Source organism: Cupressus sempervirens, chromosome 7, assembly GCF_028749045.1.
Source record: "Cupressus sempervirens isolate cs-2001-9-10 chromosome 7, ASM2874904v1, whole genome shotgun sequence".
In the NCBI taxonomy this organism is placed as follows: domain Eukaryota; kingdom Viridiplantae; phylum Streptophyta; class Pinopsida; order Cupressales; family Cupressaceae; genus Cupressus; species Cupressus sempervirens.
The window spans coordinates 611,413,987-611,558,165 of record NC_143124.1 but is presented as its reverse complement, the minus strand read 5'-3'; the positions used below and the strand labels follow the sequence as shown (position 1 = coordinate 611,558,165).

Here is a 144,179-nt window from a genome sequence, read left to right as displayed (position 1 = left end):
GGTTTTCTTTTAATTTAATGGGGACTTATTTTATTTAATTAAAAGGGAGTTTTTCTTTTAATTAAATAAGACTTAGGATAAAATGATCAACCTTAGAAAAATAAATAATCAAATTTGATCAAGGAAATTGATTTGAATTGATTTAATAAAATATTGCAAACCATTGATTCAAAAAATTGATAAATTGAATAATGGGGGCCCATAGTCTAGGTGACCATTTTTGGGGTGCATACAATTTCTAGCCCTACCATTTGTATTCATTGGCTTGAAGGGTTAGTGTGTGACCAATTTCAATGTTTGATGTTAATAGAGTAGGTGGGAATGGTAATTGAGATTCCAAAAGGTTATCTCCAATCTATTTAATGTCATGTCATTAGTTGTCTCAATGATTCACCTATCCCGAACTTCTTCTACTCATTAATTGGATCATTTAAATAGTTGATATCAAAGTCGTAGTTACAGGTGAGTAATTGTGGGCTTTGAGAATCCTTTATAAGGTTCTTCATATATCCATATGCTTAGGATGGTGTAGAGATCAAAGATTGGAAAAAATGGGGTTCGATGTCATAGGAAAATGCAACTTAAATGTGCAGGAGGGGAAAATTATGGTTGCAGATTTGGATAATGTCATGCTTTGATTGAGAAGATATTTCCCTTACTTAATTCTTGTAGCTATGGAGGGTAGGAGGTTGTTTCACTGCTTGGTTCTTTTTGCTTTCATGTCTTTGATTTGGTTTGTCTATGTGTTGGTCTTTGAGGGGGTTGGGATTCAAATGTTGATTTTCATTTCATTTAAATTTGTGTGTAGAGCTTTTTTGCCTGAATTTTATGCATAGGGTGTGCATCCAGAGTCCTAGAAGGTGTTTAGCTCATTTTTGAAAATACATATAGTAACTACAGGTCCAAGGATCATGGTGAAGCCCTTTGTGAAGAATTAGTTGGGGGTGAACAAGGTTCTTGGGACAGAGCTTGAGGTTTCCAAGTCAGGGTAGGCGACCAAATTTATGAAGAAGCTTGAGGTTTTGGTAGGGGAGTAGAAGAAAGAGATTGTGGAGGCTTAATTTGGCCTAGAGGCTAGGTCAGCTCTTGGCATTGGCGATTAGGAGATAGGTCATCATTTCATGTCTTTGTAAGGTGAAAACTTTAAAAAAATTTGTTTCTTTCAACATTCCTTATTATTGGACTTTAAAGCCTTTGATTTCTTTCACGTTGCCATGTTCCATGGCCTGTAAAGAAATTTAAAGATTCTCATTTCTTTCATCCTATCTTATCCATGGACCTATGAAGAACTCTAAAGTTTTTTCATTTCTTTCACTCTACCCTATTTTTGGACATGTGAAAAAATTTAAATCTTTTCATTTATTTCTATTAGGAAAGCTACATGTAGAAATGCCTTCCTAATACCAATTTATAGGGAAAATATACAAGGTTTCAAATCTACTTTAAAATATTGAGATGCACAAGAAAAAAAAAGAACCAAAGAAAAAATCAATATGCACACAAGATAAACACAAGAGACCATTTTGAATGTGGGAAACCCTTTTGAGAAAAACCCACCACCCAAAAACCCCCAAGAAACTTTGTATTACAATAACAATTTACATACAATAAATTATAGTTTCTAGCATAGGCTCACAGGCTTAGATTACCCTTACAATCAACCTAACTTTCACACTTTCATCTCATTCCATTCCTAACAAATCCTATAGACATTTATACACTTTGCAATTCGTTATGGAATCTAGTACATTAACTATCATAGAACAATTTGCTTGTTTGTAGCATTGGAAATCATCCATCCAATGGTCAATTATCTATCTGATGATCACTTCTTTAAGTATCAGATGTCTCTAGTCACTCGGATGCCTCTAATCACTTGGATGCTCTCAGTCATGTGAATGGCTCTAGCAATACAGACAGCTTCGGCGATGCGGACGACTCCAATGACACTGATGCCTTCGATGGTGCAGATGGCTCTGGAAACATGGATGCCTCTAGCAATGCAAATAGCTTTAGCAATGTGGATACCTTTGGGAAATGCAGCTGCCTTTGATCACTCTATATGCCTTAGAGATATTCCTTTCACCTCAAGAATCTTTATTCACCACAAGAAATTCCCTTCGCTTGAGGAATCTTAATTTTCCACAAGAACCTTTCTTCTCTACTGAACCATTCCGTTTTCCTTGGCATATTGACTTTAGCGCACCACTTCAACATCATAATATCTTCACCATTGAGTGACTCACTGAGGTGTCTCAGTGTAATGTGCACACATTGTACAGTGATCTCTCTGTACAATGAGCACTGTATGTGCTTTGTCAAACCACAATATCGCACCTGACAAAGTATGTACTTGTATCCACAAAGTTACTTAACAAGGCCATGCACCATTCAAACTCAATTGTTCTCACTTTGATACCTCCAAGGTATACATCATGAATTTAAAATCAATGACATATTCTACTTGTTGCTACAGTCTCAAGCCTCAAAGCCAATCTCCCCCATATACACTAAGAAGCTCCCACTACATAGGAAATGTCAGTTTGATATGGATCCATTATAAACATCACCATAGTCTCTAATTATTTATGAGTAATTGTAACTAATCAATCTATACTAGCTCCAAATGCAATATTTCAATATCATGAAGTATCCAACAAATGATCAATGTACTCAAAAAAAAGAAACTAAACCAAGATCAACATGTCAAAGTTCCAACCATGGTCTTTGGAACATAATCATGACAACATTATTTAAACAATCTCAACTAGAGAGATAATATAAACTACACCTTTATCAAAGACTCTATTGAACCCTCAAGATGTCAACATCTTCAGTTACATGAAGATTAACATCTCCAAATGATACTTTGGGAAATGTGAAAAGATCCTTCTACAAAATCAAAATCTCATGCCTTCAACATCTGCAATTCCAGTGAAGATTATTCACTATGTCACTGCCAACAACTGCCACTAAAGTATGGCATTGAGTTACACATGAAATCTACATCACTACCAATCACTCCCACTATATAGTGGTGTCAAGTTACACATGGCACCATGACAAACATCTTCCACACAAAGATTGAATTATTCAAAACAATAATCGTCAAATGACCAATTAGCCAAAGTAGCACTGCTAGAAACTTCATCATCACTCTAAGAAGACTTAGAATCAGAAGAACTCTTCATTTTCTTCTTCTTCTCCTCCTCTTTACAATCCTTTTGGATATGACTGGTTTGCCCACAATTTCACTTTAGACTTCTTTCCAAAAAATTTAGGCTTCATGTCCTTTCTTTTTTTCTCTTGAATGCTAAGAGCCTCTTTAGCCATCTCTAAAGAGTTGTGTTATGAGAATCCTTGGAACTAATACATCCAATAGTTAATCATCTATCTTACATCACTCTTTCAAGTATCGAATGACTCTAGTCACGCAAACACCTCTAATCACTCAGACGCATTTGGTCTCATAGATGCATTTGGTCATGCAGATGGCTCCAACGACACGGATGCCTTCAGCAACATGGATAGCTCCAACACATAGACACCTTCAGTTATGTAAATGGCTCCAATGACATGGAAAACTTTAATAAAATGGATTCCTCCAATCACTCTATCTACCTAAGAGACATTCCCTTCACCCCAGGAATCTTTATTCACTGCAAGAAATTCCCTTTGCCTCAAGAATCTTAATTTTCCATGGGAATCTTTCTTCACCATGGAAACATTCCCTTTTCCTTGGCATACTAACTCCATTGTACCACTTCAATATTATACTATCTTCACCACCAGTTGAATCACCATGATGTCCCAGTATATAATGGACACACTATATGGCAATCTCTCCATATGGTGAGCACCATATGTGCTTCAACAAACCAACAATTTCTTCCTACTCTATCTGTGAATCCATATGAAGAACTTTGAATCATTTCTCTGGCCCTATGAAGAACATTAAATAATTTTGAATCTTTCATTCTATACATATTTTAGCTCTCTTTCCTCTCCAATGATAGATTATGTAGTGTGTTCTACAATGTTGATAAAAAATTTACCTAGTCTAATAATATGGATCATGAGTTTTAACCACTGAAAGTTCACCATCCTTTGGAAATTTGAATTAGGCTCAAAGGGCTTCAATTTGCATTTGGTTTTATGCTAATTATTTTTCCATTTTGTGAGAAAATTCATCACCTAGGCAACTGCAATAGTGAATTTTGTGTGTTTGACACTAAAGACAAAGGTTTTGTTTCTTACTAGCATCTGTATGGGGATGTGGATTGAATCTAAGGATCAAATAAAATTAATGATGTGTATGGAACTCCCAAAATGTGTATGGAAGGTATGTTCATGAAAGGTTGAAGTTATTTGCAAAAAATTTTGATGTATGAAGTAGGTGACATAGAAGACAGTCACAATAATGGCAAGTCTGGACCATTTAATAAAGGGTGGATTCAATGCCAACAATAAAATTATGAAGGATGAAATAACCTTTAATCAAGATATGAGTTGGTATGTATTGTTGTGAAGTTTGTTTGGTTTGGTATGCTATGGTTATGAAGATTGAAGCAATCTATGGACAATGAATAAGAGTTACATTTGTTTATGTTTTAGCCTCTAGAGTAATGTTGTTACACATGTTAGAAGGATTTGGAAGATGACAGGACTAATAAGGACCATGACAATGTTCTTTGAATGAATAAAAGAGTTTCACTACTACGAAGACTCATTGAGATTGTTAACTATTGTTGACCACAAGTTGGAAGTTGTCATTATGATGAATATTACAAGTTCTTGAGGGATGGATGAATGGAGTAAGTGGAATACATTGAAAACATAGACAAAGTACATGAATTGTTTGAGAATATAAATATTTTTGCCACATAGTGTAGCTGTTATTACCTTGGTGATACTTGAAAGAGATATTATCTCACAAAACACCATGATTACAAGATGTCCAAAATATGGAAGCATACACAAGGCACATGAACTTTATAATATAGTATATTGTGGGAAAGGTGTCCTCAAGAAATATCTTGATTGTGATAAACTTGCAAACTGGATTTTTGAAAAGACTTTAGAAACTTTCAAGTAAATGTAGATGGTAGGTGTAAAACTAAACTTCATAATTGTTTCCAATATCCTCCATTCCTCTCCAAAAATGGGACCTCTAGAAAAAAGAATAGACATCCATCAAATGATAAAAGATATACAAATTATTTTGGATGGTGTAGTTGCAACTACCTTGATAGACATTTATACAAAAATGTGGAAGCTAAGAACATGCATGTGAATTGCTTGATGAAATGCCTCCCATAAATGTGGCCTCATGGAATGTTATGATTGCATAATGTGTTCAATATGGATTTGTTGACAAGGCTTTAGGATATTTAGAGCAAGTGAAAATTGATAGTTATTTAACCAATGTCCTCCTTGCCTATGACAAAATGGGAAAGGTAAGGAGCCATTTTCCGATCATTGACTAACTCAAGGTAATGATTACCAACCCATATCACATCTATCTTAACATAAATGTTATGCATATTGGCTTGTGATATATTCACTTTATAAAAATACCTCAATCGCAGGAGGAACCAAAAAAACTCTAAAGTTCAATGACAAATCCCACAATGTGGAGGGTTTATGGGGATTTGGGAGAACATTAAAATGTATTTTTAAGGTTTTCTTCTAAAATTTAGCCTATTAGTCAAATACACACAACTGCATCAGATATTCAAAGACCAAATGTCATGATTTTTGTCAAGAATTGAATCAAAAGCTCATTTGACTGATTTTTCATCTAGGATAGTTTGATTAGGAATGTTGGAGTTTTATCTGGTGAGAATCATGTTTGATTACAACTATAGGAGTTTTCTCCAATGAGAAATAGTTTATCTATAGCTCTAGAGATGCATTTCGTGTAGATGTAGAGTGGGGAAAAAGCTATACAATTATGGAAATGCCTTATTTTCTACATGTATCCATTGTCTTCATGTTTGACTACTCCCCCATGGTTTTATAATTCTACTTTTTACTGCTACGGTTTATGCCTTATAAAAGGAAATTGGTTCAGATTGGTGGAGGAGTAGAATATTTTTTTAATGTTTTGAGGGAATAAAGTTTAATCATTCTATTAGATGTTTATAAAAGGAATTTAGTCCGCTATGGTTTATATATTATAAAAGGAATTTGGTTCAATTTGGTGGAGTAGACTATTTTTCTTATGTTTTGAGAGAATAAAGTTTAAACATTTTATTAGATGTTTATAAAAGGAATTTGATTTAGTTTGGTGGAGGAGTAGAATATTTTCCTTATGTTTTGAGAGAATAAAGCTTAAACATTCTATTAGATGTATGATAATAACCTTCATGTTAACAGATTGGGTCAACTATTTTGTAAAATTCCTTTTTTTTCATAAAGCCACATCCCATTAGGGATTTTTGCATATTTTTCATAAAGGCACACCCATTAGGGATTTCTTCAATTTTTAAAAACTAATTGGGAATGCCAAATATTTATTTTCAATTTTAGTTTTAAGATGTGGTAAAAGCCACTTTTCATTTATCATTTATATGGACTTCTGATGGGCATGTCATATCTATATTTTGAATTTTAGATTTACCAAGTTCGGAAAGCCACCTCTCATTTAATTTATATTATCTATTTTAGATTTACCAAGGTCTGAAAGCCACCTCTCATTTAGAGGGACTTATTATTGTTATGATTTGTATGAGACAATTCTTAGATATTATCAAGAAATATTTTGTAGAACAATGGGAATCGTCCACGTTACACCACAATCTATCCTATATAAAGGATCAAAGGTACAAGCATATGAACTCTTTTAGGATCTTTATTTCCATCTTACTATTTTTTTTGGATGAAATTGTATTACTTCCAACTCTATCAGAGATATCAAATACGTTTTCTAGGAAGAAATGCCTTATAAAGTGATGCAAATCCCATAGCCCTCTAAATTGTTGAAAAACCAATCATTATTACAACTCAAAAAATTCATTATTCATGCTTGCATTGGAGAGCCAACCACTATTACAACTCAAAAAATATGTTGTTCTTTATTGCATTAAAAGTATGAGTATGCTTTGATTTTTATATATGTGAATAATTCTATAAACACTACTCATTTAATTTAGTTACATAAAAGTTGTTGTTCTTTCTTGTGTTAAAAGTATGAGTATGCTCTATTATTATTTTATGTTAATAATTTTATAAAAACTACTCAATTAATTCAATTGCATGTTGACTTGGTTTATCAATATTTATGGGTAACTATGATATGCTTATTCTTCACTCTATGCAAGAAATTCAATATCAGTTGTTTACTAATTCTAAATCCAAAAACCAAATTTTTAATAGCAAGAATGTGAACATGGTCTTGCCTATTCGAACAAATATTTCTAAGATGTAAAAATAAAATATAAAATGTTCAGTCTATCAGATTATTGTAGTGGTTGTAAAAAAATATTTTAATCAACGCTGAATTTTTTTATGACTGATACTTATGTATTTTTGTTTACTAATTATAAATCCAAAAATTATTTGTAACAAAATATTTAAACAATACTAACTATATGTGTTGTATTTTCATCTTGTCTGGAATTGGGTCTCTTTTTCTCAAAAATGATAATAATCTGATATATTATTTATTTTCTGGTAATGTCTTGTGAGTTATGACTGATACATATGTATTTCTACTTACTAATTCTTAATCCAAAAATTAGTTTTTCAATAGCAAGAACATGAACATGGTCTTGCCCATTCAAACAACTATTTCTAAGGTGTAATTTTTTTTAAAAAAATTGTTGAGTCTATCAAATTATTGTGTTGATTGTAACAACATATTTTAAACAACACTAACTATATGTGTTGTATTTTCATCTTGTCTGGAATTGGGTCTCTTTTTCTTAAAGATGATAATAATTTGATATATTATTTATTTTTTCTAGTAATTTCATGTGAGTTATGATTGATACATATGTATTTATGTTTACTAAGTCTAAATCTAAAAATCATTTGTAACAAAATATTTTAAACAACACTAACTATATGTGTTGTATTTTCATCTTGTCTGGAATTTGGTCTCTTTTTCTCAAAGATGATAATAATTTGAGATGTTATTTATTTTCCAATAATGTCTTCTAAGTTATGAGTGATACATTTGTATTTTTGTTTACTAATTCTAAATCCAAAAATCAAATTTTCAATAGCAAGAACATGAACATGGTCTTGCCTATTTGAACAACTATTTCTAAGGTATACAAAATAAAATAAAAAATGTTGAGTCTATTAGATTAGTGTGTTGGCTCTAATAAAATATTTTAAACAAAATTGACTATATGTGTTGTATTTTCATCTTGTCTAGAATTGAGTCTCTTTTTCTCAAAGATGATATTAATCTGAGATATTATTTATTTTCCAATAATGTCATGTGAGTTATGACTAATACATATGTATTTCTATTTACTAATTTTAAATCCAAAAATTATTTGTAACAAAATATTTTAAACAACACTAATTATATGTGTTGTATTTTCATCTTGTCTGGAATTGAATCTCTTTTTGTCAAAGATGATAATAATTTGAGATGTTATTTATTTTCCATTAATGTCTTTTGAGTTATGATTGTTACATATGTTTTTTTGTTTACTAATTCTAAATCCAAAAATCAAATTTTCAATAGCAAGAACATGAACATGGTCTTGCCTATTTGAGCAACTATTTCTAAGGTATAAAAAATAAAATAAAAATAGTTGAGTCTATTAGATTAGTGTGTTGGTTGTAACAAAATGTTTCAAATAAAACTAACCATTTGTGTTGTATTTTCATCTTGTTTAGAATTGAGTCTCTTTTTCTCAAAGATGATATTAATCTGAGATATTATTTATTTTCCAATAATGCCATGTGAGTTATGACTGATACATATGTATCTCTATTTACTAATTCTAAATTCAAAAATCATTTGTAAAAAATATTTTAAACAACACTAATTATATGTTTTGTATTTTCATCTTGTCTAGAATTGGGTCTCTTTTTCTCAAAGATGATAAAAATTTGAGATATTATTTATTTTCTAGTAATGTCCTATGAGTATGACTAATACATATGTATTTCTATTTACTGATTCTAAATCCGAAAATAATTTTTTCAATAGCAAGAATATGAACATGGTCTTGCCTTTTTGAACAACTTTTCTAAGGTATAAAAAATAAAATAAAAGATGTTTAGTGTATCAAATTACTGTAACAAAATATTTTAAACAACATTGACTATATGGGTTGTATTTTTTGCCTTGTCTAGAATTGGATCTCTTTTTCTCAAAGATGATAATAATTTGAGATGTTATTTATTTTCCAAAAATGTCCTATGAGATATGATTGATACATTATGACTAATACATATGTATTTATCATTATATTATAGTCCAATAAGACCTGTATAGGCTATTCCTAGAGATATATATAGATAATATTTTGAGAAGGGAAAACATAGTATCTCTATGCCAAATTTTTGAGAAGTGGAAACATGGTATTCTATACACTAAGAAAGTGCCCCACTCCAAACCCTTCTATCCAAGGGATTCCATTAAGTTTAGAATTCTTGGATGCTGGTTTGGAGCTCCTTGTCTACAAAGTGCAAGAGAGTGTGTTTCAAGTACAAGAGCTCTCAGCTGAGCCTTAGGAGTACTCTTCTTGCTAGTAAATCATGCAATAGGAGGTTTTAAAGATGAGATGCAAGAGTGCAAATGTCCACAAGGAGTTCCTCAATAATGCAATGCAAGATGGAGCTAAGCTAGAAATGAGAATGCAAACTGCAGCTATTCTAAGCAATATGCAAGTGTTACAAATCCAACTAATTACTATGTGAGCTAAACTATTGTAAAAAAATTACATTAACATACAACTATACTAAAATGATATATGCTAAAAATTCCATGGATGAGAGAATGTAGACAAGAAATAGAAATTTTCCATAAAGAGCTCTCAAGAATTTAGATGGTAAACCTACAGCATAACAATACTCAAGAGTGTGGATCCTTTAAGGGGGAAAGCTCTCTCCCTTTTAAAGTCATACGGATTGTGAAAATTAAGATGAAGATGGTGGATGATCAATGACAAAATTTGAAAAGAGGAGTGATCCATGTGCACACACAAGTCAACCAATAGAATATAAGTTGACTTGTCATATAAGACAAAAGTCACAAAGCCTTTTCTTTTAATTTGAAAATTAGAAAAGGACTTTATGTGTGCACTTTAAGGGGGTTGGAAGAATGGGGTCTTTTATTTAATTAAAATGGAACATGTTCTTTTAATCAAATAATAAACTTAGGATAGCATAGTCAAACTATAGGTTATAATCAAATTAATTAATTATTAGCAATTTGGTCTAGGTAAATGATTAATAAATTTAGCCAAAATGTTGAGAAGGGGGCTGATAGTCTAGACTACCATTTTCAGGTGATTACATTTGCCCTTCTTTGAATAATGTGTGATGCAGGAGCATCCTAAGTTGCACTGCTATCCTGCATGTTTTTAGTTTTTATCTTGCTACTAGAACTATGTTCTTTTGAAACTGTGTTTTCTGGTTTCTAGGTGCCTATTGCAGACTATGTAAATAATTTTCTATAATGAATACAGGGATGAAAAATTAAAGGATTAAAGAGGGAATAGATTAATATATATGGTCCAAGGAAAAATTTCTAACTTCTTATGAGTTGGGAGATATGGTAATTCTCCCAAAACATTGATTTTATGGTAGTTCTACACGACATTTTTTTGTGCTCAACGTTTGGAAAGGATGCACACTTTTCCTTGATGAATTAGAATTTTTGCACTTAAGAGGTTTTATAGGACCTAAATATCTACCCATAGTTCAAAGTGCAAGTTATAACTTAATCGGAGCTAGGAGATATCACAATTTTTCTCAAACATCAATTTCTAGATAGCTAATTACTGATGCAAACCAACTTGTGTATTTAATGTTAGGTATATTTTCATTTAATATTTGTTGAGAGCTGAATTGTGGCTTCTCTATGTTCTAGAATGATCTATAAGCTATTTTGGCTAGTATAAATAGAGTGTTTAGGCTTAGAGCTAGGCAGTTAGAAGTTTTAGGAAATGATTTGAGAGAAGAACTGGAAAGTGTGAATTTGTTGTTGGATCTTGGATTTGAATGTATTTTTATTTGGCCATAACCCAGAAGGCTTTATAGCTAGGAATGTATGTTGAATATTTGAATAATCAATTAAATTATTTTACTCTTCTTCCTCCTTTGGTTGTTGTTCTTTGTGTTAACTCTTGTAGGGTGGTTTGGAGAGTTGGGTGTGCCCTTGGCCCTAGTTTTCCCTATCCCTCCTTGTGTCAAGTGGTATTAGAGCTTGAGGTTCATTCTTGTGGAGATTGGATCATGTAGAACCTTGATTTGGATTTGGTTGTAGGGTTGTAGATCTACGAATTTGGCCTATAACTTGTAAAGGGTTATGATCTTGCAGGAACCTAATTTGTATAAATGGTTTGTGGTAGAGGAAATGTTGATAATGCTATATTGGATTAGTTGAGACAAATTGTAGCCAGATCAGATGTTGTGGAGACAATCTAGAGGAGAGGAAAATATCTTAATGATCTAAGTGATGATGAAGCAGCAACACCAAACCTGAATCCAGAACTTGAAGAAGGTCAAGATGAGGAAAGATTGTTGAGAGTATTATCTAGGGAAAATTCAAATCCCACTATGAAGTTGTTCCTTATGATGAAAAATTAGATACCAATGTTGTGTTAGATTGGATCTCAGATATGGATAAGTTATTTGTGTATAAAAACACACCTAATAATAATAAGGTGAAGATTGTAGTTACTAGGTTGAAAGGTCATGCATCACTATGCTGGGAGCATTTTCAAATGGATAGACAAAGGAGAGGAAAGGAGAAGATAAGCACTTGGCCAAAGATGGTGAACAATGTAAAGAACAAATTCCTTCTTGCTAATTACCAAGTTAGCTTGTTGAGAAAGATGCAAAATTTAAAACAAAAGGACATGACTATGAAAGAGCATACCGAGGAATTCTATAAATTGGACATCAGATCTGGACTTGTGGATGATGATGTTGAGAAAATTGCAAGGTACATAAATGGATTGAGATCTGAAATCCAAGATGAAATAAGTTTCATGAAGTTGGATAGTGTGGAAGAAGCATATCAATATGCCTTGAAAGTTGAGGAGATCTTGACAAAGAAGCATGAACAAAGACAAAGAGGTAGAGGTGGTAGATTCTAGAGAGGCAGAGGTAGATCTTATGGTGAAGGTGACAGATCTAATAATTTTGTGCAAGATAAAGGCAAATCTAAATGGAAGAATGATGACAAAGACAAGACCGAGTGGAAAGGTGGTAGTTCATGCTGAGGAGGTACTAGATCTTACCGAGGAAGAGGTAACTCTTATCCTAGAGGTGGTTTCTGTGGTAATTGTTTCAAATGTGGTAAAGAAGGGCATAGACCTTTTGAATGTAGATCTTTTGAAAGTGGGCAGAATAATAAAAAATTTGTTGGATTGTGGTGACTGATCAGACAAGTATTGTATATACTTCATAAATTCTTTGGGGTAAAAATACTTGTATAAAAGAGCTTAGAGTTAGGAATTGTTTAAAAAGTTGTGATGCAAAATTGGTTCTTGTGGCAGTATTGAGCTATAAGGGATTATAGATTGTAATCAAGTTGTAATCATTGGATCATAATAATATCAGTCTTGTTGTTTGGTGGATGTAGCCCATGGATTGTGTGAACCATGTTAAATCTTGGTGTCTTGTGTTCTTTTCTATGTGATCTATTATTTTCTGATATTGATTACATTTGCATGTAATTGTTAATTATGTTCATGGTTTAATCCTAATAAGTGGTATCAAAGAAAATTTATTTTTTAATTATCCTCTACAGGAAATTCTCACGATGGAGTGGGAGTCTCATAGTTGAGTGGGAGCAATGGCAGACGAGGGTAAGCTAAGGGTTGATAGGTTTAATGGGCAAAACTTTCAATTATGGAAGATGCAAATGGAAGACTATCTTTATTAGAAGGATTTATGGAAGCCATTCGAAGGAAAATCCAAGAATCAAGAATCTATGTCAAATAACAAATGGGATCTTTTAGACAGAAAGGCACTTGGAAGCATTCGATTATGCCAAGCACCATCTGTGGCATTTAATATTACAAAAGTGAAGACAACAAAAGAGTTGATGAAAACCCTAGCAACATTGTATGAAAAGCCCTTTGCTTCAAACAAGGTATTTCTCATGAAGCATTTATTTAATATGAAAATGGCAGAAGGTGGATCTTTTGCAGATCATTTAAATGAGTTTAATACTGTTACTAGTAAGTTATCTTCTATGGGTATCAATTTTGATTAAGAAATTAGGGCTCTCTTGATTTTGTGTTCTTTGCTTGAAAGTTGGAATGGCTTGGTAATGGTTGTGAGTAATTTTGTTTTTGGATCTAGTCCCCTAAAATATGATGATGTGAACAGTGTTATTTTGAGTGAGGAAACTCATAGGAAATCCTCAAGTGGATCTACATCAGGAAGTGCTTTGAATGCACAAAGTCAAGGTAGAATGACTGAGAGAGGAAATAATTCATGAGATCATGGGAAATCGTAGAAAATTTGTTGGATATTGCATTAATGAATTTGGTTATAGGCTTTGGATTTTGAAAATCATAAAATTGTAAGAAGTAGGGATGTCATATTCAATGAGAAAGTGTTGTACAAAGATCTATTGCAGAAACATGAGAAGAAAGAAGATGATTATGTAGTACTAGATGATACTCCAAAAGATGATGTTCTAGGCATTCTTCATGGTGTGCAACAATCGCAACAACAAATACCACACACACCGGTGCATGTTAGATGGTCAACAAGGCAAATTAGACCTCAAGAAAGATTTTCTCCCTCTTTGTATTCTATTTTATTAACAAATTTTGGTGAACCTGAATGTTATGATGAAGTTGTGCAGGTGGATACTAAGATTCAGTGGGAGTCTACAATGCAAGACGAAATGGACTCTTTGCTAAAGAATAAGACATGAGATTTATGCAAGTTTCTTGCAAGTAAAAAGGCTTTACATAATAAGTGGGTTTAAAGCCTAGTTAGTTGGAAAAGGATTTGTACAGAAAAAAGGATTCAATTTTGATGAGATATTTTCTCCTATTGTTTAAATGACTTCTATCTGTACTATTTTAAGTATTGTGGCTAATATAGATTTGCATTTAGAGTAGCTTGATGTTAAAACAACCTTTCTTCATGGTGATTTGGATGAAAAGATATATATGGCTGAGCCATGGGGATTTGAGGTTAAAGGTAAGGAGAACTTAGTGTGCAAATTGAAGAAAAGTTTATATGCCTTGAAGCAAGCACCTTGGAAATGGTATCTAAAATTTGATAGTTTTATGCATGAGCATGGATAGAATAGGTGTCATTCAGATCACTATGTTTACTTTAAGAAGTCAGATGATGATAGCTACATTATTTTATGTTTATATGTTGATGATATGCTTGTAGTTGGGTCTAACATGGATCATATTAAGGGGTTGAATCATGAATTAGCACGTGCATTTTCTATGAAGGATTTGGGGGCAGAAAAACAAATCCTTGGTATGAAGATTTGTAGAGATAGGAAGAACAAGAAATTGATGTTATCTCAAGTTGATTATGTTGAGAAGGTGTTGCAACATTTCTCTATGGAGAATGATAAAGCTATTAGCACACCTGTACATGTTCATTTGAAGTTGACCAAGGAGATGTGTCCCAAGACACACGAAGAGGAGGCTAAGATGTCCAAGGTACCCTATGCTTCATCTATAGGAAGCTTGATGTATGTTATGGTATGTACTAGGCCAGATATTGCACATGCAGTGAGAGTCGTTAGCAGGTATATGAGTCATCCAAGAATTGAACATTGGAATGTAGTCAAATGGATTCTCAAATATTTGAGAGGAACATCCAATAAGTGTTTACACTTTGGGGATTCTACTACTAATTTATAGAGCTATGTTGACTTAGATTTGGTAGGGGATATTGATACCAGGTGGAGTATTATAGGTTATGTCTTTACTATTGGTGGGGTAGCCGTGAACTGGGTTTCTAGGAGACAGAAGGTTAATGCTTTATCCACTATAGAGGCAAAGTATGTAGATGCTATAGAGGTAGCCAAGGAGATGATATGGATTGAATTCTTCTTGGACAAACTGACACATCCTCAAAAGGATCATTATTTTTTTATAGATAGTTAGAGTGCCATTCATCTTTCAAGAATTCAGCTCTACATTCAAAGACCAAACACATATAGTTGTGGTACCATTTCATTCGGTCAGTTTTGGAGGATGGACAGTTAAAGTTGGACAAGATACATACAGATGAAAATCTAGTACATATGTTTACAAAGGTAGTAACAAGGGATAAGTTGACCTCCTCTTCAGCTTTGATCGATCTTCTAGACTAAACATAAATAAAAGAACAACAGAGTCTAGGGTGGTTTGATCAAGTGGGAACCTCATGGCATAACGGCATAGCTACAAGATCAGTCTCCAAGTGGAAGATTGATGTTTAGAGTGAAGCTTGATCAGTCCCCAAGTGGGAGATTGTTAGATTGTGGTGATTGATCAGAAAAGTACTGTATATACTTCATAAATTCTATAAATTCTATGGGGCTCCCAAAATAATTTTGTGGCTCGGGCATCACCCCAAAAAAAAAAATTGAGCCCTATTTTATTGATATTTTGGGTTGACATGTAATTATTAATTATAACCCTAAAGTGGTAAAAATACTTGTATAAAAGATCTTAGGGTTAGGGATTGTTTAAAAATTCGTGATGCAAAATTGGTTCTTGCAGCAATATTGAGTTGTAAGGGATTATAGATTGTAATCAAGTTGTAATCACTAGATCATAATAATATCGAACTTGTTGTTTGGTGGACGTAGCCTAGAGAATGGGTGAACCATGTTAAATCTTGATGTCTTGCTTTCTTTTCTGTGTGATCTATTATTTTCTGATATTGTTTACATTTGCATGTAATTGTTAATTCAATCGGTGGTTTAATCCTAACAAATGTTGTGATTCAAGGAGACATTGAGAGTTCACCAAGTGGACCTGAGGCTAGAGAAAACTTAATGGTGAGAAGAACCTTATGTGATGAGGGAAGCAATGAGGAACCTCTCCTTAGAAGAAGTCTTTTCAAGACCAGATGTAAGATGGTTGGAAAATGCTGCAAGGTGATCATTGATAGTGTAAGTTGTCAAAATTTGGCATCAAAAGAGTTGGTTATAGAGTTGTAGTTGCAGAGGTTAAAACATCCCAAACCTTATCATGTTTCATGGATCAAAGATGAGCATAAGATACTGGTAAGTGAGCAATGTATTATGAAGTTCAAGATTGGATGTTACTTTGATGAAGTTTTGTGTGATATTATGCCCATAGATTATTGTCATATTTTGTTGGGTAGACCTTGGCAATATGATAGATATGTTGTGCATGATGGAAGATTGAATCAATATACTCTCTGGGTAAATGGGAAGAAACAAACATTGCTATTTTTTATTGAAATTCTAGATGAGGTTAGTTGTACTGCAATAAAAATTTGCATGGTTAATGGAAAGCAATTTGAAAAGGAAGTAAAGGAGAATCAAGTTTGTTTTGCTATAGTTCCTAGAGGACTAAGTGTTGGTAGTAATGACCAAGCATCAAAAGTTGGTATGACAGCAAAAATTGTATAATTTTTGAATGAGTATAAAGGTATTGTTGCTAATGATAGTCCTGATGGTTTACCTCCAGTAAGAAGTATAAGTCATTTTATAGATCTAATTCCTGGAGCTAGTTTTCCAAAAAAAGCACCATATAGATTGACAGCTATAGAGAATGAAGATCTTAACAGATAAGTGCATGAGTAGTTGTAGAAAGGTTTGATCAAAGAAATTTTGAGTCCATGTGATGTACCTACTATATTGGCACCTAAAAAGAATGGAGAATGGAGAATGTGTACTAATTCTAGAGCTATTAACAAAATCACAATGAAATATAGGTTTCCTATGCCAAGGATGGATGATATAATGGATTGTTCGAGTAGAGCAAAGTATTTTACCAAGATTGATTTGAAGAGTCACTATCATCAGATCAAAATTAGAGAAGGTGATGAATGGAATATTGCTTTCAACATAAAAGGTGGTTTGTATGAATGTTTGGTTATGCCTTTTGGTTTGACTAATGCACCTCGTACTTTCATGAGGCTAATGAATGAAGTTCTAAAAATATTCTTGGGTAAGTTCATGATTTTTTATTTGGATGATATTATAATATTCAGTAAGACTAAGGAAGAACATATTGAGCATATTAGACAAGTATTGTAGAGGTTGAAAGAGTAAAAGTTGTTGATTAATCTTAAAAAGTGTTCTTTTATGCAAGAGGAGATTTTGTATTTGGGACTTGTAATTCAAGATGATGGTTTGTAGATGGACCCTGAGAAGGTTAAAGAAATTTTGGAATGGCCTACACCTGAGAATGTGGGTGAGGCAAGATCATTTTATTGTTTGGCTAGTTTTTACAAAAAGTTTATTTTTTAAAAAAATTAGTTATGTTTGTAATGTTATGACTGAGACAATGAGGGGAGATAAAAAAGAATTGAAGTGGACACATGGAGCTGATAAGAGTTTTGAGACTTTGAAACAAAAGGTTGTTGAATTACCTATATTAGCTTTGCCTAATTTCAACAAAGTATTTCAAGTTGAATGTGATGCAAGTGATAATGCAATCGAAGTTGTATTAAGTCAAGAAGGTAAACCCATTGATTTTTTTAGTGAGAAGTTGAATGATGCTAAAAGGAAATATTTTGTGTATGATCAATAATTTTATGTTATTGTTCAAGGTTTGAAGAAGTGGAGACACTATTTGATTCCTAAGGAGTTTTTGTTGTATACTAATCATAAAGCTTTACAATACTCGGGAAGTCATAATAAATTGGACATATGAAGTGGGTTGAGTATTTGTAGAATTTTACATTTGTAATTAATCACAAAAGCAGAGTTACTGATGCATTGAGTAGAAGATGTTCCTTCTTGACTGAAATGAAGGTTGAATTTCTTGGTTTTGATGAAATTTAAGAGTTGTATGATGTTGATCTTGATTTTTCTGAGGTATGGAGAGAGTCCAGAGCACCAAATCTGACCAATCACATAAGTAAGCATGATGAGTATTTCATTCAAGAAGGTATGTTGTTCAAAGATATTCAGTTGTGTATTCCTCGAAGTTTTATGAGGTTGAATCTAATTAAGGAAAAGCATAGTGATGGATTGGTTGGACATTTTGGAATTGATAAGGCATTGAGTTTACTGAAAGAGAAGTATTATTGGCCACAAATGTATAAGGATGTTCATAAATTTGTAAAGAGTTGTGGAGTTTGTCAAATTACAAAAGAAGTGAGTCAAAATTCTGGTTTGTATACACCTATTACAATTCCTAAGAAACGTTGGAGTGACATTAGTATGGATTTTGTTCTTGGATTGCCTAAGACAGTGAAGGGGTATGATTTTGTATAGTTGTAGTGGATAGATTTTCTAAAATAGCTCATTTCATACCATGTAAGAAGACATCAGATGTTGAGTATGTTGCTAAACTTTTCTTCAAAGAGATTGTAAGATTGCATGGATTACCAAGTATTAGGGTGACACTCTGCCAAATACTTATGAGATTTCCACAAGAGGAGAGAATATTTTGATATAGGGAGGAAAGTTAGCTCCAAGGCCCCCAATGTCTTTCTTCTCTAACATGCCTAATCATCAACCTACTATGTCCCCTATTCATGTCTCCTCTATAATTCATCCTCTTGCTATGATCCCAATAGCCCCCACATCCTCTGATGGAGTTGATAGGATTGAGGCCATGATGCAAACATTGATACAGAATATGGATAGGATGATGTAAGACCAAGAAAAGAAGAAGTAAGACAATAGTACAGTAGTGAAAAAGATGGGGAATGAGCTAGTGACTATGAAAAGGTGGCAAGCTCAAAATAATAAGCCTCTCCAACTCTAGATTTAAGGTTCCATTCATTGTAGACCTCTGAATCAGAGTCATCTCCCCTACAATCAAAATAGACCTATTGACCACCCTCACAATTAGAATAGACCTATTGATTACCCTCAGTATTCAAACACCAACCTAAATAGGGTCTTGATCCCTCAAAACAATCTTGCCCAAGATCAAGATTTATGTCCTTCTTTTAACTACTCCTATAGATATTACATGTGTTAGAAATCAAAATCTTACTTGGCTTTAACTATACCAGAATGGGTAGTTTCCCAAAAACACAATGGCAATCAACCTATTGATACCTTTCAACAAGATGGTTTCTCTTTCATGAACCACCTAGTGGAAGAACATGGTAATGTAAACCAACATTCCTGTGCTTACAATACCAGGAGAAAGAGAAGAGTTATGGAAGAGATTGCTTCTCAACCTCCTAATTTAACTTCCAAATCAAGAGTAGTGCCTCATATACAAGTAGTTTCCCAGAAACACAATACAAATCAACCTACCAATGCTCCTCAATAGCAAATTCAGGGTTAAAGAAGAGATAATGTAATTAACACGTAGATTTTCCCACCTCAAGCTTCTACTTCTAAGGCTTCCTCCAGAACATCTAATGCTCCTTTTAGTGTGGTAGAGTAGATGAAGAAGATGAATGTGAACCTTTCTATGTGGTATGTTGTAACTACTATGCCATCACAAAGGAGGTTACTACAGTAGGAGTTGGAAAGCACTGAACTTAGAGATTAGCCATCTAGCATGGAGAATGTCATGAGTTTGATACAACCATCAAAGGAGGTAAAAATAAGAAAAAATGTTAGACCTCATCCATTTTATGTTTCTCTGATTATAGGAGATAACCTAGTCCACAATTACAATGATTGATTTAGGGGCTAGTAGTTCAATAATGCCCAAATGTGTTGTTGATATTTTAGAAGTGAAATATGAACCCATTGTTAAGGATGTGTTGTAGTTAGATGGTAGTACTTAGAAATGTTGCAATGGCCTTACATGTATGCTCGGGTTGTACTATAGTTCAAGATATATCAATTGTTGAAGTTAAGCCACACTTTTCCATTTGTATTTCAAGAGATTTTACCACTCAAATAGGTGGTTACATATCTTCTGATTGGTCATATATGTTTTTTAGAACTAGATATGGAACCAAAGCTTCAATTAGAGAAGAACCATTATCCCTCCATCCTATTGAGCCCTACACTCCCAATCTCATTAATATGAATTATATCATCCTAGAAATAGATGAAAATGATATAATAAATGAGTCTGCCACTTCTTTAGCTGAAATACCTAGTTTCCTCTTGGATGAGTGGGCCAATACATATCAGTTTGATCCTATATCAAAAACCTTAGAGACAAGCGTTGGCACCTATTGTATATTAGAAAAGGATGCTCTAGTCCCAAACATAATAAAAACTAAAGAAGATATAAGTGGGATATGGAGCACGTACTTTGATGGATCAAGAAATAAAAATGGATCAGGGGTTGGTGTGATGTTGATTTCTCCTACACTAGAAAGGTGCTACTTCTCATTTAGGCTTCAATTTAGTTGTACTAATAATGTGGCCGAGTATGAGGCATTGATTCAAGGTCTCTTACTAGCTCAAAAAAGAGGTATTCAAGCATTAAGTGTATATGATTATAGTGAGTTGGTGGTAAATCAAGTGAGGGATCAAAATGTTACTAAAAATAGTTTGTTCAAATCTTACAAACATAGGGTATGGGATTTTCTTAAAGGTTTCAATGCATTTACTATTCAAAGCATTCCTAGAAAAGAAAATAGACACACTAACAAACTTGCGACAGTGGGTGCATCCTATGATGTCCCAAGGAACCTCAAAGATGATAAGAGGCAAAAGATTAAAATGGTGGTCAGGCTTTTTTTTTTGAATAATGATATCAATTGGTAGCTCTTTGAATATGATGCACAAATTGTGAGTTTCTTATAGAATCAAGTAGAGTTCTCAGATAGAAATTAGTCAAGATTGCATGGCCGATATGGTGATCAAATCATCAACCTTGGCTCCAACAAGTTACCTAAGGGTCTCATTACCTTAGAGAGTGTCTTCAATCCAAATGACCAAGTAAGGGAAAGAGGCATGAATCTTGTTGTAAACAAAGGAGACCATGTGCCAATTACAGTTGTTGATGGAAGGACGCTAAACATGGGAAAGGTATGTTTTGAAACTGAGCAAGAAAGTTTTGTCCATCTGTGTCAAGAATTTAATGATATAATTTCTTAAAAATATGATGATTTAAGGGGGTTTTACCTTAGCCTATTTCAACATACTATAGATCTAGTGGATAATATCAAGCTTGTTAGTCAAAAATAGAGACTAGTAAATCCCAATATTGAGCCACTAATGAGAAATAAGTTGTTCAAATTAATTGAGGCCAATATCATTTTCCCTATTAATGCAGAGGGATTTTAAAACCTTTAGAAAATCAAATATACAACTTCAATCTTTACATGCATGAATGCTTATTTTAGAAAATGCATAGAAATTTAATGAAATGAGGGTCAACACATAAAGATGTTGCCCATTCAAATTTGCATTACAATTGAGTTTTCCTGTAAAATGATATGAGATAACAATACAACAAAAAATAAATGCATGAAACTAAAGAGGATCCTCCAATGGCTAACAAAGACCATTGGAGGATCTTTAGAAAACCTCCATTCAAAGGCCACTCTCAAAACAACAAAGAGATCTGGTTGATAGGAAATGAAAAGTAAGAAAATTCTAAACTATTAAGATCTAATTTTCATATTTCTTCCAAAATGAAGATGTAAATACAAATAGGAAAATATATGTAGAATATTACACAATCACATTCATACAACACTATAAACTCAATAAAATTATAGAAAAACTCAAGGACTTCATTCTATTCACTTTCTCCCAAAAATCTCTTTACAATATGCACCCTTTCTATTTTTGAAAAACCTTCTATTGTAACTCCCAAGAAACCATCAAGGCTTTCTTGTGGAAGTTACATTTTGAATGCCTACATGATGCTTTAGGAATATTCATCATTTTCTTCCTTTTGATTTTTCTCGTAAATATTTTTGAGAATTGAAAACTTTTAACACACCCGAAACAAACTTTAAAAAACTCATACTAAGTCCCAAGTGGATAATGTTGGGTAGGCTTATAAGAATTCCACCTAAACATTTCCACCACATAAAAAAGGAAAATTTATTTTAAAACATAAAACTCTAAACTCACACACACAAACATTTCAAATTTCATATTTTAAACTCAAAACTTTCTAATATTTGCTTTGTACCCCTACATTTTTGTAACATTGTAGGTTGTCTTCTTATCGCCACCAGGGTTCCTATCATAATATAATTCTACATTAATAATGTTGCATGCTAACTTTCTATCACATATGTGCTCCTACACCATACTCCCAAATTTCAAAAGTTTCCAAGTCCCTTTGAAACAACTACAAAACAAAGCATTAGAAAAACATATGAATCCCTTCAGCTTGACTTTTGGTTTGTACTTATCCTCCATCAGAAAACTTGGCCTTACTTGAACTTGTATTTTTTGAATTTTCTCTTTCTCCTCTATCTTTACCTTTGATTTTTCATCCATTGGTAAAATAAAAACAATTTGGTGCTCACTATGCATCCACTTCATTATATTCTAAATTTGTATGGATGCTACATACACGTGTAACTTCATCACATTCTAAATTTTTATTATTGCAGCATACACTTGAATTTGTATTCCAAATTGTATGTCTCAGAATAATTTGTTACCTTGTCATAAACATATTCAACCTCCTCTTCTTTTTCCATAACATCATTTGATATCTCTTCTTTGGAAACTTACTCATGTTGAGTCTCCATACTACCACCATGCCTTTGCCATTCTCCTATGATGGCTGCAAACTCTTCCCATAAATCATATTCGTCTTCATGACCTGTTGTTGCACATTATTTGTATTCGTCCTCATGCCATTCCTCTTGGCATTTCACTTCACCATGCATATTTAAGGCTTCATCATTTTCCTTCAAACTATTGCTCATAGGAGTACCTTCTTGCATTGTACTCGTCTTTATTTTCAAAGGACACATTATTCTTCCAACCATAACTTTATCACACTCAAATCCCGTAGGACTTACCTCTTTACTCCTCTCATCAACATTTACTGGTTGCACTTCTTCTTGCTGCAATTTATGTTCTTCTTGCATTTTGTATTCTTGCCCTTCCAAAGGACAACTTACATCTGTCATTATTGATATTTTTGTCCTAACTTCACATACATCTATACTTTGTATGGTTTCCTTCTCCACAATTTTATTATCCTCTACCAAAACTTCTTTCACTTCCTCTTTAACTTCATAATGTATTGGAAATGCTATCCTATCAATAAGGCCTAGACTTCTTAATTCCTTCCATGTTTCATCATCTTTCAATGGAAACAACACCATCTTCTTTCCACCCTTGTTGATGGTATATGTGTTCTCTCTATTATCATATATGGTTGACCTATCATATTGCCATGCTCTTCTCAAAATCAAGTTAAAATCTTTTAAATGCATAATATCACATTCAATGGTATCAAAATATGATCCAATATTAAAAGAAACATACAATTTTTCAAACACATCAATCCACTATTCATCTCCTAACCCATATACTCTGTAAGGTAAATCATAAGGTACTCTTGGAAGATTCAGTTTCTCAACCATTTCTACTGAGATTATATTTTCAAAGGAACCACTGTCAACTACAACTTTGCATACCTCATTTTTGCACTTACACTTTGTTCAGAATATAGAATGTCTTTGGTTGTAGCTTTGTCTTTCTACTTCTTCTTCTTCCATTATGATGCAGAGTTGCACTCTGGAAACCTTTCATGGATATACTCAACTCGAAGGGTTGCTTCAAAGGCTCACACTCATCAATCTGGAAATTTTCACAATTCTGCACATTGTATTCTACTACAATAACATAATCTACTACATGAACATATGACATAAACATACTCTGATATAATTTTCACTTCAAACTCTTCTGTAGGAGGAATAAATGATTCACAAATAGAAAACCAATCTTCTTCTCACAAACTGCAACCTTCTCAATCTTTCATTTTCTATCAACAATCAAACCAATGTTAATTTACTTCCCATTCTACTACTGAAATATGGCACACCATGTACAAAGGAAAATCTCTTCTTTTATTTCTACAATCAAAAATACTTTAAGTTTCTATCTTCTTTCTGCTACATGAACATAAAATGCTTCAGTAATATAGGACATTTTTTATAAAAGAAAAAATTTCCACAAAAATTTCAGTCTTGTTCTTTCACTCATTGCCTTCAAGTAGTGGTAATTGTGTCTTCACCTTGACAAGAATTTTGTCAAACACTTATCCCCTCAACTAAATAAAATTAACCATACATTACCCATGACCAAAACAAATTGTCCAACTCGATGCTATTGATTTTAGAGCTAGGGATTTATTTCCAAATGGTAAAATTGAATGTGTTTCAACCACATTCCTTCCTAATTCCATGAAAATCAAGGAAGAAAAGACTTTCCAAACTATTGCCTTCATGTAGCAACAGTGAGAGTAAGCATGATAGTTTTTAGAAATGGGTTTGTTTGACCCCTCAAATCACAAAATATTTTTTTCTGGAAAGAATGAAAGTTTTTCCAAACATTATGAACTATCATCCCATCAATTTTTAGGTCTCTATGAAACCATACATGACTGTTACAAATTTTTCTTTGGATTGTAAATCTAAAATCTGAACAGACTAGCTTCACAGAATTGTGCATAACTTGCTCATTTCTAATGAAAATGAATCAAAATTAAACCAAATGAGAGAATATTCAATAATATTTCTAAAAATATCTCACGCATGACAAGTAAATACTTCATGAAAAAACAAGGAAAGGCTTTCCACTGCACTACATAAAATCAAGAAGCTTCAGAGTTAAGGAATGTTGATATGCATGCAATAGTTTCGACTTTAGATATTTCTATTTCAAATGATAGTGATTTACTTCCTTTGATTCATCTAAGTAATTTAGTAACAAATCAATCCAAAACTCATTTTGATCCCTTCTCCTTCAGCATTCACAAACAAATATGTGATTTGATTCTTTTGTACATGGAACCCCATATAACTTCAAAATCAAATACCAACTCACCTTTCTCTTCCCAAATATTTTGCTAGGCTTTGATACCAAAAATGATACAGAGGGATTTTAAAACCTTTAGAAAATAAAATATACAACTTTAGGCTTTACATGCATGAATGCATATTTCAGCAAATGCATAGAAATTTAATGAAATGAGGGTCAACACATAAAGATGTTGCCCATTCAAATCTGCATTACAACTGAGTTTTCCTGTAAAATGATATGAGATAACAATACAACAAAAAATAAATGCATGAAACTAAGGAGGATCCTCCAATGGCTGACAAAGACCATTGAATGATCTTTAGAAAACCTCCATGCAAAGGCCACTCTCAAAACAACAAAGAGATCTGATTGATAGGAAATGAAAAGTAAGAAAATTCTAAACTATTAAGATCTGATTTTCAAATTTCTTCCAAAATGAAAATCTAAATAAAAGAGAGTTATATCTAGAATACTACACAGTCACATTCATACAACATGCGAAACTCAATAAAATTATAGAAAAATTCACAGACTTCATTCTATTCACTTTCTCCCAAAAATCTCTCCCCAAAAAATCCTTTTATAATATGCACCCTTTCTCTTTTTGAAAAATCTTCTATTGCAACTCTCTAGAAACCATCATAGCTTTCTTGTGGAAGTTACATTTTGAATGCCTACACATGGTGCTTTAGGAATATTCATCATTTTCTTCCTTTTGATTTTTCCCATAAACATTTTTGAAATTTGGAAACTTTTAACACACCCAAAAAAAACTAAAATAAACTCATACTAAGCCCCAAGTGGATAATGTTGGGTAGGCTTATAAGAATGCCACCTAAACATTTCTACCACATGAAAAAAGGACATTTATTTTAAAACATAAAACTCTAAACTCACATGCACAAACATTTCATATTTCATATTTTAAACTCAAATTTTTTTTATATTTGCTTTGTGCCCCTGCATTTATGTAATATTGCAGGTTTTCTTCCTATCACCACCAAAGTTCTTGCCATAATATAATTTTGCATTAATAATTGCATGCTAACTTCCTATCATATATGTGCTCCTGCACCACCTATCAAGCACTCCTCTTCGGTGGCAAACCTTGTCCCCGTTAGGAAAAAGAATGGAGAAATTAGACTCTGTGTAGATTTTAGGGATATTAACCAAGCCTCCCTCAAAGATCATCATCCTCTCCCTTCTATGGAGAAAATATTTTCCAAGGTTAGTGGTTCAGAGAGGTTCTCCTTCTTGGATGGATTCTTGGGTTATAATCAAGTGTTGGTCAAAAAAGCCAACAGATACAAAACTACTTTCACTACCAAATAGGGCACTTGTGCCTATAGTAAAATACATTTTGGACTAACAAATTTAGGTGCCACATTTCAAAAGACAATGGAGATGGCCTTCAAAAATATGAGTGAAAGGTTTGTGTTGGTATACCTTGATGATATCATAGTATATTCAAAGTATGTTGCAGAACATTTTGGTCATCTCAAACAAGTGTTTATAAGATGTAGAGAATATGGGATGTCTCAAAATCCAAGAAAGTGTGTCTTCTCCACTAACCAAGGCAAGTTATTAGGACATATTGTATCTAAAGAGGGTCTAACCATTGATTCAGAAAGAACTAAGGAAATACTTGCCCTCTCTCTTCCTAGTGACAAAAAGGGTTTGCAAAGTTTCCTTGGATAAATTTTGTAAGAAGATTTATTCCTAACCTAGCTACCATAGTGAAACCTCTTACAGCTATGCTCAAAAATAATATGTCCTTCTCATGGACCAAGGAAGAAAAATAATTTTTTGAGGAGATCAAAGCAGCCATAGCTTCAGCTCTTACTCTCATTAATCCAAATTTTGATAAAGATTTAATTATTTACACCTTAGGAGGAAAGTTGAGTATTTCTGCTATTTTGACTCAATTAAATGATAAAAATGAAGAGAAGCCTATTGCTTTCTTTGGTGAAGGACTGAAAGAGTATGAAAATAAGTATAGCTATGTGGAAAAGAATGCCCTTGTGGTCATAAGAGCCTTGAAGAAATTCAAACACGTGCTATCTCATAACAAAATCCATTCATTGGTCCCTCATCCAAGTGTTAAATATTTCTTATTTAGCAGAGATATTAATGAGAAAAGGGGTGGCTGGATCACTAAGGTGATGGAATATGATGTAGACATTCAAATTACCAAATTGATAAGGGGGAAGGGAATGTGCAAAAAGATGATCTCATCTAATGAGCCTGATGAAGAAGTTGTCTTGGTGTTGGTAGAACAGCAGGAAGCAAGAAATGACAATCCAAGGAGTTGGATAGATGACATAAAGACCTTCTTAGTTGGGAATGGATATCCTCAAGGATTAGATAAAGCCAAAGAAGATAGTTTAGGTTGTAGTCCATCCCCTATGTTGTAGTTGATGGTGTTCTATTTAGGAAAGACTTCAATGGAGCCTTGTTAAAATCTATTGATGCAAATCAAGCAGAAAGATGGTTAAAGAGCTTTGTGATGGTCCCAGTGGTGGTCACTTTTCAGCAAGAACCACTACAATGAAGATTATGAGAGTTGATTACTATTGGCCATCCTTATCCCATGATTGCCATAAACATGTAAGAAATTGTGAAAAGTGTGCTTTCTTCTCAGGTAAGTAGAGACTTGCAGCTCTTCTACTCCACCCTATCCAAGCTAATCAACATTTTGCTCAATGGGGATTAGATTTCATTGGTCCCATTAATCCACCTTCTAATTCTGGTCACACATGGATTTTGGTTGCGACAGATTATTTTACAAGGTGGACGAAGGTAGTAGGTTTGAAGGATTCTACAGAGGCTTTGATCATAGAATTCCATTATGGAATTATTACTAGATTTGGTGCTTCTTCTACTATAATATCAGACAATGCTAAATCATTCATAGGAGCTTAGATTTGTGCATGGGCACTTGATCATGGTATTCACTTGAGCACATCCTCTAATTATTACCCTTGGGGTAATGGCTTGGCCGAGTCATCCAATAAGAATTTGATCAGGATCATCAAGAGGACTATTCAAGATAGTCAGAGGTGTTGGCACCAAAAATTGAAAACTACCATATGGGATGATAGAATAATGCCCAAGAGAGCCATAGGAAATTCTCCTTTCATGTTAGTATATGCTAGGGAAGCTAGGCTTCCTATCTCATTGGAGTTCCCTACTCTTGAGTTGGCTCATTAGTTGGAATTAATTCAAAATGATGCTATGTCTGTAAGAATGGTAGATTTGATGGAGCTAGAGGAGAAAAGAGGTCAAGTAATATAGACCTTGGAAATACATCAGCAACAAATGAAGAAGAGCTTTGATAAGAAGGCTAAGGTCAAAAATTTCAAGGAAGGTGATCTTGTGTTGAAATGGGATTCAGAAAAAGAAAAAGTAGGGAGGCACTCAAAATTTGATATCGTATGGAGTGGTTCCTATGAGATCATCAGTTGTCAGCAATCCAATGCTTTTCAGTTGAGTAGGCCTAATGGAAAAATCTTGTCTATTCGAGTTAATGGAATATATCTTAAGCCATATTTTTGATGGAAATTAATGTTCATGTACATAGTCAAAGTATTTTTTCTTTTACGTTCTTTCCTATTTTCCAAGAAGTGCATGGGCACATGTTTTGTTTTGTAGTAGAGAGTTTGGTTCTAAGTTTTTCGCAAGTTGCAGAGGAAGAAGGCATGTTATGGCTCAGAATTGACAAAAATGATAAATTTGATAAGTTTTGTGGTTGTAGAGACTCCATAGCCCAATGGATATTTTGATGTTCATTGGTCATATACTAAGCAGGCTTGCATCCCCTTTGAGTTTCCAAAAATGTAATCAAAATGCCCTCCCACTAGAAAATCAAATTCAAATGATAATTTTCTCAATGGTCACCTAAGGTTTTAATTTAGTATTGGCTATATTTCATATTATGTCTTAGAATGTTTTAAGTGACGACCATGTGATTCGCACACTTGTGGTTTGTTGAGCACTAACTAGGGTCAAGATGATGAAGGTGCAACTATTTTGTTTTCACCTAATCACATGGTTATGTTAACATGCAATGGTTTAAGTTGTGGTGATGTGGAAAGGGTAGAACTTCAATGCTTCAAAGATGTATCTTGCACCATTAGATCATCCAAATCTACAGCCGACACATGATCACCACAAGTCAAGAAATGGTTAAGGTTTGAGTTGTGAAATAGTGGTTCCCCTTGTTTGTCTTAGTTGCAAAGGTTAGAAAGGAACCTTGGGTTAAAGTGGTGATAGTGTAGATATGGTCTGACCTCAATCTTCACAAGGTCATGGTGGTCAATAAAGAATGCTAAGAGCAAGTTGTGAGGTAGAAATGACTACTGGATCACTATTTTGCAAGTAGTAATTGTTATTAAAGGAAGGTGGTGATGAGGTTGCAACCATGGACGATCAAATGTAGGGCATAAAGATTGAATTGCTAACAGAGTGGCATAATGTTAAGAAATTTTTGGTCCATGTGGCAAGACTTGATGGTTAAATCCTAGATTGACCAAAAATCATGGTCTATTTGGCAAGTTGATGGCAGTGGAAGCAGTTCCTTGAATGATAAATTTGATCCTTATGATCTCCTCCAACCACTTTTATCATTCCCTAGGCCTGATAAATGCAAATAGATACTCCATCATTGCCTATTAATCCATTCATTCAGTCAGAAGATTAAATAACCATTGTTCTTGACCTCTCATATATTTTTTTAAGTGAAGAAGTGATCTTCTTATGTATGGATTTGCATTGTAATTAGATCTTTTCAGTTTTGCAACGATTATTCTTTGTAGATTTGATTGTAGTGGTTGATTTCTATCTTATGGGGGAAGTTATCCAAGTTGTGTTGGCACTATAAAGGAAAGTATTGTATTCTTTCTAAGGGTTGGATCTTCTTTGTTTCTCTAGTATTGCCTTGGCATGCTACTATAAATTCCTTCTTTTCCTTTGAATTATATGACTTTCTGCCTTATCTCTTTCAACCATCATTGTACAGTGCAAGTTTTTCTACCTCTCTTTGATGTACTATGTATATCTATAATCATTTTTGTATCTCTTTGGCCCATGAATGATAAGAAGTGAAGCATTTTTTTTGTGTGTCACTCATGTGGTTGTCTAATCTTTATGTAGTTTACAGATTAAAGAAAGTTTGAATTTGTATATCTTTGGGCTGTCATAATAATGGTATTGTGCATGTATGGGAAGAGATTGGTCTAAACACTCTATTTTGGTGCATCACCTCTTAGAATAGACTAGGTAGTTACTTTCATGTATTCTTTCTCCCTTTTCTCTTCAAGAATAGTTTAAGTGCATCCTAATAGTAGAGGAAGTCAGCCTTCTTTGGAGACTTAACCTCATAGTTCAAGTCCCACAGCTTGGAGGTTGTTTCCATATTTCATCAGGTTGTCCTTAGGTACTTTGGACAAGGGTGCAAGCTTTTGTGAAAACAACAACCTCATAGGATTCTACCATTGGTGTATAGACATGCTTTGGTTTAGGTGATTTATTAATTTTATCAAAGATTTGAAACTTTGCAGTCTCTTGTTGTTTGAAAGCATAAATAGAATTAGAGAGGTTGAAGGTTGATTCCTTGGTTTGAGGAGCATCCACTACTCCATGATTGACAACATATTTTTCCTTATTCCAAGGTTTATTCTAGTCTTTGCCATTCTCATTGCCATTTTTTTCTTTGTTTAGCACAATGTCACCTCTCTTGACAACAACATCCTCAAAATAGTAAGCACTTTTGATCATGTTATTGAAGGATGTGAACAATTGTTTCCTAAGTTCATAGTAGAGTTCAGGTTCAAGTGTATTAATTAAAATTTCAATCTTCTTGGTCTCAAGAATCTATTGAGGGTACCTAGAGTTTAAATATCTCCAACTTTGGAGGTACGTAGCAAAAGGTTCACCTTACTTTTTCTTGATGTTGCACAAGTCTAGCATAGTGATAGCATGTTTAATGTTATAAGAATATTTATGAATGAAGCATTGTGCAATTTCATCAATGACTTGAGGAGAGGTGACAACTTTGTGAACCATTCTATAGCTTGGCCCCTCAAGATCCTAGGAAAGATGGTGTATGAGGTGAGTATGGATTCCTGCATGGTAAGGTTATGGTTTAGTGATTTTTTCTCCAAAGGGGAATTATAAGTTTGCATAAGAGTTGATGATATATTGTGAAGGGAGAGGGGCTTATTTATAGGCCAAGGATGTGAGGATGGAGGGCCAAGATGCAAGGATGGATGAGGGATGAGGGAAGGCTAGGATTAAAGGAGAGGGAACCACATGGATTGTGCTTTCTCAAATCCATAGCCTTGTGACAAGTGTCACAAGGAGATTGGATATGAGAGGATGGTCAAAATGGATGGTTAAAGGAGTTATGAGGGAGATGGAGTGTGGAAGAGGGATGTAAGAGGCTTTAATACATTTGGAAGAGCCTTTAAGGCATTTTGATAGGAATGTAAGAGGGATGGGATGGGAGTTTGACTTTTCTTTGGCTTAGGACTTCTTAACCCTTTCTTAAAGTTGTGCACATGTTTAGGGAAAGGATAAGGCTTATCTTAGAAGGGAATTTAGGAGGCCAGTGACATGTTAGAGGGATGCAAGTGGGCTAGCCACTTGAGTGGGTTTAATTAGTTGGCTAAGAGAGGTTAGCATGGGTGAATGGGTTGGATTTAGCTAATGATAGGGATTTAGAAATAGTTAAAGGTTGGGGATTGATTTATTAAATGACTTATTTAGTAAAAGGGGATGTGGAATTAAATTAAATAGGCATAGTGAAATTATTTAATTTAATAGAAGAATAGGGATTTGATTGGCTTAGGAGGGGATTTAGGAGGCAAGTGACATGTTAGAGGGATGCAAGTGGGCTATCCACTTGAGTGGGTTTAATTAGTTGGCTAAGAGAGGTTAGCATGGGTGAATGGGTTGGATTTAGCTAATGATAAGGATTTAGAAATAGGTAGAGGTTGGGGATTGATTTATTAAAGTAAAAGGAGATGTGGGATTAAATTAAATAGCATAGTGCAATTATTTACTTTAATAGGAGAATAGGGATTTGATTGATAATTAGACTTTTGATTGTCATTTAAATTTATCAATTGGACTATAGTCAATTAAATGAATTAGTTAACTATGGGATGACAATGAACTAATTAAATATTTAATATTTAATCAATGATGTCTTAGGAGATGACAAAATAGGATTACTTAAATGATGTAATCAGATTTAGGTGTGTACATTTTTCCACTCTTTGATATAGTGTTGGAACAATACTATTTCAAAGAAATTTAAAGATAGACGACATGAAGAAGACTTCTAAAGCAACAAAGTTTCCCCATTCTTGAAAACAAAGAGAAGATACTAGATTGTGTGATGCCCCTTGAGAAAGTGGTGGGGTGAGAAGATGAGGTCCGATGGCTTCTTGAAATGTACAAGAATCTGGGGAATGAGGGAGGACTCAGTTTTGGTGAAGAGAGGATTAACAGGGACTCAAAATCTCACTATGGGAGAATGAGACAAAGGAAAACCATGTACACAAGAATAACCACAATCTAAGGATTGGGTGGGGATGAGGGGGGGAGGGATTGGCTAAGAATGAACCCAGGGGGGTGGTGATGGTGAGATGAAGGGAGTTTGGAAACTTTGGATATTTTAAGGGTTGGTAGACCGGCTAGATCATGACTGGAGGACTGATTGGATGAGATTCTTGGATAGGATTTTCTCTTGGATATGGTAGGATGCAGAAAAGTAGCTTGTGTTTTGGTGGAATGAAATCCATTAAAGCTTGAGCATGGGGTACTCTAAAGGAGAGCACCTCCATGTAGTTGAGTAGTGAGTTTGATATAGGAATACTAGAGACATGTCAAGGTTACAAAGACCATCAAGGAATTTTCACCAATATTACATAGGATTGACTCAAAACAAACATGCAAGGATTGCCCCAACATCACTCATGAATCCTAAATGAATCAAAGTGGAAACAACACTGGATAACCCAAAGGCAAACGATATTTCCCAAATGCATCATGTAATTAGAAGTGATCACATGTTTGGAATATGCAAGAGTCACATCTAACTGACACACATACTAGAAAAGAAAAAGACAAAAAGACATGATCAAGACCTTGCTACTTCAATTTCCCCATATGCAACACACCATGATATAAAGTGATCATGGTGACTTTGAGGAGGGAACAACCAAATCACTATGAAAAGATACTTCAAGAACCAAACTTGAAATCTTGAAAAGAAAATAAATCGAAAGAAAATATAGATCCATGAAAAAGGTGACCTTTTCCCAAAGCTATTGGTAAGACTAGATACTGATGGACCAAGGTCAAACATGAGGAAGGATGCATCCTGCAAGGACCTATTGGTAGTATCTGGGACTATGATGACATGAGATGGGAAATTAGAACTTTTATGATAACATTTTGATGACAAGGGATCTCATATCAAGATTCGCTAAAGCAAGTAACCAAGAGAACTGCAATTTGTGACCAGACATGAACTAACACGCAAAGCTAGGAAATCTACAATTGGAATAAGTTCAGGACTGACTCTAGAGGATTTACAACTGACTAACCAAGGAATTTACAAGGATTATTTTACAAAAGCTCGATATGATAGGATAGCGAAAGTGATATGATATGGTACAATGTGGAAAAGAACAGGATGAGGAGATGGCAGATGAAAATATCAAGATGATGAGATAGCGGATAAAAAGATCAAGATGAAGAGATGATGGAAGGGAATATATGATGGTGCACTAGTCAAGTTTGAAAAAGGCAAGATGGATTGATGGTGCATAGGGTAATGTGGAGAAGGGAATGATATACCTTAAGACAAGGACTAGGAAGGATGCATCCCAATGATGATGATTGGATTGTGACCAAGGATTTCAACAAAGATGGGAACAAGACTAAGGATGTGATTGGATGAGTTGAAAGATGTGCAATGAGATGGTGCAATTGATGGTAGATTTCTAGGAGCATTTGGATATGAATGAATGACATTGGGGTGCATGGGGATAGCCTAGAGCTAGATACCAATGACAAGGGATGTACTAGGTGATGGAAAGATGGAGATAATGTTGGGAGGTGTAAGGATAGAAGAACAGGGTACAATTGATAGAAGGTTTGGGTAGAGGAATGCGAAAAGATAGGGATTGGGAGATGAATGGTGTCGGGTTGACTAGATGGAAATGAGACTACAAAGGGGACTAGATGGAGATGGAAATATGGACATGATATGGTCTCCAAGAAATATTGTGCCCCCAATTAGCATATGTCATTCAAGAGGAGGTCTTATGAGAGGTGTGATAGGATGCCAGGTTGGGTGATAACAGGACGAGGGAGGTAGATGGAAGCTAGGATGTGAAAAGTGAATGAGGTAGAGGGTAACTATGATGGGTGGATGAGGTTGAAAAAGAGTAGGTGGAGGGATTATATGGAAGAAAGAATGGGTGGATAAAGGATAGGTAGATACAAGCAGGAATGGGGAAATGGATGTTAAAAAGATAACCAAAAGAATGCATCTGGTGGTGGCCTTTACTTTTATCAAGATCCAAAGGAGGATGGAGGGTGTAAAATGGATAAGATGTTGTATGTATGGGAAGGAGATGAGATGGATATGGAGGGTAGTGGAACTAGCCCCTGAGTTTGTAGAGCTTTTGGATGGAGGGATTACACATGACGCTTGGTTGCCAAGTTTTCTTCACGATACTTGGCCAAGGTGCTTGAATTGCCAAGTTTTCACCAGTGGATGCTTATTTTTCTTTACTATTTTTACATTTTTATTTTTATTTTGTTTTTTTGTTTTTTTCTATTTTTTGTGCTTTTTTGATGGATTTTTACTCATAGATGTTGGTAGGATGGGTGGATTAGGAAGCATGAAAAAAATTTGATTAAATGAGTGGAATGGTGAGCGAGAGTTGGTAGATAATGGATGGGAAGATATAAGACTTGTGGGTAAATGGATGAGGGAATTGGAAAGATCATCATTGGCACACACTCTAAAAGGTGATGAAGTAGCAGGAAAGATGATGTTGAACAAGATTAAGGAGAAAATGGAGTAGGAGAAATATAAGGACCAAAAGTAAAGTTGGAAGATGGAGGATTGGAAATGTAGGATAAGAAGCATAAGGACTAAAAAGAGAATTGGGGGGATGGAGGATGTATATATGGAGATTTGGATAAATTATGAATAGATGAGGCTTTTTGAGTAGCAAGAATGGATGCCACATGAGATTTTTCTTTGAGATGAATTTATTTTATGAGTATCGTGGGTATCCACATGATTTTTGACTTTTTCTTCTTGGGCCTTAGTGGCTTTTTAAATTTTTCTTTCTTTTAGATCAAATGTTTCTCTTCTTGAACATGTTTTTTAGCTAGGGCATGTTGATACTTGGATTTTTGTTGATTTTTAGATTTATGATTTTTAATTTTGGCATCCAATTTTCTTCTATTAGCCATCGTATGAAAAAAAGAGCATGGAGGATATGTAGAGATTATGGATGGAATGATAGAGGTTGATGGTTGGAAGGAATTCAAGGACGAGTTTCTTTGATGATCTAACTTGTGGATTTGAGGGGATGGAGTGATGAATTGGAATACAAGATATGGATGCATATAATTTCCCAAATGGATGGAGGGAATGAAGGATAAGGGCCTAAAATAGATGGAAGCAAGGAAGGAGTAGGTCCCAAAATAGATGGAGGAGATAAAGGATTCATATTAGGTATATAAGGACCCAAAATGGATGGAAAGGGTGGAGGATTTAGATAAGGGATATAGAAACCCAAAACGAAGGAATGGAAAGAAGTAGTAGGATGAGAGCCCAAAATAGATGTGGAATAAGATGGATGGGAACTTTGGGGTGAAGATGGAAGGACTTGGGACCATGAAGGGGTAGAAGGGATACCAACATCTAGAGATACACTTTTATTATTATTTTCAATATGATGTTCATTATTTGAAACACAAGATGTGAGTCCATTAGTAGCTAAAGGAGTTGAAGTTTCGAATATGATAGTTAGTTCTTCTTCTATAGATCCATTACCATGGATTATATGAGATGTACGATCATGAAGTAGAGGGGGTGGGGCTTTATCATTTTTATTTGAATGGGTTGATGGAAATGGATCTTGACTTGAAGGGATGAATGAAACAATAGGATGTTGAAGTGGAGTGGCAGATGAAAGGGTGGGATCTTGATATGGAGGAGACAGTGTCTTCTCTTTGGATGGAGTGAATCGTAAAAGTGGATGATGTAGGGGAATAAGTGGGATGGTGGGATCTTGAGATGGAGTAGGTATAACAGTATTAGTGGATCATGTAGGGGAATAAGTGGGATGATGGGATTTTGAGATGGAATAAGTAGGTATAACTCCTCTACGTTTATCTTGATGTTTCATTGTGGGTTGGATTATTTCGATTATATTCATCATTTACGGATTCCAAAGAGTACATTAATGGCAATCAAAAGTGTGTGGATCAGGTGGTTACATTACTTCCTATGTATGTCAGCTCACATCTCTTTATCTTCTCAAACAAGATTCTTTGTCCTAGGCTAATCTCCAGTTCTATCGTCGTGAGATAGTTGATTCATCTCCTTCATTTTTAACTCCACATCCAACTTTGCTACTTTCTTCATAGATTCTATCATTTCATCATATTTCTTAGCATGTTTAGCTAGCTTGGCCATGTAAACACAATTTTCTCACTTCTTTTTGGTACTGGAACACTTATCACCCTTTCCAAGTTGGTATACAAAGTGTCATCATGGTTTAACTTCCTCATTTATCTAACATTAAAATGTTGGGGATGGTCGATTATAATTTGATATATATGCTACTCTACTCTTAAGGATGGGATTATTTTGGATAGATAGCTCTCTTCTATCCCAATCCTAGCTCACCACGTTACCTCCTTATCTGTGATTCACATGATTAGATATTCCTTTTAGCATTGTCTCTTTTAATGTGTATATACTTGTAGCTATTAACATGTGTGAATTACAAGCTCACTGATTTTTTGCACACACTTTAGCACCTTGTCATCAAATTTGTTTCATTGCACAATTCAATATTTTAGGATGTATATGCATTGTTATTCCAAAAAAGGTTGGAATTCTTACCTAGTTTATCTTTTATTGTTCTAGGTTGATTGCCATAGTAATGTAAACATATCAAGCATCTGCATTATTCTAAGATATGGTTATTTGTCATGTTATTTTAATTGTTTCCTAGGTCTTAGGTTTTGCATCTAGGGCTATAATAAGAGGTTTTCATCATTCAATTTGTTCTTGTAATATGGCTCCATGAATTGAAATTCATGCATACATTGTTTTAGCAATTAATAAAATGAAAGTACATTTTTACCAAAAAGAACAATAATTTATAGGTTGTATCTTTATGACATTTAATAATTATGAACAAAAATAACTTATAAATTTAATCTTTCTAGTTTATTAAAAAAATAGCAATTAATTAAAATCTTATTTTCAAAAGTGATGTTTTTAATATTAATAACTATTTTTACAAATATTGAATTCTCTTATAAATAAAATAAAATAAAATAAAATATTGTACATGATCATTCAACGAAAATTAATGTTTTTACAAAAATTAAAATAGAATATATATTTTCAGCAATTCATGAAATTAAGATCTGTCATGACATGGAGTAGTGCCTATTCTTCATATTTTTTAGACATAGGTAAACCTATGGATTAAGAAAATATATCATATAAAGGAAGAAAATTAGAAATTATTTGGATTTTTTCATGTGTGAAACAATATTTTATAATCAGGTGCTTCTTAGCAAGTCTATAATTATCCACATTACATAGAAAATATACTAAAGTTTTTTTTTCTTATAGTGCTCAATTTGAAATTTTATAGATTTAGCATATAGCTTACTTTTAGGTATCAATTGCATCAAGTTCATAATTTTTTTCATGATTATTTATTTAAGAAGCACACTTATACACTAATGACTTGTATGAAAACAAATTATTGATAAATGGACTAAAAATTAAGAAATAATTGTTGGTGAAAAGTTATATGGACATTATGTGATTAGAAGAGATATAGTCGTAGTCAATAGCTACTTTGTATTTACTTAAGTTTGTTGTGATGTACCTAAGGAATGGTAAGCTTATTAAGGTAAGAACAAATTTGTAAGGGGAGAAATATAATGGAACTTCAATCTATATGCAATGAAACATTAAGATTTCCTAAATGATATTTATGTAAAGCAACACTATGTTGCCACAAGTGGATAACTTGTATAAACCAATGAAATTGAATGTCCATGCAAGTTAAATCTAATATTGTAAGAAATTCTAATTAGTTTAAATATACATATTTTTCTCACGCGTTGTAAATATTACATAAATGAATTGTCTTAATAAGCATTAACATAAGTGACATGACCTAAAAAGAATTATGTGTTCTAGTTCACTTGACGTGTTACGATTGTTGCTTGTCTTTGGTACTTAAATAAAAGATAGAGAAGGCTTAAACTGAGGATTGCATGCAATAGATTTATTTGTGTTTTTTATTTTATTTAAGCAGTGGACAATATTGGATATATATTTATATTAATAATAATCTAGTTCAAGAACTCCTTAAGAAAATAACTTGTAAGAAAACTTAATTCCTCACTCAATTACAATATCAAAATATTATAAACATTAGAAATATGTGAATTTTGAAATACAATCCAAATACAACTATACTAGGTGAACTGCATACTAAATGTACAATAATAATCATAATAATCACCTTATAACCTATACATCTATTACTAATAAGAATGAAAATTATAATTTACAAAAATGTCTCCATTTTTAGATATGTATTAGGCAAGGGTCCCATGGGAGGGGCTAAAGCTTTGTTCTTCAAGCACAAGAGGTCCCATGAGAATTATTTTTAGGATCATTTAGAATCTTTTCCTCGAAAATAGGAGCCCCTCATTTTTAGACCTCTAAAAGTGAGCAGGTGAAAATGGGGTGGGGTTGGGTTTAGCCCCACCATAGGAGAAATATTTGCCACATGCCAAATATTTGTAAAATTTATTCCCACCAAAACTAAAACTTTAGAAAGAAAATAAAGTTCTTTTCTTTTTTTAAATATTTCATCAATTACACAGTCCTTGAATTTAGGAGGTGAAACTTTTAAGAGGAAATACATAGTAAAATTCATGGGACCACTACCATTAAAATATTCCTAAAATTCCTCCAGCACAACTCTATTTTTATGTTAGCCCCCTTCATGGCACCCCAACCTTATTGAAAGTCAATCCGCAAATAATGTTTGCCAAATCCTAACTTAAAGTCTATAACTAGACTTTCCCACCCTTATGCTCACCTAGTGCTTCCCCTCTAACACTTCTGCATAGAGCAAAAGATTGGCATGAAATTATACATACTGTTATGTGAATATCAGGATTTAACTGTGTGATTTTGAGTCAAACTCGATGACCCATGTTTCATGAGTAGTGATTCAACATGAATCCATCTCTCATGAGAATAAATGGAACACTTAGCACTCATTGGATCTAGGTGATGCTCATAGGAGTGAAGCACCGGGACTTCCGGGGAGGTCACCCATCTCCTACTTATCAATTATACATATTGTCAGCCGTATATCTTTTCATAAACATTGCAACCCATGGAAAAATCCAATACCATCATAACCCAGTTTGACACAATATTGACAGCTGATCGATTTTAACCACACAATCCACCACTAATGGCATTCCCATTTGAAACCATTGGTAGCTTCCCCTATTAATGCTATCATACATGACAACATAAGCTTAACTCTAGTTCAGGTGAAACACCAATGTCACTCTTCAAATTTCCCACCCATCTTGGATATAAACAAACCCATGCATACCAACATTATTAAACAACCTTCAGATGTCGATTGGTTAGTAATTTGCAAGCATGAATCATTTGTTTTAATATTTCAAAAGGTTGTTAAAAATGAAGCGACTAGCATATAATAGTTAACATTTCCATTCGAGCCACCACAATACCTAAGAGCAAACATGTGTCAGATTTGAAAAAGAAAGGAAAGGAAAAGGGTTTTTGGATAGACATATGGGACTACCTCGTACTCCATTTTAAGAGGTATCTAATTGCACTACCAACGAAGGCATACATACCCTACTCCTAGTGAGATTTGAACTTGTGACCGCTCTTTCAAGAGTACCTCCACCCCTAGGCCAGAGTCCAAATCTTATATTCAAAAACTTTTCTATTAAATACCTGGAATAAATAGCTTAAAATCCAGACTTCCATAAGTTGCATAAATGTCAACAATGATCCCATTTTCATAATCATCCATAAAGCGAAAAACAAGGATTGGATCTCATTTCGTGTCATTGAACAAGTCATCCACTACAGCCTCGGTGTTGGTATCTGATGACCCAAATGGAAGCAATAGGGCATTCGACATAAAGTCCGTGATGAAAGACAAATCTCCATTTGTTGGACCTGCAATGAGCTCTTTAATTACTGGAACAAGAGGAAAAGCGCATGCAAAATGTCTTACACATGGCTTAACAGGAAATCCCATGTGTGTACAAGTGAGGAAGAAGCCATGAAAGCCGAGGCATCCCATGCCGCACAGTTGCGATCCAGGCAGGTATGTCTATGGAAAACACTCTAGAGGGCGACAGATTATGGGAGAAATCTTTGTACCGGATTCAATGATACCTTCTCATCTTGCTAGACACTGCATAGGAAGAGATTAAGCCCGTAATGAGCCATTCGTTGGCCTTGTCACACTGCACAGAAACCCTGACAAGATTAGGGCTCCATAACATCTCGAAGCTGACCACGAACGACATGGTGGGCACGATAAGTTTGTTTCTCATGGAGTGACTGCGTTACATGGCTACCATAGCGAGCACCAAGGCTTCAAAGATTTATGGGCTATGCGTTCTGGCCAAGACTAGAGATATTTTAATCGAAGATTTGTTAAACCACTATTTAATTTTAGAGGATATGACCTGATTGTGTAAGATACAATATTATTTTGGAGAAAAAGATTTGATGGCATAAACATTACAGCTTATGTTGTGGCCCACAAAAGATTGTGCACAAATTGAGCAAGATCTTCATTTATTACTGCTCAATGAGCAGTTTTCAACTTATATTAAAACAAGAGCTCTCAACAAAAACAAGAGCTCTTAGAGAGCTGGAGTCCCGGGAAATAAATTGGACGTAATATTTAAAATTATAGTTTTGAAAAAAGAAGTTATAAATTTTAGTAAATTTAATTTAAATTTTTAATTAATATTTTAATTTTTTGTTTTATAAAATAATGTGGTGACTAGCCATTGTCTAAAAATATACAACTTAATGTAATGCATTGTAAAATCACGAGATTTGAATTAATAGATTTTTAACCAAAAAATTTTTAAAAATTAGAATTTTATTACATAAATTAAATTTAGAAATTAATTTTTTTTTAATTTTTTTAATTAATATATACTGAAGTCTATATATATAAAGCAATACAACTCTTAATAGCAATAATATATTTTAATAAAAAAATAAATTTAATAATTATTGATTTATATAAAACTAATTTTTAAAATAATTTAAAATATATTAACATTTTTAAAAACTATTTTGAAAACTAAAAATTGTGATATTAATATTGATAAGACATTATTTTTGTTGTGGAAGATAGAAACGTGACTTTTTAAGAAATCTGACAAATATGCAAAAAGATAAAGTTGTAATTAATAATGAACTTGTTACAAATATGGAAAAGATAGAGTTATAATTAATGAATTCATTAATGCATGTTAGAAAATATTGTATTTTTTGAAGTGGGAAAATAAAATAAACCCCACCAAAAATGCAACGGGCCAATTAGAAAAAGATAATAAATCAATATAAATTAATGTAAAAATATAAAGTTTGTTGAACTTTAAAACTTAGTATTTTTTTTGGGTCGCACTAATGGGCGGGGGAGGTAAACAAAAACATTAGTACCTTGCCTATATATAGGCAGGGACTAACAATTATTGGTTTCTAGTTTCAACAAACAGGTTTTTATTGAAATCCCCACTTGCAATAGCCTATCGGCTAATAAACAATCTAAAACCGATGAATATAGCATTAATAGTGGCATTAGTGTAGAAAATAAAGAAGCTTAATACATTGTATAAAGAAAATAAATGATAGCTTTTGTATGGTAAAACATCAAAGTGAGACATTGTCAAACAAAATATCAATTTGCAATAGAGTAATTGATCAAGTTGTTGGATGAAGATGCCAAGGTTGTCTAAACTATGGATATGGTCCAATTTCAAGTTTGAATTAAATATAATTGATGATGAAGTGGAGAAGAAATTAAATGTGCTATGAGGATGAATATCTAGATAGATAAATTCCAAGTTAAGACAAAAGGTAGATTGAAGGCGTGTAGTAATAAAATAGTTAAGTGTGGAATATTATATATAAAATAATTATTGTTATGAGATACAATGAAGTATCAAGAGGGTGCAAGCATATAGAGAAGCCAAATTCAATATCATTGCTTTTCATAAGGATCTACTAAAGAGCAAAGGTGAAAGTCATGCAACAATGTAGATAGATTAATGGAAACAAGGAGATATTAAGAGGCACTCTACCCTAATTTTGAGTTTATCTAAATTTCTTGGAGTTAGTAGCAATAGGGTGATCAAGATTCCAAATTGAGGTAGTAATATGGTTGTAAAGATTTTGATTTAATAAGTCAAGCACCTAGATTGTGGGCAAAGAGAAGATTATGTGAGCTAAGTTAATATACAATATTTGGTCATCATGTGATGCATAAATGTTAGAGCTTAGCAAAAGACATTGAAACATTTCCTAACACGGCCTTTGAATTAGAAAAGGGGGGGTGGTATAAGGCACCAAACTCCTTCCAAAATTCTATTCTTATGTTGAGGGTACTTTGAGGTTGGTTAACTAGTTAAAGAAAGGTTCTACCACTTGACCCTTACTTTTTATAATGTCATTTATATCGCAAGTGCACCCTTTGCTTATTTGCAAACTTACATCAACATATATCATACTTTATTTTCGTTGTAGGTTTCTCTCTAAGCACCAAGCGTTCAAAAGTTCGAGGCAGTTCCCATAGGATAACCATAAAATTCCAAATTTAGGTAGTAATACGATTGAATTTGTGGAATCAAGAAGTCTGAGCACCTAGATCATAAGCAAAGAGAAAATATTATGTAGATGATCTAAGTTCATATATAATCCTTATTCATCATGTGATACATGAATATTGGAACTCAACGTCAACAGAAACATTCCCAACTCTTAGTCTTAGAACTAGAAAATGCAAAGTAGGAAGCACCAAATTCCTTCATAAATTCTATTCATATATTCAAGGTATTTTGAGTTTAGAAACTAGTTAGAAGAGTGGTCTAGCACTCCGCCCTTTTATTATTTAACACGCCCTTCCAAAGGTATCAATGTGAAATCAGCCCTTGTCTATTTGCAAACTTGCATCATTGACATATGTTATACTTTACTTTCTATTTATCTAATATATTTTATGTTCATTGTGGTTGGCCAAAAGGAAAAAATATATTACGCTTTATTTTCATACTTAATTTTCTGTAAGTTTCTCTCTAAGCACTACGAGCACTCATATATTGTGATTTCTCCTAAGCATCAATAACATATATGGTGCTTTCTAATAAGCACTCGTGATGATTTCTCAAAGCTTATATAAAAATTTGTTATTTAACCTTGAGCCAAGTTCTAAGTGTGAACCAGGTAGCAGGCATGTGCCCCATATTGTAATCTTTCAATTGCTAAAAATCAATGAAGATTTGTATATTTCTTCCATTATATCTCCACGTGTGCATTCTTCTGTGTTGTTTTTGCTAGCTACTTCGTTTGACAATACTTGATCACACTAAACTTTCTTACCATCAACAAACATAACCCTCACCACCTCACAATCAACTGCAACAATGAGGCTCTCTTTGCCCCATCAAGCTGTCATTTTTACTGTCTCAGTCAAACTTCGAGATGTAAAGTATGCTTAAAGGTTTTTCTCGCACAAACTTCAGCAGTTATAGTAAATCTCATTCATTATGCTATAAAAGTTAATTGAACTCTCATAATTGGTGCTCAAATGAGTAAAGATTGAATCTTCCAACCGTATTGTCATGTTTGTCTCTAACAAAAATTTTGACACCAGCAACACTAAGATTCTTTTCCATTGCCCTCCACTGTTCAGTTTCCCATTATCATAAGGATATACTTATTTCACCATGGGGATCTAAATTACGGTTGTAGAAAACAAACTTTTTGAGGTAATGGAAAGTGTTACAAAGTCTTATATAATCTCTATTAAGTGAAACACTAATCAGAGAAAAAATGATGGCAAGGGAACACAATTCAAGAGAAAGTTACATGCTTAAATCAGAACTATACAATCAGTCAGAAAAGCCATGGAAAATGGCATAGTTATATCAACAAAATAATTAAATTCACATAATCTACAGGTATTGAAATCGATAAACCATAATGAGCCTCAGAGCACAAAATTAAGCAATGGGTTCAAGAACCCAGTTCCCTGTAGAAGTAACAGCCAAACCACCCCTGCTGCCAAGAGTAAGAAATCTGCTGAAACTTTCAATAGATTGGTAACCCAGAAAATAGATTGATTCTGTTTTGCCAAGTTTTTAACTCCTGAAATTGATTCACTTTGGCCATGCTTTAACTAGTGACATTACTCACAAATTTATGTTTCACAGTGAACAAACATTAGTGAAGGGCGACTATATAGAATGAAGACAGGTGGAATGATTTCCAGGATACTAGTTCACAGCTCTTACTTAGGGATAATGGCATATACTATGAAAGTACAGTATCGAATATAATCAATTCAACTTAATAATAGCAGATACTATTTGAGGTGCAATTTAATCACCCCGAAGGTAAATAAATAGTACTAGACAGAAAATATTTCCACTTATTAAACTTCGGAAAATGCTCCCATTGAACCAGACAAAAAATAAAACAGTGATCTCTTTTCCTACTTGCACAAACTAATATATGGGCTTCTCTTTATCTGTCAAACATATTCAACGATATGTTTTAAATAACAGTGAACAAAACCAACACCTAGAGAATGCCTCCTCAAGAAGTTTTTAAATCATCCAAGCCAACACTTTTCTGCAAAAACAAAAACAACAAAAATCTAATTAAACATTCTTCAAAGAGTTAAAAGTTGACTTTATCACAATCTTTTTTGTATTGAGACTGGAAATGAAATAAGCTACAACATACAAGCATGCCACATCATTATCAAAAAGATGTTGACATGCACACAATTTTTATTCCAGATTCCTATTTACATCATGTAAAATTTTGGAATACAGAAAACCAGGTCTGCATTAAATGCAACATGCCAAGGTTTGGACCTAAAACAGCTTACCAAGAATTTATGGTTTTCTTGAAGCAGCAATGGAAAGGATGCACAAAACTTTTCCATGTCCGATATCACATCACCACTGCCTCCAATTACTTCCATAAATTTTTTCCTGTCTGGAGCAAGTTTCATGGCCACCTGCCACGAAGAAGAGATTAAAGGTCTTCATACAAAGTGCTTTAATCTGCAATACCATATATATTTTTCCTTCCCAAAACGATTATACTCAAAGAGAAGATAAATGTATTGCAGATTAATACAGTTATATATAAAACAAGAAAATGCAAGCCTATGCTACCAGGGTTAATACAAGCAGTTCTTATAAAGAGACAAATAAATGCTTACAGAGAAACTAGTGCTTGCTATCCATCCATGCCATTTCTTCAATGTCTTGTTATAAGAATTTGTACATGCTTCAGTCATTGACCAATCTGGATGCTCAAGTAAGTTGCGAAACAATTCTACCATGAAGTCCATAGCCCTAACAAAGAACATCATGAAACACAAAATATCAAAAATTTTAAGCATGTTCTATATTTTTTGAAGGTGAACACAACGCGGAGTCTATAGTGGACTTGGGAGAAACAGACTTCTATTATTTTCCAGACTAGATATCCACATAATTTGCATAATTAATCTGCCATGAAGTCCATAGCCTTGACAAGAACATCCTGAAACATAAAATATAAAAAAAATGAATTATGTTCTCTATTTTTCAACATTGGCCAAAAAGCTAAATCTTGTCCAATTTTGGTTTGGTGGAAATAGATTTCAGTCAATGTCCAATTTGGATTCTTTTATATGTTGCAATTAAATTTTACCATGAAAAGAACATTGTGAGATTGTCATGAAATGTATATAATGTCATAAATTTGAACCATGTTCTCTATTTTTTGACACTGACCAAAACATTTTAGTCTATAATGGCTTTGGGAGCAATATGCTTAAAATGCCTGAAAATGTCAAAGCAAGAAACCTCCTAAAGATTAAACTCAATATTGATATAATGGCAAAAGAAAATTCAAGATCGGAAAGAGGATGGAACTATAAAGATGATGATGAACGTTCTCTCTTTAACATTTCTTCTCCACTTGTTATCAAATACAAATTATTAAGCAGAAACAATTGCTATCTTACACGGACAAGTGATGGCTAAGAGAAATGGATAGAAAAAAGTTTAGGTGGAGTAAAATCAACGCTAATTATTGATGTGGGGAAAAGGAGTGCAGTAATTTGAAAATAAACCACACCATTCAGGAAATTGATGATGTAAGTGTTGGAGTTTGTAGCTGCAATTAAAATCTCTCTCTGGACGTTAATTCCGATATAGTCACCTTCAGCTAAAAAGGACATTCATGATGATTATAATATTAAATATAATGACGTGTGTCATTCATCATGCGTTAATGCATGGAAATACGAAGAGTTGTATTTGTAATGAAGAATTATATTTTTGGGAATTTCAAGAGACCTTCCGTTGTTAAGTGAAGAGTCTCTCTTGTGTTATTAAAATTGCATCTAGCGAAAGGCATTGTACGCTTGAATTTTATGATCAATAAAATGATATTTTGTTGTGTGACTGGGTTTTTCCCTTCAACTAGAAGGGTTTTTCTAGGGTATTTTTGGTGTTGATGTTTTCTGTTTTGGTTATTCCTCATTGCAGTTTATTTCTGTTTTTTAGGGCTTAATCCAACAGTAAAAACTCACAAAAGTGTTATCATATCACATAGAAAGAACACAGCATATAGAGTGACAGCTAGCAGCCAACTGTAGATAGAAATTTTGGGAAAGATGATCTATGCTCATTCTTTTCCTCCACGGCATTGAAGCTAAGATTAATAGCAAAAAGATTACTCGTCATTAAATATTGTAAAACTACGGATGAAAAAGAAGAGCTATTTGTATACAGAAAATTATTATTATAGAAACTGCATGACTTTCATATTTGAATTAACATATAGAAAATGATCAAAGAAGAGTGTAACAAGTGAGTGAAGAAATATATTAATTGTTGGAATATGCTTCTAGCTAAAGAAGAGATATTTCGGATAAATGGAAAAGAAGATATGTAAATATTGCTTTTGAAATTCATTGTAGCATTTCTTTGTCACTATATTGAACTGTCAAAAGACTTTTTGAGGCTTTCATCAAGTGATAGCAGTCACAAATACCCACTTAAAAAGGTCATAGATGCACAGATACATCCAATTGATCGGATTGCTGGATATCATTAAGGTTTTCAATGTAAATTGAATGGAGATATTTTGTTGGGCAAATGGAATGAAAAGAAATAAAATATTTATATTCTGCTCTGTTCTGTCACTGACCTTCGTTTCCTATGCAAGTTCTATATGATTATGCATGCATAGAAGGGTAAATTTTAATCCAATTGTTTAGATGGTTTTCAGGGACTGGATTCATCACTGGAGATCATAGTTTCGAGACTCACAAGACTTGGTGGGTCCCAAGCCAGGTGCCCCTCAGCAAGTCTGGGGGCTCCAGACTTGTGTTCAGCTGAGGCTAGACCAGATTTGCCAAGTCTCGGAGACTTGCTGAGTTACTGAGTCAGAAAAAGTCTGGATGCTCAAAAGGAGCCAAACTGAATTTTTTGTAAGTCCAAATTTTTAATGATTTTAGGGTTTAGATTTCAGAATATACATGAAATGTAACATTTCATACGTCTTCAAGTTATTCCCATTCTTTTTATAAGAATATATACAAGATGATGAAATACACCATGTAAGTATAAAAAAGTTCTTATACTTTAAGCTATATTTCACGTTTATATATTGTCAGGATGTTTGAGAATGGTTTCAGATCTCTAGGAATTACACTGTAAATTCAAGGCTTTGGAAAATCTTATAACTTTTCAGACTTGGTTAAATTTTGGTTATCAGAAGACTCCTATCATCATTCTCTTACTCTATCTATCCAACTCACTTTATCTGCCCTGACCAAGACCTATCTCTCTCCCTAACACTCTTCCTCTATCCCCTCTCTACCTTTCTTCATCTCACTTTCACCTCTCGCTTGCCAGTCTGGACCTACGTCACTACCTCTCTCTCACCCTCAAACCCCCGCAAGGGGTGCTAACCTCATTTTGGTGCTTCCCCCAAATCCCAATCAAACTATAAACATAAGAAGTAAAATGTCAATGATGAATTGTGATCATAAGAATCTGCATTATATGTATCCCTTGTTACAAATATTTTCTTATTCATAGTTAAACAAGAGGACACAGTTGCATCATGCTCCTGCCATAAAGTATTTTATTGAAGTTAAAAATACTGTAAATTTTAGTAATAATATCAGAATCTTAACACTGTTTAATCATAAGTTTGTAGCAATAATATAGTAAATGTCTTGACAAACAGTAATGAGAACAGTTTAACTTTATTGCATTTATACTCAAATGTTAAAACATGAATGTTTTTCTTGTGAGGTAAACAAAAAGATTCATTGCATCTAATTCCTCTTAATTATAAATCTATAACATATTGCAGATTCCTATCCACGAATTTCACAAATTGCAACTAATGTTGTGACCAATCATATGTCCATTACAAATTTGCAATGTCCCCTTTTTGAATAGGACTTTTGTTAATGTTTGGTAGCTTCAGTCAGTTAAACATATGAGAGTGGTATAAATATACATACATACATACATATATGTATGTATGTATGTGTATATATGTGTGTGTGTGTGTGTGTGTGTGTGTGTGATAAATAATATATATATATATATATGTATATTAATTATATATATTTAATGTATGAGATATTATAATTTGTTATTTTATTAATTATAATGGGTAGACATGTCTCTCCATGTCTCATTCACAATATATATGAAGGAGAGTGATGCATTTGAAAAATATATACCGAAAGGGCAATACTATTACATATGCAGCGATCCATGATAATTCAACATGGTATCAGAGCCAGGTTGCAGATGTAAATCGAATAAAAAATAAGGAATAGAAATAGGGCATTGCAACAAGGAAATCCAATGGAAGAGAGAGAAGTATATTTGGGAAATGGCTTATGTCGCACCGCCATTTTTTATTCTTGCACCAGACCACATCTTGTGCATCACAATTTTATTTGCACATTCATGAAAGTTTATCCCAGTTTTTTTGCAGATGCGAACTCAACCCCCAGTCATTGTCACCGCCAATTACAAACAACAGAGGGAGTTAAGCAGAGGTGGGATGTTTTAAGCTTAATGAGTGAGCCAACAAAGGAAGCTTTTTGTAGAATCATAAAGTGCTACAGCAAAGCACACATGGTCGAGCAAGCTCTTGGAGTCCTTGATGAAACAGTGATGTTAAGACCTTTGATACATTGATCTAGGGCTGGCAACATGGATTCTCCATTGAGTTTGTTGAAACAGATCGACATCCGAGCAACGTGGTTTGGTCAGCCAAGTCATCTTTTCAGCACAACTTAGCATCTTTGGTGCTGCTTCACAGATATGGCAGTGACTGCTGAAGTCCCAAGAAAAATTGTGGAGAAAGTTTTTTTTTGGCCATTGCATTTATAAGATTGTATGAGGATGTTGACCAACCGGACTGAGAAAGATAGATCACAGACATGAAACTTGGCACAACGACCAAGTAGAGGAAAGGAAAGTTCTGAATTTAAAAGGAAAAGGGGCAGTAAACGTATGTTAAGAGAGGTCGTTTATTAGCTTGAACAGGAATTTCTACAACCCCTTATGAGTTGAAAAATAAACTAATTTAATTAAACCAATCACCTACATGGATACCCCACGAGGGATAAGGAAAAAGTGTTATCTCCAATGTCAACATAATGAAGGATGTTTGCAGGAAATCACATTTGGTGAAATTACATATCATGACATACTTGAGAGTGGGTCAGAAGATAGCATGCAGAATAAAGCAAATGAAGTGATGGAGAGGAAGAAATATATTTAAATCTTTGATCCATTAATGCATATGAACCATTACATTAGCAACATGAACCCATACACCCCCACCATGGAAAGGTTGATGAGAGTCGAGGAGCATTTTCTAATTGAAGAAACTTGTACCAAGAAGGTAAGTATTTATTAAATTCGAGTATTTAGCTTATTTTTATTTCTATATGTACTATTAAGAGCTATGTGCCTTGATATTTTCCTTTGAGAATGTCATTGTAGGAAAAAGAGGGAGATTGAGATTCAGAGGGAGACTAACATTTCGTTAGATGCAATCTTGAAAGAGAGGGAGTAGATAAAGGAGATGGTTCCGTCAACCTTTAGTGATCTCAGACGTATTGATTAAGAGGGAGTAGACCATGTTGAAGATGGATTCTCCAATAATCAATAAATTGTAGAAATCAAGAGGATTGTGATTCCTAAGTATTCTTCTAAAGTATATGGACCTACCTGTGTATATCATGAGGAAGTGACAACTTCCAAATGATTATGACTTGTATTTGCAAAAGTTATTGAAAGGTGACGATCTTTCAATAACTTAATCTATTATGATGGATAGCTTACAATATCTATGAAGATCATGATAGAGGATACTTTGCATGGTGGAAGTTTATATGGTATGCATTATGAGAATGCGAGTGCACATACCTTATAAACACTTTGAGTGCATGGTGAATGGTATGCAAATTGATGTTCAGGGGGCCATTACATAGAGTACTTGGTGAATGTCAAATAAGTTGACTTAAGGAGGTCATTACTCACAGTACTTGGTGAATATCTTGCAAACTTGACATTCAAGAGGCCATTACTCAAAGGAACATAGTGAATGTCAAATGATTTGACCTTTAAATGTCAAATGAGTTGACATAAAAATGTCGAATGAGTCGACATTCAAATATCAGATAAGTTGATATTCAAAGTCAAATGAATTGACTTTCAAATGTCAAATGAGTTGACATAAAAATGTCGAATGAGTTAACATTCAAATATCAAATGAGTTGATATTCAAAGTCAAATGAGTTGACTTTCAAATGTCAAATGAGTATACATTTACCAAATGAGTTGGCATTAAATAAACAGAGAAGTCAAATGAGTTGACATTTCAAAAACCATTTTTTACATTGAGGTAATATGTTATTCATATTGTGTATGAATCTTGTTTATCCTCCCTAGCTAAGAGGGAGTGTTAATGTTTCATAGCTTCAGTCGGTTAAACCTATGAGACTAGTGTACATACATACATACATACATACATACATATATATATATATATATAATATGAGATATTATAATTTGTTATTTTATTAATTATAATGGGTAGACATGTCTCATGAGGAGACATGTCTCTCCATGTCTCATTCACAATATATATGGAGATTGATGCATTTGAAAAATATATACCAAAAAGGCAATACTATTAAATATGCAGCGATCCATGATAATTCAACAACTTTTAATAAACAATTATAGTAAAACTAAAATGTAAGAGAATAAAAATAAATTTTAAATTAATAATATTAAAGAATAAATTAAAATTTAACATAATTAAAATTTAATTAAGTTAATTAAGGGTCAAAAACATGAAATGAAAAGTTGTCATTGCCTCAAATGTGAGATATAAAAAAGGAGAACTTCATTTGAAATGTGAGAAGCAAACTTCATTTGAAAGGAGAGAGGAAGGAAGAGAAAAGGGAAGGTGGAATCAAAATAACATTAATGGAAGAGAAAAAAGGAGTGAGAAGAAAATGACAAATGAGGTGGTGTCCCCTCCTTTAAATATGATTTCATAATAAATAATAATAAAATTAAAATAGAAAAGAATTAAACATAATATAAAATAATTAAATTTAGTAAGTTATTGAATGGTCAAAAGGTATGAAATGAAAGTTGCGACTCCCTTGACCATTAGATATACAAAGGGAGAAGAAAACTTCAATTGAAAGTGGGGGTGGGGAGGAGGGGAAAGTTAGAGAAAAGTGAAGGTCCGAGGCAAGGAAGAATTAATAGAGAAGGAAATACGAAGAAAATAAGAAACTCCCTCAAAGGGCTAAGGTTATGAAGGGCTCTGACTCTATGAAAAGGTGGTAAATATGATGGTTTGAGGCTCTTTCAAAGAGGGACATGTATGAAGATTTTTGTTTTTTTTAAAGAAAAAGAGGGACATGTAAGAAGGGCATAATTGATGAAGAGTTGTGACTCGTCCAAGAGTGGTAATTGAGGAAGATTGTGACCTTTGCAAAGTGCAAACATAATGAAGAGGCGTAACTCTCCCCCACACTGGTAGATACAAAGGGGGACAATGTTTTATTTGAGGACATCCAAGGAAGAGAAATTTTAGGAATAAAATTTTTCTCAAAGGCAACAATGAAAAGTGGTAACTCAATTCTAATGGAAGGTGGTGATCCTTTCACCTATTAAGTATATTTCATACCAAGTAAAATGGGGGTCAACAATAAAAGAAAATTATTCAGATTTTGAGAGCAGATTGAGCAGAAGAATTCCATTTGTTAAAGAAGATCGATCTAAGAGATCAACCTGATATGAGAAATCAAACATAGATATTTATAGCTTATCTCACATAACTCAAGTAAGAATTACATATCTAACCACATTTTTGCTCCTATTTCATTTTGGATTTCTGAATTTAGGGCAAGTATATGGTGATCCCAAAAGGAGGCATTACAAAAGACACCCACAAAAGGAAAATCTTTTAAACAGTTGTGACTCTTGAAAGGATGGTAATTATGAAGGGTTGTGGCTCTTCCAAAGTATGGTAATTATGAAGGATAGTGACTCTTCCAAAGTATGGTAATTATGAAGGGTAGTGACCCTTCCAAAGTATGGTAATTATGAAGGGCTGTGACTCATCCAAAAGGTAGAAATGATGAAGGGTTGTACTCTTCCAGTGACTCTTTCTCACATTGTAAGGTATTCAGGGAAAATGGTTTCATTTGAGGACATTCAAGAGAGATCAAGGGTAAGCAAGTTTGATGAAAATTTGAAGAAAAACCATCAAGTCTTTGTGAGCAAAATGGAATGAAATCAAGTAGGAATGAGCTTTTACTAGCTCTCCATAACCTTGCAACAATATGAATTTCATTGAGGTTTCAAACCTTCAACTTCTAATTTGGGCAGAATTTACTCTAACTTGAGATTTAGCAATCCCATCTTCTCAAAATGTTTGCCCAAACCATGAAAATCTGAACTAGAAAAACAAAGAAAATCAGAATTGAAGTGTGATAAAAAGAGAAATCTCAGCAAAAAGGAAAAAAGAATCAGACCTTTGAAAATTATGAATTCTTAATTAAGTAAAGGAAAATGTCGATTTAAAGCTATAAAGACAATTTCATATCATGTAAGTTTTCAGATTTCCTTGATATTTATGCTTTACCATTTTGTGAGATCAACAAAATCTCTCTCTTTTTTTTTTTGCAAGGTAAAAACTATGAAAACAAGAGGATTGAAGAGTGAGATCATGGCAAGATAAAGCTCAAAACTTTGAACAACAAAGAAAGGCAAAGATACTTGTGGACAAGAGGATGATACTCAAAGTTGAAAATGCAAATTCAAAGAACAAGAATGAGAGTGTGAAAGAAGATATTTAACATATTTCTCAGATTTAACACAGATTTAAAACAATATTTGCATGCAACAGTTTTCAGATTTCAACCAGCAAATACTCATATAAACAGTTTCAAAATTGTCATTGTATTACAATAACTAGCAATAAAATAACTTCATAATATCCAATCTTAAAAACAGCAACAACAGTCAGATTAGAAAAACTAGAAATAACCCTGTAAATCCATATGTGAACTACATTATGAATTCACCACAGCTGATGAACCGGGTTTGCGTCCAATCCACCAATGATTCTTAAGGTTTCCCTCCTTAGGTTTAGAGAATGAAAGCTGAAATCTTCCAAATTCTTCAAGAGAAAACTGAGATCAAATCCAATATCCAAGCATGCTGCAAATGAGCACAACTTAGGAACTTTTCACATTCCCCTTGTGTCCTCCATCTTCTTCCTCTTTTGTCACCTTTTTATCTTCTTTTAAATATTAAAAATGACATTTAGATTTGCACTAGCTCCAAAACATCACTATTAATATTTTGTGAAGTTAGCCTCTAAATTCCGTAATGTCCCAAAAAAGGGGACATTAGAACTTTGTGAGAAAAATGGACTGAAATCAAGTTGGAATGAGCTTTTACTAGGTTGCCATAACCTTGCAACATCATGAATTTCATTTACGTTTCAAACCTTCAACTTCTACTTTGGGTGGAATTTACACAAACTTGAGATTTACCAATCCCAACTTCTCATAATAACCCAACCATGAAAATTTGGGCTAAAAAAATCCAAAAGAATCATAATTGAAGTATGTTTAAAAGATAAATCTGGGAAAAAACAAGAAGGAATAAGACCTTTGAAAATTGAGAATTCTTGATTAAGGAAAGGAAAAAGTTGATTTAACGCTCTATAGGCAATTTCATATGATGTAAGTTTTCAGATTTCCTTGATATTTATGCTTATCATTTTGCGACCTTAATAAAATCCTGTTAGTATTTTATATTGATGTGCAAGTTGTTTGGCCTAAGTCGATTGTTCTGTAGTTTTGGACTGGTTCTAGTTGCTGCAATCAAATCTATTGGATCATTTGATATGCAAATTATCAGACTTTTAGACCACTGTGTTAAACATGTTTGAGCTGTGTATCAGAAAAGGACAGGACTGCACTGGTTTGAACTGGAAGTACTAACAATCCATAGAGAAGTACTGGAGTGTATTGTGTATATCCTCTACACGACTGTGGTGATATGTTTGACTCCACACTGCTGGCACTATGTGAGTTGTGTTTCGGGTGGACGCAGTGTTGGTTTTGACTTTGCTAGGACCGCTTTTTGTCCTTTGTGTGAGTAAATTCCACTTGCGTGAACTTCGCATGTTTGGCTGGTGAGAATAAGAAGTGAATTTAAAACGGGAATGCACAGGTGACAAAATTTGAACATCTCCATCCTTGGCAAGTTACGAGCAGTTTGGTGGAAGTTGACTGAGAATCTGCCAGGGCATGGAACATGCACACTGAAAATTTGCCAGAGCATGTGTAACGTCTGAACCTGAAATCACTCAAGTTCTGTGAAGGATTTTTTAATTTTCTAAACATTCTGTGTAACATCTACACTTAAAAACACTCAAAGTACTGTGTGCACCAATAAACATAAACCTGCTGTCCTGAATGTGCTGCGGTTGCTGAGAAAACATGTGTTTCTTCCTTTCACATGTCTGCAGAGTTCAGGTGATGCGTTATTTTACTGGCATCATATGTGTGGGGCCCAGTTAAGGAATAAGTCTCTTCCTTAAAAAATAGGCAATTCTAACTTCCAAAAATATAGAAAGTGCATTTGACATTACAGGAAAAGAAGACAAGGGTATCAAGTTTTGAATGTGTCGGGGGTGCTGTGAAAAGAGTTTGTGGAGAAAGCATTACGACGCTGGTTGGTATGAACAATAAAAACGGTTGGAGGAATCCAAGTAAAACTGCGGGTGACTGTGTTTGAGCTTTTTAGGAAAGTTATATGTCAGTGGTCGCTGGAGTAGCTTACAGTTGATTAAACCTTTGATGCAGGAGCATCTTGCATGCGAAAATTATTGGGAAAAAAAAAAAAAAAAAAGTTGAAAAAAAAAATTTGAAAAAAAAAAAAAAAGAAAATTTGTGGAGAGAGAAAGTGACGAAAATTAGAGGAGAAATAATAAAAAAAATTGAAAATAGGAAAAATGGAGAAAAGAGGAATTTCTATTTTCAAGGTGCATGGGTGGCATAAATAGAAAATAATAAAAATAGTTGTCATTCCATTAATCGAGGTGTGTAGGTGGCATTTTAAAAGTTTGTGGAAAGTTCCTTAAATCATGTATTTAATATTTGTTGGGTGCTTAGTTATATTTGGGTGGGAATTTAATATTTATTTAAAGGTAGTTGTATTTACCTTTTATCCCACATTGGTTGTGTTTGTAATGTCTTGGGTTAGAAGTGCCTATTTAAGAAAGGCCTATTATCATTTGTAATCAAGTTCAAGAAATAGAAGCTCAAGGAGAAGCTTGAGAAGTAGAAGCTAGAAGGTGTGAAGACTTCAAGGTGTGAAAGCTCTAAAGGTGTAGCTCTTAAAGTAGAAGTTCTTGGTGAAGCTCTTGGTGTGAAGACTCTTATTTAGGATTTCTCTTATGTTGAAGAAGTCATATCTATGATATCATCTTGTGGGTGTTGTAAGGATCTTCAAGTATAATAAAATTGCTTGTGAAGCATTTGTTTTATTTCTCTTGGTCTCCATATTGTTGCACTCTTGATTGCGAGTGGGTAAGGGTGGTGTGGCCCTTCATCAAGTGGTATCAGAGCGGAAGTTCCTGAGTGTACAAGCAGATCACCGAAGTGTGAGGCAGTTTGTACCAGGACCTTGATTGGGTGAAGTTTATCACAGCGAGAGTTCCTGAGTGTGTGGACAGATCGCCGAACGTGAGGCAGTTTACACCAGGATTTGCAAAGAAGGTTGATCTTTTAGATTGGTGGATTTTTTTTGCTTAGGGTTTGCTAAATTTTTGGAAGATGGCTCCAAGAGGATTGGACCCTAAGATGATTGCGAAAATCCATGATATAGTGAAGAGGAATTTTTCTAAGATGTTTTCTCGGTTGGATGCTAGATTGGCTGATCAAGCTAAGAAGGTCAAGGTGGAAGAGGATGGTTTTGCTGATCAGTTTGTGGAGCCTGATGCAAAACCTGTAGAGCAAATAGAGGTTGTTGATGAAGATATTCCTAACCTTGTTGATGTTGGGACAGAGGTTGGTTTTCATGATCAGTTGGTTGAGTCTGACATGGAGATTATGGAGCATTCGATCGTGGATGATCTAGTTGTTGGAGGTGAGTTATGTATTGCAGAGCATCTTGTTGTAACTAGTGAGGTTTCTGGTGTTGAGAGTTTGGCATGTGTTGATGGAGATCTACATGTGGCTGTTGATGTGGGGTTTGTTGCTATGGGTATGAATTCACTAGTTGCTGATGTGGATGTTGGGACAGAGGTTGGTTTTCATGATCAGTTGGTTGAGTCTGACATGGAGATTGTGGAGCATTCGATCGTGGATGATCTAGTTGTTGGAGGTGAGTTATGTATTGCAAAGCATCTTGTTGTGAGTAGTGAGGTTTCTGGTGTTGAGAGTTTGGCATGTGTTGATGGAGATCTACATGTGGCTGTTGATGTGGGGTTTGTTGCTATGGGTATGAATTCACTAGTTGCTGATGTGGATGAGGGTTTGAAGAATTATGTTCAGTTTGTTCCTGGGGGTGAGCATGCTGATTGGATGGTTGAGATTCTGGTGTTTGATAGAGTAATGCAGATGTGGAAGATTTGCATGGTGGTTTTCTTGTTTCTATTGAGGTGGAAGCCTTTGGTAAAGATGAAGATGGTGGTAGATCTTTCTTTCTTTTGGTGTCAAAGTGTGGGACACACTTTTCTATCTACCGGGGGAGTCTAATGCAGGAGCATCTTGCATGGAAAATTATTGGGGAAAAAAAACAAAAAAAGTTGAAAAAAAAAAAATTTGTGGAGGAGAGAGAAAGTGACGAAAATTAGAGGAGAAATAATAAAAAAAATTGAAAATAGGAAAAATGGAAAAAAGAGGAATTTCTATTTTCAAGGTGCATGGGTGGCATAAATAGAAAATAATTAAAATAGTTGTCATTCCATTAATCGAGGTGTGTAGGTGGCATTTTAGAAGTTTGTGGAAAGTTCCTTAAATCATGTATTTAATATTTGTTGGGTGCTTAGTTATATTTGGGTGGGAATTTAATATTTATTTAAAGGTAGTTGTATTTACCTTTTATCCCACATTGGTTGTGTTTGTAATGTCTTGAGTTAGAAGTGCCTATTTAAGAAAGGCCTATTATCATTTGTAATCAAGTTCAAGAAATAGAAGCTCAAGAAGAAGCTTGAGAAGTAGAAGCTAGAAGGTGTGAAGACTTCAAGGTGTTACAGCTCTAAAGGTGTAGCTCTTAAAGTAGAAGTTCTTGGTGAAGCTCTTGGTGTGAAGACTCTTCTTTAGGATTTCTCTTATGTTGAAGAAGTCATATCTATGATATCATCTTGTGGGTGTTGTAAGGATCTTCAAGTATAATAAAATTGCTTGTGAAGCATTTGTTTTATTTCTCTTGGTCTCCATATTGTTGCACTCTTGATTGCGAGTGGGTAAGGGTGGTGTGGCCCTCCATCAACCTTGGGCAAAGAACACATAAATGTGAGGTAAATTGAAGCTGGATTGTAGATATATACTTATTACTTACATAGACATCTTCTTGATGTTAAATATATTTAACCAGATAACCTACAGGTCTGAAAGTACAGACTGTACTACTTCTTATCCTAATATAGGCTGGCATTAGATTATATATATTTTCCTAAAGGAGCCGGCAACTTCTCATGAAGAAACTTTATAATGCTTAACTAAACTAACACATTGTTAGTTATTATTATATTTATCTTCCCAGATCGCCGACTTAGAGGAAGATTAGTTAATGCTAGTTTAGGAAGGGATATGTCCCTTTGAGGGACATACACTTTAGTAAGGATATATAGGGAAGCTATTGGTGCAATTAGAGAACACACAGAAACAATTAAGTATGCTCTTCTAAGCACCAATATCCTGCAATTAAGATCATAAGATATTCTCATTCAAAAGGTTGATTATTACTTATTGTATCAGCATCAGAGAAGTTCGGTATTCTCCATATATTACACAATTAAGGTTATTTCCTCAGCAATACCATCACACTGATCTATTTGCAGAAATATATAATTCTCAGATCAGAATTATAAGTGTAAACTTCATCAATATTCAGAACTTAGAAGACCATTGTCAGCAATCAAAGAAGGAAATAGAAGTCTGATTCAAAGAATTTGCAGAATCTTTACATGGTATCAGAGCTCTGGTAGTCAAACCTAGGCTCTGCAAAATTCAATTATCAGACTCCATATATATCTAGCAACTATCTTATATCTTCAATGGCATACACAATCAGACCCGAGGACAGGTCTGATGGGAAAGAGCACTTTGATGCCTGGAAATTCAGAATCATGATGATTCTTGAAGAGAACGATGTAAAACAATTTGTTGATGGAGCATCCAAACAACCTCCAATTGAGACATTTGCAAAAGGAATAAGTGTCAGAGATAATCTTCCGGACTTTAACAGACTCAAGAACAATTGTCTTTAAGAGGAATCTATAAAACTAAAGAAAGGAGGGAAACCGAAAGCAGAAGATGAACTTCATGTTCTTAGTACAAACTCCTATAAGGGCAAGAAGAAGCATTTCAAGAAGAAAAGGGAAATCAAAAGAATGGAAAACCCAAAAAAGATCTCTCTAAAATAAAGTGTTTCAAATGTGAAAAATTTGAACACTAGAGATCTAATTGTTCTGAAAATTCCAAATAACAAGCAAACTGTACAAATGTTATTAGAGAAGAAGATACTTATGATCCTGAGAACCGTGTTTTGTGTTCCTCACTATCAAATGAAATTTCAAATAAAGCATGGATAACTGATAATGGATCTTCTAGACATATAACAGGATACAAAGAAACACTTGACTCTTTATCAGAGAAGGTTAACCCTAAAGTTACCACTGGTGATAATTCAGCACACTCCATTGAAGGAATTGGAAATTGTACTTTGAAACTAAAATCAGGAAATACTCTTCTTCTCGAAGACGATGGGCACAAAGTTGCATTTGTGGATGGAAAAGTATTAACTTGGGCTAAGAACTCCTCCATCAAGAAAACAAAGTTGATTGGTTAGAGAAAAGGATATTTGTATGAATTGAATACAGAATCTAGTTGATCTATTCAATCCCTAGTTCATGAAGCTGCAGATATAAATGAAATATGGCACAGAAGATTAGGGCATCTAAATTTCAAAACTTTATCAACTATGGAGAAGATGGTTACTGGATTACCTAAACTAAATAAAGACCACCCAAGTTATGCATAGGGTGTGCTCTGGGTAAGAACGCCAAAAGTCCCTTTCATGATAGTACTAGGAAAACAAATAATGTACTAAAATTAATTCATTCAGATTTATGTGGACCTATGTTTGTTCCTTCTCTTGGAGGATTCTAGTATTATATCTTGTTCATAGATGACTTCTCTAAGAAAACATGGATTTACTTTTTAAAATGCAAAGAATCAAAAGAAATCCTTTAGAGATTTAAAGAATTCAAAACATTAACTGAAAAATTTTCAGGGCATAAAATTAAATCCCTTAGAGCTAATAACGGAGGAGAATATACCTCAAACTTGTTTAAAAAGTTTTGTAAAGAATCAGGGATTAAGAGGGAGTACACTATTCCTTATAATCCAGAACAAAATGGGGTAGTAGAAAGAAAGAATAGGACAATTATAGAAGCTGCTAGAGCTATGATTTTTTATCAGAATCTAGAATATTATCTTTGGACAAAAACTTCTTGTACTGTTGTATATATTCAAAACAGAAGCCCTCACTCCTATCTTAAAGATAAAACTCCTAAAGAAGTATTTACTAAAGTAAAACCCAATATAAGTCATCTTAGAATTTTTGGGTATCCTGTATATTGCCATGTTCCAAAAGAAAAGAGAACCAAGTTAGAACCCTCTGGGAGGAAAAGTATTTTTGTAGGGTATAGTAAAACATATAAGGCATATAGGATTTTCATATCTGAACAAAAAAATATTGAACTTAGTAGGGATGTAATCTATGAAGATCTTGCATTGAAAAGAGCCATAAGTTCTGATGAACCTTCTCCTTTATGTAGTTATGAAAGAAATAGTGAATCTGGGTTTGAGAGGGAGAACTTAGAAGAAATTGAAGATGAAATTCAAAATATGAATCTTGAAGAAAATTCAAAGAAAAGACCACTTTGGGCCATTAAAATAGTTGAAGCAGCTCAAGGCTTTGCTGCACCTTCCGGAATTGTCAAAGAAAGCAAAAGACCTAAAAGATTCTCTAGTTATACAGCAAACATGAGTTATTTATCCAAAACAAAACCAACCAATCCTTCCGATGCTATTAAACATATAACTTGGAAAGAAGCTATGACAGAAGAATACCAATCTATTATGAAAAATGATGTTTGGGAAATTGTTCCAAGACCTAAATAAAAATCTGTTGTTTCCTCCGAGTGGATATTTAAAATAAATCATGCTGCTAACAGTAGTATTGAGAAGTATAAAGCCAGATTTGTTGCCAGAAAATTTTCTCAGAAAGAAGGGATTGATTATGAAGAAACCTTCGCTCCTGTTGCCAGATATACCTCCATAAGAGCAGTCTTAGCAATTGTCGCATCAAAAGGATGGAAGGTACATCAGATGGATGTAAAAACAGCATTCCTAAATGAAAAGATTTCAGAAGAAGTATATTTGGAGCAAACTAAAGGATTTGAAACTCATGATCCTAAAACTTTTGTTTGCAGGCTCAAGAAAGCTCTCTATGGGCTTAAACAGGCTCCCAAGGCCTGGTATGAAAGAACTGATAAGTATCTCACCGACTTAGGATTCTCCAGGAATGAAGCCGATCCAAATTTATATTTTAAGAGATAAAAATGATATGGTAATTTTGATACTGTATGTTGATGATTTACTAATAATAGGTGATGATCATCTCATAGATCAAAGCAAGAAAGATTTAACTAGAGAATTCAAGATGAAAGATTTGGGACTCCTTCATTACTTCCTAGTACTGGAAGTACGGCAAAATTCTGACAGTATCATACCTAGTCAAGAGAAGTATACATTAGACATTTTAAAGAGATTTGGAATGTGGAATTGCAAACCTATGTCTTCTCCAATCGACACTAATCTACATAAACTTAAGGAAGCAGCAACAGAATCATCTTCCATAGATTCTACTCTCTACAGACAGATGATTGGGTCCCTTGTGTACTTAGTAAATACAAGACAGGAATTCTGTAAAATAGGAATACATTTGGACTACAGATCAGACAGCAGACGTACTCACCAAACCTTTATCTAGAGTGACGATAGAACACTTCAAGAGGAGACTTGGTATGGTTGAGTTGTAATCCATTTGTACTCATTTGATTATTAATAAAATTATTTTATTTTGTCAGGATATTGACTGTTATGGGCTCCACCATTTGTATTCATTACTTAAAGAGGTGACAATCTCTGAAATAACGAACACTTGTATAAAAGGCATTATGAGAGATGATCTCTTAGATAATGTACTAAACAATAGAGTTTTACTGTAAGATCTAGATGAGTTTTAGATCATATTGTGATGTTGACATTGCTATGCTCATGAGTCACAAATTGGATAAAGGAAGAAATCTTAGTATTCTCTAGGTTTATCCTATATTCTGGTAGATCTTAAATTCGGGATCTTGTTGTGATAAAGAAATACCAGTTTCTATAAATCACAACTTGGATAAATGAAGAGATTGCTCTTCAGATTTATCCTGTATATTATCACTAGTAGCAGTGATTTGTAATATCACAAGTCTAGTAATATGACTTTGTATCATGTGTTCTATGATGCCACATACTAAGAAGAATCAGACAAATATAGAGTATTAATTCTTGCTTATCCATCTGTATTGGTGTTGCTCGATATAATATCTCTCTATAGGATTATCAGGTTAAGAGGGAGTGTTAAATATATTTAACCAAATAACCTACAGGTCTGAAAGTGCAGACCGTACTACTTCTTATCCTAATATATCTTTAGGCTGGCATTAGATTATATGGAGTAGGTAGTGAACTTTGTTAGGCCTATAGCTATAGGCCTTAAGATCCTGAAGAGTGCACTTCAACATATGTTGCTTCTGGTGATTGTTCAAACCCTTGAGATTCCAAGATAGAATTCAGACCATAATAAGATAAAAAGAAATTGCTCTAATTTCAAAGACATCCTGGCACGGGCAATAACGTGAAAAGAATTAAGCCTTAATGGCAGCAGATTGACCTCAAAGCAGTTTTTGGGCTTCTTGCTTGATGTCCTTTGGGCCTAGGACCAACAACATTACTTGCAGACAATCCTGCCTTGTTCTTTCCAACATCAAGTTTATACTTTTTCTTGTCCTTATCAACTTTGTCCACTGACATTCCTTGACAAAGTTGGCATCCCAAAGGGCATTAAACAAATTAGCTCTCAAGGGAATAGGGTGCAGCAACTTACAGCCTCCAGAGGCAAGGGATGGAGGGCAAGGTAACACCACTGAGATACAACAGATGACACCGAAAGGGGGGATGGGGTCCTCCAAACCCGAAGAAGACGTGGAAGAGAGGAGAAAGTTCATCGTCTCATCCATAATTTTTTGTTGAGTTGGGGTGAGAAGAGGGCCTTTGCCTGAGAAAGGAGACTTAAAGACCTTAGGAACATCCTTGACTACCAGAGGGGACAGGGTTGTGCTCTAAGTAAGAGCCTCCATTTGTAGAGAGGAGTTCTCAAGAGCAACCTAAGTAGTTGCAACACCCTTTGGAGCCCCTCATTTTTGGAGGGAAGAGAAGAGCAAGAGATGTCTAAGTGGCCATATCTTTTGCACTTCACACAAAACAATTATGCTCTTTCAAAGACCAGCGGTTGAACATAGGAGCCCAACTTAGAGTTTAAAGTGACAAACGTAGGAAGAATCTTGTTCACCATAACACTGACACAAATCCTTGCAAACAAAAGCAAGATTTTGTCTGGGTGACTTTGTCCACCGACAGTAAGGAACCAAAAGTTTTTGCAATACCTCTAAAAACCTCATTATTCCAGAACTCCAGCAGGAGCCCTGGGAGCCTAACCCACGTGTGTGCTTCAGCTCCCAAATCAACCATTGGGTCAAGTTTAGGTTTCCACTTGCAAACGTTAAGAATGTTCCTGGTGTTAGAACCCAAGGACCAAGGCGTATTCATGACAACAAAAAGAAAATCCTCTTTAACCGCAAAGGAGAAAACAAATAAACCATTAAAAAGGGCATTAATCTTAACATTCCCTTTAAGAGTCCAAGAGGTCGCAGCCCATTTTCTGAGCTGATCAATGCTCGGTCTAAAAAGAAGGAACCGACCTACCAAGGAAAGCTCCAGACCTATCACCAACTCTTCAATGATATCATTAGGAACCGATATTGTGCACCTTTCACAATACAGGATCTTTTTGCCTTGGATGAGGGAGACCCACCAATACCAGCACCAGCACCAAAGTCTTTATCAGCAAAGGAACTACCTCCAAGAAAAATCATTCTGGCATACTTCCTGATGATGTCGAGACAAATGGGGATGGTTCAACAAAACCCAAAAAAGAAACAACCAACCCCACAAAACCGAGGGGGGAAATTCTATTTTTTGTTAATGGTTTATCAATGTTATGATATGCATATTTGAATTCAATCTCTCTATAAAAAGCATTCAATATGTTTTTAATCATCGTCTCCTAAGGTCTCATCCCCTAAATTTTGACTTTGACCCATTACCATACCTGTAGCAAAAAACACGTCCTTGTCCCCTAGAACGCCCCTGTCCCGAAAACTTTGTGGAGCATAGGTTTTTTTCTCTTGTGAATATATTTGCCTTCTTGTTAAATTTTTTAACTGATTCACCCCCTACCCCTTAGTATTTTTGTGCTTTAAAATTCCTCTTTTGTTTTTGCAAGGGAAACTATGAAAACGAGAGGAGATTGTAGAGCGATAGATCATGGAAAGATCAAGCTCAAATATTTGAAGAAGAACGAGGAGTTTGTAAGCTCAAAGCTACGAAGGATGATGCTCAAAGTCGAACATGCAAATCAAAGAACAAGAACAAGATGGAGTTTGACGGCAAAGAACCAAAAAATTGAAAGACTACAAGTGAAAGAAATCATCATCAACATGAATTTCCTCTAGAAATCCACATTTATTTTGAAAGATCCAACTACATGAAAGATTTCATCACCAAAAAGACCATGGCCAAGAAAATGAAGATTTCCAAAACCAACAAGTGCACTGAGAAGATTTCCAAATGAACAAGGATGGAGAAAATTTGAGAAGACAGAGTGATTTGGGAATATGCCACCATAATTGAAGGCTTGATAATGTTGAGTATCAAGAGATATTTTCTCATCACGAAAGAGTTGATCAAGTCTATGAGATAAGGTTGAAGTGGTCACCACTGGTCTTAACCAATCAGAAGGGTCCAGTGGCAACTGTTCAAGCACATTTAATCATATTATACCATGTGTGCATGTAAAAGGCATCTAGTGCCTCTACCTTATCTATTTTCTCATTGGCTCTCAAAAGCAGAATAATTTTCTTATTGGCCCATAGGGTGGAACCATCGTGTAATTGGATGATAGTGGCAACAACCCTAATTAGGGTTTGTAATGGATTAATCTTGGCCCTTGATCTTGAAATGATCATGGCCCTCCACTGTTATTGAACAACTATAAAAGGCCTTGGCATTCTCATTTGTAAGGGATTAAAATTAGATTAAATTAGCCAAGGGAGGAGACTTGTTGAAATTGTTGCCATAATGCTATCAAAGTAATTGTTAATTCATTGTTATTTTTCATGGGGGATTACTCGTGTTTCTCCAAAGTATTGCATGGTTTCTACATTTCCTCAATAGATTAAGATTTTATTGCATGTTGTTTAGAAGTAGTGTTTAGTTGAATGAAATTATTTTGTATGCATCTTTGGCAAGCTCGCTTAGACCAAACCACTAGATGTCTGTTGATTGTAAGTTTGCCTTAAGTGGTTGAAAGGCTTATTTATGAACTTTGATTATTACTTGCACTTAATGTCCATCATTGGATGGTGTTAATGGAATGGTGGTAGCATGAAAATCTTACATTTACCTTAGCAGATTGGACTAGCTAAGTTGATGTGGATGGCTAGATTAAGTTTAGCAAAGTTACTAAGACATCCAAGTCACTAAGTCACTAAGTTTAGCTAGTTTTCTAAACCCTTTCCTTTGCAAGTCATTTGATTGGAAGAAGTTAAAGTCAGGTTGGTATCCATTTATTGAACAGTGTAAGTCCCTTTTTGATAACCAGCATATCACATCATAAAACTGAGTGAAAGACCACAATATGAAGGAGTCTTGGACTTGTCTCATTTGATCACACAATCGGTTTACATTGTTTAGCATATGAGCATCCTTATTCAAAAGAGGGTTGGAGATATCACGTTTTATCTCAAAATACAAAGTATTCAATTTCACATGTTGTAGTGGAACAAAACTCACATTAACAAATACCAATGCAGTTATTGAGTTCCGTGCATTGATCTGATTAGCAAAGGGCCTGCTTGTGAGGATTGGTGTTCGGTTTAGTTTTTTGTTTGTTTGCACAAGTGTTATTTAGTTATTGTTTCATATTTGGATTGAATAGTTAATGATAAGATTGCTCTAGTTAACATTTAATTACCTGCATGTCAGAGTTCAACTTTTTATTAACTTGCAGCAATTTTCTTCCTACTTGCAGGTAAAGTTAGGGTTTCCTCGAATATTATCACTTTCTTCCAATCTTTCTGATATCCCAAAATTAGATCAGATCTGCATTTAATATAGGATACTGAGATTTAAGAAGCTCGGTCTTGTATATAATTCGCAGATCTCTGGAAATATATGAGCAAAAATTTGTGGTTTCCTCTAATATTATCACTTTAATCCATCTTTCTGATATCCCCAAATTAGATCAGATCCAAATTTTATATAGGATACTAAGATTAAGAAGCTCGTAATCTTGTACATACTTTGTAGATAAAATCCAACATCCCTGGGGTCAAGACAATTTTGCGTGTGCTCAATAATTGGTTCATCCTAACTTATTATACCAAAAAAACAGTAAATTCATCCAAGAAAAATCTCAATAATATAAAATAGCTGAAAATGAATCTTTGAAGGTTTCCATCATACAAAACGCATGCTTTAGAACCAATTCAAAGTACTAAAAGAGGATACTGCATTGCAAGTAATCAATTTGCCAATGGTAAAGTGTAACAGCACTACTTCAGTAGAAACAGAGGACCCACATGTAACAGAGAAAGAAATCATACCAATTCTCACAAATAAAAAAACTGTTGAAAATAGGAATGCAAAGAAAAAGAAATCAATAAACCACCGTCAAAGGAGTGTCACAAGAGCAACAATTGAAAAACCCAACCATGACATAAAACATAGTACCTTGTCAACCAAAGAAGACCATTTGTGCAACTAGAAGACCCCTTAGCCGTCTTTTCTTCAACCTCTTTGCGCACAATATTGTACAATAAATGGTATGCTGAAGGATCTGAATTGTATTTCGCATCTAACCTCTGCATTAAAATACTCAATTCTTTTTTATTCAAGTGCTCAAGAAAACAAAAAATTATTTGTTCTGCAATGTTTATACATAGAAATAAATGAATCAATGGCATAGAAAAGTAAAAGGATCATATACTATAAGTATAAACAATTACCAAACAAAATTTGACTGTGAAAACAACAAAAATCAAACATCTTCTATGTCAAGGCATATATGCAAGATTGTTATTTTTTCCTTATTTGCCTTGATTATCACCCATCCTTCTCAAATACCATCACTAGTTAATCAAAGAATAATGTTTTAAGTAGAGCCCAAAAATAACTTTGTTATGTTGTATGGGCAATGTTTGTGACAGGTAGAGGCAAGAGCCTACAACAAAATGGTAAATTGTGAGCCTCTTATAGGTCTTGGGTTCAAAGCTACTCGAGCTTAACAAATAATAATAATTAATCACAACACATAATAATTAAACTTGGATTTGGTCTATTACCCATCAAAAAAAGAAGTTTGTGACAGCTAAAAAGCATGAATCATTTGAGAGTTAACCACATACAAACTCATGACCAAGTACACCCAAATCCAAGTCACAAATTCACCACCGGTACTAATGGGAAAAAGCAATGCACCCAGACACTGAAAAATGCAGAAATTGCATGGGTTTTTTTCTTAAAGAACCCTACGTACTGCATATCATCACACACTGCATTTCACGTCTCCCTTGAGCACTGAGACACTGAAAAAAGGCATAAATTACAAAGATATTGTGGAAGTAGCTAATTTCTGAAGTTTGAAGTATGTTTCTTGTTTTTCCTAAATTTCATTCATGCCATTGTAATTCATCTAGCATTACTGCATTTACAAGTTTGTTTCACTTTGAAGCTATAGGTTATGAAACAAAATTATTTTTACAACACTGACTAAATTTGTGTTCTTAATTTGAAAAGTTGGCTTTCAAAATATGGCCAAGTTTTCAAATTTTGCTTTTGGCCATAATTTGAAACTTATGGCTTGCCAAATCTTGATAGACCCAATTTTAACTCACACTTGATTGGTTCGAAAAAAATAGAAAAACTTAGACAAATTAAAAGATAAATTCCTTAATAACATACATTTCTTGCAAAATACTGGACAATGTATTCATTAAGATTGTAGAAAATTGGGAAGGTTTTTATATCATATTTGAATAAAAAGAAGTACAATGACCAGGTTTTCAAAATATGGTATGTATTGTCCAATAGTGGATCTTAAGAGTTTGCTACCTAAGTCAAAAGGTTTTGATTCAAGTTCATGTTCGAAAACAATAAAATTTGGATAAAGTTCAACAAACAGAAGAAAGCCAAAAAATGTGATTAATTTTTCTTTATTTAACTTATTTATTTTAAACTAAAAATAACATATGCACCAACAATAATTTATAAATACCAAAGTTTAAAATTATTATTTATATTAAGTGATAAATTTATAATTTAATTAAGTAAATAAATTTGTTTAATTATTAAATGTTAAAATTAAAAAATAACTAAACAAGCAAACTAAAATAATATTAAGTTATATACTACAAATTTACAATGAAAATTTGATAAAAAAATAATATTGATCATTTAATGAATATCAAAAATTAATTATTAAAAATATATAATATATGTTTTACAATATTTTAAACAATAAAAAAGCCTTAAAACAATATATATATATATATAAAATAACTTGAAACTCCAAATGAAATCACGAAGGCCTAATTTTCCATCACAACTTCAAGCAGATTGCAATACAAGTGTTGAAAGGGTTCATGCGCATGGCAGTCAACGAGACAATCATGGCAAGAGTTGAGACTTGCAAGAACTTTCATAAAACCCATGAGTTTCACACAATGGCTCTCATGAAAAGCAACCCCTCTCCCTCACTATTTCTTTGAGTCATGCCTTATAAAAATGTATTGCGCCTTGGCCGAAAGTGAAGAAATTATGTTCTCAAAAACCATAATAATAAAAAATGTTTTGCAAAAACAAGTCAATAAAGATACAATTACCCTTTATTGTACGAATTTATCAATGAATTTTGAGCAAAAATTATACATTTTTTAACTATTTGCCTTAGTTATTGGTTCAAGTTTGATTTGAAATACGGGTTCAAAGAACCGGTTCGCCGGTTCGACAACATTTTGGAAAGGGTTTTGGGTTTGTTTGGGTTCGTTCATATAAAAACATGTAAATATTATATAAATACACACACACACACACACACACACATATACATCTATATTAACTTTAAACATGTAAGTTGTAATCATAGCATCATGAATCAAGATCATACCATCATATATTTCAATTTAAAATTTTCAAATTCAACATCAAAGATTCAAAACATTAAAAGTAAATCATGATCCATGAATCATAAAAGCAAGTTCAAGTATAGCTCACAATCCAATCTTCCAACTCCTTGCACAAACTTACTTTTGCTCAATCACCTATTTGCTCACAAAATCACCTATTTGCACACCACAAATGTGTTAGAAGCCAACATAACCTGTTTACATTTACTTTTTAGGGCTGCAGAACTCAAAAAATTATCATTTTTCTTATAAAAACAACATAAAGTCGTCCAACACCGCAAATTCGCTTGGGGTTCACTTGAAATTCAATCTGGGCAATGAAATTTGCCCGGGTTCGATTTTCTAGAATCTGGGTTTGAACCTAACCAATATTTTGAACTGATTCGAACCCAGGCAGGGTTCTCTAGGCAAAAGGACAAACCCTGGTAACTAAACTATTTGCTGAATTTCAAACTTCAACCATAAAATTTGGCGAACAAGCACAATTTGAATCATAGCTTAACTCCTCAAAAGGGTGCCTCTAATTTAGCACATGTAATTAGAAAGCAAATGTTTTTGAAAAAAAACAAGATAAGCAAAAATATGCAACTCACCAATTTTTTGCATAACTAATAATATATATCTACATGCTATAGATGAACATGTAAGAAGGACGTGCATAGAATTCCCAACACATTCTTTCCATGAGCTGAGTTGTGCGGAGAAAAACCTAATCTAAGCCTAAAAAGTTACTAGGAACGATTGGATGCCTAAAAATTTATTAGCCTTGGGAATGATAAGAGCGAGGCATATGAAGGCTTCATTGGTTGTTGCCTTGAGGACATAAGAATGAAGCATATTGAAATGTAATTGCCCTGAGAATATATGAGTGTAGCGTGCAATCGAGGTGTCATTAGGCACACCAAAACATACCTTCATTGTATAAGGGTGTTATGCCTCACAATTGATCAAAGTGCCAACTAGTCTAATTCAAATAACAATGTTGGATGTAGCCTATAAACAAGATGGTAGGCAATGTTCCAGACTATAAAAAAAAATTAAGAAGGACTACGGAATTGGAGAGCATCATTTTGAGTGAAATAGCTCTTTGAGAATATGAATGGCTTTATCATTACGAGATAACGAAGAGTGTGATGAGTCAGATTAGTGATTGAACAAAAAGTTTTAAGATGCCTTAGTTTTTTTGATAGACAAAGAAGCCTCTTAAAACTGTCAAAAGTGATTGATTTATTTAGTGGAATTGTGCTTCAGAGATTTTGTGTTCTTGACTGTATAGCCCATAACTTATTTCTTGTTGATTTCTAGATCTATTATAAAGGAAAATAAGAGATCTGTGTCCTCAACCTGGCCTATTACTTGAATGAAAGTTTGGTTTTGAATAAAGTAGAGTATAATCTAAGATCAGTAGATTTTGTGTAAAAACGTATATTATATAGCATAGATTTCACTATTGACTGGATATGCTAAGAGTTGATCTCATCAGATCAACGTAGAACTGATATATTTGTCTATAGAAAATTTAAACCATAGCCATGTTGATTCTTTGTTTTGAAAATGGCCTTCATTGATGATGATTTAGGTTTTCATTGAAGTTTTGTACACTTATAATGAGTCCTGGTTTCTAATACATGTTTGGATAGGATTGTCAAAATTTAACTGAATTTTTTTTTTTGTGAAATGCGGGTGACATTGACTCAATTTCGGAAGTTGATGGTGATAATTGAATGTGATTGTGTCATGGAAAGTTTGAACTTGTTGGTCGTTGTGATGAATTTGAAATGGGATGCATGTGGTGATGCATCATATTATAAGAAGATAGTCTATGTAAAGATGTGGTCAAGCATTTAGCAATATCTCTCTCTAAACATCATGGCATAAAGTTTGGCAAGTGCACACCCAATCACAATGATCCTATAGCTGTCAAGGTTGGAGACATCTCTGGATTTATGAATAGGATGAATTATGTGCTTGGCAAGGAAAACTTGACAAACCACCTCTCTTTAAAGCTTTTTGTTTTCCAAGGGAAGGGATTACACCCTGTATTTGAGCAGGCCTACACTATGTCTTAATTTTCTGTTACAGAACTTTAAGATAGTCCTCTTGATGGTTCAAGTGTAGAAAACAATGGAGAATAGTGTGGGGGATGGTATAGTGATAATAGGTTGGTTGGTTGATGGTAGCATAGTGAATGGTTGACTAATCATCAAAATGGATTATGGCATGACTAGAGATGGGAATGGATTGTTGGGGGGGGGCGCGGGGAGCTGGGTAAAAGGAGTGAAAATTAGTGTGAGTAAACATTAAACATGACTAGTAGCATGGTAGAATTAGTAGTATGGTGAACTGGAATGTTGTATTAAAAATTCTTTGATAAATCATTTTTGAATGCTCAGGGTTAATATTTGTGGAGTTAAACAATCTGTGATTCAAAGTTGTACTCAAGAATAGTCCAAGAGGTTAGAGTCCTTAGCACTTCAATTTCAATTTCTTGCAAATATGCGTTGATGGGTGATATCATGCGGCTAGAGTTCTTTGCATGGCACCAAATAAATACCTTTTATTGAACTTGTCCCAAGTATCAAGTACTTTGAGAAGCTCAACGACATCTCGCAAATTGGTTGAGCTAAACTAATAAACATACTAGCAAGAGAACACACTGTGCACTTTTTTTGGAATGATTTTGGGTCAGATAGAGTCTCTGTTGTTTCATACAACAAATCTGGCCTCTGGCTGAATTATAACAAAGATCCATGGCCTTGGGTTTGGCTTCATTGATAGTGCTTGGAGCATCGAGTGAGTTCTCAAAGAGCTATTTCACTCAAAATGATGCTCTCCAATTCTGCATTCCTTGTTAATTTTTTATAGTTTGGAACATTGCATTCATCGAGTTCTCAAAGAGTTATTTCACTCAAAATGATGTTCTCCAATTCTGTAGTCCTTGTTAATTTTTTATAGTTTGGAACATTGTCTACCATCTTGTTTATAGGCTACATCCAACATTGTTATCTGAATTAGACTATTTCGCACTTTGATCAATTGCAAGGCAGAACATTTGGAAGGAATGAAACCATAGAGTGTTTAAAGATCAGGAGGCGTTGACTTTGGTTGTTACTAAAAAGACTATTAGAGTAATTAAGGAAATTTCATTTCCATCAGGAAAGATGGTGATCTAGATGAAGAGGGTTATAATCTGAATGCTCCTCTCCTCTATAATATTAACACTTGAAATACTAGAAGACGAACAGAGATGAGGTGGTTTGGTTGTGCCCTTCAGATGGATGGATGGATGGATGCAAAGGGAATATCAAGGATATGAATGGTGTTCGTATTTGCATTGTGGCAGTCCCTTTAGGTACCCAGACGAACCATGTGGCTGAAGCTAGTGATGCTCTCCAGATTATTAAACTTGCTAAGTCCTTTCAATGCGGAAACCTTTCGATTGGGGGGGATGCTTACAACATTGTTAGATGTCTGCTTGGAAAATCCCCGCCAACGTGGACAGTCAATAACACAATGAAAGAAGCCAAATCCATCATTGAAACTTTTGAGAATGTTATCATTACTCACACCTACCAAGAAGCCAACATGGCAGCAGATTGGATAGCCAACCTAGTGGTCTGTGCCAAGCAAGTTTTCTTTGGAAAGAGAATCTTAAGTTAGAATTTTTACTTAAGGAAATAATAAAGGTGGAGGGCATTTGACATAGTGTCATGGGAAACATTCCAAAGAATGATATAAGTGACAGGTAAGGGCTTTGGTTTTCGTAATATCATTAACCCGAGATGGTGGCGGTATGCCTTCCTGAGTAATAATGACGATAATTATGACTCGCAAGCTTTATGGGTGATATTGGCCTTAACTACTATCATTTGTATGTTCAAGAGCATTTTGAATTTGGCCATTGGTAATAAAGAGTTGGTTCATCACAGTGATAATAGAGATATGGGTGGTGCTCTGAAAAGCCAAGAACCAAACTCTTGTAAAGAATGGAAGGAGGTTCCATCAGTTTGGGAGCAGCTTGAGAAAGGTGGGATCACCATTTAATCTGGAGCGCCTGCATGGTTTCAAGTTGGAAGCAACTTCGAAATTCTTTAACGGTTGAAAAGGAGAGATTGCTACCATGTATGGTATCTCATTCCCTTACCTCAGGCTTTACTTCATAAATCTCTAGCCTCCCTTGTGATGGCATGAATTTCTATAAGAAAAGGAAGGTCACAGATGATGTTGTTGCCGAATTCCCTAAAAAAAGATGAGAGGAATGCCCTCATTAAAGAGGGAGATTACTAATCAACCATGCAGATTAAACTTATTTGGAGGAAGGTGCTACCATGTATAAGGGCGTTTTTCACCTTGGATGGCAGGCATTCCAAAGTCCATAGTTACAAATTCGTTTTTCTGAATCATTTATGTTATGGTGATAGGGTCTCTTTTCCATTTCACACTTTAAAATCCCTAAACAATATTGTCATTGACCATCGGAAAAACACTAGTAAGCTTGTTCTACATGAAGGGCTCATTCTACTTTTTTCATAATATTGTAAAGCCTAGACCCCCAAACCAGCCATAAAAAATTACAAGTAGGAGGATAATATGTCTAGTGGAGTAAAGAGAAAAACTACTTGGGGTTCAAAAGTTAAGAAAGGAAGGACCATGTTGAATGATAGTAAAAATGGTATAAAGACATGAGAGGATTTTGATGAATATTGGGGACCAGGGGAATGTATGGAAGGACGACCTTAAGGGCATGGAGAGATGTTGGTTTGGAGGCAAAAGGTGTTCTCGAATTACGTGATAAAACTAGGAGTCTTTCTTTGTCCCCTATAAAGAAAAAAAGCCATGTTAAAGTCAGGGATGGGGGAGAGAAGAAGCTCGTTGTGATGGGTAAGGATAACTCCCTTGTTAAGAACTTAGAGGACTACCCTGCTATGGACTCTAATGGGAGTCCTTCTGAAACTGATAACTTTCAAAAAGATGATATTGGTGCTACTGTGTTGGATAAGAAGAACCTATTGCCCAATGCCATCCCTTCCTCCCTAGAGTTCCTTCACAAGGCCAAGAAAAAAGTTGATGTTTCCCTAGCCTTGGGTAGTTGGGTTTACAATGAAATTCATTCTCTAAGAAACAGGGTTGGCAATCTTGAGAAGCAGCTTGAGGAAGAAGGTAAAGCAAGGAAGATTTTGAAAGGCAATCGCAATAAAATCACGAAGCATATGAAGTTGTATGAGGACAAGCTTGGCAAGATCCTAAAGGACGGCGATGACTAAATCCACTCGATACACTAATTTAGATGGTATCAAGCTCATCGTGGATCTGGGCAGCAAGGAGAAGGAGTTGGTTGTCAGGGACGGACCAAGAAAAAGAACAAGGGTGAGCCTCAATAGGAAATTCGTTGCCTCCTCCAAAGCTATGAAGCAGCTAAAAACACTATGGAGTAGGTGAATGCGATGGGCATTCGAGATGCCAAAGCTATTAAGGAGCTTGTATAGGTTCTTGGTGTATCTACTTTGTGGGTTTGTCTGTTCTATGTTTTTTCTTTTGGTGTCTTTTGTTTGTTTGTTGATGTTGGGTGGGTCACCGGTTTCGTCTATGAACCAACGATGTTTCAAAACTTTGGTGCTATTTTGAATATCCTTATGTAATTTTTGTTTGGGGTTTCAAGTGCCCTTTTAAAACATGGTTTTACCTTAATCCAAAATCTATGTTTTATGTGAATTTGTATTGTAAAGGCGTACCTAGGCACACTGCACTTGGAAGAAAAACATGCATAGTACCAACACACCTATACACTAGCAACTTAAGGTCTAATTAATGTAGAATAAAAAATGGTCACCTTGATAAAGATAACTTGAGGGAATTGAATGTCCTTGGAGGTAAAACTAACTAATTTATAGAAACTACAAGTGAAACTTGTTTAGAGCATGACAAAGATGCATGTGAAATACTTAGGAAGGGATAGATGAAACACCTCTTTCCAACACCTTAAAAAAAAGGTTGTCTAGTCTTAAGGTTTCTTACCTTCCCCTTATATGCTTCCCAAGAACCTTAGTGATTAGGTAGTATTGATGGAGTATTGTTAAGTTTTATCAATTGTCTAAGATGCATTTTAATTAAAAGGAAAGCAAAAACATTTGTGTCCCTATTTTAATTAGTATCTAAAAATGATCACCACCATATCTTTCGAATACATGGATCAAGAGACTTATAGGTGTGTGCTAATGAGATTAAAAGGAATTAAAGCATAGCCAAGGGCTCTTAGTCAATTGGCTTTTTCTCATCAATAATAGGCACCAAAATGGTATTTTTGATTTGGAAACAAAGGTGATAATCTATCATATTTAAGTAGGCATAGTTGGAAAAGCAACCTTTGGCATTGGTGAATTGGCCTCTTAAGAAGAAGGTATATATTCAAAGCAAGGAAAAAACAACTTTCAACCAAAGCATAAGTTATCTTCAAGGTGTTACATCAAAAAGGGTTGTGGGAACCCCAAATATCCATGGGTAATTTATCCCTTCAATATGCCATTTCCCAAGTGATGTCACTTAGCAGGACAATGTGGGAAATAGGTTAACAATGATTAGGCTCAATGTCCTTTAAGTCACCTTTGCAAGTATTTCCCCCTTACACATGCCACTTGATATCTATTAGCATAACTCACTTACCCTTCCAACATATTGTTGTACATGTTATCATTGATGTCAAACCTCGATAATAAAGGTCGTATAAATTTAGAAGTATTTCTCAAAAAAGAGAAATGGAATGAGCTACCTAGTTGTCTTCTTAAGGTACTTCATTACCTACTTGAGCTAATTGGTTACCTGCTTGAGCTATGTAGCTCCATGCTTGAATTGGTTGGTTATCTTGTTGAGCTAATTGGTTGTGTGCTTGAGCTGATTGGGTGGGTGTCTGCTTAAGCTGTCAACGTGTCTACTTCACCTGTTGACGTATGCCAAGTCAGATTGCCATGTCATCATTTTTTGGACCAATTTTTTCAATAGACAAGTTGTGTTCCTTATGTACATATTTTCCCTTCCTTTTTTCCTATTTTCTGCTGTTTGCTTTTGCTTTGCTTTGTGGTGTTTCAGTTTTTCTTTCTTTCCCCTGGTCTTCCTTAGTGTTAACTAGAGTCCCGAGTTCTCTTTGTTCCATTGAGATCCAGTCCCCAATCAAAGCCAATGTTAGTTCAAGTTTTTTTTTTTCAAAGAATTGCCTTTATTTTGGTTTCCTTTTTCTTTGGAACCATTGGCTTTGATTTTCCCTTTAGCCCAAAATTGCCTAAGAACATATCCTGCAAAGTTTTCCTAAAGCTAACCTTTCCTTTTTGTTTCAGTTGGTCAAAGCCTTTTCATTTAATTAAGTTTTGAACCTTTGAGCTTCCTGAACTATCGAACCTCCTTTGAACTTTTGAACCCATTTCAACCTTCCAAACCACTTTGAACTTAGTTCAAACCAGTTCAAAACGGTTCAGCACTTCAAGAGCATTCTTTTGAAAGAGAACAAGTGGGACATTGTGGCGGAGCTAAAGGTAGTTGGACATCATGAATATGAGAGTAGACCCCACACACGTCCCAATGACGTAAGCAAAAGAAAAGACGATGCATGGATTAATAATAAAAAGGGCAATTATGACAGAGTTCGATTTGATTGAAATCATTAAATGCAAAATGCCCATAAAATAAGGCTCAAGAAATCGAGGAAGTTAAGCACATGTCAAGGTAATGATGATGAGGTCAAAAGCAAAAAGGGTAAAAGGATGTTTATTTATGGAAATTACTATGAAGAGTTGTGTCGTACTAAATTGCCAGACAAGTATATCTTATCGAAATTCAACCCTTCGTATTAATTAAGTATTCACATTCTTTAAACAAACTCGTCCCCAATGGTAAGTCCATTTTTATTTTGAATACTAGCCATAGAGAATGTAGGATAGAGGGTTCAGGAGGTTGAAAAGAGCTACTTATTGTAGGTTCAAGGTAATCTTCTGACATTTCTTAAATTCAAGTTTCCAATTCTCAGCAAACTTCTCTTTGAGCTTAGTTGAGCAATGTGATTTTCTTCAAGAATCGGAAAAAATGAAATCATCTCTGCATTTTTTCAAGAATAATGTTAGTATGGATTGCAAGGGTCCCTCGTTAACCGATACAGATTTAAGGGGGGTCAATATAGATGTTGTTTGTGATAAAATTCAGTCAAATGCGGAGGTTGAATTCATGGGGGAAATCATGGATAGTGGGATATTACAAGCTACGACCTTTCCCCAGCCCTCTACCAACCCTGAACTAGTTCAGGAATGCACCAACCACTATGACATTAAGTTTCGATGCATTAAGAGAAATGATGGAAGCATTTTTCTTTCAGTACACCGAGATACAATCACCTATGTGTTCAAGATACCACATTAAACATTTGTTGATTTTACCCCTACCCAATCCTATGCCAAGTTCAGTGAGAATTCTTAAAAGAATCGTTCTGTCATAGCCTACCATTGGACTGAGAAATTGTACAAGAGCGATTCATGACTTTCGAAAAGTTTGAATAAGGATCACATGAAGCCCCACATTCATGATTTGGTGGTCCTGTTACATAGAGTCAAAGGTTCACTAGAAACATACCTCTTCGAAGACTAGATGTATCATTTCATTGATATTATTCTAGAGGGAAAACAATACCTAGATTGGGCTGAAAATATAGCGAGTTCTATGAGAGATCAATTGAAGCTAACAAAAAACATTAAAAAAACGAATTCTTTATGTCTTCATACCTCATCTATTGTCTAGCCTACACTCAAAATCTCACTCCCTTGCCACATGAACCTTGGAACAACGAGGTCTTCATATATAATTATTGTCCTTCCCTACAGAAGAGCCAAGTGTTAACTAGCTATAGAAAGTTTCATGATGTCTTCCTTTGTAAACTATGTTTTGAACTAGCAACTAAAGGGGAAGAAAGAATTTTCTCTATAAGTCTTACAATTCATACAAGTATACGGTAGTCTGTTCATCCAATCTCCCATGTACACATACCTTAGGGTGGGAGGATTTGACGAAGAACCTTTAAGATTGCCCAGATTTGCTCTAGAACGTTTTATTCTGGTCGAAGTTTGTCGTCAGCCTGCAGTTGTAAAAATGAAGTTTTTACTTGAAGATAAAAAGGACAGATTGTTTCTAGCGAGAATTGGCAATCTTTCATGTAAAAATCTAGAGGATGCTATAAATATTGGAACTGATTTGTGTGCCTTTGATATCAAATTCTATCAAGTTGGACAAGGGTTCGATAATAAAGGATTTGTTGGAAGAGTCCTAGAAGTGGGAGATCATTTCTCACATGTACCCCACTTCGAAGATTATTGAGAGGATTGCTTGAACGAAAGAGAAGTTCGAAGGAGGAGCCACTCCAGAATGGTATTATCATAGGTTTTGGCCTTTAAATTGAAATTGAACCTCAAGGGAGTTCAAGAAGATGGTTCAGGGATCATTAAACCCGAATACCTTAAACAACAAAGATCATTCCCTGTCTCTTATTGGTTAGTTTGAACCCGAAATGGATGACATAATGCAAAGAACTTATGGTGTCATTGAACACACCGAAGCATGGCTTCAACATAAGAGGAAAGAAGGAACATCTCAATCTCAAACTGAAGATACAATCCAAGAATCTCCTTCATCCTCCAGTGCTAACACTACCTTTTCCATTGATCTTGCAGGTAGCAAAAAGAGTTAGGAGGCAATGGTCGCTGAACCAGTCCTAAATGACCCTGTTGTACAAAGGACAAGGTCAAAGACCAAGTTCAAGAAACAAGGCAACATGGCAACCCAAGAACAAACCCAAAAAGATCTTGATGCAGATCAAGGACGTGATGAAGGTTCAATGGATAATGAACAACAAGTTCAAGTCACTCTGGATAGCGTTTCACAAGTTCTAGATTCATTGAGCACACCCATAAAAGACTCAACGGGAACCAAAGCTTCCTCACTAGTACCAAATTGATTGACTACCTCAGTGAGCAAGAAAGGAAGCTTAGTTCCATCCTATGTACCTATAAGAGATATGGCAAAGAAATATACTGCTAAAGCCCCAATGCCCAAAAGAATGAAAAATTATGCTTGCTTAACAAATGCCAAAACAAGAGAAGTGACAACAGAAGTTGCCTTGTATAAGCCCAACGATACTTCCGCAAATTTGAATGTTGGGGATTTTGAGATCACACAGGTAGGCCTAGGAGTACTAAATAGGGAAACCAAGGAGCACTGCTTATGTGAATCTACTCAACATATGTGAATTCAATCCCAGAAGGATGCAAAAGCAAAGAAAGAACTAAAGCAAGTAATCAATATGATGGCGGAGTATGTATATTGATTCCCTGGATGGTTCTGGTGTTTTACCTCTGGTTCAAGCACCTCAAAGCTTTGCTCCCACGTCACCTAACAGAAAAAGGTTGTTGAACCAAATTCAAGGTGGCAAAGTCGTGGCAGTGGTTGTAGATGAATAGGTAGACAGTGTGATTCAAAAAGGTAAAGAATTCCTTCAACAATGTACAATGGTCTATAATGAGGTTGATGCTTTGCTAAATGAGGTACAAACGCAAATGCCCACCTGGGAAACAGAGGAAGGTAATTGTTCAGCCATGGTTATACAGATATCAAACGTAGAACAATATGGTGTGGAAAAGTTTTTAGCCGAGAACCCTCTCTAAATAGTAGATCTTGGCACACTGTATGTGGTGAAAAGAAACATGAGTTGAAGATGCTCAATCTATAGGTCTGCTATTACCAATGCTCAAAGTATTGAAACTGAGATCAAACGCATGTATACCGGGTTTACTAAAGATATGCAAATAATAAGTCCCAACACTATTGAATCTTTGTTCAAGTCCTTTGAGGCCAATTCAAAGGCAACCATAGAAATAGTTAATCTTATGCCTGCAGATTTTACAAAGGTAGCACAGATTGAGTCCATGTTGACCCTTTGTATGGATCACTTGCCTGAATATATAGGACAGCTCAATATAATGAAATGGGATTGAGACATGTGGAAGGCACGACTGCTGAACCTAAGGATTGCTAATTCAAGTGCACTTCACGAGTTCGTAGGTGTCTACTACGGGTGGAAACTTGCGAATGATGCAGGTGGTGACAAGGAGCAAATTGGGAATGAGGGTCATGATTCTCTAGCTTAATGGGTTTCTTCATGTTTTGTTTTTAAGTACTTTTGAACTCAAGGAACACGTGTCCCATGTTGAGCTTTTCTGTTTTAATAACTACTTTTGTTAAATGTCGAGGGGGTTGGGTTTTCAAGGAGACCACCTCTAACATTAAACTATTTAAGGTAGATCTGAAAGACTTTAGAGGGGTTAGAAGATAAAGGAAGGAAAAACATAATAGTTTCTCTTTGTTAGTTTATGCCAAATGTTATCTTTTTGACAGTGATAATACAACTGAATTAAGATATGGTATGTGGAAGATCATTTGTGATTGAACTGAGAATCAATACAAGATGAATGAATTATGAGATAAATCTGAATCTGTGTGTTTAAGATTATGTTGAAGAAAGTTCTTTGTAAATGTTTTTTTTAAATCTCAGATTGATTCTTATCTTTGTTAATCAACAATTATCTAATTCGAATATTATTGTTATCTTCTAACAAATCTCTGAATTTTCGAACACTTGAATAACTTCGTATCTTCTTGTTTGGTTACCATTCCTTATCATCATTTATCAATGACCGCTTATCTAAGAATGAGTTGTGTGGCCTTTTATTGTTTTCTGGTTAAAAACAAGGTTGTGAGTTTAGTTTAAGGATTCATCGCATATCCAACGGGGGAGTTGTACCTCGTAAGAATTTAAAGGGGAGGTAGTTATTGAACCTGCCCAACTGTTGTGAACTTTGTTGTCTTCAATATAAGGAGGGAGATAGAGTCATTAAAGAATTATTAGTACGAAGACAAATCTGTTCACTAACAAAGATTATTATAGGGAACTCACCCAACTAGAGCAAAGTAGTGCATTAGATACATACATTGATGAATTTCAGCAGATTTTCATCATGGGTCTAGACATGTCTGAAAATATAAATGTAATATGTTGTTTGTGGAAGGGTTAAGTGAAAGATTCAAATGGTTCGTGAAGGTGCTGAAACCAAATACACTACAAGATGCAATTAAGATGGCACTCAATTTAAATATTTCATCTACTGCAGCTCAGCCCCCTAAAAAGCCTTTCAAGGATCAAAAATTAATCAGAAATCTTCAAAGCAAAACAAAACCAAACAACCTACGTTGGATTATGAGTCTAGGAATGAACTAAGAAGGAAAAAGATTAAGTATCACATGCAAAGAACCTTGGACCTCAGATTACAGGTGCCTAGGAAAGGGTAAGGTTCATTATTGCCATGATTTTTGATGATGAAGTTGAAGGTAAGAGATCTGATGACAGCAATGAGAGGGCAATCACGAGGAGTCCAAGCTAGAGATAATTGAGGGACAAGTTTCCAATCAGCCTCCTATAGTTGCCACCCCCTCAGAAGTACCTACAAGCAATCTTATCTGCCTTAAGGAAGTGGTGAAAGAACAAAAAACAATGTCTAGTTGACATAGGAGTTGGACATTATTAGTTGTAGGTGGAAGCAGTTCTTGGTTTGATGTTAAGGTTGTTGGTGGGGATCTACTTACTTGCTTGAATGGTGCCACAACTTAGTCTTCAGTTTGGCCATTATATATTGTTTGTAGATTTCTATGTGATTGAGTTAGGAGAGATGGATGCTATTTTGGGCTTACAAAAGCTCCAGACTCTTGGCAGGTGCACAATCGATCCTGACTAAAAACAGATTGAGTTTATGAGAGGTGATCAATAGATCATTCTTTGAGCCATGACTAACAAGGGTCCTTAGATTGTTTCAGCTCATTGGATGCATTTGGTCTTGAGGCATGATATTATTGAGTGGGCAGCACATTGTTTTGTTTCCACCAAATCCACTTCAGATTTGGGACAACAGTATGACTTAGACATACAAGCATTGTTAGATAAGCACAAGAGAGTTTTTGAGGACACTCCTCCTAACATACTACCTGATCGTGGGTTTGAGCATGTGATAGAATTGGAGGGTGTAAAACCCATTATTACTACACCCTATCACCACCCTAGACATTATAAGGACCAGATTAAAAGGACAATCAAGGAGTTACTAGCCATGCAACACATTAGACCTAGCTTGAGTCCATTTGCTTCTTCAATGATATTGCTAACGAAGAAAGATAGGACTTTGTGAATGTACATTGATTATAGAGCCTTAAATTAAAGAAATATCAACAACATGTATCCTATTTCATGCATAGATGAGTTGTTTGATGAGCTACATAGGGCTGTTTACTTTTGGAAGATTGATCTTCGTTCAAAATACCACCAAATTCGGGTGCATGAGGAGGACGTGATTAAGACAACATTCAAGTGCCACTACGATAACTACAAGTTTTTGGTGATCCCATTTGAACCCACCAATGCACCTGCCACATTTCAGTCATGTATGAATCATCTTTAATAAGCAGCTACGTAGATATGTGTTGGTGTTTTTCTATGATACTCTAATATTTAGCAAAACATGGCAAGAACATTTACAACATTTGAATGAGGTTTTGAGTATCATGGAGCAGCATTCCTTATTTTTCAAAGAGTCCGAATGAGAGTTTCCAATGACAAAGATTTAATTACCTTGGGCATGTTACTAGGGATAATGGGGTCAAAGTCCAGGAAAAGATACAAGGTATATTGGATTGGCCACCACTGAGACATGTTTCTAATTTGAGAGGATCCCATGGAATATGTTCTTATTAAAGGAGATTTGGGAAGGGGTTTTCTCCAATTATGGCACCACTCATAGATCTCACAAAAAAGGGGACTTTCAGGTGGTGAGAGGATGCAGAGGCGATATCTGATAAGGTTAATAGGGTTATGAGAACCTGTCTAGTGCTAGCATTACTAGATTTCTCTAAATCGTTTGTTTTGGAGTATGATGCCTTGAGTGAGGGAATATAGAAGTTGCTTATGTAGGATAAACCTCCTATTGCTTATGAGAGCGGGAAACTGAAGGATCACGAGAAATTGTAATCCACCTAAGATAAAGCGAAGTTAGTGATTATGTATGTTTTAGCTAAATTCAAGCAATATTTGGTAGGAGGGTGATTTGTAATAAGAACAAACCATAACAGTTTGCAATTTTTCTTTCCACAAAAGGATATGAATTAGAGACAACAAAAGTGGATCAGCAAGGTTCACGCTTATGCCTTTGATATCGGATATGTCAAAGGGAAGAATAATGTAGTAGTGGATAAACTTTCCAAAAGAGTAGTTAGTGTTGTTGTTGTGCTATGTCAGAGATTTCAGCCGATTGAAAGTCTCAACGTTTAGTCGAGTATTTCAAGACCACATTTGAGTATTCCCCTCTAAACTTGTTGTGGAGGCTTTACTTGATTTGTCCGTATAGGTCTGAGGGACAACACTCACTATTAGCACACAAATTTGCAATTGATTTTGCTTTATTGTTTCTTATACAAGCTCAGACTATTTTAACATACTTATGATATTCTTTGGTATTTGCCCAACTGGATTGATGTCATTTGTCTTTAATTTAAGAACAAGTGTTGCAATTTTTATCCCTGTGTAGAAATGGAATGATATGGACAATTGACAAGACATTGGATCTATATGTGGTGAAGCCCTAAACATTCATCCCATAAGGATAGCATCTAGGCACTAGCATACGACCTGGGCACCCAAACAAACAACTTTGGTCTTCGAATCAGAAAATGGTGATTTCTCTATAGTTATACCGATGAAGTTCTTAATATCGAAGAAACCTACCCCAATAACATGCAAATGAACCAAGGTGGGACAACAATCGAAATGATATATTCTGATAAGTTGCACAAGAACAAGAAATGCAAAATATTGGAAAGATATACACCGACAGCAAAATTAACAAGCAAAAGGTTGGCATAGGGATAAAATACTGATAGACTCATCAAAGTAGCACAACATTATCGAAGATAGAAATTTGGAGTCACACTGACACCCGATGGATGAGTCGGGTTAGCCTATACCGATAGATGTCCTAAATGAGAAAGTAAGATCATCAAAGAAAGTCTCCCCAATAATAGTTATTAGAATAGCTAAGAAAATAGCAACATGATACCATATAGACAATAAAAATGTATCGAGATATCTCTTGACTATGATCGAAGTAGCCTTACATTGTGGGGAGGATAAAATTAAACATACTCCGACACCCAATAAAACTATTGAAATAAGTCAAGTCAATAAGTGGCAAAAAAGAACAGCAGGTTATGTAATGCAATAGAAATGTTGAGCTCAGGTTTACAAGACCGTCAGGAGAACACATGTCAATTTGATAGACGAAGCATCAAAATAAGCTATACCGATATAGGAACATTTGACTAAGATTGCATAAGCAGAATAACAATTTGGAAACTAAATCAACACTTGATGAAGTTATCAGCTTGACTTATACAATGAACATACCAAAAGTGTTCTCAGAAATGCTATACCAATGGTGCCAAAAAGAGTAACTTTGTCAAGAGGCCCTATATCGATGCATGACCATGGTCATATCAACCTGATTTCCAAAAATTGTTGCAATAAATACACATCAAGCAGCTATGCTGGTTTGCACGAATCATTGGCCAGTTTACACATGACAACACTTGATGTCACAAAGAAAGTAATTGATGGAGTCGCACTTACTAATCAATTAACTGACAAAGGACATATCACAGACAAGACCAATAGCTCATTTGTGAGAGACACTTGGAATGAATGAGAAATGGAAAGACAATCGCCATGGGACAGTTACTTGTATACAGCCTAGATTTCCCAAGTTCCTATGAAAACATCCAATGAATGCAAGAAAGAAATCCCATGGAATAAATGCCAAGTAATCCTACTTGTACATTCTAAAAATGTAGACATTTCCCAAGGGCTTATATGCATTTAAGACAATTTTCCCAGAGAGATTATATAACAAACTCAAAATAAATTTTTATTGTCATTTGGTACAAAATAGTAGGGGCACCATGGTAATCATGGGCTTCCCAGCAAGCAATAACTTCTAGAATGAGAATCTACAACCTATGAGGCAACCTGACTTGAACAAGGAAGAAGAAGATCAACTACACATAACATCCAGACTACATTTTGCTGCCTGGGATCTACGCATGAGTTGTGTGGGGTACAAAAGTGATGTTTTCCAGATTGAAGCAAAAGAGGACAATGTTGAACTGAGGGAGCTCATAGCTGAATAGCAAGTGGGTGACTATGAGTATTGAGACAAGATGTTTGAGCTTCTTGGCATGATATGTATAAACCAGGTACCAATTGTTCCATGAAGCCAAAACTATTTCTTTCTCTGTCGAGGCCATTTTCCTTAGAAACTTTTGCCAAATTTCTCCATTGGAATGAATTTTGAGGGCTATGCTGATGTATGAGGAGCTTTGTCAAGAACGCCTATATACAAACTAGACAGCATAAGGATTTCTGAAGCTAATGTAAAGTGTATCAAAATGTTTACTATTATGATTTAGTTATCTGTAATTAGGTCAGCAGTTATTAGTTAAGAACAGATGTATTCTAAAAGGGTATATCCTTTCATTTTGTTACAAGATCATTGTCTATAAATATAGGATTATTTTGTGCAAAATACGCACAATCATAGTCAAATCCCTTCTGTATGTAATGCCCCCATTGGTTGCCAGCATCAGAATTTCAGGGATTAGCCTAATATTGGATCCTCGTAGGCTAATGAGGATGGTTAGAGGGTCTTCTAAGGATTGATTCATCTCCAACATTCAGCGATTTATGGTTTTGGCCTTCATTCGATGTCATTTGGACTCCATTTGTCATACGTACTATGTATAGTAAGTCAGGGGTAATACAGATGGACCCTTTCTATTTTTAGAAAGTGTATTTGGTCACATGGGGAATTATGAGGAGAGATTCCTATTTCAGACAGCAGGTCAATCAGACACGTGTTTCAAGAAATATTAAAGTTCAAATGACTTAAGTGATTTATTTAAATATTTTAATGTTATAAAGTTATAAAGTTACTAACTAAAAGACAAAATAGTCTTTTATCCCACATTGCTAAGATGTGTGTATCTCTCCACAACTCGAGGTTATAAAAGAAGGCTTTTACATTGGGATTAGAACCATGAAAAAGGAATAACAATATAATACTGTTGAAAACAGTTGCCTAGTTGTGACTGGTTGCCACAGGTCGAAACCCCTAAGGCATTGGAGTAGTGGGACGTAGCCCCCAGCCGCTCAGATTGGATTTGGATTCTGCAGATTGTGTTCAAGTTTGGGTAGACATATCTTAATTATCAGCTTGCAGAGAAATCTGTCATCACATTCAGACGTGCCTAGAAGGAAGTCTGAAGTTAAGCCGTGGAGGTTAGACTGTCGTGAGTAAGAAGATTATCTGAGTTACAGTGAACAAAAATTCCACGGATCACATATACAGAGGTTATTCGAGCAACAGCAAGAAGAGGTGTTCGAGTTGCAGTCCAGCATAAGTCTGCAGGTGGTTTGAGCCGAGTTTGGCATTTGGATGATTCACTAAGGTGTACGGGAGAATATCTGAAGGTTGCGGACAGAAGCATTGATCACAGCAACAAGGTTAAAAGACACTCATGAACAATAGTCAACTTACCAGGTGAAACGTAGCAGACCAAGAGCTGGATAACCACCATTACGTTGAGTTCTTGTGGGCGTGAGTACCACAGCAGTATATTCCACAAGTCAACAACATCCATTTACTGACGGCATACCAGGTTCTTGTTATGTATTACATGTGTTTGATATTAAATGTGAAAGAACTGTATTATGTCCAAATCAATATGTCCATTAAGTTTGGTTCAATAGTAAACTGTTATGTGTAATGAACAGTAGATGACAAATCTGAAAATCTGATTGTATGCTAAGGTTCAAACTAAACTTAATACAGTATTCTGGAGAGTTTATTTAATTTCAGTGATATCATAATTTGACATTTGGGCTACACACCAACTGTTTTATAAAATTCACAAGTCCAGATTTAAGATTTTTCTGATCAGATTAAGAAAGGAATATTACATTGTATAAAATGTTTGATTATTGTCTTTTGGTAATACAAGATTGGCAAAGATATTACAATCGGTAACCAGTTGATTATACCATACTTCAATACAAAGTCCAGGTGTTGTTCACTTTCTTATGGTGTTTTATCTTTCAATGGTTTGATTAGTTCTCTATGATAAATCTGTTTGATTTCAGATTGCTTCGATGTGTTATCTTATGTCATTTTGATTTGAATACTTTTTCAGTTTGAAGGATTGGTTGTCAAACTTCAATATATCATATTGGTCTTTCAAAAGGGAAGTTAAATTCAGCAAGACAAACTGCAAAAATAAATTTGAATTAATAATACAAATAGATGTCTTTGAGGTGATGGCCTTGTTTTAAGACCAAGTTATTAAAACTGTCTCACGGGGTTATACACAGGATCAATCAATTGAATTGGTAAAGATTGTTAAAAAATGAAGGCACGGATCTAGAATTGAAGTAAGATATCATAATCAAGTAATCCAAGACCAGTCTCAGTTGTTTCAATTATATTCACACTCACAACTTACATTCACAACAAAGCAATCTTTTTCAGAACAATCTCAATTATATTAAGCATTTAGTGTTCGCAATTGGTCAGCCTTCAAGAATCATTGTTATCTTGAAGAGATCACTAAAGAGTTAAATTTGCTATATAAAAGCCTACAGCAAATTGATCGAGATAGAGGTGAGGGTTCACCTGCCTAGGTCTAGCGAAGCCTGAAGTGCAGAATTTGGTAATTCCCGTTCGTTGGGCAGAGCTGATTGAGAAGTACATAAGAGAAGTGGCAATACTCTTGGATTTCCAATTTGTTGTTTTGGGAACCAACACTCTCAATGCACATAACCTCCCCATTAACATTTACTCACACATCTAAGATGATAAAATTAAGGGTTGAGATGATACCCACTCCATGAATGGATTGATGGAGTTTATTGTTCCACCTCAAATTGATGATCCTTCAAATGGGATAAAATTTAACTTTGTCTCCCTTGTAGTAGTTTTGGATAACCTCCTAGGCCCTATCCATTGTCTCACAAATGTATCCCATCAAGTTTTGCTAGACATTTCTCAACCACAATCCTCTCACCAAGGATTTTGCCCCTACAAACTAATAAGTTACAATTAAAATTAATTTTCCAAAAAAATTAGACTTAAAGATTCAATTTTCCATTTCAATTGAAATTTGAAAATACAATCCTTGTAACTCTATTCTCAAAGACACCATCAAAATTTGTCAATGCAACCCTCCCTTTGTTGACCTTCTTTGACTACAATAAGTTAATCCGTGTTCAATAAACAAATAACTAATTCTAATATGTCAACAAACTACGAATGATTCAACATGGAGAAATTAGTTGCAAACATTGTAACAACTATTGGCACAAGCTCTTTCCCCTTGATGTGACCTTTCATCAAGCTAAGAAGGAGCTTCTTCCACAACTAGCCAAGCTCTTTTGTTTTGTATCACTCAAATGAAACTCAAGGCTAAAGAGTCCCAAAAAATGATGGTGAGTTGATGAATGCCTCTACTAAAGCTATTCCTACTACATATGATATTGTATTATTGATTACAACTTGTATTTACTTGCACCTCATTGTTTACACCCATCTCTAACACGATCTCTCCTAACATTAGGCCCAAACTTTTCACATTCTTTATTTTATTAAAAAAACCTATAAACTTCAAAAAGGCCATCTCACACTAGAAAGTTAATGAAGGTGCATGTCCTATCCATTCACTCATCTAGAAATATGGCGTATCCAAACTTGTGCAACTGAAATTTGACTTAGCATCTAGGCAAACATTCTAGAGAAAATACTCAAGTGTAGAGGGATAATTATACCCTTTCTTTGAAACTATCATCATATTGAAAGGAATGTACTCTTATCAAAAATTAGCAAAATATTTATCCAATTCCACATGCATCTCCTTGTTCCATTTTATACTTTGAAAGTTAAGGTTCTGCACTACAAGTGTTTCAATATATAGAAACTGATTTACCTCTGCTTGAACTAGGGACGATGAATGTGCCATTAAAAAGTGGACCATACTAGAACCCATAATTTTTGTTAGATGTACCTCTATTTGTACTAACAAGTTGGGACTAGTAAATTCTACTATGGCTATGTTTCCCCTCATCCTCTACGAATTGATCTAATCCACAATTTTCAAGCTCTGTGAGTACTCTTTTTTTGGCAGGACAAGTTCTCACAAGTTCCACTCATGTTCGTTATAGACAAACAAACATGGGTAAAAATTATCGATGGACGCAAAACACTAGTTAAAATGCATTTTTCGCATGTTGTTTTTTGCTATAAAACCATTCTTTTTCACCTTTGAAATGTCAATTTTTAACTTATTGAATTTTTAATATATATAGATAGATAGATACAGATATGTGTGTGTGTTTTTATAGAGATTTTATTTTATATTGCTTGCTACGTTGTTAAGTTTTTGTCAAGATGAAGACTTTGGGCTTGTTGAGTACTCTCTGAGTCCAAGTATGTAAACTATGATCTAATCAAACAATACAAAACTTGATGCATCTCTTGTTGTGTCTCACGTGTGATTATGGGACATGGTTTGATGTCATAAATAATAATGCATTCAAGATGGTACTTGATAATATGAATTAGGGTTGCATGCATGTATTAATGTCTCATCTATGGTATTGGGGCGTGTATGTTGGCATAACTAATGATGTGATGATGATGTGATAAGTGATGATTTGATTGCATGATGATCAATTATTGTGGTGTCATTTATATCAATTATTGACCTAGTGTTCTTAGTACGTTGCTAGGCATAATTATGGTGAATTGAGTGCTGCAATAAGGATCACTAAGTGTGATCATCAAGAGAGCATTGGGTTTGTCTCTTGAAGAGTATATGTTGATTGTTGCTACTAAAGAGAAGAGTAAACTGATCGGTGAAGTCTTAGTGCAACTACTAGAGCAGTTAGTGACAAGCAATAGTTGATTTGATTGGTTTATCAAATCTTTGGTGAATGAAGTGAAGCAATTACATGATGATGTTCATAAGATAGTAAAGTCGATATAGTTATCATAGCAACTCATTAAAGGTAAAACAGTTTCACGAAGAATTGGTGACCGGTGAAGGTGTGACAGACAGGTTAAAGAAGAATGAGTTCTTGAGTGACGTTGGTTAACTAGTCATCAATGACAAATGTTATGATTGTGATGAATGTGGATGAGTCAATCATGATCTAGTGACGTGGATGTACATGTAGAGGTGATGCTCTAGCATAATAGCGATCGAGAACAACATGTGGAGAAGATTCTAGACAAAGCATATGACAGGTCAACACATGTTTGACCTTTGGCTCAAAATTCTAAGAATTAGTTGGTGTGGTCATATAAAGTGGTTTGTAACAAGATATTGTCTTATGGTGGTTGGATTTGAGCGAAATATTTGAATTCAACAATAGTAATATATTAAGGGTTTGATAAAGTCAGTGGAAAAGGTAAAATCAGTATAAACAGGTGAAAGGAGAATAGTTTTGTGATGTTGGTCCTGGTCCAGTTTGTGTGGTGAAGAGGTGGAAGGTGTGATCCAAACAAGAAGAAGAGAGAAGAATGTTGAGAAGTGACTTTAAGCTTAAGTGGATCTAATCAGGAAGAGGTAGTGTTGTTACACAAATCACTCTTTTTTTTTGTTCCCTAATAGTTGCAACAGGTGAAATCCCTTAGCCAGGTGGATCCTAACAAGTCCTTATAATGAATCCTAACATGGTGACAAGTCAACTAGTGTTCAAAGTCCTTTAACAAGGCTACTCCTAACAGGGTAAAGCTCCTAACAAGGCTAGAGGTAATCCCCTAATAGGGTGGCACCTAACAATGTCTTTGCAACTCCCAACATGGTTAAGCTCCTAACAAAGCATACTTCAGGAAAAGTACAATTATTTATAGGTAATAATCCCTGTCATGGTTTTGATCCAAGTTGAGTTTCTGCTAAACCAAAATATTTGTGTCAAATGTGTGAATGATTTCATGGATTTTTTACTTGCTGCATTTAAGTTGTTCATCAGTTAAAGGTTAAATAAGTTGAAAAAGTTGTTTGTCTGGTCAATCACTAATTCACCCCCACCCCCAATAATCTAATCACTTGGGACCACCAATATCCTAATGTCATGAATAAAATGCATGCACAATGCCACTCTAGTTAAAAGACTCTTCGTATAGAAGTTGCAAATAGATCCAACTATACCATGTTTCCAAGTGACATCCACTAATCAATTTCCACTGCTTGATGTTAATGCCACAATATGTTAAGCTGACATTCACAAAACAAATAAATAAAACTTTAACACAAATGTAGAAGTAAATATTGATTAAACATTTTATGTTAAGGAAGTAGCTTCATTCAGCTTGAAGCATATGAAGAATTGATCTAAGTAATATGTATAACCATGTGGAAGACTACACATTGATATATATAAGATCAATCATATTATGCATACTTGTATACATTCAACAGAAAAGACTTCCTTAAATATACCCAATGTATGAATATTGAACATGCGGTTGAAACCGATAAAAATCAATGTGAGGTGTTAGTTATCTCATTAACAAATGAGTTATCGATACTAATCAAATGGACACATTCACGAAGGGTTATGAACCTATGTGGCATGAGCCACGTAAAGGGTCATACCCCTTCATGAATGTATCCATTAGTAAGATATATTAACATCGTGCTTGCCTTGAACTGAGATCAATTAACACGGAAATCTCATTCAAGTCAAGCAATCGATATTGATATTCAATAGTGGAAATAATACTGTCCACAATATTACCCGTTGCTGCAAACGTATTATATACAGAGCACTGTTTGTATTGTCTGTCAAGTACTCTATAATAAGTTCTAAGTAATATTTATTTTCTCAGTTTTATCTGAGATTTTATCTCAGTCATAATAATATTCAAGTCTAAAATATAGAGACTGTATTACAGTCATTCAGGCATATATATTAAAATATTATTCTCTCTAGATCAGATTCATTTCCCTTAACATGGTATCAGAGCTTAACTAGAGAAGAAGAATCATACCAAATTTGAGTCAAAATTATCAAGACTTCATAAACAGAATTACAAGTGAGCAAGACAGTGAACGGCATCCGAGTAGAGTATAGACTCAAAGGCGCCTCAAATTTTGTTTCATGGAAAATCAGAATTATTGCAATACTTCAAGAACTTGAATTAGATTCATACATAGAAGAAGACATTAAAATGCTTGAAAATGAACTTGCTAAGACATCTTGGAAGAGACGCAACAACAAGGCTAAGAAAATAATCATTGACACTGTCAAATATCACATCCTTCCATCAATAGCAAAACTGACATCTGCTTATGAAGTGTTTAAAACCATTCAAAACATGTTTGAAATCAACAATACAAGCAAATTACTCGCCTTAAGACAGCAGGTCTTAAATATCAAAATGATTAAAGGGGAGCAATTTCATCTTACTTCTTCAGAATCACTGAATTAAGAGATCAAATTTCTACAATCGGAAATAATGTTGATGATTTGGAGCTATCTCTAATAGCTCTTAGAGGACTACCAATCTCATGGGAATCTTTTATCCAATGCATTAGTTGACCTTCTCTACCTAAATTTGATCAACTCAAGAATGATTGTACTCAAAAAGAGTCTCCACTAATCTCAAGAGGAATCGGTCTGAATAGAGAGGGAGAAATTCAAGCACTAAATGCAAACTCTAGCAACAAAGGGAAGAAAAAGAAATTCAAACGAAAGAGAGGAAATAACTACCAAAATCACAAAAACAGAGATCTCTCTAGAGTTCAATGCTACAAGTTTGATAAGTTTGGACATACACACAGGTTCTGCCCAAAAAGAAAGAAAGCTCTAGCAACCATAGCTGAAGTTACAGAAACTGAGAATCTTGTATTTTACCTAGCTTTATCAAGTGAATTAAACTCAAATAGAAACACTTGGATAATCGATAGCAGAGCTTCAAGACACATAACTGGGTTTAGAGACCAGTTTGAACCTTTTGAAGGACATTCAACTGAAGAAGTCACCATTGGAGACAATTCCACCTATCCTGTGAAGGGAATAGGGACCTGTTCAATTCAAATAAGAACTAGAGTTACTTTACAATTAAAAGATGTTCTCTTTGTGCCAGGTGTAAAGAGAAATTTGGTTTCTATTTCAGGCCTAGCTGATCAAGGCTATCACATCATCTTCCATGAAGATAAAGCGTTACTTTGGCCTAAAAATTTGAACATTAAGAATGTTATTCCTATAGGATCTAGAGATGGCAGCTTATACAAACTATGTAATAATCAGAAACATGCACTAAGCCATGAAATATCAAATCATAATGAGATTTGGCATAGAAGATTAGGACATCTTCAGTACAGTGCTCTACCTACCAGGAAAGATTACTAATGGATTACCTCATTTAAAATCTGAACATATTGGAATTTGTAAAGGTTGTGCCCTAGGGAAGAACACTAAAAAAACTTCTCCTCCAAGTGATCATAAGTCAAAAATGTACTAGAACTTGTCCACACTGATTTATGTGGTCCAATGTCAACACCATCATTAAGGGGATTTTCGTATTACGTAATCTTTGTTGATGATTATTCTAGAAAAACTTGGATATATTTTCTAAAACTAAAGGAGTCAAATGAAGTACTATTGAAATTCAAAGAATTCAAAGCCTTAGTGGAAAATCTATCAGGGAAGAAAATAAAAACTCTAAGATTAGATAATAGGGGTGAATATATATCTAAAAACTTTAAAGAATTCTACATTTCTATTGGGATTAAGAGGGAGAGTACAGTACCTTATAATCCTCAACAAAATGGAGTCGGAAAACCAAAAATAGAACCATCGTTGACGCTGCAAAAGCCATGATGCATGATCAAAAGATACATTTTTCATTTTGGGCTGAAGCCTCAAATATAGCTGTGTACATTCAGAACAGATGCCCCCATTCAATCTTAAAGAATATAACACTTGAAGAAGTCTTTACTAGGGATTAAGCCAAACTTAAGCCATCTAAGAATCTTTGGTTGCCCCATATACATTCATGTTCCCGAAGAAAAGAGGACTAAACTAGAACCCTCCAGGAAGAAAGGAATATTTGTTGGATATCGTGAAACCACTAAAGGATACAGAGTGTATGTTCTAGGACAAAGATCAGTTGAAAGTAGTAGAGATGTTAAATTTGAGGAAGATGTAGCTCTCTCTAAACACTAAAGAAGAGTCAATCGTAGAATTAGATACAATTGAGAATTAAAGGGAGAATATTATAGAAAATTATGAACCTTCATCTTCATCTAATCTTGAAAATGTTGGCATTTCCTAAAACAAGAACAGACCATTATGGGCAAGAAAGATGATTGAAGAAAATTATGTGGAACCTGATGAAGTATTTAGAGAAAGCAAAAGAACAAGAAATCAAACATGCTATGTTGCACTTGACACCAAGCTTACTAAAACTGAATTGTTAAATGTTGAAGAGGCTTTGACGTGTCAAGCTTGGAAAGACGTTATGATCAAGGATTACCAATCCATCCTAATGAATGATGTCTAGGATGTTGTACCCAGACCTAAAGACAAATCAGTTGTATCTTCAAAATGGTTATTCAAAATCAAATATGCATGTGACGGTAGCTTTGAAAAACACAAAGCCAGATTTGTTGCCAAGAGGTTTTCTCAAAAGGTTGGAATTGTTATGAAGAGAACTTTGCTCCACTCGCCCGATATACTTCTGTAAGAGCCATTATTGCCATTGCAACATCCAAAGGGTGGAAGATACACCAAATGGATGTTAAGACTGGATTTCTGAATGGTGTCATTGAAGAATAAGTATATAGAACAACCTGAACAATTTGTCACTCATGATAGAAATCTCTATGTATGCAAACTGAAGAAAGCTCTCTACGGTCTATAGAATAGACAGCTATCTTTCAAAACTAGGATATTCCAAAAATGAAGTTGATCCTAACTTATATTTCAAAATATCTAATGGTGGCATGTTAATTATTGTTCTTTATGTTGATGACTTATTAATTACAGGTAAAGATCATCTTATTGCCAAATGCAAACAAGAACTTGTGGCTGAATTTGATATGAAAGATCTAAGGATTCTTCACTATTTCCTGGGTCTAGAAGTTTGGTAAAAGAAGAATTACATTTTCCTAAATCAAGAAAAATACACTTCTGATATGTTGACTAGATTTGGTATGATGGATTGTAAACCTCTATCTACTCTGATGGAAACAAATCTTCATAAGCTTAAAATTGAAGCAATTGATTCAAAACCTACAGATCCTACCTACTATAGACATTATTGGATCTCTAATGTATTTGGTAAACACTCACTTTGATATATGTTATGCTACTAATGTGTTAAGTCAATTCATGTGCGAACCTAAGAAGATTCACCTAATGGCTGCCAAGCACATTCTAAGATATCTATGTGGGTCGATTTGACTTGGTCTGAAGTATGAGAATGTTGGGATACAGCTTCAAGGGTATTCTAATTCCGACTAGATAGGCAGTTCCACTTATCATGAAAGTACTATTGGGTGTTGTTTCAGTCTTGAATCAGCTATGACATCTTGGTTTAGTAGAAAACAGTTAGATGTTGCTTTAAGTTCCACTAAAGCTGAATATATGGCTGCCTCTATGGGAGCTCACAAAGCAGTGTAGCTGAGAAAGCTACTCGTTGGACTATTTGGGAAGCCCCTAAATCCCACTGTGATAATCAGAGCTATATCAAACTTTCTATAAATCCAATCTTTCATAATCGATCCAAGCATATAGAGATTGCTTACCATTACATAAGAGATATGGTAGACAGAGATGATGTTAAATTAGTCTACATCAGCACTAAAGAGCAGAATGCTGACATATTTACCAAGCCTCTTGGGAAGTTGAAAGTGGAGTACTTTAGAAGTAAACTCGGTACGACTAAATTGTAATTGATATTTCTGAGATGTAATTTCTATATTATGAAATTAATATATTCATGAATATTTAAAGTTGCAATATTGCATCTGTGTTATGTCATGAAAGATGACAATCTTTCATGAAATGTTTGTATAAGGTTGCCATTGTAAGGTGACGACCTCAACAATAGTGTGACCTATTATCATGATTGACTACATTATTTTGTTGTCCTGGATTGTGCCAGAATTCATGATAACTATTGTATCAAGGTTGACTGAATTAAGTTGATGTCTTGGAATGTGTCGGATATTTTGATACTGTATATTGTGTGTTTAGTTGTTATCACTTAGCATGTCTCTGAAGTATGTCGGTGATTGTGACAACATACATATCATGATTGAATCCTTCAAAAGTGTCCCGGACTGTGCCAAATATCATGATAATGAGATAGATCAATCACCATGACTGACTTCTGAAATTGTTGTCCCAAAGTGTGTTGGATGTAATGATGATTTGTGTATCAAAATGGCATATATATATATATATATATATATATATATATCTGTGATATTGGAGACTAAACTATTATCCTAAGAACAAGAGTGCTATCTGATTGACTTCCTTTGTTGTTGTCCCAGAGTGCCAGAAATCAGATAATTCATATTCAAATTAGAAACATTATCAATGTAATATATGTCGTTCAATTTTCTCTTGCTAAGAGGGAGTGTTAAGGAAGTAACTTCATTCAGGTTGAAGCATATGAAGAATTGATCTAAGTAATATGTATGACCATGTGGAAGATTACACACACACACACATATACATACATATTTAAGATCAATCATATTACGAATACTTGTCTGCATTCAGCAAAATAGACTTCATTATATATACCCAATGTATGAATATTGAACATGCAGTTGAAACCAATACACATCATGTGGTGTTAGTTATCTCATTAACAAATGAGTTATCAATACAAATCAAATGGACACATTCACGAAGGGTTATGACCCTACGTGGCATGATCCACGTAAAGGGTCATACCCCTCCATGCATGTATCCATTGGTAAGATATATTAACATCGTGCTTGCCTTGAACTGAGATCAATTAACACGGCAATCTCATTCAAGTCAAGCATTTGATATTGATATTCAATAGTGGAAATAATACTGTCCACGATATTACTTGTTGCTGCAAACATATTATATACAGAGTACTGTTCATATTCTCTGTCAAATACTCTATAAAGTTCTGAATAATATTTAAATTCTCAGTTTTATGTGAGATTCTATCTTAGTCATAATAATATTCAAGTCTGAAATATAAAGACTGCATTACAGTCATTCAGGCATATATATTAAAATATTATTCTCTCTAGATCAGATTCATTTCCCTTAACATTTTACAATAGTGATTTTAAACCCAAATGCAAAATTTATTACACAGTAAATGGTATATTATTTGATGTATTAACAAACGATCAAAGAAAAAAATTCTGAGACCAACCCAGTTGAGCTCTCGAAAAACCCATAAGGAACCTACAATCATAACAAATTTCTTAACAAAGCCCAGGCTGAAGAAATTAATTTCAAAAAATTTAATGCAAATAATTTCATAAGAGAAATTATAAATTTTTCGGAAAAAATAAAGCTCGCTCTAATACCATATTACACAAAGTAATTGGTAAATTATTTTATGTATTAACACATGATCAAAGAGATCATTATAAAGAATCTACAAATGTACAAAATAGAAAAGTTTAATAGGAAACTTAAGAAGATCGTTGAAACAATCTTATGTACAAAGAATTAAATATATTTACATAATTGACCATTAAAGTAATAAAATAATAATATTAACATACAATGCACTTCAAATGAAATTGAATTGCAATAGTATTAAATAATTTAATGTAAGATAGTCATTCCTAAACCCTAAATTGTAACTTTAAAAAAAAGCAAGCTCGTTCAAATAAAAGCCTGAAAAAACAGTGCATCTTATGCAAATTAAATGTATTCAGTGTCACACGGAGACTCACACCCCCCTCCCAAACCTCAAGGTACATGTCCCCGAGACGTCCCCGCAATGGGCACTTGCATACCCAAGTACACCCACCTCCACCATTCCCATTTCATGCTACCACTGGAATGGATACTTGGATTTGTATTTGAATTTTGATTTTTGAGTGTTACTATTGGGTATGTAATATGTTACTATGTTGAATGTTCAATGGTTTTAGTTCATGTTGCAATTTTTCTATGTTCAAATATTTTAATTTGGTATGTTCTACTCAAACTTCATTTCATAACAAGCATTTCAAGTTCTATATATATATATATATATATATATATATACAACACCCCTCCCTGCCCCGTCCTCCCCTTGCTGTCATCCCCTGGCCATTCCCCCGCCATCTCGAAAATAAGGCCCATTTTCCCCCCATCCTGGAAACTCGTCCCGACATAGCCTCACATTGAATTTATTGCTTTGAAAGCATGTTTTTCAACCTGAATCTAATATTTAGGATGATGTTACATTCTTGCAACATTTGGGAAAAAAAACAAATCAAAACCGACCTAGATAGCCATTTCTAAACCCTAAATTGTACCTTAAAAAAGCAAGTTTGCTCAAAATAAAAGCTTGAAAAACAGTACATTTAATGCAAACTAAATTTGTTGCTTTGAAAGCATGTTTAAAAATCTAAGTCTACTATTTTAGGACAATGTTAAATTCTTGCAATGGTTGGAGAAAAGAAAACAAAACAAAACTGACCTAGAACACTGAAAATGCCCAAATTTGCTCCACAAATCTGCTTTATACTTGTTCGAAATCATTTGGGCAAACTTGTAAATGTTGTGAAGAAATAGCCTGGTCAAACATACTTAAAAAGAACAAAAGCCTGCTGAAGTGTTTTACCCAGAATTTTCTCTGTTTTTCTGCCATGTGAGACTATGTAATATTTTATCCCATGTCCCACAACTATCCATCACAAACTCACTTATTAGTTAACAGTAGTCACTCTGAGCTTGGACCGCAAACTTGCTTAAACTTGTCTGTCCCAAGTCATGGGTAGTTGGTTTACAAAAATACTTACGATTATTTGATGAGTATTAGAAACCTATATTCCATTCAGGCTGAGACTTCATCCATGACATGGATGTTGGTTTGAAATAGGGAGCAAACAGCAAAAGAATACCCTCAAACCTAGCCAAGCACATCAAATAATCTTAATCAAGGCCAAAAATATTGGTTCTTTTAGCCTTCCAACTTATCAAATCATGTGCCACTCTCATCATGGTATTTCAATAATGAATTAACTTCCAGCATTGGTCTCTAGCTTTGGCATCCATTAGCTGCATGTCCATCTGAGGGGTCTGCTACTCACATGCCAATTTCTATGTATATTTAAATTTATCACTTCTATCGAACTTGTTTGCATTTGCCAGCTTTATTGGGATGTTTTTTAAATCCTAGAGCTTCTATTTATCCTAGCACGGTTTATAGTAACTAGATGTGCTTTCAAGTCCCATTGACCTCCTTTATCTTTTCTCGGACATTGACATAGTCTCTCTTTGTTTCTTTATCAATAGAATGGCATAAACATATATAATCTTCGGATATATGCTAAAAAGAAAAGAGCTGCCCAATTAAAATCATCCAGTTAGTGGTCTAGTTTGGGATCAATCATGAATGCAAATGATCAAGCATCCATGACCCAGACTTCTTTCACAATGAGAATCTCATTGGCTAGCTGCCTTGGATAAAACTTAATCTATGCAATACTTGCAATATGATGTTTTATAGGATTATTCCATTGAAAATTTATAAAGAGAGGAAACATATTGGAAAGCAAAGTTCCACATCCATAACTAGAGTAGAAACAAAGAAAGAAACAGCTAGGACTCTTTTCAACTTATTATTGTTAACTTATTTTCTAGTCCCACTCAGAGACGTTTACTATATCTTATCTTTCATCTTTCTAATTTATGTTGCCGAATTGTTTCTCCCCTAAAAGAAATATTCAAAACTTACTGATATATTCCCACCAACATCAGATTTTACAAGTGTCATGGCTGCACCAAACTTTTCTGCAAAAAAAGCCAAAGCATAAACAGTATTAATAATCAGTCTTCAATGAACATTATCTCTTACAAACTAAAAGTAAAATTAAAATATCAGGTTAAAAAAATCCTCCAAGGAAACCTCCCACTATCCGCTGACATAGGGACCATAAAAAAAAAATTTAGAGTCGAGATCTGCTATTAACTAATAATACATGCAATATCTATCAAGAATTTTTTACATAACATTCATGCATGAATTAGTTATTTATTCTAAGGCAAAATTTGCAAGTTATTTACCCATAGAGAGTCAAAAACCTATATATAAATTGATAAAATATCCCACAAGGGTAGAAGACCAAAAGATTGTAACAGATAACCTACAACTCTATGCTATTTTTCTTGAGATCAACCTGTTGTGGGGTTCTCATACCATCACCCCATTGCAAATGGTGACCCCCTCTTTTCACTTGTAGTTGTTAGGATTTAGTAGTTGAGGTGATAGGTCAAAGCTCAAAAGGACAAGTGGTCAAGTGATCAAGTTGTCAAGTTGTGGATGCAGATAGGAGTGTCAAAATTAAGGTTTCACTGAGGCAGATTGTAGTGGTTTGAGTTAAAAGTCCTAAGTGCATTGATATTTTGGCTAGTCAGATAGCCCAAAAAACACTATAATGACATATTGTATACATCGGGAGCTTCTGAATCCTTATTAAATTGACTTTACATACTTAAAATATGTTAAAAAACTTACGAAATGAATTTTTCCTTACAAAAATGCACTTAGTCCCTATTAAAATAGAATTTCCACTCCAAAAATGGTCAAAATCCCTATGAGGGGTGACTTTCCACTCTAAAAAAGCACAAAATACCCAAGGAAATAGATGTATAAAGAATTTTTCCTTACAAAAAAGCACTTATTCACTATGGAAGTAGAATTTTCACTCCAAAAATGGTCAAAATCCCTTATGAGGAATGAGTTTCCACTCCAAAAAAGCACAAAATCCCTAAGGAAATAGAATCTATACTTGAAAAATCATGGTGGTCCCTATAGGAGTCGTTATTCCCACTCGTGAGGAGACATTTGCAAGAAAAAAACTAAGGGTTGATCCAATTTGTCCCTATGAGGATTGTTTTTTCCCCTCTTGGAGATGAAGAACAACAGGGACAAAATGTAAGAGTCCATGTGCACATCGATTTTCCATTTACTCTATACTTAACAATATTTTTGAGCTAGAAAGTCAAGAAAATCCTTATGGATGAAAAAACTCCACCTGTCATCATCCATGTGAAATTACCCCAAATCCATATGAGGGTCATTTTTCCCTTGAGGGCCATTTTGGTTTAGTAAAAATGTTAAGTGTTGGGATTATGGTTGTCCCTATGAGGGTTGATGTTCCCCTTATGAACAAGGAAGAAGAGTAAAATGGAGTCCTTGTGAAGATTGAATTTCCCTTTTAGGGATGAATTAAGGAAACATTAAAAATTTGAAGTATTTAGTCATCCTCATGTAGGTCCATTTTCCCTATAGAGATACAATGTAGATTACTTTCACAAGTCAATGGCAAATGAAATTTACCATCATGAAGATCAAATTTCCCTTAGAATGCATACTTGAAGATATGAAATGAAATTTAATGAAATACATGGGAGATTAATTAAAATATAATATAACGTGTTTCAAGGTGATTTTTTCATCCCAAATTGGCTGTGTAGGTGTGATTTCAAACAAGAATCCCTTTAAAAGGGCACCTGCAGCAGCAAAAATAATACAATGAGAAGTTTTGGGAGGCAAGCAATAGTCCAAAAAAAGAAGAAAGTTGCTCAGTCTGAAGGAAATGAAGCTAGAGCCACATCAAAATCGACCATGAGGTCTGAAGTCCCAAAAGTTATCCATAGGAATCGCTGCCAACAAGTAAAGAAGTCCAAATACAACCAAAAGAACATAGGCAATGGTGTTAAACGGGTTTGCAAGCTAAGAATCTAAAAATTACCCAGGTGCTATGATTCTACAAGGAGAAAAACAGGAGCCATAAACCCAAGCAAAAGAGTTGCTTGGAGGATCGAATCTTATTGGCACAAGGCCTGACACAATATTCAAGTGTTAGAAGGTGCTGTGAGTGGTGATTTTCAGACTCTGAATATATCAAAAGCAATTCGGGTTTTTAAGAAAATCATAACAAAATCCCAAGTCTAATCCTTATTAGCATTCATTGCAAGCTTTTAGAGTGATCAAAACCATGGTTCCAAGACCAAAGCTGAGCAACCAAGGGGCTGAAAGAACATTAATTTTCAGAATTTAGAGAAGATTCCCATTTGATTTAATCAGATCAACTTCATTGCTGAAGAGTTTAGGAGTCATTCTAGCACAAATTATTTTGGTTTGGAGGATAAAAGCATCACGGAAAGCTGTGTTTTAGACTTAATCCTCGGGAAACTAGAATTATGTCTTATGGCAAAATGGTTTGTTTCTCACATTTGAATCACAAGATGGCCTCCTACTTTCACTCAGTCACATGATCATTGATTGGATTGCACTTGTCATAGAGATTGGAATGATTTTAGGACCCGTTTGGTTGCTAGAATACAACTGGAATAGTCATTAAAAATTAGAATATCCGGTTGTATTCTTCGTGCACGGAATGGAAATGGGGAATAGGAATACGTATTCGCATTTTAGCCCCAAAATGAGCATAGGTCCATTCCCAAAATACCTGTTATTAGAATGGAGAATAGAAATACTTCTTTCATAGGCCCTATTCTAATTGAAACTAGTCCTGGGAACCTTCATTGTCTTGTATTTTTTCATGATGCAAGTATTTTATACCTAACGATACAGAAGTTGCCCTAATTTTTTAATTTAACAAAATTTCTAACCATTGGATGTGCCGCTGCATTACAGAACATTATTTGTAAGGGCACTCTATTGCTGACCCAAAATCTTTATTGGCACCGAGTGGTTCCGAGAATTAACCTCAACAACAATCTTGTATTTTTCCATGGTCATCTGTAGCTGGTTGAAACTAGATGTGTTTCCTCATGGCAATTCAATTGGATTGTTGTGTGCACCCATCATCCTGTACAATTTCTTCAAATTCATTTCATCTGCATTGGTGATTCACTCGTTTGAGGTTCTGAGGGCATTTTCTAATCTTTCTAGCCTCAATTCAAGGATACGGACATTGATTATGTCCATCTGAAAAAATTGAAAATTAAAACAAATTCCCAATAAATTTTAGGTGAACCAAACAAGACTGGGATTGCCATTTTCCATTCCTATTCTTCATTCTCATTCCCATTCCCATTTTCCATTCTAATTTCCTATTCCTATGCTTGTAGCCAAAGGGGCCCTTAAGGACATATTCAAAGATGTTTTCAAGCTTAATTTTCAGACATGTCAGATTTTCAGACTTGGTCTTTGATTTAGAACTTCATTTGCAAACAAAATATATCGTTGCAGAGTAGTTTAAAAGCTCCTGGTATGGGGGCTAGGGTTTCAATCCCTAATCCTAGTGTCAAGATCAATTTTGGCCCCTTTCCTCACCATGGTAGATCTCATTCGAGCTTGGGGAAGTGGGGATTAATGTTTTGGAGCCACAATGGAGAATACAAAAGTCTAGGGGCTCAAATGAGACATTATGGCTTTTAGGGGTTTTTGGAAGGGAAGCTTCCACAAGTGATGGCAGCTCTTAGAAAGGAAGTAGATATTGTCAACCTATGCCAGGAAATGTCATGCTAGAAAACACATTACTGCCGATTAGGAAGAAGTTGGGGGAGGACGAGGGTAAGGTGAATCGGTTGTGTCATTAAACTTGATCCATTAAACCATTCATCACCATAGCAATTTAGATAAGCATGAAGGCGTAAAAAACACCACCACCATAACACCAATTTTCTTACGTGGAAACCTTTTTAGGGGAAAAACAACAATGGGGATCAAACCCACTAAATAATGTACTAGCACGTAAACCCTATTAAAGGTACAATGGAAATGCACATGCATTCAGGCTCACTACTCAAAGATACAAAACAGGAAACAACCTTGAAATTACAACAAGGGCAACAACCTTGAAATGGACAACAATCCACTGAATTATGACTAACTAATAGAATCTCTTAAATGCTAATACAGCTCCAATAAAGTACATTGATTCTCTGTCTCAATAGATTCCACTCATACCTTTGCTTCCAATCATTGATATATCATGCCCGCACAACTTTACATCTCATACACACATCACATCCTTCATCTGTTCTAATTACAAAATAATTTCATCCTTTTATACAATACACAAACATAAATTGGGTTGTCCTTAATCATGACCTTAGTCACAATAATACATTACAATAACCAATGCTACCCGAGATCTATCAATTAAGACATAGCTAGAAGCCAAACAATAATCTTCAACATGCCACGATACATAGATTACACTCACAATACAATGCAATATGCTAAGACATAGCTACGACCCAAACAAGTGATCTTCAACACACCACGATCCATAGATCACACTTACCATCCAATGCAACATTCTAATTATCCAAGTTAGCCAAGAATACATCAATACACTTCACAAAATCTTCCAAGTCCGATCACATAGCCTAATGTGATTCAGCAACAAGAATAGGACATCATTAATAAACAACATCTTTGTCGTAAGATCCACGAACAACTCTACACTTTTCATCATGAACATCACTAAGCAATTTTTGTCATAAATGAAAAATCACTTGCTTGTCTCTAAATCATCAACCACTCCAATTGAAGACACATACCCAAGTCCAAACACACCACCAGGTTAGCAATAAGAAATAGTGCATAACCAATCTGCACCAATCCAAATACTGCAATACTATCATTACCAGGATGACCAAAAAAGGCTAATAACATGTTTTCGATCAATTCACTGCAGCTCACTCAAATCATAACAATCACCTATGTGATCCAATAATAATCATCTACAAACATCTATAAATAAATCTGTAACTATGCCCATCTGATTATCAATACAGAAATCGTATTGATCCAATCTCACAGCACAAATAAGTTGTCAATACTTTTAGGAAAAGAAATATGTTAAAATCAATGACAAAGCATTAATCCCAAAACATATAATACAATCTCTTCAACAATCCCAACAATCTCCCCCTTAGGCAGTGATGGTAACATATGATGTCAAAAACCAAGTCAATGCACAAAGATCAATGTAGGATATATCTTTCAAAGTTAGAGAAACTCTTCATAGCTATATCTCCCCAATCATCACTATTTCACCTCAAACATCATGTTTTTCACATATATATCTCTCCCCTTGGACATAGATGACAAAGGCACATGTTTCCGCTAAGTGGATGAAATCAAATCAACTGACAAAAAGCTCACTGAAAACCATACTTCTCATGATCAACAACTCAAAAACACCAATCCATGCATCTACTAGCTCTGATCAAGAGGGGCCATCACCCCAAGCATACCTCTGAGATATTCAAAGGCATCTTTTGGTAAAGGCTTCATGAAATAATTTGCACTCTGCTCTTTAGTAGCCACATATATGGTAAAGGCTTCATGAAATAATTTGCACTTTGCTCTTTAGTAGCCACATATTCCAATCTTACTTCTTTCTCATTCACCTTATCTCTCAAGAAATGATACTTGATAGATATATGTTTTTTTTTTTAATGCAACATAAGCCTATTAAAAATGTTAATAGCACTAGAATTATGACAATGAATAACAATAGGCTCATCAATATACACTCTAATATCTTTCAGCATTTGCTTCATCCAAATAACTTATACAATCAATAGCAGCCACAGCAACATATTCAGCTTCAATGGTAGATTGAGATATACAATCTTGCTTCTTACTCAACCATGAAACTGACCTCCTTCCTAAAAAGAAAACACCAACACTAGTACTTTTTTCTATCATCCACATTTCCTGCCCAATCAGCACCAATATAAACTTTTACAGTAAAATCCTTATCTTTACCATAATCCATTGTCAATTGTACCCTTCAAATATTTGAATATCCTCTTAACAACATCAACATGTGATTCCTTAAGTTCAGCTTGAAATCTTCCAGCATTTCCAACAACATTAGATATGTTAGGTCTAACGTGTGTTAGATAGTGTAATCCATCGATCAGTATCATTGATCAGCATTAAGTGAATCATCATCCTTTGTCAAATTTGCAACCAGATACCATAAGATTTCTACCAAGCTTTGAATCATCCATGCCAAAGAAAAATAGCATCTCCATCACATACTTATACTATGATATGAAAATCCCAGTTTTTTTTGTATGATCTATAAACCAAGGAAAAAGTTCATCTCACCTAGCATAGATATCTCAAATTCTTTCTGCATCTCATCAGCAAATTCTTTGCTCATCTTTTCATTTCCATCAAAAATGATATCATCCAAAAATACTTCAACAATCAAGACATTGTCATTATCAATCTTGACATATAAATTACTGTCTGCAGTTCCTTTACTAAACCAAGTTTCAATAAATACTTATCTAACCTTGCATATCAGGCTCTTGGGGCTTGTTTCAATTCATACAAGGCTTTCTTCAATCGGCAAACCATATCATTCTGAATAGTTGAAGGAGAACCATCAAGTTTGTTCAACATAAACTTCCTCTTCTAGATCACCATTCAGGAATATTGACAACCATCTGATATACTTTATAAACATCCTTTGCAAACCAATCTAGCTTTATTCCTTATAATCATACCATCTCCATTCAATTTGTTCCGAAAAATCCATTTATTTCCGATTACATTCCTGATCTTAGGTCTAGGAACTAAGTCCATTTCTTGATCTTGTTAAGCTGATCAAATTCTTATTTCATAGCTTTAATCCAACTTTCATCTTTACATGTTTGTACTAGAGAAATTAATCGAATTTCAATCCTAGCAATCCTTCCTCTAGTCATAACTCCATAACTCTTATCACCAATAATATGATTTTCTACCTGATTTAACTTTACATACCTTGGGATCTTCTAAGTTATAGTAGATTGATGTGTAGTAATCTCATTGTCACCACCTTCTTCAACCTGCTCAACCAATCCATTTTGATTCTGATTCTACAAAACCACAATCTATTTCTCTTCCTCATCATCTAATTCATAAATGTAAGATCTTCCCATAATCCGATAGCTTTCATCCACTTTAACATTAACACTTTCAACAATTTTCTTTAATCGACTGTTATAACATTTGTGGGTTTTGTTCTTAGCTGAGTATCCAAGAAAGATTCTTTCATCACTCTATGATTAAACTTTACCAAATCGTCATCTCTCTTAATATAGCATTTACTTCAAAAGGCTTTGAAATCCTTTTACACTAGGGACATGACAATAACATAGCTCATACGGTGTATTACCAGTTCCATGCTTAATCTGAACTATGCTCAATGTGTAGAGTGCAGTGCTAACTGCCTCTCTCCAGTACATCTGAGGTACCTTCCTTCCAGCATCATAGTCCTTGCTCTGCTAAAGATAGTTCAGTCCCTTCACTCTGCAATCTCATTTTACTGAGGGGTTTTGGGAGCTGACATCTATCACTTTATTCCATGCTCTTTACAGTAAGTAGAAAACTCACCAAAAGTGAATTCTCCGTCTCTATTTGATCTTAAACATTTCAACTTCAATCCTATCTCAGTCTCTACCATAGCTCTAAAGATTTTGAATTTCTCAAAAGCTTCTGATTTCTCTTTCAAAAATGTAACCCACATCATTCTAGAATTATTAATTAATGACAAGAATAAAATACTTGTCTCCAAAGTAGCTATGTGCTCTTGTTGGACCACATAAATCTGTATGCACCAAATCTAATAATCCATTTGTAAAATGTGTCTTGCTTTTAAATAGGGATCTTGTCCGCTTTCCCAACTGACATTACTTACTTATTACATTAGTAATTTGAACTATGTTCAATATGTAGAGTCCAGTGCTAACTACTTCTCTTCAGTACATCTGAGATACCTTTCCTTCCAGCATCATAGTCCTTGCTCTGCTAAAGATAGTTCAGTTCCTTCGCACTGCAATCACATTTTGCTGAGGGATTCAGGGAGTTAACATCTATCACTGTATTCCATGCTCTTAACGCTAAGTTGTAAACTCACCAAAAGTGAATCTCCATCTCTATCTAATCTTAAACATTTCAACTTCAATCTTATATCAGTCTCTACCATAGCTCTAAAGATTTTGAATTTCTCAAAAGCTTATAATTTCTCTTTCAAAAATGTAACACACATCATCCTAGAATAATCATTAATGACAAGAATAAAATACTTATCTCCATAGCAGCTATGTGTTCTTGTTGGACCACATCAATCAGCATGCACCAAATCTAATAATTCATTTGAAAAATATGTCTTTCTTTTAAATAGGGATCTTGTTAGATTTCCCAGCTGACATTCCTTACATATTACATTAGTAGGCTTCAACATTATAAGCAAATCTCTTACAACATTTTTAGAATTTATCATCACAATGTTATCAAAGTTTACATGATAAAATCTCTTATGCCATAACCAGTTGTCATCAATCTTCCCAATCAAACATTTGTTCTCCACACTACTCAAATGAAAAACATTACCTTTGGTCTTGGTTCCTAAGCAATCTCATTTCCAGAATTATCAGCAATTGAACACATTCCATCTTTGAATTGTAAGTTGTAACCTTTTTCAACAATCTGTCCAACATTCAAAAGATTATGCTTCAATCCTTCAACATATAGAACATCATCAATGTTACTCTTATCATAAGTGTAATAGAATCTCTTCCTTTAATTGAACTAGGAGTGTTATCACCAAATCTGGCAACACCACCATCATACATATCTGGCTTTACAAATTTATTCTTATATCATGTCATGTAGTGTGAACATCCACTGTCTATCACCTAATCATCCTTCTTTTCAACATATGTAATTAGGATTTTTCAACATTTAGACAAGTAGGGCTCTCATCAGTAATAGCGATGAATACAATCTCATCTTCACTCTTCTCAAATTCATCATCAATCGCACCTTCAATAGCATAGTAACATTTTTTATGATATTTAGACTAAAACTTTCTAGGCTCTCATCTCTAATAGCGATGAATACAATCTCGTCTACACTCTTCTGAAAATAACCAATCTTATTACATGAAAATCATTTAGAAGGCAATTGCCCTTCATACATACCTATACCTTTACATACTCTTATTGCAATTGAGGCTTCCAACTTTTTTATCTTCCTTTCCTTCCTCTATCTCTTCCAAATCCTTAGCATATCTAGTCCACATTTAAAAGAAGAACTTGAAGAACTTTTGCCACATTCATACTTATGGTTATCCTTAAAAATAGTAGCTTTGAATACATATATTCTACCTTAGGTAAATTGTCACCAAATCTAGTCATTTCAAAAGCAAATAACTTACCAACAAATGAATCTGCATTCACCTTAGATATAGTTCTAATTTCTTCAATTGCAACAACTTTGTTGTCATAAGCAATTGACAAGGATCTCAATATCTTTGAGACTATTTCATCTTCTTCTATGATTTCACCAACACATCTGATTCCACAAACAAGGTTTGTCACCTCTTGCACATAGGTAGGAATATTCTCATCTTCGCTCATCCTCAAAGATTCAAGCTTTCCTTTAAAACTTTGAAGTTTCACTTGCTTCACATGAGTGTCTCTTTCATGCAATGATTCCGATTTCCCCCATATCTCATGAGTAATTCCCAATTTCATGACATTAGTGTATTAAGGATTTGATAAGGCATTGTATGATGCTTTAACAACTCTCATTTTATTTGTGAATTCCTTCTTCTTTAAATATATTAGTAGGAGGTTTGTAATCCTTCTTTGTAATTTCTCAATCTTCTATTCCCATGTAGATCAAATGTGAAATCATCCTTTCCATAGAGCATAGTTGGTTCCATTAAACTTTGGACTGCCCTTCTTAAAGGCTGTCATTACAGATCTCTTCAAGCAATCAAGCTTCCAAAAGAGGACCAGGCTCTAATACCAAATATTAGGAATAACAAGGCACCACTCACAACTAAAGGGATCGGAGGGTAAATCGATTGTGTGATAAAACGTGATACATTAAACCATTCATCATCATAACAACTTAGATAAGCATTAAGGCATAGAAAACAACAACACCATAGCACATAACACCAGATTTTTTTTGTGGAAACCATGTTAAGGAAAAAACCACACTGAAGATTGAACCCACTAAATATATGTACTAGCACATGAACCCTATTAAAGTACAATGGTAACACACATGTATTCAAGCTCATTGTTTAAAGATTACAACAAGGGCAACAACCCTGAAATGGACAACAATCCACTGAATTATGAACTGATTAATAGCATCTTTGATATGCCAATATAGCTCTAATGAAGTACATCAATTCTCTGCCTCAATAGATTCTACTCATACCTCTACTTCCAATCACTGATATAACATACTCCCTAGTGCAGGAGCACCTAAGGATTGCTTGAACAATCCAAGTTTTTGTTTTGTGTGTGTGCCTTTAAGGCATTTTGATTGTGTTTTACATAAGGTCATGTGGACCATGGTAGGAGTACAATAGGGTGTGGATTGAAGAGTCCTAGGACACTTGTAAGTGCAATTAGGGATCAGCAAGATGTAAAAGCCCTTGATTGCACAAGGATGATGTTGACATCATCATGAGGTCATTAGGATCTAGGATGGGTTAGGTTGATGTTTTCACCTTAGTTGAGGTCTTTGTTTAAGTAATCAATAGGGTGTTAGGTAACCTTCTCAAATGCCTAACCAAGGAGTATGGACAAACATGGGACTTAATCATCCCACAAGATGAATATGCCTAGAATGACAGTGTGAATAGGACCACAAGGAGTCCTTTTGAGATAGTCTATGGGATGGACCCAAGAGGAGTGTGTGAACTTAGAGATTTAGGAGCCAAAGAGTATAGAAGTGGACATGCAGAAGACTTCTCAGAAACAATGAAAGAGATCCAAGAGCAGGTAAAGAAGACTATAACAGAGGCTACCCACAAGCTAAAGACTAAAGTGGATATGTCAAGGAGAGATGTACAGTTTGAAGGGGGAAATGATGTTATGGTCCACTTAAACAAGTCTAGGTTACAGAAGGGAATGCCAACTAAGTTGCAAATGAAGAGAGTAGGGTCATGCAAGGTATTAGCCAAGTATGGACAGAATGCATACAAGGTGGAACTTCCAGTAGAGTTAAGTATTTTACCAGTGTTCAATGTGGCTGACTTAGTCAAATACAAAGGACCATTGACAGATGTGAATCAAAATGGCTAGGAGATATTGGGGGATGAAAGTGCTAAAGTCTTGCCTCCCAAGGTTCAACTACAAGTAGAGAGGATCTTGGAATCCAGGGTGAAGAAATCAACTAGGCATAAGGTATATATGGAGCATCTGATACAATGGAAGGAGCAACCAAAATCTGAAGCCACATAGGTAGAGGAAGCTAACTTCAAGAAGCTAGGCATTGATTTGTCTTTGATTTCTCCTCATGTACCTTGAAAGTTGTGCAGAGGGGGAAGATGGTGCAAGAGCACCTAAGGATTGCTTGATCGATCCAAGTTTTTGTTTTATGTGTGTGCCTTTAGGGCATTTTGATTGTGTTTTACATAAGGTCATGTGGACCATGGTAGGAGTACAATAGGGTGTGAATTGAAGAGTCCTAGGCCACTCTAAGTGCAATTAGGGATCAGCAAGATGTAAACCCCTCGATTGCAAAAGGATGATGCTGACATCATCATGAGATCATTAGGGTCTAGGATGGGTTAGGATGATGTTTTTCCCTTAGTTAAGGTCTTTGGTTAAGTTTGGGAAGCATTGGAGTTCATTTGGCTAAGTTGGGAAAAACTTGCCAAAAAGATGTAAAAGTTGCATTGTGCAACTTTGCAACTTTGAAAAGTTGCTTGAGCAACATTGTCAAAAAGTTGCAACTCGATGGAAAAGAGCCCTAAGGGAAAAATAACCAACCAATCACCCTATAAAAGGCATGCCCTGACCAAGATGCAGGGTTGGACACCTATTGTACGGACATAGAAATTATGACATTGGAGTTTTGAAGTAATTCTAAGCAAATTTGTGCATTTTTATGACAATAATTAGAGGATTGAACTTGTTACTATAATACTTGGTGTGTGTAGGTTAGATGTTTTCTTGATTCTGTGTGGCATTAGACAGGCATTTGGTGATCATTTATTTTCCTTTTGTAAAACTTTTGTTCTTGCATTGTTGTTGGTCCTGTCCAAGCAATTGGCAAAGATGGAGCTCTAACTCACTTTCCCACCGTCCAATCTGTACGGCCTCTTGGGAATAGTGAGTAGACTCCATGTATTTTCAAAGTACAAAAGCTTGGGCCCTCAAATGCAAGGGAGCCATTTTTAAAGTCTTGCCCTAGGCGAGCCTATGGTGAGTTCGGCTAGGGAAGACCAAGGTGCAATCAGCATAACTTACAAAGGTGGAAAGCTAGAGCCATGATTCCACTTGGAGTTTGAAGTTAGGAGTCTTGCCAAGGTATGGTGAAGAGGGTGTGATCATACCAATCCAGATGATAGCCTCACACTTTCCAACTTGCAGAACAGCTAGTTAGAGCGCTCAAACCCCTAAATTCACTCAAATTGAGTTAGGGTATTGTACGAAAGGTGGTGACCCCAAGAGCCCAAAAATCCTTGAGAGGTTGGCACATGATCCAAGAATCCTAAGAAAAGTTGTAGGGTTTCTTTGGAAGGATTGGGAGAGAATCCCTATTTTCTCGCTATATGAGACCAAATTGGGGATAGTAACCTTTTAGCCCTATTTGTGAAGAATTGATGAAATCGAATGGGAAGATGAAACAAGTGAGACTTCTAACACCCCTAGATGGTTGAGTTGAAGTATTTGGTAATACCTCCACACCTCTGCAAGGCTTAGTTCAAGATTTGGAGTTTAAGAGTCTTTATTATGTTTTAAGGGCTATGGTGAGTGAAGCAAGAAGGCATCAAGTTTTGACTTGATTGATGAATCTTTCTTGATAGCTGGGTTGGCTAGAGAGACCAGGGGATCCTTAGACAATTAAGGTCCTATAGGTGGCAAGTGGTGTGGAGAAGACACCCTAAAAGTCTTACAAGAAGACTAAGAGCATGAACTAGTGATTGGTTCATCCAACCTCTCTATCACTCCCACATCTTCGCATATCACACACACATCACATTCTCCATCACTTCTAATTACAATATTATTTCATCATTTTACAGAATCTATCAACATAAACTGTTAATATACTTAAGCACCTAGATCACTAGGGGGGATGGGGGGTCAATCAGTAATCCACTAAATTCAAACTTTAATCAAACTTCACAATATTGATTAACCAATAGTGATCCAACACTTAATTATTCATTCCTTCATTCATCCACGTTAACTTGTAAACTTATCAATGAAACAATAAACAAAAGCATCCACACAACTCACACAATAACCCCAAGATTTTTATCATGGAAACCCTAAAAAAAGAGGGAAGAGCCACAGCGGGAATTGATACCCACAAGCAATTTGCACTCTTTTGAAACGTGTCATGTTAAAGGCCTGGCCCTAATAGGAGCTTGCAATAATGCCTGGTTAGGAGCAGGCATTGTTGGAGTCACCCGGTTAAGGGATTTATCTCAGACTTGTTAAGATCCTTACTTTGTTAGGAATAACCTTGATAAAGGATTTTGTAACTCAAATTAATGAGCCAACCTGTTAAAGGAATTAACTTCAAACTGATTAAGATCCTGCTCATCCTATTAAAAGTGACCTGGTTAAGAGTGATCTTGAATTAGCACTTCACCGTTGCTTGTAATAATCCAATTCAGTTCACTGCTTGTAAATATTTAGCTACCAGCTTGATTGTACAACCCTTTTCGATCTCACTCACTTACACATTAGCAAAAATAACATTCTTCTATATAAATAGACATCTCTGTAGGGCCCATTTGTCATTGCACCAAAAGCCATGACTATTAGTGAACATGGAACACCACATAATTAACCACCTGTGGGCAGGGGAGCGCGTCGCATCACCCAACAATCTCCCCCTCGACGCGCATACCAAGTGCTTACGCGGGTCGGGAAGTCACCGGGGAGATTTGAACCCATGACCAGGCCAAAACCAGGCTCTGATACCAATTGTAGGGCCCATTTGCCGTTGCACCAAAAGCCATGACTATTAGTGAACATGGAACACCACATAATTAACCACCTATGAGCAAGGGAGCGCGTCGCATCACCCAACAATCTCAACATTAGAATTAGGGTAGATTACCCTCATCGTGTTACACCATGAAATCCATCTATGTTTGACCAAAACGTATTACCAAATCCTAATTCATCATTAGCTGGTACCGCACAATCATCTTTTTGAGTCACACAATGATCCAACAAAGAATATCTGGCTTGTTCACTTTTCCTAATGAATATACACAACTTCAAGAAATTCAATCGCACCTACCAACGTATAATTGATCCATCACACCTTATTGGCTCTACATCATTGCCACTTCATCAACCAACTTTACAACATGAAGGGTCTAACCGACGCAGCCTACATGTTATTGTTTCAAGATCAAACACAAACATCCAACCTGTTCTCTATTTCCCTTCTTGTACTTCCTTCAATCAATCAAAAACATGCCACCCTCTAAACCAAAACATACACAACTATCACCACGATCAAATAATTGAGTAAACATCATAAATTCTGGATTGCATCTCTTGAAATATCATAGATTTGATAGACCAATCAAGTCATTCATTGTCTATCATAAACTGTTCAACCTAGTTGTAGTGTTTCACTTCAATCAATCATAATTGACGCCATACTTATGTGCAGTACATGAAATTACATATACAACATCTAGAGACATCCTCGAGTCTTCCATATCAATCGCGCACTCTAAGTCAACACACAAATCAACCATACACTTGATTCATACTCTACACAATCTACAACATAACCACTCTGATAACCAGTACATTTCAACCTTCGAGCTGACATCAATAACAACACAAGAACTGGTCAAATAATCAGCAAATATATGGTGTAACATCTCTTGAAGACAATCAACAATACCAACAATTCCTATCAACTCTTCAAGAAAATCAACAACCAATTATGCCAACATAAACTAGATTGGACTTCATCATGACCTTAATCACAATAATATATTATAATAAACCAATGCTATCCAAGTTATGTTGGTTAAGACATAGCTAGGACCAAAACAAATAATCTCCAACATGCCATGATCCATAGATCAAACTCACAATCCAATGCAACATGCTAACTAACCAAGTTGGCCAAGAATGCATCACGCACTTCATAAAATCTTTTGAATCTGATCACATAGCCTAATGCGATCCAACAACAAGAATAGAACACCATCAAAAAACAACAACATGCATCCTGAAATTGCAACAACATCATCTCTGTTTTAGAATCCAAAAACCACTCTGCACTAGTCATCATGAACATCACTAAGCAATCTCTGTCATCAATGAAAAATAGCTTGCTCATCTCTAAATCACGAACCACTCCAACTGAGGACAAATATCCAAGCCTTAAACATACCACCAGGTTAACAACAAGAAATATTGCATAACCAATATGCACCAATCCAATACTGCAACACTAACATCACCAAAATAACCAGAAAAGGCTATTACCCAATTTTCAAGCAATTCACTATAACTCACTCAAATCATAACAATAGCCTTTGTGATCCAAGAATGATCATCTATAGACCTCCATAAATCCATTTGCAACTCCACACCATCTCATTATTAATACAGATTTCATAATGATCCAATATCACATCAAAATAAACTCTCAATACTGTCAAGAAAAGAAATATGTTGACATCAATGACAAAACATTAATGTCAGAACATATAATGCAATCTCCTGTAACATTCTCAACAATATCCCAATAGAATTGCCCTCTCTATTTTGTATAGAGGTGATATTGTTTCAGACTGAGCAAATTTTGGTGTTTACTTAATCTCAAGGAAGATCCATTTGCACATTCTGAACTAGTTTGCAACCCCCAACAAGTCATTGAGCCCATCTATTAGAAATCAGAAGCAAGGAGTCCTTCTGAAGATAACTAAGAAAAGGGGGACAGGTAACCTCAACATTGTGTTGTGAAGGTGGGGAAGAGGAAGACCCCAGGTTAGGGATATTTTCTTTCACATCCATAATGATAGCATCCCCAGAATTAAAGTAACCTCCAAGGGAATGTCGTTCACCCCATGATCTTCACCATTTGATGCCACCTTGGAAGCTGACTCATCGACATTAATCCTTCTCCTTTTCCACATTTTACCCTTGGCTCCCTCCTCAAGTCAGGCTTCCTTTCTCGGAATCAAAAACATCATCATTAATTCTCCAATCCCTGTCCTTAGGGATCATCGCCACTCATCTTTGTATCCATATTGTCCCCTAGATCTGACCCACACTCCTTTTCATCCGCCGAAGGAGTGGATACATATTTCTGATTTTCAGCTTCTGAATTGGAGACGAAGGCTTTGATATGCAACATAATTGGGCAAATTTTGGTGTTTACTTAGTTAATCTCAAGGAAGATCCATTTGCACATTCGGAACTAGTTTGCAACCCCCAACAAGTCATTGAGCCCATCTATTATAAATCAGAAGCAAGGATTCCTTCTGAAGATAAGTAAGAAAAGGGGGATAGGGAACCTCAAAATTGTGTTGTGAAGGTGAGGAAGAGGAAGACCCCGGGTTAGGGATATTTTCTTCCACATCCATAATAACAGCATCGCCAGAATTAACGTAACCTCCAAGGGAATGTCGTTCCCCCCATGATCTTCACCATTTGATGCCACCTCCTTGGAAGCTGACTCATCGACATTAATCCTTCTCCTTTTCCACTTTTTATCCTTCACTTCCTCCTCAAGCGGGGCTTCCTTTCTCAGAATCAAAAACATCATCATTAATTCTCCAATCCCTGTCCTTAGGAATCATCGCCACTCATCTTTCTATCCATCTTGTCCCCTAAATCTGACATACTCCTTTTCATCTGCTGAAGGAGTGGATACATATTTCTGATTTTCAGCTTCTGAATTGGAGACGAAGGCTTTGATATGCAACATGATTAGGAGGATCAAACCATCATGAAAGAGAGGGAAAACTCACATTCTTTGCATGCTCCTCCAATTCCAAGGATGCGAGCAAATAGTAGGGAAAGGGAACTTTCTGCTTTTGCCTGAAATGATTTGACAAAGAGAAATGAAAGCCAAACACAGTAGTGTAACCACTGTATTATCAGCTTGGCTACCAAAACCCAAAGAACCTTGAGAGACATAACTTGGTAGCCACTTTTAGCCTTCTAAACCAATCTTTTGCCCTCCTTACCATTAAGAAACTTTTAAGCAGCAGCCTCATAAGATTTCCTCTCTAAAAATCTTCCTACCCTCCATAGATAGACCTGTAATCTCCACTATCAGAGAGCATATGGCTCTTCCATCTTCTTCAAAAATCTTTAAAAGCTCTAGGTTCAAAATATGGATCTGTTCCACATAAGGAGTGACAACACCCGTCCTTAAGATTTTCCAGACCTTATTCCTCCTAATTTCATAACAGGTGATTGGTTCTAAGATAAGAGATCACAGTCAGGAGCTTACCACACTCCAAATTCGCAGATAAAATATGAATGTGCATGACATTTATAGAAAAAACAAAAGATGGAAGAAATCAAAATCACTGTGTAAAGATTGCAAAGCAGCAAGTGTAATGTGAAATCAGAATTCAGCAAATATGAAGAATGCACGCTACTGAAACTACCCAGAAAAAGAAAAACATGATAGAAAACAAGACCAAAAATTGCCAAGTTAAAGACAGTGCAGGAACTGCACACTGACTGTAATTCTCAACTTATTAGGTCCATTTCTAACAAGAAGTATAATAATCAGAAGACAGAACAATTCAACACAAGAATGTCCAATAAGTAAATTGGATCTAATGCACATTCAAAGTTTATAACTCAATGAAAAAGAAAACTAAAAGAAAGGTAACTTAATTACATGAGAGGATTACACGTGGTTTATTGCAACATTATTTAATTATATCGAAGGACCTAATATTTCTTCCGATAAGACAGGCAATTAGATCTCAATATTGTTGAATCTTCAAAAATGACTTGGGATCTGTTAGTTTCACTGAACACAGGGATGTGTTTATCTGGTGAATCTGCATAACCTCTTCCTGCCTTTATATGTGTTGGCACTTGTTCCTCCGTTTTCTCTCAACAAACAGAGGCAAGATAATATTGGAATGAACAGAAAAATAAAGTTCTGTGCAAGCTTCATAAAGAGTTAGGTTTGAAAGGCTGTGAGATTTGAAGGGGAGAGAATCTGGGCCTTTTCCACGCCTACTGGTTTAACCCCTTGGTAATATGTTTGTTTCCAGATGTATAAAGGAAGTGAATTGAATTAGCTAATATTGCTCGGTACATTCAGCTGATAAGCATCGTGGGAATTACATAGAGCGGAATAGGTTCAGTGCCTGGGTCTTTAAAATGTTTATACAAAAAAAAGCCTCTAATATTTTTTTATCTGTATGACAATCAGTTTGGATAATCCCCCCATATTTCATGAGTTCTAATTCACAAGGAAAAAAAATGATCTTTCTGTGTTAGCCTGTGAATTACACCAAGGTTTCATACTTTAGTGAACACATTTTTTGGAAATTGACCCTTTGCTATCAAACATATTGCAATGGAAATAATCAAAGACAACATTTTATCAAAAACCCTTCTTTTGGGGATTGAATTATATCTACCAACTATAGGCAACACACATCATATAAAGAGTACATTCAAAAAACATTATTAAAAAGACAAAACTAAAAGTTTCATATTTAAATAGAACAACTGTTTGGAAATTGAATATTTGTTATCAAACATGATGCAAATGGAAATAATCACAGATAACATTTTAATGTTCTGGGAGGCAAAATTTATTGGTAAACAAAAACAAAACTAAAAGAAAAGTGACTTGATTACTAAAATGAATTGCGCAATGTTTATTGCAAAATCATTTAATACATAAATGATCTATTTATTTCTTCTAGTGTTGAGCAGCAAGTTGGAAACTTTGAGTGATGGTTTTGCTAGCTAATGGATGACCGTTTATCTGATCCTTGCTATCTCTAAATATACCCATTTCCCTCTCTGTGCAGTTGTTTTAAGTGTGTTGCAGTATGACTACTACAATTGGATCTTCAATGTTGGGTCATCAAACTGACATGAGATCAATACAGTCCAATTGGACACGTGGTTCATCTGTTTGGCAACTATGCTTAGCTTCTTCCTGCCTCTATATGTGCCCAAGATAATTTTGTGATGACCCCTGCCTTTCTTCCTCTTGCTCTTGGGAAACAGTGGCAAGATAATATTGGAATTAATTTATTCACCAGGAAAATATGGTTGAGAGCCACATCACTGATTCGTGTGCTAGATATAGAATGCCTTTCTCTTTAAGCAAGCAACCACTCCCCCAGCCTTCAAAGCAAGCAAGTCAGGTGTTTCTCTGCTATATTCAAAAGGAGAAATTGCTAATTAATTAAGATGATCTTGGGCAATTGAGGCCCACCTTTCACTAGAGGTGAGCGGAATGATGGAAATTATTTTGTGCAAGGTTGGTGGAGAACGAGGTTTGCAAGGTCATGAAGTTTAGAAGGCAGAGAATCTGTGTCTTTCCCAGGCCCACTGTTTTTGCCCCTTGTTGATATGTGGGTTTGCAGATGCATAAAGGAAGTGGAAATAATTAGTGAGTGTTGCTTCCTCCATTCGGCTGATAAGCAACATGGAAAATCTGATAGAGTAGAATACACTTAGCGCCTAGGCATCCTAAGGTGTTTCTCAACAAAGACTCTTTCCATGTCCTCACTTGATCTATGTGATAATCTGTTGGGGTCTGCTTTTTCACTTAAGAAAGAGCAAAAATTGCTGGCATAGGGTCCTTAATCCTAGCTAACAGGAAAAAAACTGACAAGAAGGATCAGGAATACACCTAAACATAAACAAATCCTTGAAAAACTAATGGATGACAAAGTGATAGAAATCTTATAATAGGAAAAATAAACTAACATTGTCAATTCAATCATAAAATCACACTTTTATTGCCACTAAAATATTTCTTGGAAGATAAAATATAAACGCATGTGATAGTTACAAGTTATAGCAAAACCAATAAATAGAAGAACTCATAACCACTGCGACCAAATTAAAAATGTAATGATTGCAATCAGATTTCAGTAGGTATGAAGAATGTACATTGTTGAAACTACCCAGAAAAATGAAAACATGAGTTGAAAAAATTCGAAGTCACCAAGTGAAAAGATAGCCGATGAGCTGCTTGGTGACCATGATTCTCAACTTATAAGAGAATTTTGTATAAAAAAAATATTAACTCCCAAACATTAATATGTGAGGGCAATTATTTACCATGTTAAAGTCCACTAAGTGAATTGGATTAAATGAACATTCAAAATTTATTACTAAAAGAAAAGAGATTGATTATGAATGGTTTATTTAAAAAAGTATTTGATTACATTAAAGTTCCAAATATTTTTCTGATGTGGGGCAGTGATTCAGAAATTGTGAGTGTGATTTTGCTGGTTAAAGGATGTATCCGGTCCATCCTATCTCTAAGTGTGCTCCTTTCATCTTGAGAGAAAAAAATTTGAGTGTGTTAAGTTACAAGAATGACTAATATAATCAGGCTTTCACTATTGTTGAGCCTTCAAACTGGCATGGGATAAATAAAGTCCCATGAACATGGTGATGTGTTGATTTGTTGACTGCTTAACCTCTTCATGCCTCCAAAAATGACCTGGATAAAAGATCATTTTGTAATGGTCCCTGTTTTTCTTCCTTTTGCAATTTAATATTGGAATTAATTTAATTGCCAGAAAAATTATAATTCTTTTGTGCAAGCATTGTAGAGTGAGGCTTGTGAGGCTTGAAAGGCTTAAAAGGCCATGAGGTTTGGAAGGCAAAGAATATATTCCTTTCCTAGGCCTACCGCTTTGGTCCCTCATTGATTAGTTTGTTTTCAGCTGCATAAAAAAGTGGATAAAATTAGTGAATATTTGCTTGGCACATTCAGCTAATAAGCATTATGGGAATTCAGATAGAGTAGGTACTTAAAGAATTTTTCCAACAAATTTCTCTCTAAAATTTAGATCTCGGACTTGTCCTACCAGGATCTGCTCTTTCACCAAAAATAATAAAGAAAATTGTCGGCTTAGAGTCGCTAACCCTAGTTAAGAGGGGGAAAAACAAACAAAAGTGATCTGGCCATACACTTTAACATAAACAAAGAAATATGATGCTATGATGCTTTCAATTTGTTTCATAGCGTATATTTCTGTGAGGCGCAAGAGCTACCGGTAGTTTTGTACTGTGTTATGGCATTTTTAAATATTCTGTTGCACGTTGGAGCATGTTTATTCAATGTTTATTATATATATTGTGATGATTTATCCAGACACAACAGCTTAATTTGGATGATCCGTCCATATTTCATAAATACTTGTTCACAAGAACTCGTGAAAAATATGATCTTTACAATTCAACCCTTGAACTAACACTTTGTGTTCATACTTCAGCGGACACAATTGTTCGGAAATTGACCCGAAGTTACCATTATCAAAAATATTGTACATGGAAATAATCAGAGACAACATTGTATGGAAGAAACTCAATTTTGGGAAAGGAAAGAATGCCTACCAATTAAAGGCAACACAAGTCGGCAGACATCCAAAAATGACTTTGTTAGCATGTCGTCATCAGCAGACTTGACATGAGCCATTGCCTCCAATGATGGAGTAAAAAGAGTCGTCCTCTGTTCCTCTGCCATCCCTGTAAACGCAATCGGTTTCAGCTCCCGTCTGATGTCGAAGCTCTAAAATAACAGAGCTTCAACGAATTGCTAAAATTATGGGAACGGATTGTTTATTTAGACTTGGATGCCCAATAACATTTTACCCCCACCCCTCGATTAAGAAAACAGGGATAAAGAACACGCCTTCGTATCCCTAAAGGTCTTCCTTGAAATAATATTTGATGATTCCCTACAACGGCATATAAAGTGGACCAATAGGCCACTATAATTTTTTTATCAGAATCTTCTAAAAGGAGACCACGAGGCCAATCCAACATTCCCATTCCTTGGTTAAGAAAACACTCCTAGAAAAAGCAAATGGGAACCACCTTTATTCTTGTGCCAAGTAAAAACCACACTTTACATACCAAATTACTTGATCTTAGTTCGATGTAGGCAAGCTCTAACTTCAAAAATTATTTGTTGAAATGTAATTGGAGATTTTAATGATGTCTACAAGACCAAAGTAGTCTAAGGGACCAAATGATGGTAGCACTAAGCAATTTACGTAATCATTTTAATTTCCAATCTTTTGATATGGATCTTGACCAAAAATTCAGTAGTTTTTTGGATCTTGTCAACTTCAAATAAACTATGCATGTTGTCTGCCTTCGGGATGACATCATAGTGTGTTCAAATGTTGTCGTATGTTGTGCATTCTGAGAGAAAATGACATTCTGTTTCAAGTACTCCCACCCTAAAAAACATGCAAGTTCTCTCCTTCCAAGCCTCTCTGGGCATCTTCCATCTTGTTGTCTTTTACCTGAGGTGATGAGATCTCATTCTCAATTGTGTCACTAACAACCTTGCCCTACCTTTAATAGCAACCCCAAGATATACTTTCTCATTATATTCCCTTATTGGATCGAATTCTTTAATGTAATAAGCCTTTTTCCTACCAATGTTGTTATTCCACATGACACCTCTGAAACTTCTCTCTCATAAACTTTATTATGGACACATTTGTGTTTGGGCACTCTTGTAACTTGATGTTCCATTTATCCATCCATTTAATGTTTTGCTTCATCCAAGTTTTCTTACTACGATTAAGAGCCTCTTCTTTCACAATTTTCGCACAAGCAATGGTCCTACATGTTTTCAATCTTCTTTAAGTAGCTAAGTAACCAAATTATTGATAAAGTCTCTAACGAAAAAGCCTTGGCCTCTACCAAAAGAATTTTATACGGAATAGAAGTTTTGACTTAAAGATTGCTTGCGATTATTGTTTCTAAATTCACTCTATTTGCCTTCACCCACATTTTGACATGCGCACCCCCCCCCCCCCCTCGCTCCTCACATTCACGCGCGCGCGCACACACACACACACCTCGCAATCATAAAGGACCACCGACATGACCAGCGAACCAAAGAGAGCTTTCTTTGTTTTCTAGTCCCATAGTTTCGTTGTCTTGGATCTATTATGGGGTAGGAATGAAGCTTTCCAATCCCCTTGAATCATTTTCGCTCTATAAGTCTTCTAGCTAAGTTTATAATGGAAGTCAATCCCCAGGTACTTTTATTCTTTCACAATTTCCAACGAGCTAACTTCAACAAGGAAAGTAAAGTGCTTTTCTTTTCTCCTTAAAGAGAAAATTGTGATTTTGGTTTTGGTAATATTCACCTACATTCCAACTTCCTAGCAAAATTTATCCAAGGCCCCTAGATGATCTCTCAACCCTTGAGTCATTTTTTATATCAAAATAAGATCATCGACGTATAGAAGAAGCTTCACCATATATCTTGCCAAATGAACCCCCTCCCCCTTAATCTCATCTAACCAAGTTTTGAGTTTATCGATGTATAGCCCAAAAATGGTAGGAGATAAAGGATATCCTTGCTTAATACCAATATCACTTCCAAAGCATTCAGACATTCCTTCCCTAGTTCTAATTTTGGCTCTAACTTTGTTATACAGTCTATGCATGCCTACTCTATACTCATAAAATGCTCAATTCTTTCATTTTGTTCCATAACTTGTCTCTATGCATTATGTCAAAGGCTTTCTTGAAGACTACAAAATAACAATAAGCTTCTTCTCCATGTTTGTCTTGTACACTCTCTGTTATGTGTAAAGAGTGATGCAGTGATCAAAAGTCAAATGTCTAGGTCTGAAACCTACTTGCCATCTTGCTCTTTTACCTTCATTTTCTACCCATTTGTTGATTATATGTTCTATCATGCTCCCAAAAAGTTTTCCAAGAAGTGGGTTGACCGTAATAGTGTGGTAGTGATGGGTGATAAAAGTATCAGCAAGTCCCCCATCAAATAAGTTAAGATGGTGAGAATTGATCTCAAGATTCATATGGGAATAACCTAAAGCTCTTACCCAAGTACATAAACAAGATGGTTAAGTTTATTTGGTTGAAGTATTGAGTTTTATTTATAGAAATATTGGGCTAATTTTAATATGGAATTTTAAGGTGTGACTTCTTATTTTGCTTAGTAGGACTTTTAATGTGAAAGTGGTTTTTAAATACGTGGATTCCTAAGTTGTGAACTTGTTTTTTCATCGTTGGTTTTTAGTGTGATGAGTTTTTTTAGTATACAATACTAGCCATCAAGTTTTTGGCCTACATATGCTGACAAGATGAGACTATTGCATACTCATTGCAAGAGGCGCCTAACTATGCTACAAATGAGGTGTACATACCTTGCCCCTATGAATCTTGAACTTATAACCTCTCTTTCAGTACAAGTTCTTCACCACTAGACCAACTCATTAGTCGCATGGATGTGTTTCTAAGAGTTTATGCATGTGATGTGTTGATGTTCATATATTTTAAACATTTGCAAAGGATTAGCCATGTATAAAAGGTAATATTTGAGGGTTAATGAATTTTGAAATATTAAATACTAAATGTTATTTAATGTTTTCATTAAAGATTGATTAGCTTTGGGGTACAAGTTTTAAAATTAATGATATTTCTAATAATAAAAAGTAGATAGTGATAGTTTGTAACCAGTCTCATGATTATGATATTTGGTTTGTATTGTAAAAGGTTAAGTATGTAGATCAAAGTGAGGTCAATATTATAAACATATCTTATAATTACATATTATATATGATAATCTACACAACATCATCTTCTAGTTTACTTGATTTGCCTTTAATTTTTCTGTTTAGACTAGCATTAGCCATACTTTAGAAGAGTCATCAATATGCCACAAGGGGACATGTTCCCATAGGAAAACTTGTAAAAATGCATATAATGATTGAAGACAACACTCTTCAAACGTGTATATCCTTTTAGAATACTCATGAAAATATAGATTCTTTAATTTGGTTAAGTAAATTTATGCGATGTGAATGAGCACCCAATTTAGAAGAGATTTGTAAATAAATGAATATAGTGCCTTCAAATAAACTGACATAGTAGTGAATTATGTGAGATTATGTTTAGTCCTTTAATATGAAAGGAATGATAACAAGTTAGTAAAATTTGAAGTGAATTCATAAATTGCTTGTAGAATTAACGCATTCTAACAAACTACAAAGAAAAGAACAATCAAAATTTATATGGAGTGCTAAATTTCTCATTAAAGCAATGCATTCCAAAGAACCACAAAAATGAAGAAAAATAATAATAATGTGAATCTCCAAGAAACTCGTACAGGCGCAATATCCCAAATAAAATTGATGTTGACATCTCAAATTTATATCCTTCCATCTAAACATCTCCCATCATTCAAATCTATCTCCCATCATTAAATCCAAAAGTCAAAATATTTTTTTCCTCCATCACTCTACCACTCCTCAAGGTGTGTTTCAATGTTGTTATTTCTCACATTCCTATCCACTCAAAACAAGTCTTCTTACACTAAATTCATTATCCAACATCTTATCTAATTATTTGCAAAAATGATTAACCCTTTCCATCCAATCATCCATTTTACCTCCCTATCCATCACCCTACCAACTTCTTTGAGTGTACCATCAGATGCAATGACCCAATCTAGCATATATTTCTTGAGAGTGTCATCTAATAGACAATATGCTTAAGTCATCTATCTATCTCCTATCAAACATCAATTATCTTCCAAAAAAGTTTAAAAGGTTAAAAATAAATTAAAATAAAAAGAAATAAATTGTCCTATAGTGAAAACATAACAAATTGACACTTTGGGAGAGTACTATGGTGAAACGTTGGAAAAAAGTGTCATGTTTAATCTATCGTCCTCTTGCATTCCATACTTAAGGGAAGGTTTCATCCACATTATTCTATAATATCCTAACTATCACATTATTCCTTATCATTCACCCCTCATATTCATCATCCTATCTACACCAATATTTTTGTCTCCTCCTTTGATCTTGAAAAGGCTAGGAATATTCATAAGCACCATACATCTTATCTAATTCACCCTATCCATACCATTTAGTCCATAGCCCTTATCTTATACATTTCTAATATTGCTTATCCTATCTTTATATTACTAAATCCTATCTCATTGATCTTTAATCAAAAATAAGGAAAAAAATGCAACATGTGTTTAAAAAATCACTTGACATGTCCATTCTTGTAGACTACATGCCATTTAGTATCTTGCCATGTCCAATCCTTTATTTTGGAAGAAAATATTTAATCTAATCACTGATGGTCCTCATAAATCATCTATGATGTCATAATAAGATGCCCCCATCCTTCACTTATCCATTTCTATCCTGCCAATTCATTCATCTATCCATAATATATATATTTTTCTAAACATTAAGAAAAAATAAATTTATGTTGATTACCCTTTAAAAAATCCTTAAAAATCTATAATTTTTTTTGAAAATGCTACAAAATGGAAGAAAAGACCTGAAGCCTCCTAGATTTTGGAAAACAGACAACACCCAAAAATAAGCATCATTTTGCCAATAAACTTTCCCTTGCAAAGATGGGCACTAGACTAAACACAAATACAAAATATGCAAAACACTAAGCTTAACAAATCACTGGACAACAAACAAGTTATCAATCAAGTCAACAATCAAACAGTTCAAACTTTCCATGACAAGCAAAAACATGAATCCCTATCAACCATTATCCATCTTATATAATGTTTAGCATACTTTGAACCAAACTGAATATATTTGAGATGAGTACTTCTTATCAAACTAGACATCATGATCAAAACACAAAACAATTACCTTTGAAAATAATAGTAATATGGATGTTGACCCCTTAGTCCAATGTGTCTTATCTTTTGTTGGTTTATATTTTTCCATCTTCCTATGCTACTAATTAATATCCATAAGTAATTAGAGTGGTAAGGACAGTTCATGGTCCTTGTTTTCCTTTTTTGGTAATGGGATACTTTTATAAAGTTTTGAGGCACATGTATTTGTTGGACTAAACTACATTAACATGTTTATCTAGGAAAAATGGTGAGCAAAGAACTCAAGCATTGAGTAAGTGTTGAAGTGTTGTCATTAATTGGCAACTGGTTATGAGAGGATTAAAGCATTGCAAGTGCAACCACTAGTAGACTAGCTTATTGGTCTCAACAAAAGAAAGGAGACAGACATGGAAGTTTGATGGTTGTGGCCTAGTCACTATTGATGTGACAAAACCAAAGAAGGTCTCAAAGTGATGTAACATGCAAGCAAAAAGAAGTGAGAAAATATGGTTGCAGTATGTAAGGGCTTAGGTCTACAAGTAGACTTGCAGATGGATGGACAGGCCTACATAGATAGGCATCTATAGATAGTTAGTCATGGGTGTCTTGTGACTGTGCTCTCTATGCGATTCAAAATTTAAATTTACAATTTGAGTGAGATAATTTTTAGGGTTTCTACCCTTGAACAATGAGAGTGATTTAAGTTCACTCGAACTTCATTTTTGTTATTGTTGAGGTCATCATTATCGTTGTTGTTGTAACTATGTTGAGAAGAGATTTGTGAAGGCAGACCAGAACAGTTATGAACAAAGAGTAACAATAGACCAGTGCATAAGCACAAGAAGGAGGAAGTGAACATAGCAAGTTAACCAAGCCAGATCAAAGAAAGGAGATCAAATTATCTTCGAGGAGTTTACACAAAAGTTCTACCAAACAAGGCGTGCTAAGAATTTAGATCTAATATTTAGCTTTCTTTCTAACCATTGCAACTATTGCAAGCCTTTGATAGGGCAGACTTGTAATAAGTCTTCAAAATTCTCTAACAAGGTATCTCTCATAAAGAGATCAAAATCTTCTACTAAGGTATCCTCGACAAGTTTTTGTAATCCTAATAGATTATATGTGTTCCTAAAAGGATGCATTCTTAGAAGGGACAATTGTAAGCCTCTAATAGGGCACCCGTTTCTTTGCAAGGAAAGGCTAGTGGTATTATACTCCCACTATGGTTCTCACCCTCACACTAGTGGTTTCTACATAAAAATATATGGGCCATTGATGTATGCATCTTTGTCTAATCTTGTATGGTTTTACTGTATGGCTTTTATCATTACCTTAACTATAAAGGTGATAGTAATGAAACATGTGTTTAAAGTAGGTACATTAACTCGTAGAGTTTGTACAATTGGGCATACTGATTCACCCCCCTCTCAATACCAGTTGGGACTATCAATTAGTATCAGAGCTATAATTCTAATAGCCACAAGCTTGATAATGTGAGGGAAGATCATATGGAAACCATAAAATACAAAATGCATCTCAATGAAGCTTTTGACATGATCAATGATCTAAAAGACAAGCTAAGAGAATCTTTAGCCAAAAGAAAAATGTTGGGACATAGCCAAGAGCTGATAGAAAAACTCAAAGAGAAAAGAAGTTCAAAAAAATTAGAAGAAGTAATCTTATAACTCATGTCTAAGAATGAAAAGCTAACTAAAAGAGTCAAGGAAATGAAAAGGGAACAAGAGCACGCAACAATTAGATTAAGTGAAGCACAAGATGAGAAAATAAATGTTATCCTTGCAAGAGATCAAGCCTACAAGGAACTCTGACTAGACCAGACAAAAAAAAAACAAGTTGAGGACTTTCTAAAAGAAAAAATGATGAGATAACTCTCATGGTAGAATAGAACTAGTACATTACACAAGAAAATAGTGTCTTACAAGAGCACTATCATGAAAAAACTGAACAACTAGAAGTCTTAAATGAAGAATCCAAGCAACTAGATGAACAAGTTTGTCAACTAATAGATGAACTAAAGAATAGTAGAGAAGAAAATGAAAAACTGGGGGAGTCCAATGAAAACACCAAGAAGTTGGTAGAGAAGCTAAAGGCTCAAAAGAAGACCACTGACACAACCAGTCTAGGATTCAAAGGAATCAACACAAAAGAGAAAGGAGAGTCTTCAAGGACAAAAGACTTAAACTCCATAAAGAATAAAGGACAACAAAGAAAGGTATGTCATCAAACAAACCAACTTACTTTTATTGTGGAGAATAGGACATAATCAAATGTGTGTTGGTATAGGCAAGCTACAACCAATATTCAAGATGCAAATAGAGGCTACCACAATATATGTCACTAGTATGGACATAGTGCACATAAGTGTAGAGATCTTACAAATGAGGCAAGAGAAGAAAGATGTTGTTATTATTGTAATAAGTATAGTCATAATATCAAATACTGTAGATAAAAATCTTGAACAAATCAGTTGTCTCCTAAGAGTAAGAGACATGTTTGCTTTACTTGTGGCAATGATGGTAACTTGGCATTTCATTGTAAGTTGAGGACCGATCACATGAACAACACAAGAAGGGCATGCTACAGATGTCATGAGATAATTAATATCACCAAAGATTATTGGGTTAGATGTAAACCTAAGCAACAACACTACGGAAACACGAGAAAATAAGGCCATTGATATTGAGAAGGTCACAAAGGACTTTGCCACAATATGGACCAAGAAAAGATCAGAGGATACTGGAGTAAAGTTTGGAGAAGTTTTTAGCTCATCGATAAGTGATTAGACTTCCCAATCAAGTTGAGATAGAAAATCTTAAGAAGAGTTAGGCAAGCAAAGTCAGTCTTGCACCAATCCCTGTAGTCAAACTAGTAAGTCATGACTAGTGACACAGTGGAAAGTGGACATGTTTCATTTGAAGAGTGAAGACAAGTTGTCTCCAAAATTTGGCCATTGGGTGAACTTTCAGAAAGCATTTACTACACAAAGTTTTAAGTGTTGATTCACCCCCCCCTCGAGTTTACTTCCCTATTGTATTTCCAACAAAAATAAATATGGCAAGAGTAGGTGATGTGCTTGATTGGTTAGTCCTTCATGGTAGCCTTTTGTGCATTTGTCTATTATACTGTGCTTCTCCCATAATATGTTTGCTGAATGTTGTTAGATTATTTTATACGATCTTTGTTGCTTTGTTGGTACAAGATGATAAAAGAATCATATTTGTTTTATTATTCTTCTATATGTATCTCTATTCTTCCATATGTTGTTCTATGTTATGTTGTACTTGTGTTATTGTTCGTACATGTTTCCTTGTGTAAATATGCTTGGATTCACGATTTGGTAGCACTAATTCTTTTTAGTCTCTAGGTCATGGTTCAAAAATATTCTTCTTTGTATTTCATATGTGATCTTTCCTCCTTTTTTTATTGTAGCTTCTCTTTATTTGGGGAATGATGTCAATTCATTTGCAATAATATATATATATATATATATATCTCACACACACACACACATATATAATCTTATGATCATACTAACCCCATAGTAGGTAGATCCCTTCTGTGTTCTTTGTATGTTTTTGTACTATTTTTCTTGATTTGTCTTTGTCTGGGGGCATATCGTAGGGGAAACGTAATCAATGGAGTTGTTTATATTTCCATCAAAGCCATTGCTCCTATTAAAGTGTTAGCAATGAATTTAATGTGGGGGCATACACTCTGCTCATTTATTTCACACGCACACACTTTTCAATGCATATATATTATTTTTTAGGATACTTCTTCTCCCTTTTTGGATTAGTAACTAATCCTTAAAGCATGGATTTATATTTTAGGATCTCTTGGTCCCTCCAGTTTCAAATATATTTTTAATCCCTCAAGGTCAAAGGTGTCCTTAAGATTGGATCTCTTTTTACTTTTTGGTTTTACTCTTAAAGAATAGAATACTCTTAAGAGTGAATCCTTGATGGATTGACTAATGAGTAGCCACATTCACTAGGCAGTTCAATTACATCTTTCTAGTTTCATAGTTTCCTTGTGTGGTTCATAGTGGGACATAAGTTCTCATTGGGTGAGATAATCACACTCTTTTTCTAGAGATGTCTCTCTTATTGTGATTTTAGAGTTGATGAAGACTTAAGTCCCTAGGGGCTTGATGATACCTTTATCTTATTTGTTTTAATAAGATTGTTTTTTCATTACGATCTACTTTACTAAGAGTTTGCATCAAGTCCATACTCTTGCTAAAGTAGGGGCTAAATGTACTATCTTAAAATGGAGCACTTCTATGTTAAGAGTGTTTATCCCTTCGAGTAAGTGGTTTGGGGTCATGACAAGCACCTTGAATGGATCTTTGTGTGGATCTACCTATTTTCTTCCTGTTCTGCCTCTCTCTCTCTCTCTCTCTCTCTCTCTCTCTCTCTCTCTCTCTCTCTCTCTCTCTCTCTCTCTCTCTCTCCCCCTCCATTTCTAGCCTATTTCTGACAACCTGCTCTGTGAAACTAAGAACTTTGACTTATGGGTCAAGGATAACCTGGTGGGTCAAGGTCGACCTTGACCTTGACCTATGTCATGGACGAACTCAACCCTGACCTAGGGTAGGGTCGACCTTGTCCTTGACCCCAGGTTCATTTTTTAATTTTTGGGAGTTTTGGGACTTCGGGCTTCAGAAAGTTTCTTTTTCTCGCTTCCAGGTCAGTTTTTTCAAGTTTTAGAATGGTAGACTCTTAAATTACATTTAATCTAGGTATATTCCTAGGGGTTAATGTTAAATGGGATTTAATGCTCCTATGTCAGCCTTCTCTAGGAGTTAGTGCCCTAGATCTTTATATAAGGAAGCCTTCTTCCCTCATTTTGACATCTACAATCTATCTACTTTCGATCCATAATTTCACGAGCACATTCACCTACATGAAGTGAAGATCTACTACCTATCAATAATTCAAGCATTCAAGTGTTCAAGCATCCAATTCATCAAGGATACCCATTGTTAGCCATTGAAGGATTCAATCTCTATGGAGCCCTCTAGGTAAGATTTCATCTACATTCATTCAAGCCTTTTCCTGTGCAAAGATACATTCAAGATTGGTGTTTAAGATCTAATGCTATTGATTTGAGACATCCTACATACATTTATACTTACATTTGGACCATCTATACTTGTGGATCCAAGTATTTGAATCCTCTGCAAGGATTTCAATATAAGCAAGTTGAATTGTTTCATTTACTTTGTTTATTTATATTACAATTTCAATTCAATTTTAAGGTTAATTCCAAATTGAGGTTTGACCAAGGCAAACCCCCCATCCAAAAAAAAAACCATTTTTCTCGTAGATACAGGTGTGGCACAATGAATTGAAGAGAAAATTTAGATACCCTTTTCGTTGAACATGCAAGATCTGCGAAAATAAATTTTGTCGAAGTAGTGCAGGTCAAGGTCAACTTTTCAGGGTACAATTATGCCCTAGGGTAGGATTGTGCCCTGCTATCAAGGTCAAGGTTGACCTCCCTTCAAAAAGACAAAAGATTTTTGGGTTTTCTCTGTCTTGATATTTCCAATTCGAAACGAGTTGTAGATTTTCTAGAAACTATACACAATCACCAGAAAACAACATTTTCCAAATTCAAGGTTAATATTTGTCTTTTATCTATTTAAGGATTTAAACAAAAACTTTCCCATAATAGAAAGATCATATAGCCCCCTCTCTCCCTATTTTCCATCACATGACCCATTTTTGCATTGATAACTTTCTTGTGCTTAATCAATTTGGATCATCACATTTAAAAATAGGGTTAAGGGAGGAAACCTTATTTTCTTTCTATTCACCATCCTACAAAGTGCTAATGGAAAGGATATGATAGGAGCCCTATCCTCACTCCCCATAAACTTTTTGTTGATCAAAGATGTTGGTGACTATTTCAAAGCAAAAATCATGTCTTTGGGAGATACAAAGTTTAGAACAACGTATGAAAAGCTCTATGAAAATGATCAGTGAAAATTAGGTTTCGAGGATCTAGAGGGAACAACTCTAGCCCATGTAGTAGATATCCCTAACTTCTTAAGGGATGAGATTCATACTCAGTAGGGTGCACGATGAGTACTTTAGAATGGTAATTCTTTCTTTTGAAACTTGTCATTCCCATCTTTCCAATTTGAAATTTTTTGCACATGCCCATATTAGGTTTCTTTAAGCTCGAAATGCTTCTAACCCTTTTATTCTTTCTTATGTTGACTAGGTTATCAAAATTTGCATGACACAACCATTTATGACATAACCAACTTTCTTCTACTTGAGCTATGAAACATGAATTTTCAATTAGATCTAAGTAGAATAGATTACCTTGTTTGATTGCCAGTCCCAACCAGATCTCCTTTTCCATCCAACAACTTGGCTTTCCTATTCATGAATTATACCTTGAATCAAATGTTATTCAATTGTGCCACACTGAGTAGATTATGTTTTAGTCCTTCAACCCAATAAGCATCATCACATCTGAGTTTATTGGTTAGTGCAATATGACCTTTTCCTTTCACATAACAAGGTTCATCTTTTCCAAATCTAACACTCCCATCATCATAGTGTTCCAATTGCTCAAATTTAGATTGATCACCAATCATGTGGTGATAATAACCACTATCTATGATCCATGTATCATTCTTACTAACATGAGAAATGAGGGCCATCTTATCATTTTCATCATCTGATTCATCCTTAACAACAATGTAAACCATTTCATCTTCATCACTACTATCAAAATCTTTAGCTATGTAACAAGATTTACTACCTTTATTCTTGTAGTCTTTGTAGCTTTTAAAATATTTCTTTCCTTTGTACTTTTCATGCTTCTTTTCTTCTTTGCCTTCTTTGTTTGGACACCTTGCAACAATGTGGCTGACTTCTTCACAAGAAAAGTAGATCAAAATAATTTTGTCTTTTACTTTCCTTTTCCTTTGGGAATTCTTCTTGCAAGCAATACTTCAATAACTTCAAGATCATCATCAAAACCATCTTCATCTTCACTATTAGACTTTTTGCTATTAGATTTTATAGATTTCTTTTTGAGTGATATTTTGGCTTGAAATGCAAACTCAAAGTTACTAGAGTTAAGAACATAATTATCAAAGGTATCTAACTCAAAGGTTATCAACCTTCCCACTAGTGCATCCAGAGTTATATCATTCTTAGGATCACATCTCATTTCTTGAATAGATAACACTCTAATTTCATAAATAGGAAGAAGAGTTCTAAGTACCTTGATAACCACTGTTGCATCATCAATTTTTCCACCTATGGCTTTGGTTGCACTCACACTCGCTTTTATTCTTTCATTGTACTCTGCAATGTTATCATCTTCTTTCATCTTCATTTGATCAAACTAACCTCTAAGACTTTCTTCGTTAGCTCTCCTCACATCGTCATCACCTCCATAGATATCTTTCAACTTGTTCCACATTTCATGAACAATAGCACAATATTTGACATCATCAAATTCAACATAAATAAGAGTGGAAGCAATGTGAATCATCATTATGTTATGATTCTTCTTTTCCACAATCTAATCCACAATAAAAGTTCTAGTAGGTGCCACATATTTTTTATCCATATATTTCAAGCTTGTGTCACCAATGGTTTCCAAATGGAGCTTCATGAGTTCCTTCCGTGCTTGGAATTTATCTCTATTCAACTTAGGAATCTCCCTTCTATAAGACGTCTTGATCTTTAGCTTAGGTCCTTGAAACCTTCTCTGCAAGCACCGAAAGCTCTAATACCAATTGTTGGAAATATAAGAGGAGTAACTAAGAGGGGAGGGGTGAATCAATTACCACAAAAACAAATCCAAGATCCCTTAAGATGTCAATATAATACAAAACCAAAACTATGTTGAAACTGAAATACTGTTGTAACTTGATTAACACATGAACACTTAGTTTACACTAACAATTACTGTCACTTAGTAAACACTGAAATAATCACTTCTTAAGATGTTTAGTGTGTTTAACCTTAATTAACTTAGTTGCAAAATCATAAAGCAAATAACATGAACATAAGAGACACCAATATTTAATGTGAAAACCCAATTTGGGAAAACCACCAATTGTATTACTATTTTTCATTCTTTTGAAGTGAGCCTTGTTATGAGCCAACCCTACTAAAGGTTTCAAAATACACTTTTAGGTGTGACCCTATTAAAGGATTTAGTTCACCTTGTTAGGAGTGGCCTTATTATAGGTCTTTAGACACTTCAATCTAGAAATGCCACCTTGTTAGAGGATTTGGCAAATAGTTGTTAGGCTAACTCTATTAGGATATTTGATTTACTGCTACAATTATTAGAGAGTAACAATGACTTGACCTGATGCAAATGCAACTATCTTTGCTGATTTCAGATCTCTATTTTGGCTTGAATACTTGATCCTCTTTGATCAAAATGTTCTTTGCAGCTCGGCCAACCTGGATACTTTGATATCCTTCCAATTCACTTCCTTGAATTATCTTTTCAATCCCATGCTTCTTACAATTTAATCCTTAACTATATAATATACCTAGTCAGGTTGGCTTGAATACACTTTCAAACAAATAAAATTCATCCCTTGAGTCAACTAGAACTAACCAACAAAACTATTAGATCCAATATGTTGATACAGGAAAATCCTTCGTTAGCCAACCAAACTTGGTCAACATTAACTCAGAAAAGACTTTACTTCAAATTTCCTTTGGTAACCGAGTGAGCTCGGTTAACACTGGTTCCATGCCAACTTCTTGATGCAGGAGCATCTTGTATTAGAAAATCAAGAGAGATAATGTTTATAAAAAAAAGTGGAGAGACAAAGTGACAAAAATTAGACGAAAAATAATAAAAATAAAAAATAGAAAAAAAGAGAAAAAGAGGAATTTATATTTTCATGGTGCATAAGTGGCGTAAATAGAAAAATAAATTAAAATGGTTGTCATTCCATTTATCGAGGTGTGTAGGTAGAATTCTAGAAGCTTGTGGATATTTCCTTAAATCATGCATTTAATATTTGTTGGGCCACATGGTGGTGCTTAGTTGTATTTGGGTGGGAATTAAATATTTGTTGTAAGGTAGTTGTATTTACCTTTTATCCCACATTGGTTGTGTTTGTAACATCTTGGGTGGTAAGTGTCTATTTAAGCAAGGCATATGAGCATTTGTAATCAAGCTTCAAGGTGTGATATCTTCTTAGTAGAAGCTTGGAGAGAAGAAGGAAGTAGAGGAGCAAGTTTTCCTGAGTCTATGGGCAGAGCATCGAATGTGAGGTAGTTTACAATAGGATTGTGGTGGAGTTGTGAGTTTGTGAGAAGAGCTAGTGGTCGTAGTTTAGAAACAAGGAGATTGGTTGGTGGGCTTGCAAGCACAAGTTTAGATCTTCCTTAGAGGTTTCTATGAGAGTGAGGATCTCGACTAGCTAGTGTTTGGGTTGGATCTTGAGGGATCTTGTAGAACTTTTATTATAATTGCTATTGTATTTGGCTATAACCGGGAAGGCCTTACTACCCAATGCATTGCATGTAAATAGTTATTTTATGAATAAAGAGTTGTGATTTGGTATCAGATCTTGCATCATTGTTTTTTTCTACTGTGTGGTTATTTGTTGGTGGCTAGGACATCTCCTTTGGGGATTCTCCTACCTTGCAATGCATCCGGTGGTATTAGAGAAAAGGTTGTTCCTAAGCGTGTAGACAGATCATTGAAGTTGAGGCTGTTTGTACCAGGACTTGGGGAAGACATGCAAATCGATCCATGATTGCAAAGACGGAAGGTTGATCTTGTTCAGGAAGATTGATCTGTTGGTGATTTGTTGTTGAGGGTTTGTGAAGATCTTGGAAGGTGGCTCTGAGAGGATTGGACCCTAGGATGATTGTGAATCTTCGTAATATAGCGGAGAGGAGGATTAATGAGACAATAGCTCAGGTGGATGTTGTTGTGGATACTACTTTTTCTAAAAGAGTTGAGAAATGAAAGGAATAAGTTGTATGCTATTGGAGTTGGAGTCTATCGATCCAAAAGAAAGTTGTTTGGATGGTTACAAGACTTATACAAGATAGAAGATGGCATAGCAAGGTCGAGGTGGAAGAGGTTGGTTTTGTTGACTAGTTTGTTTTGTCTGATACAAGACCTATAGAGAAAATGGAGGTTGTTGCTGAGGATATTCCTAACCTTTTTGATATTAGGATGGACATTGGTTTTCATGATCAGTTGGTTGAGTCTGACATGGAGATTGCAGAGCACTCAGTCGTGGATGATATGGTTGTTGTTGGTGGTGACTTATATCTTGTAGAGCATCTTGTTGTGAGCAATGAGACACCTGGTGTTGTGAGTTTGGAATATGTTGATGGAGATCTATATATTGTTGCTGATATGGAGTTTTTTTTGTTTCTAGTGTGGATTCACTAGTTGTTGATGTGGATGAGGGTTTTTTGATGAAGCATTGTGTTCAATTTGTTCTTAGGAGTGAGCATGTTGATCGAATGGTTGAGATTTTGGTGTTTGACAGAGTGATGCAGATGTGGATGATTTTGATGTTGGTTTTCTTGTCCTTGATGGAGTGGAAACCTTTGGTGAAGATGAAGATGGTTATAGATCTTTCTTTTGGCATCAAAGTATGGGACACACTTTTTATCTACCTGTGGAGTCTGGTGTAGGAGCATCTTGCATTAGAAATTCAAGAGAGAAATAATATTTAAAAATAAAAATAGAGGAGAGACAAAGTGATGAAAAATAGACAAAAAATAGAAAAAAAGAGAAAAAGAGGAATTTCTATTTTTGTGGTGCATAAGTGGTGTAAATAGAAAAATAAATTAAAATGGTTGTCATTCCATTGGAATTCTATATGTTTGTGGACATTTCCTTAAATCAGGCATTTAATATTTGTTGGGCCACATGGTGTTGCTTAGTTGTGTTTGTGTGGGGATTAAATATTTGTTGTAAGGTAGTTGCATTTACCTTTTATCCCACATTGGTTGTGTTTGTAACATCTTCGATGGTAAGTGCCTATTTAAGTAGGGCATATGAGCATTTTTAATCAAGATTCAAGGTGTGATCTCTTCTTAGTAGAAGTTTGGAAAGAAGGAGGAAGTAGACGAGTGAGTTTTCTTGGGTCTGTGGGCAGAGTGTCGAATGTGAGGCAGTTTACAGTTGGTGGAGTTGCAAGTTTGTGAGAAGAGCTAGTAGTTGTGGTTTAGAAACAAGGAGATTGATTGGTGGGCTTGTGAGCACAAGTTTAGATCTTCCTTGGAGGTTTCTACCAGAGTGAGGATCTGGACTAGCTAATGTATGGGTTAGATCTTGAGGGATCTTGCAGAACTTTTATTGTAATTGCTATTGTATTTGGCTATAACTGAGAAGACCTTACAACCTAGAACATTTCATGTAAACAATTATTTTATGAATATAGAGTTGTGATTTGGTATCAAATCTTGCATTTTTGTTTATCTTCCATTGTGTGGTTATTTGCTGGGGGCTAGGACATCTCCTTTGGGATTCTCCTGCCTTGCATTGCATCACTTCCTTTGGTAACCAAGTGAACTTGATTAACACTGGTACTATGCTGTATTTTTTGGAATGCTTAGCAAACACATGAAACTTCCTTCAACACTCAAGTGAGCTCGGGTGACATTGATTTCTTAGTAAAGACTTGACATTTGTGTAACATCAAAGACAACATACAATTAAATAATTATATTCAACACAAGAAAGATATAGTATGAAAATTAGGTTAAATCGAGTCAAAATATAATTAAGTAGAGGAAGATGTGAATTGAATTGAGTATGGAGTGTATAAATAGTGAAGATAGGAAGAAATGAAGATGTCCTAGTGAAGATTCAAAAATTAGACCTCAAAAAGTCAACCAACTATATAGAAGAATGTGCAATTTTAAAATGCAATTTTGACTATCAAGATGAACTCAAATTTTGATTTTGATCACAAAAATGGATCCAAGACGTCAAAATTAGCTAGGGTTATGATTTTTGCAAAATTTCAAGGAGTTTTAAAAATGGGTCAAAATGAGGTCAGAGGACTATATAAGGGGTCAAATGGTCATTTTCAATTCATTTGTCTTTTGTGATTTTTGAGAGCTCTTGAGTGATTTTGAGAGAGAATGATGGTTATTGTTGGCATTCTGACCCATAGACACGATTTTGAGCATAGCCAGTTTCACAACTAGTCACCTGAGTACAAGGCCCCAACAAGTCTTAAAAAAAATTCACACTTTTCAAGCTATTTAACACATTTTTAATGTGTTTTTATGAGTTTTTGGAAAAATATTGTGTGATACTTTAACATTATTGCACAACTATTCTAAGAAGTTTCACACAATACTTCTATTACCCAAATTGTATTGCATGCCCTGTGAAGTTTTATCGTATCAAGTACACCCAAATATCGCACAAAACGACGCAAACTATCACACAAAAGAAAAGTATTACATGGGTATTGTAAAAAGTATTGCACAATACTCAATCAACAAATTGTATCACCTAACTTATATGAAAAGTATCACACAATTATATTTTGAGATTTTTTTAATATTTAGAAGCATATTTTTCATGTTCGATTGTTGTTTGTTGTCATACTTAGTTGTTTATGATGTCACTCGATCTATTACAGTTGATATTGATGTTTTGAAGTTTGCTTGACTTGATTATGTAGATTATTTTGCTAACACTTCTGATTAGAGCCCGCAAGGTGGTGGGGTTGCATATCCTCCATTATTTAGAGAATGGCAAGAAAACAACTATAGATAGCATAGGATTTGGCTAGTTATTGTGCATGCCCCATATTTGGGCAAACCATGGATTTCTGACTACATTAGTTGAGTAGAGGCATAGTGAGCATAATGCTTTTCATTTTCCCTCTAGTGAGGCCACCATTACTCTTGAGGATGTGTATCACATCCTTTGTGTACTATGACACGGAGATCCTGTGAGTATGATCATATGTCTTAATTTTCATTTATTTTAAGTTTCTAATTTCCATATGAGGTGCATTGACACAAACTTTTTCACATCATGGGTTTATTATGATCAAACCTCGATAAAGGCAAGATTGGTAGTACAATAGTTGTTTGAGGATGTGATCATCTTGGATCGACACCTTAGTTAGAAGAGACTCATATATGAGTACAAGGATCAACATCCCTTACCCTGTCTCATTTATTCATTGGTTTCTCACACTCTGGTCATTGACAGGATTAGAAGGGTTTTCCTCTAAGACGGGGTCGATTGGTTGTTGATTTGATAGGTCGACCAAGACGAATGGCATGGGGACCTACCATCTTAGCAGACATGTATCACGAGTTGCATGAGATCGTGTACTGAGATGACTAAACTTGGGCATGTGGCACAATTCTAGCACATATATAGGCTTAGGACCAAATAGTAGTTATTTGGCCACAGGTGTCCCTATAGGAGTATAACCACCCCTTCATCTACAGTTACACAAGGTTCATCCCTCAGTCGCACAGTGGGGATGTGACATACCACCGATAGTTGTTTGATGAGCTTATATCTTTTGTTTGGTGGCCATATCAATAGGGTGCTAGATGGTCAAACGTATGGGAGCTTGAGTACATGCACTATAGAAGGTCATTTGTGAGGAGATACTCAGATATAGTTGAGTGGTTTGTCATTAGTTGAGTCTGTAGATAGTTTGGTCAGAGGTAGGTGATTTTGATGGAGACTACCACATACACCCACTTTCATGGTGAGTAGGACCGATGTTGGTTACCTATGATGGATTACTAGACAAATCTGAAGGACACAACAATATTGATGTGAGAGTCCTAGGATTATTGACCAAACTTAGTAGATGTAGGGGCTGATCTGACATATCTTTATGAGATGTAGAGGCATCCATTACCTCGATTCGCATGACTATATGTACTACATGTGGTAGTAGGGTAGGGAGTAGATGACATCGAAGGCAAAGGCATAGGTGGGAGATGGATGGAGGTCAAGAGTAGTTCCTAACTGTCAAGGTGAGACAAACGTGAGCTCGATCCATGAGAGAGGAGAAAAGTGAGGAGGAGGAGGAGGAACATCCACTAAGATGCAAGAGGGTGGAGAGGGAAGAGCCAGAGTAGGAGAAACATGTAGGAGAGGGTGGAGAGGATGGTCAAGACACTAAGATTCAAGCCTTAGAGGTAGAGATACAAGTAACGCATATCACCATAGCCATGTGAGATCAACAACTTATTGATGAGAGGGCATGGAGAGAGGAGCTCCACAAGGAGTGAGATGCTGCATGATGACAGTTAGAGCATCAAGGGACATGAGTGACCTATTACTATGTTGCATATAGGAGTGTGGTATTATCGGGACAAGGGCTCCTAGATTATTCAAAGTGAGTGGGTAGATCAGAGAGTGATGTACAACCACCGGGAAGGAGATAGGCTCCCCTACCATGAGCACTACCATCCCACAAGGGCGAGAGTCAGTCATAGAGTTAGGAGTAGGTCTAAGATGATGCCCTTGTGACATTTTGTTGTATCATGTGTATTTTGAGACAATTATCCTAATTTTGGATCCCACATTATATTCAATTGATCATAATTATAATTATAATTATAATTATATATATATATATATATATGAGATACTAGATTTGATTGATCTATATTGTGTATTTGTCTCATTTTATGCTCATGTGATAGATGTTTGATATGGATGTTTCAACACTTGTGTTTATGTTTCCATATGATGTTTCATCTTCTGCTCAGTTTTATGTTCATGTTTATGGATCTCTCTCATGTTTTAAACTCTCATGTTTGTGATGTATACTCATGTTTTAAAAATGTGACACTTGGATAGATTAGATGTGATGATTAGATTAACCCCTTGCGATGAAAAATATAGAGGAAGTAAGAAAATCGATATGATTGAAAGACATGATTGAGATTGAGAAGATATGAACATAGTTAGCTTGACATGTCCATGAAAGATGAAGAGAGAGATCTCTCCATATGTAAAATGCAAGAGTAAGCTAGAATGAGCCTATAATGAAAAGTAGTATGCAAAATGGTTTACTTGCAAGGGATGCAAAACATTTAGACTCTTATTTCATCATTGAGAATTATTAAGAACATCATAAGATCATGCAATCATCACTAGTATGACTATGAAGATATGAATATGATCTATGTTGGATAGAAATGTGAAATCCAACCTAAGCATTGAAGACATGTAAGTCAAGATGGATAGTGTAGTTAGATTCCCTAAGTTTAGTATAGAAAGAGTACACCTGTATCAAGGCATGAGTGCTAGGATAACCCTTGAGTGCGGTCTTGCAAAAACAAACAAGGATGATACATTTTAGGTCCAAAGTGTCAAGTAGACCAAGCATGAGTGTTCTCAACACCTTAGACTAACAAAGTATACCCACTAGCAGAAAAAAGGTAAAACATGCCCCATGCTCCCATTCTTCTAGTCCATGACATCCTCAAAAGACTACTAGGGAGGGAACAAATAGCAAAGAAATCATCATAGATAACACACAAAGAAGATAAAGTTCATCATATCTCAGCAAGTTTAAAGTCTAAGTGTGTGTGTATATCACATGGCCATTTCTTCAAGACTCACATATTAGAAATATCGTAGCATC

General features: G+C 34.9%; 1 protein-coding gene across 1 annotated transcript; it reads right to left on the bottom strand.

The window, feature by feature from the left end:
- Positions 1-45,068: 45,068 nt before the first annotated feature.
- On the bottom strand, positions 45,069-123,483 carry GLTP1 (glycolipid transfer protein 1). Its single transcript, XM_089792252.1, has 6 exons — positions 123,283-123,483; positions 101,438-101,493; positions 67,852-67,982; positions 46,081-46,216; positions 45,742-45,873; positions 45,069-45,479 (listed from the first exon to the last, which is right to left on the bottom strand). The coding sequence occupies exons 1-6, from the start codon at positions 123,410-123,412 to the stop codon at positions 45,444-45,446; spliced, it is 621 nt and encodes a 206-aa protein (XP_089648378.1). The 5' UTR covers positions 123,413-123,483; the 3' UTR covers positions 45,069-45,443.
- Positions 123,484-144,179: the final 20,696 nt, after the last annotated feature.

What these genes read in the sequence shown, in the direction of transcription:
- GLTP1 (XM_089792252.1), bottom strand. Translation starts at nt 123,412, where the DNA reads ATGGCAGAGGAACAGAGGACGACTCTTTTTACTCCATCATTGGAGGCA. An exon ending in ATGTTGGTGGGAATATATCA is followed by an intron (nt 67,983 to 101,437) that starts GTAAGTTTTGAA and finishes ATTTTAATGCAG; the next exon opens with AGGTTAGATGCGAAATACAA. An exon ending in GGTCTTCTTTGGTTGACAAG is followed by an intron (nt 46,217 to 67,851) that starts GTACTATGTTTT and finishes GTTCTTTGTTAG; the next exon opens with GGCTATGGACTTCATGGTAG.